The sequence below is a fragment of the Hypanus sabinus genome, chromosome 12 (assembly GCF_030144855.1).
Source record: "Hypanus sabinus isolate sHypSab1 chromosome 12, sHypSab1.hap1, whole genome shotgun sequence".
Classification (NCBI taxonomy): Eukaryota; Metazoa; Chordata; class Chondrichthyes; order Myliobatiformes; family Dasyatidae; genus Hypanus; species Hypanus sabinus.
This window is the reverse complement of record NC_082717.1, coordinates 109,316,954-109,427,243: the sequence shown is the minus strand read 5'-3', so window position 1 is coordinate 109,427,243 and position 110,290 is coordinate 109,316,954. Positions and strand designations below refer to the sequence as shown.

Below are 110,290 nucleotides of genomic sequence, written 5' to 3'. Positions count from 1 at the left end.
TGCTGCCTAACCAGCTGAGTTTCTTCAGTATTTTGTGCTTGGATTTCCAGCATCTATAGATTTCCCTGACAATACTCCCAAGTGTGGTCTAATCAATTTTATAGAGCTGCAACATTACCTCGTGGCTCTAGAACTCAATCCCCTGACTAACGAAGACCAACACACTGTACACTTTCTGAACCACCCTATCAACTTGCACTGCAACTTTGAGGGATCTAATGACATGAACAGCAAGATGCCTCCGTTCCTCCACTGACACTTGACTACTGCTACATTCCCTTCCACAACGCTTACAAAGCTCTCCTTTGCCCATCTTCTGGAAAATCAGATCACTCTTCAATCCTGCTTTTGCCGACGTACAGGCAGAAGCTGAAACAAGACACGGCCATAGTTAAAACCGTCCACTGTTGGTCCGACTGCTTCAATGATGTCAACTGGAATGTCTTCATTGATGAGGATGTCTCCGAGTTCACGGATGGAGCCACGAGCTTCATCCAGAAGTGCACCAACAACGTTGTCCCCCAGAAGTCAGCCAGGGTCTTCCTGAACCAGAAACCCTGTATCAATAGTTCCGTGCGAGCAACACTTACCGTGCGACATACAGCTTACATCGCCGGCAATCAGCAGGAGCTCAAGAAAAGCCGCAATGATCTGTGCAAAGCTATGAAGACTGTGAAGCAATGCAGGGGCAAGATTGAATCAAGGTTCACAAAGAATAGCACACATGACTTTGGTGAGGGTTGCATACCATCGCAGACTTCAAAGCCAAACATGGTGGTGCTGCCAACATCACAGCCCCTCTCCCAGATGAGCTCAATCTCTTTTACACTCGGTTTGATGTCGCTAACTCTGAGCCTCCAAGGAAAGCCACTGCTACAACTTGCAACCTGGCCATCTCTGAGGCTGAGGTACGCAGATGTTTGCAACGAGTGGACAGTCGTAAGGCTGCGGGACCAGACGGCATCCCAGGGCGAGTACTCAAGATGTGCACAGCACAACTGGCAGATGCATTATACATATTTTAAATCTCTCCCTCTCCCAGTGTAGAATGTTCTCCTGCTTCAAATTATCCACCATTGTCCCTGTACCAAAAAAGACCAAGGTAACATGCCTGAACAACTGGCCTCCTGTTGCATTCATCTCAATAATAAGCAAATGCTTTGAGAGGCTGGTCAAGGATTACATCTGCAGCTTGCTACCACCCAAACTGGACCCCCTACAATCCATCTATCGACACAACCAGTCGACAGATGATACAACAGCCACTGCTCTGCATACTGTCCTTACTCAACTGGAGAAGAAGGATGGATATGTGAGAATGCTGTTCTTGGACTACAGTTCAGCATTCAACACCATAATTCCCTCCAGGCTCGACAAGAAGCTCAGAGACCTCGGCCTTCACCCTGCCTTGTGCAGCTGGATCCTGGATTTCCTGTCAGATCACCAGCAGGTTGTAAAAGTGGGTTCCCTCACCTCCACCCCTCTGACTCTCAACACAGGAATCCCTCAGGGCTGTATACTAAGCCCTCTCCTTTACTCCCTGTATACCCATGACTGTGCCGCCACCCACAGCTCTAATCTGCCAATTTAAATTTGCTGACAACACTACATTGACTGGCCCTATCTCATACAATAATGAGGTGGCCTACAGGGAAGAAGTCATCTCTCTGACACAGTGGTGTCAAGAAAACAACCTCTCCCTCACTGTGGCAAGAGCAAAGGAGCTGGTCGTGAATTACAGGAGGAGTGGAGACGGGCTAACCCCTACTGACATCAATGGATCTGGGGTTGAGAGATGAACAGCTTTAAGTTCCTCGGCGTCCACATCACCGTGGACCTCGTGGTCTGTACACACCAGCTGTGTGGTGAAAAAGGCACAACCCTTTCACTCAGACTGTTGAGGAAGTTTGGTATGGGTCCCCAATCCTAAGAACTTTCTCCAGGGGCACAATTGAGAGCATCCTGACTGGCTGCATCACTGCCTGGTACGGGAACTATACATCCCTCAATCGCAGGATTCTGCAGAGAGTGGTGCGGACAGCCCAGCTCATCTATAGATGTGAACTTCCCACTATACAGAACATTTACAAGGTGTGTAAAAAGGGCCTGAAGGATCATTGGAGACCCAAGTCACCCCAACTACAATCTATTCCAGCTGCTACCATCTGGGAAACGGTACCGCAGCATAAAAGCCAGGACCAACAGGCTCCGGGACAGCTTCTTCCAACAGGCTATCAGACTGGTTAACTTACGTTATTTACTTACTTACTTACTTAACTTAATACTTTATTGTCACCAAACAATTGATAATAGAGCGTACAATCCTCACAGTGATATTTGTTTCTGCACTTTGCGCTCCCTGAAGTACAAATTGAAGTAAATATAATAAAAATTTAAATTATAAATCATAATTAGAAAATTTTGAGAGTATTTCTATGTTACATTGACTGTTCTATTTTTATAAATGACTTTGATTGCACATTGAGACAGAGACATAAGTAGATTTTTACTCCTCATTTATGTGAAGGATGTAAGAAATAAAGTCAATTCAATTCAATAAGAATGCTGCTATTAACCCTGTATTCTGTTTGAACTTCCAAAGTGAAACTTTCGTTTTCCAAGTTGAACTTCACCTTCTCAGCCCAGCTCTGCATCCCGTCAATGACCCACTATAACACACTATCCACAACTCCACCGATATTCATGTCATCTCAAAACATACTAACCTACTCTTCCATTTCTTCATCCAACTCATTTGTAAAAATCACAAAGAGCAGGCAACCTGGAACAGATCTCTGCAGAACAACTCTAGTCACCAACTTCCAGGCAGAACACGCTCCACCCTCTTGCCTTCTGTGGGCATGACAATTCTGAAAGTATGTAACCGAGTTTCCAAGGATCCCATGTCTTCTGCCTTTCTGAATGAGTATACCATGGGAATCTTGTCAAATACCTCATTAAAATCCATATTATCACCATCAATATGACTGCAACATTGATTGTATTTCACTCGATGAATGCCACTTGACCTGCTCAGCATTTCCAACATTTCCTCCTTGATTTTGGATGTGCAACTAAAATTGTTACAACCCTGTAATGGAACTAAGCAGCTGTAACCATGCATCATCATCGTTATGTGCGATGTCGTGGGTGATCAATCTTTTCAATGACCATGATTGTTCTTGGCAAATTTTTTCTACAGAAGTGGTTTGCCATTGCCATCTTCTGGGAAGCCACCACTGTGTCTCTTTAGTTTAACCGTCACACTAAAACAGCTTCTCTTTCATCTTCATACTGAATATCTGCTCCAGGTCTTTGGATCTGTATGCAAAACAAAACCTTTCACTGTGAAATAAGCAGTGCCTATAAAGAGTATTCACCCTACTTGGAAGTTTCATGTTTTATTGTTTTACAACGTTGAATCACAGTGGATTTAATTTGGCTTTTTTGACACTGTGCAACACAAAAAGTCTCTTCTGTCTCAAAGTGAAAACTACAGATCTCTACAAAATTATCTAAATTAATTAAAAATATAAAACACAAAATAATCAATTGCTTAAGTATTCACCATTAAAGTGACACACCAAATCATCACTGGTGCAGCCAATTGATTTTAGACATCACATAATTAGTTAAATGGAAATCACCTGTGTGCAGTCGGGGTGTTTCAGTTGATTGTAGTAAAACTACACCTCACTCTGGAAGGTCCAACTGCTGGGGAGTCAGTATCCTGGCAAAAACTACACCATGAAGACACAAGAACACTCCAAGCAACTCCACAAAAAGGTTATTGAAAAGCACAAGAAGATTTCCAAGTCACTGTATGATGCACCATCAATAACTCACACTGAGACTTAAGGCGAGATATTGGCTTTTATTGACTGGAAGAAGGAACCAGGAGTGAGTGTCTATCATACAATGTCTTGGAGACTGAGGCCGAGCGTCAGGCCGCAGATCTGCTTTATACAGGGGCCTGTGGGAGGAGCCACAGGAGCAGTCAGCAGGGGCGTGTCCCGACAGGCACATAGTTCACCACACTGTATGTCCCTTGGAGTACAGTAAAGTCAATCATCAAGGAAGGGGAAGAAAATGGCACAGCTGTAAATCTGCCTAGAGCATAATGTCCTCAAAAACTGAGTGACTATCCAAGAAGGGGAGTAGTGAGTGAGGCTACCAAGAGACCTGTGACAACTCTGGAGGAGTTACACAAGCTTCTGTGGCTGAGATTGGAGAGACTCTGCACACAGCTGTGGCCTGGGCGCTTCACCAGTCACGGCTTTATGGGAGAGTGGCAAAGAGAAAGCCACTATTGAAAGAAATCATATGATATCTTGGCTAGAGTTTGCCAGAAAGCATGTGAGAGACTCTGTAGTCAGCTGGAAGTAGGTTCTACGATCTGATGAAACCAAAATTTAGCTATTTGGCCATCAGACTAAATGCTACATTTGGCGTAAGTCAAACACCACCCACCATTTAAAACACACCATCTCTACCGTGAAGCATGGTGGTGGCTGCATCGTGCTGTGGGGATGCTTCACTGTAGCAGGCCCTGGAAAGCTTGTGAAGGTAGAGGGTGAAACAGATGCAGCAAAATCCTGGAGGAAAACCTGATGCAGTCTGCAAGAGAATTGTGATTTGGGAGATCTGTTTTCCAGCAAGACAATGACCACAAGCATAAAGCCAAAGCTAAAACAAAGTATACTGCAGATGCTGTGGTGAAATCAACACATACAAACAAGCTGGGTGAACTCAGCAGGTCGGGCAGCATTCGTCAAAATGAGCAGTCAATGTTTCGGGCCGAGACCCTTCGTCAGGACTCAGGAAAGGCTTAAAAACAACAAAATTAATGTTCTGGAGAGGCCAAGTCAGAGTCCAGACCTCAATCCAACTGAGAATTTGTGGTTGGGCTTGAAAAGGGCTGTTCACTCACGATCAGAATCAGGTTTATTATCACTGGCATGTGATGTGAAATTTGTTAACTGAGCTGCACTTCAAAGCAATACATAATCTAAAAAAATAATAACAATAAATAAGTAAATCTGATTCTGTATGCTTTATACAGTACATGTATATTGAATAGATTAAAAATCATGCAAAAAAACAGAAATACTGTATATTAAAAAAGTGAAGTAGTGTCCAAGGGTTCAACGTCCATTCACGAATTGGATGGCAGAGGGGAAGCAGCTGTTCCTGAATCGCTGAGTGTGTGCCTTCAGGCTTCTGTACCTCCTACCTGATGGTAAGTGAGAAAAGGGCATGCCCTGGGTGCTGGAGGTCCTTAATAATGGACACTGCCTTACTGAGACACCGCTCCCTGAAGATGTCTTGGGTACTTTGTAGGCCAGTACCCAAGATGGAGCTGACTAGATTTACAACCCTCCGCAGCTTCTGTTGGTCCTATGCAGTAGCTTAGGACCAGAATGAGATGCAGCCTGTCAGAATACTCTCCACAGTACATCTATATAAGTTCTTGAGTGTATTTGTTAACATACTAAATCTCTTCAAACTCCTAATAAGGTATAGCTGCTGTCTTGCTTTCTTTATAACTGCATCAATATCCCCATGCAATTTGAGTTTAAGCACTTTTGTAAAGAATGGGGGAAAAATTGGAGTGCCCAGAGAGACTGATCCAGACAGACTCAAGGTTGTAATTGCTGCCAAAGGTGAATCTGCTAAATACTGACTTGAAAGGGGTGAATAGTTATGCAATCAGTTATTTTTTATTTATATTTGTAATTAATTTAGATCACTTTGTAGAGATCTACTTTCACTTTTATACTAGTCTCTTTCTGTTGATTGGTGCCAAGAAAGCAAAATTAAATCCACTGTGATTCAATGTTGTAAAACAATAAAATATGAAAACTGACAAGAGGGATGAATAGTTTTCATAGGCACTGTACATATACACAGAATGTATATATTATACATGGAAGCACTATGCTATTACATCCTGGGGAGTCAGAGTTTAACTTCTGTACCGTCTCTTATGTCCTTTCCGTGACCGTGTGGATTTCCCCCCACAATGTAAAGATTTCGTCCTGTGCTTAGTCTAGGGCAGGGGTCAGCAACCTTTACCACTGAAAGAGCCACTTGGACCCGTTTCCCACAGAAAAGAAAACACTGGGAGCTGCAAAACCCGTTTGACATTTAAAATGAAATAACACTGCATACAACGTTTTTTTTGCCTTTATGCTATGTATAAACAAACTATAATGTGTTGCATTTATGAAATTGATGAACTCCTGCAGAGAAAACGAAATTACATTTCTGCATGCAACAAAAACATTTTGAACTCCGAAAAAAAGACGTTGGGTTGAAAGTTACTTTTAAGTAAAATACTCAATGTCTATTTGAGTCCTTCTTGTATTTATGAAAAACGCCGAACTTAAATTTTCCGCCAGCAGCAAACCAAAAATAACATCAGCCAGCTGTCAGCCTGCAAAATAAAAGGACTATTTCACTGAACAATGAAAAAATATGAATATACATAAAATAATAGGCAATTAAAATATTTATCATACTTGGTTAATGGGATTTCTGCTCCTGGACCTCAGCGCACAGTGTCTGCACATCAGGACTGTATGACGTCACCTTCATCTTTACACAGGATCGCAAGCTGTCATCTGTGAGGCGTGCGCGATGTTTGTTTTTAATAAAGTTCATGTTGGAGAACACCTGCTCACATACATATGTGGATCCAAAGATCGACAGGACTCCAAGCGCATACTTTTTCATGTTTACATAAATGTCGGGCATAGCATTCCATGTTTCGAACACAAGTTTGTCCGGTTTTGGAAGGTTTTCAATATCACTCCATTTGTGATTCTGAGCAAGAACGGCCTTCTGACGGGCAACATCTTCAAGGTCTGCTGTCAAGCGTCTAAACTTGGACACCCATATGTCTTTGTCGGCTATGTCGGCCAGTTCCATCTCAAGATCAGGTTGACTCACACCTGCCAATGCAGTCGTATTCAGTAGGGAAGGATCGATGCTTAAGGGAGTGACCGGGAAGGATAATGTGTTTTTTTCCTCTCTGAACTCACAGAAGCGTTTCCCAAACGATGTTTGCATTGCGATGATTGCAGAATGTAAATACTCCGAAATTATCATGTCATGACCTTGTTTGAACTCTCTCAAATTGGGGAAGTGAGACAAAGTGCCTTTCTGTAAATCTCTGGCAAGCACTGTCAACTTGCGCTCGAATGCCAAGACATCCTCCAACATGTGTAGGGCTGTGCGTCCTTTCCCCTGAAGAGCTGTGTTCAGCGTGTTCAGGTGCGCTGTCATGTCTACCATGAAGTGTAGCTTTTCCAGCCACTCTGGCTGTTCCAGCTCAGGAAAGGTGAGCCCTTTGCTGCCCAGGAAAGTTTTCACTTCTTCCAGACACGCGACAAAGCGTTTCAGCACCTCCCCTTTGGACAGCCACCGGACTTTGTTGTGCAGCAGGAGATCAGAATATGCGCTTTCCAGCTCGTCCAGTAACAAACGGAATTGACGGTGATTTAAACTTTTTGCCATTATTTTATTGACAATCTGAATGACAACATCCATTACTTCTGTGCATTCCGGAGGAAATGTTTGAGCGCACAGTGCCTCTTGGTGCAAGATGCAGTGAAAAGTCAGCAGCTTTCTGTCCAGCGACTTCTGCAGTAAAGCCACAAATCCCTTGCGCGTTCCCGTCATATTCGGTGCCCCATCAGTAGCTACTGACACCAGATGGGTGGTCTTTATTCCTTTGGCTCTTAAACAATTCAAGACAGCCTCACAGATGACTCAGGAAAGGCTTAAAAACAACAAAATTAATGTTCTGGAGAGGCCAAGTCAGAGTCCAGACCTCAATCCAACTGAGAATTTGTGGTTGGGCTTGAAAAGGGCTGTTCACTCACGATCAGAATCAGGTTTATTATCACTGGCATGTGATGTGAAATTTGTTAACTGAGCTGCACTTCAAAGCAATACATAATCTAAAAAAATAATAACAATAAATAAGTAAATCTGATTCTGTATGCTTTATACAGTACATGTATATTGAATAGATTAAAAATCATGCAAAAAAACAGAAATACTGTATATTAAAAAAGTGAAGTAGTGTCCAAGGGTTCAACGTCCATTCACGAATTGGATGGCAGAGGGGAAGCAGCTGTTCCTGAATCGCTGAGTGTGTGCCTTCAGGCTTCTGTACCTCCTACCTGATGGTAAGTGAGAAAAGGGCATGCCCTGGGTGCTGGAGGTCCTTAATAATGGACACTGCCTTACTGAGACACCGCTCCCTGAAGATGTCTTGGGTACTTTGTAGGCCAGTACCCAAGATGGAGCTGACTAGATTTACAACCCTCCGCAGCTTCTGTTGGTCCTATGCAGTAGCTTAGGACCAGAATGAGATGCAGCCTGTCAGAATACTCTCCACAGTACATCTATATAAGTTCTTGAGTGTATTTGTTAACATACTAAATCTCTTCAAACTCCTAATAAGGTATAGCTGCTGTCTTGCTTTCTTTATAACTGCATCAATATCCCCATGCAATTTGAGTTTAAGCACTTTTGTAAAGAATGGGGGAAAAATTGGAGTGCCCAGAGAGACTGATCCAGACAGACTCAAGGTTGTAATTGCTGCCAAAGGTGAATCTGCTAAATACTGACTTGAAAGGGGTGAATAGTTATGCAATCAGTTATTTTTTATTTATATTTGTAATTAATTTAGATCACTTTGTAGAGATCTACTTTCACTTTTATACTAGTCTCTTTCTGTTGATTGGTGCCAAGAAAGCAAAATTAAATCCACTGTGATTCAATGTTGTAAAACAATAAAATATGAAAACTGACAAGAGGGATGAATAGTTTTCATAGGCACTGTACATATACACAGAATGTATATATTATACATGGAAGCACTATGCTATTACATCCTGGGGAGTCAGAGTTTAACTTCTGTACCGTCTCTTATGTCCTTTCCGTGACCGTGTGGATTTCCCCCCACAATGTAAAGATTTCGTCCTGTGCTTAGTCTAGGGCAGGGGTCAGCAACCTTTACCACTGAAAGAGCCACTTGGACCCGTTTCCCACAGAAAAGAAAACACTGGGAGCTGCAAAACCCGTTTGACATTTAAAATGAAATAACACTGCATACAACGTTTTTTTTGCCTTTATGCTATGTATAAACAAACTATAATGTGTTGCATTTATGAAATTGATGAACTCCTGCAGAGAAAACGAAATTACATTTCTGCATGCAACAAAAACATTTTGAACTCCGAAAAAAAGACGTTGGGTTGAAAGTTACTTTTAAGTAAAATACTCAATGTCTATTTGAGTCCTTCTTGTATTTATGAAAAACGCCGAACTTAAATTTTCCGCCAGCAGCAAACCAAAAATAACATCAGCCAGCTGTCAGCCTGCAAAATAAAAGGACTATTTCACTGAACAATGAAAAAATATGAATATACATAAAATAATAGGCAATTAAAATATTTATCATACTTGGTTAATGGGATTTCTGCTCCTGGACCTCAGCGCACAGTGTCTGCACATCAGGACTGTATGACGTCACCTTCATCTTTACACAGGATCGCAAGCTGTCATCTGTGAGGCGTGCGCGATGTTTGTTTTTAATAAAGTTCATGTTGGAGAACACCTGCTCACATACATATGTGGATCCAAAGATCGACAGGACTCCAAGCGCATACTTTTTCATGTTTACATAAATGTCGGGCATAGCATTCCATGTTTCGAACACAAGTTTGTCCGGTTTTGGAAGGTTTTCAATATCACTCCATTTGTGATTCTGAGCAAGAACGGCCTTCTGACGGGCAACATCTTCAAGGTCTGCTGTCAAGCGTCTAAACTTGGACACCCATATGTCTTTGTCGGCTATGTCGGCCAGTTCCATCTCAAGATCAGGTTGACTCACACCTGCCAATGCAGTCGTATTCAGTAGGGAAGGATCGATGCTTAAGGGAGTGACCGGGAAGGATAATGTGTTTTTTTCCTCTCTGAACTCACAGAAGCGTTTCCCAAACGATGTTTGCATTGCGATGATTGCAGAATGTAAATACTCCGAAATTATCATGTCATGACCTTGTTTGAACTCTCTCAAATTGGGGAAGTGAGACAAAGTGCCTTTCTGTAAATCTCTGGCAAGCACTGTCAACTTGCGCTCGAATGCCAAGACATCCTCCAACATGTGTAGGGCTGTGCGTCCTTTCCCCTGAAGAGCTGTGTTCAGCGTGTTCAGGTGCGCTGTCATGTCTACCATGAAGTGTAGCTTTTCCAGCCACTCTGGCTGTTCCAGCTCAGGAAAGGTGAGCCCTTTGCTGCCCAGGAAAGTTTTCACTTCTTCCAGACACGCGACAAAGCGTTTCAGCACCTCCCCTTTGGACAGCCACCGGACTTTGTTGTGCAGCAGGAGATCAGAATATGCGCTTTCCAGCTCGTCCAGTAACAAACGGAATTGACGGTGATTTAAACTTTTTGCCATTATTTTATTGACAATCTGAATGACAACATCCATTACTTCTGTGCATTCCGGAGGAAATGTTTGAGCGCACAGTGCCTCTTGGTGCAAGATGCAGTGAAAAGTCAGCAGCTTTCTGTCCAGCGACTTCTGCAGTAAAGCCACAAATCCCTTGCGCGTTCCCGTCATATTCGGTGCCCCATCAGTAGCTACTGACACCAGATGGGTGGTCTTTATTCCTTTGGCTCTTAAACAATTCAAGACAGCCTCACAGATGACTCAGGAAAGGCTTAAAAACAACAAAATTAATGTTCTGGAGAGGCCAAGTCAGAGTCCAGACCTCAATCCAACTGAGAATTTGTGGTTGGGCTTGAAAAGGGCTGTTCACTCACGATCAGAATCAGGTTTATTATCACTGGCATGTGATGTGAAATTTGTTAACTGAGCTGCACTTCAAAGCAATACATAATCTAAAAAAATAATAACAATAAATAAGTAAATCTGATTCTGTATGCTTTATACAGTACATGTATATTGAATAGATTAAAAATCATGCAAAAAAACAGAAATACTGTATATTAAAAAAGTGAAGTAGTGTCCAAGGGTTCAACGTCCATTCACGAATTGGATGGCAGAGGGGAAGCAGCTGTTCCTGAATCGCTGAGTGTGTGCCTTCAGGCTTCTGTACCTCCTACCTGATGGTAAGTGAGAAAAGGGCATGCCCTGGGTGCTGGAGGTCCTTAATAATGGACACTGCCTTACTGAGACACCGCTCCCTGAAGATGTCTTGGGTACTTTGTAGGCCAGTACCCAAGATGGAGCTGACTAGATTTACAACCCTCCGCAGCTTCTGTTGGTCCTATGCAGTAGCTTAGGACCAGAATGAGATGCAGCCTGTCAGAATACTCTCCACAGTACATCTATATAAGTTCTTGAGTGTATTTGTTAACATACTAAATCTCTTCAAACTCCTAATAAGGTATAGCTGCTGTCTTGCTTTCTTTATAACTGCATCAATATCCCCATGCAATTTGAGTTTAAGCACTTTTGTAAAGAATGGGGGAAAAATTGGAGTGCCCAGAGAGACTGATCCAGACAGACTCAAGGTTGTAATTGCTGCCAAAGGTGAATCTGCTAAATACTGACTTGAAAGGGGTGAATAGTTATGCAATCAGTTATTTTTTATTTATATTTGTAATTAATTTAGATCACTTTGTAGAGATCTACTTTCACTTTTATACTAGTCTCTTTCTGTTGATTGGTGCCAAGAAAGCAAAATTAAATCCACTGTGATTCAATGTTGTAAAACAATAAAATATGAAAACTGACAAGAGGGATGAATAGTTTTCATAGGCACTGTACATATACACAGAATGTATATATTATACATGGAAGCACTATGCTATTACATCCTGGGGAGTCAGAGTTTAACTTCTGTACCGTCTCTTATGTCCTTTCCGTGACCGTGTGGATTTCCCCCCACAATGTAAAGATTTCGTCCTGTGCTTAGTCTAGGGCAGGGGTCAGCAACCTTTACCACTGAAAGAGCCACTTGGACCCGTTTCCCACAGAAAAGAAAACACTGGGAGCTGCAAAACCCGTTTGACATTTAAAATGAAATAACACTGCATACAACGTTTTTTTTGCCTTTATGCTATGTATAAACAAACTATAATGTGTTGCATTTATGAAATTGATGAACTCCTGCAGAGAAAACGAAATTACATTTCTGCATGCAACAAAAACATTTTGAACTCCGAAAAAAAGACGTTGGGTTGAAAGTTACTTTTAAGTAAAATACTCAATGTCTATTTGAGTCCTTCTTGTATTTATGAAAAACGCCGAACTTAAATTTTCCGCCAGCAGCAAACCAAAAATAACATCAGCCAGCTGTCAGCCTGCAAAATAAAAGGACTATTTCACTGAACAATGAAAAAATATGAATATACATAAAATAATAGGCAATTAAAATATTTATCATACTTGGTTAATGGGATTTCTGCTCCTGGACCTCAGCGCACAGTGTCTGCACATCAGGACTGTATGACGTCACCTTCATCTTTACACAGGATCGCAAGCTGTCATCTGTGAGGCGTGCGCGATGTTTGTTTTTAATAAAGTTCATGTTGGAGAACACCTGCTCACATACATATGTGGATCCAAAGATCGACAGGACTCCAAGCGCATACTTTTTCATGTTTACATAAATGTCGGGCATAGCATTCCATGTTTCGAACACAAGTTTGTCCGGTTTTGGAAGGTTTTCAATATCACTCCATTTGTGATTCTGAGCAAGAACGGCCTTCTGACGGGCAACATCTTCAAGGTCTGCTGTCAAGCGTCTAAACTTGGACACCCATATGTCTTTGTCGGCTATGTCGGCCAGTTCCATCTCAAGATCAGGTTGACTCACACCTGCCAATGCAGTCGTATTCAGTAGGGAAGGATCGATGCTTAAGGGAGTGACCGGGAAGGATAATGTGTTTTTTTCCTCTCTGAACTCACAGAAGCGTTTCCCAAACGATGTTTGCATTGCGATGATTGCAGAATGTAAATACTCCGAAATTATCATGTCATGACCTTGTTTGAACTCTCTCAAATTGGGGAAGTGAGACAAAGTGCCTTTCTGTAAATCTCTGGCAAGCACTGTCAACTTGCGCTCGAATGCCAAGACATCCTCCAACATGTGTAGGGCTGTGCGTCCTTTCCCCTGAAGAGCTGTGTTCAGCGTGTTCAGGTGCGCTGTCATGTCTACCATGAAGTGTAGCTTTTCCAGCCACTCTGGCTGTTCCAGCTCAGGAAAGGTGAGCCCTTTGCTGCCCAGGAAAGTTTTCACTTCTTCCAGACACGCGACAAAGCGTTTCAGCACCTCCCCTTTGGACAGCCACCGGACTTTGTTGTGCAGCAGGAGATCAGAATATGCGCTTTCCAGCTCGTCCAGTAACAAACGGAATTGACGGTGATTTAAACTTTTTGCCATTATTTTATTGACAATCTGAATGACAACATCCATTACTTCTGTGCATTCCGGAGGAAATGTTTGAGCGCACAGTGCCTCTTGGTGCAAGATGCAGTGAAAAGTCAGCAGCTTTCTGTCCAGCGACTTCTGCAGTAAAGCCACAAATCCCTTGTGCGTTCCCGTCATATTCGGTGCCCCATCAGTAGCTACTGACACCAGATGGGTGGTCTTTATTCCTTTGGCTCTTAAACAATTCAAGACAGCCTCACAGATGTCCTCCCCCCGTGTTTGGTCTTTTAGAGGTATCAACTCAATCAGTTCTTCCTGTGGCCCAGCAGAGTTTACATACCGGCAGAACAACGCTATTTGTTCAATATCACCTTTGTCTTTAGACTCGTCACAGGCAATCGAGTAGGCCACAGCTGAATTGATGTCTTTAATTTGCTGTCTTGTGATGTCTTCTGCCATTTTTATGGTTCTGTCTTTGACAGTCTTTGCAGAGAGGGGCATATCCCTGATTTTCTGCACAATTTCACTCTTGTTTTTAAAGTCCGTGAATAGATGTTCTGAAATCTTAATGAAAGATTCTTTTATATATTCACCATCTGTAAACTGCTTCCCGTGCCTGACTATTTCCTGAGCGGCAATATAACTGGCGTATGTCATTGATTTTCCAGACTTCATCCATTTCTGGAAATGATTTTTGCTCAGATCAACCTTCCGCATCAGTTCCGAAACGGCTTTTTTTCTCTCATCTCCATCCGGATATTTTTGAGCAAAGGCTGCGTGTTTATTCTGGAAATGCTTTGCGACATTTGACTTTTTGTTGTTTGCTAGTTTCTCATTGCATATTAAGCATACCGGTAAACCAGTCTCGTCAACAGTGAAAGCAAATGAATCTGTCCACGTATCATTAAACGTTCTGTTTTCTTCAGTCACTTTTCTTTTTTTAGAATTCTCCATAGTTGGCTTACCTTGGATCGAAAAATTAAAGAAATCGCGCACTGGCGGGTGTCAGGTATTGGCAGTGGTGACGTATATTAATAGCGATAAAAACACGTTGTAGCGGTGTGCTCACGCAGTCAGTAAACTGCAGTCGAATAACTTTATTCGAACTAAACAGCCTTGCTTTTAAGCCTTCCTCAACCCAGCCCCCATGGACGCAGATGCTGCAAAAGACGTGTACTCACAAACCCCCGTAGGCTATCTCCCTTAGCCGGAATGCTGGCTAATTGTGAGGAAATGTGTCGCCACACTTAGATTGTACAAGATCACCATAATCTTCAAATTTAGAATTAATTTCAAAAGCTAACAAACTAACATAAAATACATTTTAATTAAATACTGACCAATTATTTCCCAAAGCCACAGGGAGCCGCAGCACAGAGGTGAAAGAGCCACAAATGGCTCGGGAGCCGCAGGTTGCCGACCCTAGACTCTAGGGTTAAGCAAGTGGGTTCTTGGGCAGTGTGGCTCATTGGGTCTGTTCCGGGCTGTATCTTTAGATAAATAAATGACTTTCCATCCATCTATCAGACATCAAACTGCTTCAAATGTTCTCTATTACTTTAGTTTCTCGAGTGAATCTATGAGCAATTTCTCCAGACTTTTCTTCCTGAGTGAAGCAACTCTTCCGGATAAATCAATTGAAGTGTATTTTTAATCTTCGCTGTTCCCATTTACTACCATTTGTAATCGATTGAAGGAAACATACATATTTTTAAACGGCTTGATGCGGATTTACTTTGTAAGGGTGACAGAACTCTGCAGGCTTCGGGATGGGAGGCAATTCTCGGAATCCCGCGCTTTGTGAAAACTCACTTCCGGAAGCGGGGGTGGGGAACGGCAGCGGTCCCCGGACGTGACGCACGAATCTCGTCGCCGTGCCGAAACCGCCCACGTGACCGCTTTTTAAAAAAAATATAAAAACGCCTCTGACCCACTGCGGTTTATTTATTTTCTGAAAACGTCTGTAGAAAATCATTCCCTTTTTAAAAAAAAAATTCTCGCAGCGGGACGAGGGCAATTGGAGGAGTGAAGGGGGTAGGGTGTAACGCGAGCGAGCGCTCCCTTGCCTTCAGGGCGGCCCGGCCCGGCGAGACGACGGCTGGATCGGGCGCGGGCGCGGGCGGCGCGCTCGGGCGGCGGGTTGCCCTGGTAACCGGCTCTCCCCTCCCCCCGCGTGCGTGCTGGTCCCGGCGCGCCTGTCAATCAAGCGGCTGGGCCGAGCGCTTCCTCCTCTCTGTGTGTGTGGAGGGGGAAGCGGTCTCAGCGAGCTCGGCGGCGGCGGCGGCGCGCTCGGGCGGCGGGTTGCCCTGGTAACCGGCTCTCCCCTCCCCCCGCGTGCGTGCTGGTCCCGGCGCGCCTGTCAATCAAGCGGCTGGGCCGAGCGCTTCCTCCTCTCTGTGTGTGTGGAGGGGGAAGCGGTCTCAGCGAGCTCGGCGGCGGCGGCGGCGCGCTCGGGCGGCGGGTTGCCCTGGTAACCGGCTCTCCCCTCCCCCCGCGTGCGTGCTGGTCCCGGCGCGCCTGTCAATCAAGCGGCTGGGCCGAGCGCTTCCTCCTCTCTGTGTGTGTGGAGGGGGAAGCGGTCTCAGCGAGCTCGGCGGCGGCGGCGGCGCGCTCGGGCGGCGGGTTGCCCTGGTAACCGGCTCTCCCCTCCCCCCGCGTGCGTGCTGGTCCCGGCGCGCCTGTCAATCAAGCGGCTGGGCCGAGCGCTTCCTCCTCTCTGTGTGTGTGGAGGGGGAAGCGGTCTCAGCGAGCTCGGCGGCGGCGCGCTCGGGCGGCGGGTTGCCCTGGTAACCGGCTCTCCCCTCCCCCCGCGTGCGTGCTGGTCCCGGCGCGCCTGTCAATCAAGCTGCTGGGCCGAGCGCTTCCTCCTCTCTGTGTGTGTGGAGGGGGAAGCGGTCTCAGCGAGCTCGGCGGCGGCGGCGGCGCGCTCGGGCGGCGGGTTGCCCTGGTAACCGGCTCTCCCCTCCCCCCGCGTGCGTGCTGGTCCCGGCGCGCCTGTCAATCAAGCGGCTGGGCCGAGCGCTTCCTCCTCTCTGTGTGTGTGGAGGGGGAAGCGGTCTCAGCGAGCTCGGCGGCGGCGGCGGCGCGCTCGGGCGGCGGGTTGCCCTGGTAACCGGCTCTCCCCTCCCCCCGCGTGCGTGCTGGTCCCGGCGCGCCTGTCAATCAAGCGGCTGGGCCGAGCGCTTCCTCCTCTCTGTGTGTGTGGAGGGGGAAGCGGTCTCAGCGAGCTCGGCGGCGGCGGCGGCGCGCTCGGGCGGCGGGTTGCCCTGGTAACCGGCTCTCCCCTCCCCCCGCGTGCGTGCTGGTCCCGGCGCGCCTGTCAATCAAGCGGCTGGGCCGAGCGCTTCCTCCTCTCTGTGTGTGTGGAGGGGGAAGCGGTCTCAGCGAGCTCGGCGGCGGCGCGCTCGGGCGGCGGGTTGCCCTGGTAACCGGCTCTCCCCTCCCCCCGCGTGCGTGCTGGTCCCGGCGCGCCTGTCAATCAAGCTGCTGGGCCGAGCGCTTCCTCCTCTCTGTGTGTGTGGAGGGGGAAGCGGTCTCAGCGAGCTCGGCGGCGGCGGCGGCGCGCTCGGGCGGCGGGTTGCCCTGGTAACCGGCTCTCCCCTCCCCCGCGTGCGTGCTGGTCCCGGCGCGCCTGTCAATCAAGCGGCTGGGCCGAGCGCTTCCTCCTCTCTGTGTGTGTGGAGGGGGAAGCGGTCTCAGCGAGCTCGGCGGCGGCGGCGCGCTCGGGCGGCGGGTTGCCCTGGTAACCGGCTCTCCCCTCCCCCCGCGTGCGTGCTGGTCCCGGCGCGCCTGTCAATCAAGCGGCTGGGCCGAGCGCTTCCTCCTCTCTGTGTGTGTGGAGGGGGAAGCGGTCTCAGCGAGCTCGGCGGCGGCAGGAGGTGTGCGAGGACGCCGGCGGGCACAGCAAGCATGGGCGCCTATCTCTCCCAACCCAACACGGTGAAGAGCTCGTGCGAGCGATCCACCGACAAATTCGGCTTCGGCGTCTCGGCCATGCAAGGCTGGAGGGTTTCCATGGAGGTGAGTGGAGGCTGTGTGAATAAATGCACAAATGCACACGTTATCTACGAGGGGCCTTGCATCTGGGCTTTGCCTAGCCCTGACCATCTTGCATCCAATCGCTCCTTGTTTAATGGTGCCGGTTGACAGATGGGAACAATCAAAAATCACTTGTTCGCTCCGCTCCCGTAACAATGAACGATAGCGTGAACAAAGCGGTAAAATACTGCTCCTGAGATCGGTCTAATTTGAAAATGGGAAACTAAAAGAGAAAACTTTCAGTGTTAGTTCACCGAATTAGAGTAATCTCGGGAAGATCGCATTTTCCACCTCGTGGTTTGAAAAGAAAACAGCGCGCCAATATTGGAGGTCTATCCGGTTATCCAGGTGTACTAAGTGCAAATGCATAGCTCTTTGTAATTTCCACTCTGGTAAATGTGTGTTTCTTCATGCTTGTAGTTTTTATGTCGGCTTTTGCAAACGCACACCTCACCCAGATTCGGTACCTATTACTTTACTTCAGGACTATGACTTAACGACATATTATTGGTACATTTAATTGTTTGAGAACTCATTTTGTGTTTGGTATTACCAGCAGATCACCGGTGACAGTTTAATTAAACTTCTGACATCCTTGGCTTCAGAAGCCCCGCAGAAGAGGTTGGGTGGTACGAAATTTAGCTGACTTAAAACACGGACGAAGTGAACATTTTAAATGAATGCAGTGCACTTCGATGGGTGGTGGTGGAGCCAGATGCATTAGGAACATTTAAAAGACTTGGATAGGCCCAAGTAATTGAGATCCTGCTTCTGAAGAGAGTGAGACCATGGAGATTGTCAGTCAGGACCCTCATGCCTGTTCTGTTGGTCATTGAGCTTAATGCTGATGTGTACGTTAATTCTATTTATTCGCCTTAACTTCATTTTTCCTTAAGGCCCTGATAGCTTCTGTCACCTTTCGCATTGGCCCCAAAGTGATGAGTAAAAAGACTGAAGCCCTGGGAAGTTTCTCATCTTTGGATAAATATAAATGTCCTCTTCCAAAATTATTCCCCCCTTTTCAGCATTAAACACTTAAGGAAAACAGGCACCTCCTTATCTGCTTCATTTTGGTTCCTTGGGGAAATTTTCTGCCGTCGAGGCACCTCCACTTGCTGCTTCCCGGAATCAGAGGTGTACAGAGGTTAGATGCATCGCCTAGTTACGTGCAACTGCAACAGAAACAGCAACCTTGCATTCAATGTCACCCAGAGAAAGGAGCTCACTGTGGACTTGCAGAAGGCAAAGTAAGGAGAATGCACACCAGTCCTCATTGAGGGGGGAGTCAGTGGTGGAAAGGACGCGCAGCTACAAGTTCCTGGGTGTTAACAGCACTGAAAGGATCTACCCTGAGCAGAACAGATTTGTTGCAGTAATAAAGAAGACATAAGAGTCTGAGGAGATTTGGAGTATCACCAGATTCTCTTACAGATTTCTATAGGTGCATGGTGGAGACCATTCTGACTGGTTGCACCACAGCATTGTAAGAATGTGAAGAGATTTATGGAGAATGGTACCTGGAGTTACAGGGAAAGGTTTAACATGCTCCTTCATGCAGGGAGAGGTTTGAACAGTGGACAGTCAAAGCCTTTTCAAGTATGTAAATGTAAATAAGCGAGATGAGAGTGGATATAGGACCACTAGAAAATAAGGCCGGAGAAATAATTACAGCGGGCAAGGAGACGGCGGATGAACTACATGAATATTTTGCATCAGTCTTCACTGAGGAAGGCACAAGCAGTATGCCAGGTGTTGCAGGCTGTGAAGGAAGAGAAGTGGGTGCAGTTACTGTTATAAGAGGGAAGCTGCTCAAAAAGCTGAGAGACCTAAAGGTACATAACTCATCCGGAACAGATGAACTGCACCCTAAGGATCTGAAAGAGGTAGCTTTAGAGATTGTGGTGGCATTAGAAATGATCTTTTGAAAATCATTGGACTCTGGCATGACTGACTTATGCAGAACACCCTAAAGGTTAACTTGTAGGTGGAGTCGGTGGTGAGGAAGGTAAATACAATGTTTGGATTCATTTCAAGAGGTCTAGAATAGAAGAGCAAGGTTGTGATGCTGAGGCTTTACTAAGTACAGGTGAGGCTTCACCTTGAGTATTGTGTACAGTTTTGGTCTCCTCATCTAAGATGCTGGCATTGGAGAGGGCTCAGATGGTTTGCAAGGATGATTCCAGGAATGAAAGGGTTATCCTATGAGGAACATTTGGTAGCTCTGGGTCTGTACTCGCTGGAATTTAGAAGGATTTGGGGTGTGGTTAGAAACCTTTTGGATGTTGAAAGGCCTAGACAGAGTAGATGTAGAAAGGGTGTTTCCCGTGGTGGGGGAGTCTAGGACAAGAGGGCACAGTCTCGGGAAAGAGGGGTGTCCATTTAAAACAGAGATGCAGAGAAATTTGTTTAGCCAGAAGGTGGTGAATTTGTGGAATTTATTACGACAGGCAGTGGTGGAAGCCAGGGCAGGGCTTGATAGGTTTTTGATTGGATTCAGCATTAAAGGTTACAGGAAGAAGGCTGGGGAGTGGAGATGAGGAGAGGGAAGAAATGATTGAATAGCGGCACAGACTTGATGGCCAAATGACTTAATTCCGCTCCTCTGTGTTGTCTTGCGTTGGATCTTCCTTAGACCAGAGGAGAAGGAAGGTGGTGTCATCAAAGTTTTTATGATGAGGGATAGAAATAAACTGAAGAGTCAGTCTTTTCTGCAGCATTGGGGAATCCAAAGCTAAAGGGCACAGATATAAGATACGGGGTTGGGGGGGAGAGAATTAAGAGACCTGAGGGGTGACTGCTTTATATGGAAATTAGTGGAATGAGCTTCCGAGAGAGTGGTTGAGACAGGTTCAATTGCAACACTTGAGGATCATTTGGATTGGTACATGGAGGGATGGGGCTTGGATGGTTCCGGGCTAAAATACAGGTAACTTGGGCTAGTGAGTAGGACAATTTGAGATTAATGGTCTGTTTCTGTGCTGTCAGATGGCAGACAAAGCCATCTCTGTCGTAGGCATGGTACAGAACATCCTCAGGACGAGCTGACTCACAAAGGCCATCTGGGACTTGCCCTGCTCTCATTGCTCCCAATAGGGAGAATGTACAAAAGCTTGAAGACCCCTACTCAACAATTTAGGAACAGCTTCTTCCCCTCTGGAATCAGATTTCTACATGGTTTATATGCACTACCTAATTTTTAGAAAATCTAAGAATTTGTTTTTCACTGTTCTGCTGCAGCAAACAACAGTTGCAAACACAGTTGTGATTATAGCAGGTGATGTTACCTGAGCACTGAAAATTCTTTGTGTTATCTGGCCTGTTGTGCTCTTCATATCAGTTGTGAAAATCTGGATATTCTTAGTAGGTGATTCATTCCCTAGCTCAAAGTTTCACTCTCTGGCCCATTGTTTTGAACTGAGCAATACAAACTATTTGTTCTGTTTTCGCTCTGTGTCCCTTTTTTATGACCAATAGACCTGATGTGATGGAGAAGTTAATTAAATTGTTGGAATTGCTCAGCCCACTGAGGCCATGCTTTGTGCTTGTAGAACAATCTTGTTCTTTTTATAGCAATACTGTTTTTTATTGTAAGCCCATCACCTCTACTGGGGCAGAGGCAGCTTGCTGAAGTCCTCTGTCCTGGGCCAGTCTTTCAACATCTAGCCCATGGTAGACCCTTCCTCAGCCAGGCGTGGGTTCTTTGGAGCTTTTATTTGATGTTTCTATAGTGCTGGGATGGGTATGCTAAGCTCCTTGCCCAATCTTCTTCCTCTCGTAACTGAACTCGGGACTGTCCATGGCATAGTTAGCATGTTTTTTTTAACCTTTTTTAAAAAAATTGGATAAATATTTGAAGGTCACAATGTATTCTGCATCCATTGTGTATTCTGGATTATTACTGCCCGTTAGTTTTCTTTCCTCAATACCCTTCTGCCAATGCCTGTTTGTGTCCTCTACCCTTTGATCTTGTTGAAGTGTTTCTCTCTTTGCCCATTTCAACTTAACATATCAAACTTGGGTATCTCCAGAAAATCTATCGTATCTCCTACCATCCTTCTTTCCGAAAGGAAATAACCTTAGATTCTTGATCATTGTGAGTCATTCCAGGACCTCTTTCCTGCATCCTGCCCAGATCTTCCACACTCTTCTTAAAGCATTAGTGGCTTGAATCCGATGTATTAACCTGGGGACTAACCAGCTTCTGTACTGCTCCCATGTTTACGAAATGTGGAATCCCACTGCTTCATTAGCTACATTTTCAAAGTTCTATCTTATTCTAGACATGTATAGATGCATGTATGTTGAAACTCTTTTGCCTTTATTCATTATTCATTGAATATAAACTGTTCTCGCTCTGTATTTCATTCGTGACATGGCTATCTGTGTTTTGAAAGTCCTCATCTACCATCAGTGTTCATCATACTTCCAAGCTTTGTGTATTCTATAAATAGTACTAGTTTTGTCCTTTAATATGCATGTTAAATGTTTCAAGTTTGTGATTACATTTTTACAGAGCATCCTTTTTTATTAATTGATAGTGTAATTATTTCTGGATGGATACACTGCTCGCAAACAGCAATCCCTTCACGTATGTTCCTGTACAGAGTCAAAGTCCAGAGCAAATTGCTCTGCTATTTTTTAATCAGCTGGCAATGTTGTTTAAATAACAACAATGATTGATGCTGGGAACTTTGTTTGTGATGTATATTAACGATGTGCCTATGAAAGTGGGAGGTGCGATGAGTAAACTTGCAAATGGAACAAAATTTGATGGTGTTGTGGATAGTGGGAAAAGTTGTCAAAGGCTACAGCAGAATGTGGATCAGGTGAAAAGTTGGATGGGCTGTTGGCTGATGGAATTAATACTGATAACACGTGCAGTAATTGGGAGGGTGCAAGAGCATAATGACCTTCGAGTTGAAGTCCATAGTTCTCTGAAAGTGCCAACATAGACGGTGGCGAAGAAAGCATATGGTATACTCGATAAGTCAGGCATAGGATTTAAAAGCTAGAAGTTGTTGCAAAACACTGACGAGAGCACATCTCAAATCTTGTGTGCATTTCTAGTCACTGCACTATAGAAACAAGGTGGTTGTGTTGGACAGTGTGTATAGCAGATTTACCAGGGTGTTGCCTGTCTGGCCTTGTTTCACCGATAGCGAAGGAGGCTAAGGGGTGCCTTGATTATTAGAGGTACAAGGTGGGTAGGCAGAATCTTTTTTCCATGGTAGCTATATCTAGCACATGAGGTTATAGGTTTAAGTTGAAAGGGGGAACTGAGAAAGTCTCTCCCCCTCCTTTCCCCCCTCCCCCCAACCCAGCCCCGAGTTTGGAACTGATCGTCAGGGGAAGAGAGGAGTCAGATAAAAGTTGCTGTTTAGCTAGGCATCTAATCAAGGCAGAGAAGGATATGGAGCTTGTTTATTTAGATGCAAAGAGTATTTCTGAAGACCCACACATCAAATATTTGAAGCTGGGGCAACAGTTAATCTGCAGGTCAAGCAGCGTCAGATGGGACAGTGGGAATGAGGAATTGTTGACATTTTGGGCCAACTTCCTGCATCAGAAAGTTGGGAGTCAGTTGATTTCTTGTCTGTCACAGACATGGCATTTCTGATATCTATAATTCTTTGTAAATTGACTTTAAATGTTTATTTTCTCCTTGGCATTTATGCTGTCATTATCGTGATGGCTCTAGTATTGCTTTATGTTGGTGCTGTTGGAGGGATGGATGTAAAATTAACAAAAGGAAAACATGAATTATTACTCATAGTAACCTAGCCCATAGCGTTTTCCTCAAGTGAAATAAGGTGAGTTGTATATTCTAAAAGTCCACGGATAAAGATTTAGTTTCAGAAGCAAATAATGTGATTCCATTATTGCTGTTTTTAATATGGGATTGACATTCTTTTGATAATGAGGCATCAACACTGAAGTGTGAGCCTTTATAATTGTTTTGTTAGACTTTCTATTAAATCTCAATTGTCTGATGTCCAACTTAGTGTAGATCTGTAAAGTCACAATCACTTTCATGGAGTGTGAAAGTCAATAAATAATGATAAGTTAACGGATCAGCATGAGGCCATTCAATCATCCTAGTTTTGTTTTCAGCCTCATTCTCTCCTTGACCAACCAATAAATATCCCCTGGATTTTGTCCATTCTGGGATGCTGATTAAAACTGGGTGGTATGATTTGGTTTTCCATGTCAAAATATTACAGGTGCTGTTGAAGCAACAATGATGGAGAGAGATAAATAGTTGATATTTTCAGATGACTTTTCATCTGTACCGGGTACAGTTAGAGAAGCTGTGGCATGCAGATGACAGAGAACAAATGATTTAGAGGCCTGGAAATAAATGGTACTGAAAGCCAGTGTATAACAAAAGTTGTGTGTTTGGCAGGTTATAGTTGAAGGAGCCAAAGTTTACATGCTGAAGTGAGGAAGAAAGAACTCAATCCTGGAAAGGGGAGAGGAGGTTACAATGGCTGATTGCTTAAAAATGTTGCTTTTGGAAGATAGTACAGAGTCTTGTTGAAAGATGAGAGAATTATTCCTTTTGCCTGTATTGAGGTTTATTGGAGCAGTGTGGGTGAGAGGTGGGCTGGGATGGAGAATTGGAATAATTGAAAGACCTAGCAAATAATTTTTAAAGACAATGTGTTGCTCCTTAAGGATAATTGGCACACTCCAAAGGCTGTCAAATTTGCATTTCAAGTTTGTTGTCTTGTGATGAATGCTGATAAATCGTACATCAATGGGTCTGTCATTGGTTATAATGTTTTTTCCATTGTTTTAATCAAAATGTGGTAATGTGTTACTCAATTTGATTGAAATGTGATGTAATTTTTTCTTTTAGGATGCCCATAACTGTATACCGGAGTTGGATAATGAAACTGCTATGTTTGCAGTCTATGACGGACATGGAGGTAAGAGGCCCTGAGCGAAGAATATTTTTGCTACACTGTTGTCGTGCCTTTTGTTATGTAAGTACATGTGCACGTGATGTAGGGCTTAATGACAGACATAGATAGGCGTTTTAAAGTGGGCTTTACACAACATTCTCTTGTCCTTCTCTCCTTAAACACTGCTCCCCGAGTTGTTCCCATGTGAAATTTGCAGCCTTGGATATTAGTAAATAAAATGAGCTGATGTTTGTTGCACTTTGGCTTAACATTCCCTTCCATGTTCCACCAGGCCTGTAAGAAATAAAAAGGAAATCTCTATTTCCTCTTCGGCTCCCTCAGGCAGTTGAAATATACACTCGGCTATTTTGTTGTGTACACCTCATTAATCCAAATGTCTAATCAGCCAGTCACATGGCAACAACCCAGTGCCTTAAGAGCCTGCAGACATGGTCAAGAGGTTCAGTTGCTGTTCAGATCAAACATTATAATAGGGAAGCAATGAGATCTAAGTGACTTTAACTGTAGAATGATTGTTGGTGCCAGATGGGGTGGTTTGAATATCTCAGAAACTGCTGATCTGTGATTTTCAAACACAGCAGTTTTTAGAGTTCATAGAGAATTCTGTTTTTTTTTAAAAAAGCATCCAGCAAGTGGCAATTTTTTGGGCGAAAATGCCTTGATAATGAGAGAGGCCAGACTGTTTCAAGCTGACAGGAAGGCAACAATAACACGAACAAGTTGAAGTTTAATTATTATTCAACCATACATGAATACCCATGAAGACGGCCAAACGCAACCGCGTTCCTCTGCGGCCAAGGTGCAAACTACGGTACCGACAGAAATACACAGCACAAGGCTCTTAGAGATGGCAGTAAAACATAGTGACATTCAAAAAAATAATATAGCTCAAGTCCCTGAATCACATGTCCTTTAAATTGATGGTGCATGAGTATTATCAGCAAGAACAAGCGGTTGTCAGCAGTCTGGAGACCAATGCAAACATGCAATCCTGTGTGCCATTCCACTGACTGAATAGAGGGCAGCACTGATGGAAGGCCAGCCCTCAACCCAGCATGGATGCAGCTGCCTCCGGTGTCTCCTCTTCGGGACTGCAGCAGCGTGCAATCCCACGGCTTGAGACAGGGTCCTCGCTGCAACCGAGGACACGCAGCTCACTTGCTGTCCGTCTTGCCTATAAACAAAGGACTTCACCGTATCAATGTCCAACAGTGTCTGGTCCCAAGTGAAACAACGTAGTCACTCGCTGTTAGATTGCACACAGCCATTGTGCATCAACTCCAATGCTGCCACGTAGCAGACAGGAATGCGGTCTGCACCAAGTCCAACTCCAGTGCTGCCACGTAGCAGACAGGAACGCGTTCTGCAACGTCCAACTCCTTCAGCTGTGCACAACAGTGGTGTGTGGAATACTTCAAGTTGATGGTCTACAGCCGCAGACGACCACACCGGGTTCCACTCCTGCACCTAACACACTGGCTCCTGAGTGTCTAGTTCCTTCCATTTGCAGTTTTTTGCAGTCCTTCGGTGAGAAATGTTGCAGACTTTTTCCACTAATACAACACACAAGTATACAATGTCTAAGGTAGTTTGGAGCAATGACCAAGATATTTTATAGACTCTGATAATTTCTGTCAACTTAAATTTTATGATTGCAATTTTAACTTTGCAATTCAGTTTTAAAAAGAGAGCCTTACTTCCACAATAATATCTAGTTGTTTAAATAGATATTGTTGATTTGCATGTTTTCTCACTCCAGAATCGGGAATCTATGCCAAAAACCCTAAAAATTCAGTATATTTAATGGGACTCATTAAAATGTTGCAACGTTGAGGCTTCTGGGGCGTCTCGAGTGGCAGCAGAACTCTCAATATTCTCGTTCTAGCCTTCAAAATCACAACTGCTTCTGAGGTCAGTATACTTAACAAAGACGTCTTAATGCGAGTAAATGATATATCGCTGCTTAAAACTGACAGAAGCAAAGCCAATTGTGGATGTACTCCTCGCCAGATTCCACACAGGAAACGTTGCTGCAGGTCAGGGATACAAGTGCATTTAAAGAAGCTCCCAATACTGACTATCTTGCTGGCATACATGCAATGTCTGTTGAATAAAATTGATGATCTCAGAGCTAGGGTGCATTAGGACAGTGTGCACCTTCTGCCCCATGGAATCCTGGTTAATCCCCTTCTGTACTGGATGTAGTGATTCAGATCTATAAAGCCTCTCAAAAGCAGAGGTGGAGGAATATGCCTCATGATCAACTCCTTGATGCACAAGTGTATCAGTGCTCTGCCAAATCTGCTCACCAGACCTGGAGTATCTTGCAATTAAGTGCTGTCCATTTTACCTACTACAGGAGATTTCTGTGATCATTTTGGTAGCAGTTTGCATTCCACCTCAGGCCAATGTCAATAAGGCTTTAGATCTGAGCAATGGGATCAACAAGCTCGAAACAGCGCATCCTAATGCCTTCACCATCGTTTTGGGAGATTTTAACCAGGCTAGTCTGAAAAAAAATCACTAAGTAATTGCCAACAAGAGACCACTTGCAATTCTAGAGGAAATAACACACTGTACCACCATCAAGAATGCCTACAGAGGTAGTATGTCTGATCACTTGGCTGTACTTCTACTCCCTGAGTATAGGCAGGGACTGAAGACTGCAGCACCAGCAGTGAGGACCAAGAAGGTTTGGACAAGGGAAGCACAGGAGTGCCTACAGGACTGCTTTGAATCGGTGGTCTGGACCATTTTCAAGGAATCATCTTTGAATCTGGATGGATATGTTGCAGTTGTTACTGACTTCATTAAAACGTGTGTGTGTGTTGGCGTGCGTCTCTCCCTGTCTACAAACACTGTACATTCCCAAACCTTAAGCTCTGGATGAACCAAGAGGGACATCGTCTGCTGAAGGCTACCTCTGTGGCATTCCACTCTGCTGACACGGATCTGTACTGGAAAACCAGATATGATGTGGAGGGCTATTTCAAAGGCGAAGAGACAATTTCGAACAATGTTGCAGGTGACATTGGCTGTATGAAAACTCTGGCAGGTCTGCAAGACATTACTCCCTACAAAGCAAAACCCAATAGCATGAATGGCATTGATGCTTTGCTACGAGATGAACTCAATGCCTTCTATGCCTGCTTTGAAAGGGAGAATGTAATTCAGCTCTGAAGATCCCGGCACCTGATGACCCTGTGATCTCTGTCTCGGAGGCTGATGTCAGGCTGTCTTTAAAGATGGTGAAGATAAGGCGGAAGGTCCCGATGGAGTACCTGGTAAGGCTCTGAAAACGTGCGCCAACCAACTGGCGGGAGTATTCAAGGACATTTTCAACCTCACTGCTACGGATGGAAGTTCCCACTTGCTTCAAAAAGGTAACAATTATACCAGTGCCTAAGAAGAGTAGTGTGAGCTGCCTTAATGACTGTTGCTCAGTAGCACTCGCATCTACAGTGATGAAATGGTTTGAGAGGTTGGTCAAGACTAGACTCTCAGCAAGGACCTGGACCCACTGCAATTTACCTATCACCACAATAGGACAACGGTAGATGCAATCTCAATGGCTCTTCACATGCCCTTGGACCTCATGGACCAATGTCTGGATGCTGTTCATTGACTATAGCTCAGCATTTAACACCATTGTTCTCACAATCCTGATTAGTATGTTACAGAACCTTGGTCCCTGTACCTCCCTCTGCAGTTGGATCCTCGACTTCCTAACTGGAAGACCACAATTTGCAGATTGGTGGCAATATCTCCTCCTCACTGACGATCAACACTGGTACACCTCAGGGGTGTGTGCTTAGCCCACTGCTCTACTTTCTCTATACCCATGACTTTGTGGCTAGGCATAGCTCAAATATCATCTGTAAATTTTGCTGATGATACACCCAGATGGAGATGAGTGGGTGTACAGGAGTGACATACACCAACTAGGGAGTGTTGTCGCAGCAACAACCTTGCTCTCAACATCAGTGAGACAGAAGAGTTGGTTGTGGACTTCAGGAAGGGTAAGACAAGGAAACACATACCAATCCTCGTAGAGGAACCAAAAGTGAAGAGAGTGAGCAGCTTCAAGTTCCTGGGTATCAAGATCTCTGAGGACCTAGCCTGGTCCCAACATATATAACAGCTATAAAAAAGGCAAGACAGTGACTACACCTCATTAGGAGTTTGAAGAGATTTGGTATGTCAACAAAAACACTCAAATTTCTTTAGATGTGCCTTGGAGTGCACTCTGACAAGCTACATCACTGTCTGGTATGGTGGGAGGGGGGGGGGGAGCTAGTTCACAGGACCGAAAGAAGCTGCAAAGGGTCATGAATTTTATCGGCTCCATCTTGGGTACTAGCCTGCAAAGTACCCAGAAAATCTTCAAGGAGTGATGTCTCAGAAAGGCAGCATCCATTATTAAGGACCCCCAGCACCCAGGGCTCCCTTTTCTCACTGTTACCATCAGGAAGGAGGTACGGAAGCCTGAAGACACACAGCGATTCAGGTACAGCTTCTTCCCCTTTGACATCCAATTCTTAAATGGACATTGAACCCATGAACACTACCTCACCTTTTTAATATATATTTCTATTTTTGTATGATTGTTAATCTATTCAAAATGCATGTACTGTTATTTATTTTTTACTTTTTTTCTCTATATTATATATTGCATTGAACTTTTGCTGCTAAGTTAGCAAATTTCAGGACACATGCCGGTGATAATATTCTGATTCTGAAATTTTGGTGTCAAGAGTATGCCAGTTTTTGACTCCTCATTTCTTTTGATGTTCCCCCTTTGCATTTGTTGTGCCTCCTCATTTGTATTTCTGGTATACAACCTCCACAACAACCCTTGCCTCCTGTAAGTTCTGATTCCTGAAGAAATTCTATATTATCATTGACATATGTTGTGGAATTTGTTGTTTTACAGCACCAGTACAGTGCAATACATAAAAATGCTTTGAGAATACTGGAGTGATGGAGTTGGCATCCATCATTTAGGGCCCCCACCACTCACAGCATGCCCTTTTCTCATTACATTCAGAGAAAAGGTACAGGAGCTTGTAGACATTCATTAAGCGTATTAGGAACAGCTTCTTCCTCAGTCAACAGGATTCTAAATGGATACTACCTCATCGTTTTGCTTTTATTTCTGCACAATTCATATTTCTTAATTTACATTAAAGTTCATGATCTATGTCAAAGATAATATAGAATTAATTTGGGAAAATTGTGCCTCAGATCTTACAAGAGGCCAGGGTTGTTAAGGTTGATTTCTCCACCTTAAGACTTCTGAATGGGCAACGAACCCATTATTACTACTTTTTGCTCTACTTAATTTTTATGTGTATATTTCTTGATATTTGTGGACAGCAGCTTGGCATTCAAAACTATTGTTCCCTCAACTAATCAATAAGCTTCAAAACTTTGGCTTCAATACCTCCTTGTGCAGTTGGGTCCTGTATTACCTCACTTGCAGATCCCAGTCAGTTTGGATTAGCAATAGTATTTCCTCCACAATCTCCATCTGCATAGGTGCTCCACAATGCTGTGTGCTTAGCCCTCTGCTTTACTTGTTTTATATTTATGACTGTGTGGCTAAGCACAGCTCCAATGCCATATTCAAGTTTGCTGACAACACCACTGTCGTAGGCTGAATCAAAGGCGGTGACGCATCAGCATATGTTGGGGAGACTGAAAATTTGGCTGAATGGTTCCACAACAACACCTCTTGCTCAACATCAGCAAGACCAAGGAGCTGATTATTGGCTTGAGAAGGACGGATAGGGGGATAAAAGATGGAAAAGGGCAGCGGCTTTAAATTCTTTGGTGTTATTTCAGTGGACCTGTCCTGAACCCAGCACACAAGTGCAATTGTGAAGAAAGCACGGCAGCGACACTAATCCCTTGGAAGTTTGTGAAGATTTGGCGTGATAGCTAAAACTTGGACAAACTTCTGTAGATGTGTAGTGGAGAGTGTGTTGACTGGTTGTATCATGACCTGGTACGGAAACACTATTGCCCTTGAATGGAAAATCTTGCCAAAAGTAGTGGATACGGCCCAGTCCAACATGGAGTGCAATTGCAGGAAAGCAGCATCCATCATCAAGTACCCCCCAGCACTCAGGCTGTGCTCTCTTCTAGCTACTGCCATCAGAAAGAGGTTACAGGATCTTCAGGACCCACCATAGGGTTCAGGAACAGTTATAACCCCTCAACCATCAGGCTCTTGAAGCAGTAGGGAATAATTCACTCACCCCAGCACTCTGTTCCCACAGTCTTCATCTCACGTTGTCAGTATTTTTTGCTTTTCTCCCCTTTGTTATTTGAACAGTTTGTTGCTTTTGCACATTAGTTGTTCATCCGTCCTGTTGGGTGTCATCTTTCACTGATTCTGTTACGTTTCTTGAGTTACTGAGTTTGTCCACAGGAAAATTAATCTCAGGGTGGTATATGCTGACATATACATACTTTGGTAATTTACTTTAAACTTATTATATTTTATGCATTACAATGTCCTACTGTAAAACAACAGATTTCATCACATGTCAGTAGTAATAAATCTGATTCTGAAGCACTAATTTAGAATGACTGAAGCTGCCACCTATGATTTATATCCTTGTTCTTTTCTTGCCTGTTCTTCACACAATTTGTTCAGCTGGCCTTGACCTCGTGTGATCTAGTTTCCTGCCTGAGAAACCTCAATTGATCTATATTCCCAATCTGGGGTTTTGCTTTGTGTGAAGTCAAGATGTGGTAGTTATTTTCAACACTGTTTCCTCTGTTCTTTCAACTCTGACTTAATTTCTTCTCCACTAACCCATTCCGTCTGCATATGAAATCTTCTTACTTTAAAATACTTTAACTGTTTTCTTTCAGGTGAAGAGGTGGCGCTATACTGTGCAAAGTATCTGCCAGATGTTATTAAGGAGCAGCAGGCTTACAGGAATGGAAAATTGCAGAAGGTATAATCTTCACATGCTGCCTTTGAAATTAAAGCGACAATGGTTCAAATGTAAGCTGAGTCATTTTGAGGAGTTGATTTTTGCAAAGGATTAATTAGAAATACAATCCGATTTAGTTTAGAAAGTAGTCTTTTCACACCATGTCAGAGGGCAAGTTTGGAGAAGGTATTGTGTTATTGGGTTGGGAATGTCTCTCTTTAGCAATTCCTCGGGGTTGAGAATAATTTGCTTCCACCTGTTCTGAAGTGACTAGTGAGGCCAATGTGGGACTTGCAGAGTATGTCACAAGTGGGCAGGAGTTGCTTAGCAGAGAAATGGTTTGTTATTTTGGGAGGTGGTATGTCACTTCCAGTATTAATGCTGGGTTTCTGTGTGCTGCTGAAAAATGAGCTCTGTTGTATATTTAACGAATGTGATCTATCATTTTGTGCAGATGTGGCTGGGTGATTCCCAGAAGACTAGGGATATTGTATCTTTTCAAGAAGAACAAACTTAAATATTTGCCTCTTTCCACCTAGTAATCTATTGATTTATTAGCTTGGAGAAGAGATTTTGCTGAGGAATATGTTGCTAGGAATGTTCTTCGGAGCCAAGTATAGTGAGGAGGTCAATACTGAGGATTTAATTTTTAACCTGCTGTGAAATACAGCTTGTAATAGGCCTTTTCACCCAAAGAAGTCTGCCACCCATTTACACCCATGTGTGACTAATTAATCTACTGATTTGTGCATCTTTGGGATATGGGGAGAAACCGGATTGCCTGGGGAAGCCCAATGCAGTCAAGGGAAGAATGTACAAATTCCATAAACACTGTGGTGGGAATTGACCTCTGGGTCATTTTATGTTTTTATATAATGAGTTCTAACACAAACTGTTGTGTGCAGTTTTGTCCTCTGTACCTAGGGAAGTGGGTACTTGCCTTGGGAATGATGCTGTGTTTACTGGCATAAGCAACGCCTCCTGTAGGGTGGTTGAAAGTCACTGGTGTTTAGTACATTGGAAGGTAAATCTCATTTGATGTATAGGAGTGACGTGTGGACTGGAGACTGAGGAGCAGGGACACATGTTCTTTCCATTTGATTGATGGGGTTCGGGCGGGGCATTCAGCAGTGTCCGTGCGATCTCGTTATAGAGCAATCTAGTCAGCCCCATTCTGCTCCAGTTTCTCATTTTTTTTTCTTGGCGTTTTTACAAGTTGAAACTTATTATCATTCAACTGTGCACGTGACCAGTCTACTGCCAACCTGAGACAGTGCTTTTCAGACCACGGTGCACAGCACGATATGTACAGTAACTCACACAGAACACCAAGTAATATTACCACAACTGAATTAATAAGTCCCACTTGGTGGCGCAATAACATCAGTGCCGGACTCCAGAGCGAAGGTTCCCGAGTTCGAATCCAAGTCAGGTTGAGCGTCAAGCTAGCAACTCGGCCTCGTAAAAATAGCTTGCTATGGAAATACCATTATGACGATGTCCCGATAACCCTACTGCCGAGTTAAGGGTTATTCTTCTTCTTCTTGAATTAACAAATAATAGGTGCATATGAAGTACAGGCTTAAAAAGTAAACAGTATAATGCTACTCGTGCTTCATGCATGATGAGATCTGTTTGGTGGCAGGGAGTACAGCTTGCAGCTTTTTTTTCACCCTAACAATTCTTGTCTCAGTGTTTCGGTACTCCTGCCTGATGGTAGGGGGCCAGAGAGATTATTGGATAAATGTGGGTGGGATATTCAATTTCTGTTCAAATTTGATGAGTTTGCTGGATGTAAGAGTTTTAGAAGCAATTTCCAGATTATAACTGCTTAAATGCTCTTAAAAATGTTCCCCTCATCCCCTGGTATCTTTTTGCTACCACTGTAATAATCAGAATTCTCAGCTCATTGAATTCTTCTAATTTTTTGTTAGCCCTGTGTAAATCTGTAATGATCTTGTACACCTCTGTTAAATCCTTGATGATAGCTTCAAGGTAATAGCCCCAGCTTCTCCACTACTTTTGAGTTGAAGACTCTTATCCCTGGAGCCATGCTGATAAATAGTTTGTGTTGAAATGAACCTCAGTACGATGCAATTGTTCTATAGGATCCAGTTTTCAATGTAATGGGATGAAAGGAGAGGGTCGCTAGGGATTATTCCAAAATTGGAAGTTGGCCTTTAATGTATTTGGCCAAAATTCAGAATTTGAAAATATCAGTGTGTTATTTCTACTGATCCTCATGAGTAAATTAAAAACCTTTCTTCCCCCCCCCGCAAAAAAATAGCTTCCATCCTATCAGCATTAAAAGCTACAGCATCTCCAGGCAGGTATTAGCATGATGCAAGTTCTGGTGCTCAATATTATAGCAGGTGAATGAAAGGCATTGTGTGACTAGGCAATGGAAGTGATTGAACTGATAAGTTCTATACTGGCTCCTTTGGTAGGGTATTAACTACAGACTTGGACAGGAGTGTTCCAGAGAATGTATATGAATGGAATTCAGAAAAGCGTGCATGATTTTTGTTTATATTGTCTTTAAAAAAAAACTTGAGTTATAATGGAAAATGTTTCATGAAAACAACACACAAAATGCTGGAGGAACTCAGCAGGTCAGGCAGCATCATTGGAAGAGTATAGTCAATGTTTTGGACCAAGATCCTTCAGCAAGTCCAGAGGGAAAAAAAGATGAGGTGTCAGGGTTAGAAGGTGGGGGAGGGAAGGGTGAAACTCAAGGTGATAGGTGAAGCTGGGAAAGGGGAGGGGTGGAGTGGAGAAGTTGATTGGTGAGAAAGATACAGGACTGGAGAAGGGACAGAAGGTCATGGGAGAAAGAAAAAGGGGGAGGTGCACCAGAGGAATGCAGTGGGTGGGTCATGAGATAAAGGGGTGGGGAGCATTACTGGAAGTTGGAGAAACTGATGTTCAAGCCATCAAGTTGGAGGCTATGCAGACGAATACAAGGTGTTGCTCCTTTACTCCAAGTGAAGCCTCATCGTGACGTTTGAGGACACCATGGATGAGCATGTTGGAATTCCCATTTTAATTGCACTTCCTATTCCCATTCTGACATGTCAATCCATGGTCGCTTTAATCGGCAGAATGGAGTCAAACAATGGCTCTCCCCTCAACCCACAGATTGCCCGCCATGAGGTTCACACACGTTGCATCTACCTCCTGGAATATTCTCGGAGACCACTGAGCACGCAAACCATCTCCACACTTTCTGCCTTCACCTCTATGTTTCAGTCTCCCTGATGGCTTTAATCAGCGAACAGTTGAAGCACTAATCAGTGAAATGGAGTCCAACATTGGCTCACGCACACTACCTCTGCCTCCTGGAATCCTCTCAGACTGCTGAGCGCTGAAACACCCAAACTATTTCCAAACAGCAAATGACTGGCTCTAACAGTTCTAGCATCACATCCAAGACAAAAAACAAATGTAAAAGACATAGAAGTGAAGTATATGGTTTGTGATCTATCCAGAAGATGTTGACTGAAGGAGTGTTGTACGCAGACGCCATCTTGACTGGAAGTTTCCCAACAATCACCTGTACAGCTTTGAGAGGGCCAAGAGGTATTTTTAATAATCTGCTGCCATGGGTGAGAATGTGAATGAAATAATCTGAAACACAGAGCCTATTCTGCAAGTATAGGGGAAAATATTTTAGAACTTTGAGGCTGGATGTGCAGATCACTTGGTTCTGTACTCTTCTATTCTTGCCAGCAGGTGAAGCTAAAGAGCTACATAAACTCACGATTAGTTCCAGTGCTACCATTGCATTAATATGCAATGCTAAATAGGTCCTTCAAGCCATGCCACCCAGCAACCCCCGATTTAACACCAGCCCAATCTCAGGGCAATTTACAATGACCAATTAACTTACTAACTGGTAAACCTTCGGACTGTGGGAGGGAAGCTGGAGTGCCCGGAGAAAGCCCACACTTTCCATGGGAGGATGTACAGATTCCTTACAGATGACATCAGAATTGAACTCTGAGCTCAGACGCAGAGCTGTAATAGCGTTGCACTAACCATTGCACTACTGTGGTGGTGCTCATAGATCAAGACAGCATAGAATTCAGCTCTTCACCCCATTTAGCCAGTGCTGAACCTTGAATCTGCCTAGTCCCATCAACCTTCACCTAGACCATAGCCCTCTATAACCCTCTGATCTATCCAAATTTCCCTCAAATTTTGCAGTTGTCCCTGCATCCCACTATTTCTGGTGACTTGTTCCGCACTCTGAGTGAAGTTCTCCCTCACGTTCACATGGTATCCCCTTAAATATTTCACCTTTCACTCTTAACCCATGACTCACCCAATCTCAGTGAAAAAAGCTTGCTTGAATTTTCCCTATCTATACCCCTCATAATTTTGTTTGTCGCCATCAAATCTCCCCTCGATTTTCTACATTCTAGGGAATAAAGTCCTAACCTATTTAACATTGCCCTTTAACTCTGGTCCTTGTCCCGACAACATCCTTGTATATTTTCTTACTTTTTCTATCTTATTTACATCTTACCTGTACGTAATTGACCAAAGCATTACACAATACTCCAAATTTGGCTTCACCAATGTCTTAAACCATTTCAACATAACATCACTGGTCCTGTACTCAATATGCTGGTTTATGACGGCCAGTGTGCCAAAACTTTTCTTTATGGCCCTATCTACCTTTGACACCACTCAAGAAATTATAGATCCCTCTCCTCAGTGCCCTACCGCTCACCATGTAAGATCTACCCTGGTTGGTCGATCCAGAGTGCAACATCTCGCAATTGTCTGCATTAAATTCTATCTGCCATTTTTCAGACCATTTCACCAGCAGGTCCAGATCCCACTGTAAGCTTTGATAGTCTTTCTCACTGTCCACTACATCTCCAATCTTGGTGATCTGATTTATCATATTATTCAGATTGTCGATGGAGACGATAAACGACAGCAGACCCAGCATGGTCTGTGGCACTCCATTCGTCATAGGCCTCCAGTCAGAAAGGCAACCATTTACTACCTCATCTTGAATGCCAAGCAACTGAAATTTCTTGATCAAACTCCCATGTGGCATCTTGTGAAGGGCCGCTCAGAACTTTAGTCCCATCGTGCTCAACCTTTCAATTCCTGACTTTGCATGTAGGCTTAACAGCATCTTTGTCCACTAACTGTTCTGCCACTCTGGTACCCCTTCCACTCTAGTTTAAACCCCCCATAGGTGCAGCACTGGAACACTGACCTGTTAGGATATTAGTCACCCTTCCAGTTCAGGTGCAAACTACCTCTTTTGTACAGATCCCACCTTTCCTGGAAGGGAGTTCAATGATCCAAAAATCTGAACCCCTCCATCCTGCCCAAACACCTTAGCCATGTGTTAAGCTGTGTTATCTTCCTATTTCTGTTCTCACTAGCACATGGGTAGCAATCCTAAAATCACATCCCTGGATGTCCTGTCCTTTAATTTAGCACCTAACTTCCTGAACTCTTTGCTGGACCTCATTTCACCTCTTACCCATCTTATTGGTGCCTACGTGGACCACGGCACTGGCTGTTCATTCTCCCACTTTAGATTGCACTCAATCCGAGGTGGCCCTGGCACCATCCGGATGCACTTCCTGAAGGTGTAGTCATCAGGGACACTGGCAGTCTCCTTACCTTGCCATATCCCACCAGAGATGCATTCCAGTGTCCTTTCTTGCATCTCTATAGCACGTGTGCAGAAAGAAAGAATAAATTATGGCCTGAACTCCCCACTCCAACTCTGGACAACTCACACAATGGCTATTCTGTTTAAACTTGCTTTATTAGCCCTGTCAAGTGCCCGATTATGGGTAATCTTGGGACTGTGGTGTGCAAAATATGCTGACTGCCTCTGCTTGCTTCTGTTAAAACTCTCTCCCCCCCAATGCAATCTGGTGTCTACTCGGGACAGGCATGTGTGGTGTTGACTTTTTTATTCCCCGTGTTCTTTCTGATTGAAGCAAGTTTCTTTTGTGGATTATCAAAAAGCAAAACAATGCGGCAGCTGGAAATCTAAAATAAAAATCGCTTTGGAAGTTTTGTCAACCGTATTAATTCACTGAGTGGAAGGGTCATATTTTCTTCAGGAGATTCTGAGCATGCCTTTAAATCTGTTCCCATAATCCATGTCAGAACTCGATATAGCATGTCTGTTATATCGTGGCATATAGAAGCGTGGCAGTTAGAAGCAGAAGTAGGTTGTTTTTTTAAATTTGGAGTTGCAACACAGTAATAGGCCCTTCTGGCCCAATGAGCTCTCACTACCCAAATGCATCCATATGATCAGTTAACCTACTACTCTGTTGGATAAGCTGGGATTTTATTCCTTGGAATGTAAACAATTGGGGGACAGTGATTATTACAGAGGTGTAGGAGGCATAAGAGGCATAGATAGGGTAAATGCATTCAGACTTTTCCCCCAGGAAATCAAGAACTGAGAGCCTATGCTCAAGGTAGGAAGGGATTGATTTAAATTGGCTTTTTTTTTTGCAGCAAGCTTGAATGTCTGAGGAGTGAACAGCCAGAGAAGCGTGCAAATAACAATTTATAAAAGACAATTCAACAGAGTCTGTTATGGGCTAAACATTGGCAAATTGAACTCACTTGGATGGGCCTCGTTGGTTGTATTGAATCATTTGGGCCAAAGAGCCTGATTCTTCGCAGAGTAGGTATAAATGAGCTACACAGCCCTTGTAAATGGCTTTATCATTGCGCTCAAATGAATACAGTAGCCTATTCCTGTTTTCTCACCATGGCCATTTATCCCTTTAGGCCTAGCAGAGTATTACATTCAGCAAACAACTGTTCTAGTCTGGTTTTGGTGACTTCTTCCGAAAAGCTATCAGAAATCTATGCTTATATAGTTTTAGGTGTACCTTCTAAATGTTTTTCCATGTCTCATCAATATTATGCAACTTTAACATTATAACCTCTTCATTTCTTTTCTTGCCTTTTCATCCAAGGCATTGGAGGATGCCTTTCTATGCATAGACAGCAAGCTGACAGAAGAAGTGGTTATCAAAGAGCTTGCTCAACTTGCAGGCCGGTCTCGGGAGGATGATGGCGAGAAAGTTGCTGACGAAGATGATGGTAGGTTGGAACTAAACTGATTTCTGAATGGAGTAGGACCCATTCATGGAGTTGATGTTCACCTAAAAAAAATTATAATTTATAAGCATGCGGTATGTCAGAAGTATAGTGCTAGTCATTTGTATTTTGTCTGCCAAGAACTTGAGTGTGTGGGCAGTGTTTCTATAAAAAAATTATTCCAGGTTTGTTTGTGTGTCAAGTGACTTGATATGATACACCAGCACAAGTGCTTTTTTTCCTCTCATCACAGAGCTATTTATAATGTCTTTTACCAATGCTTTTAATCAAGAATTCATGTTAGTTTTACCACTCTCTACCTTGTCCTTCTTCCCGAAACTAAAAGAGAAATTCTTCATTTTAAAGAACAGTTATAAATAGGTTTAGGAGACAGTAATGTCTCTCTTTTGGAGAGAGACAGAAAAAGCTGATTAAATATTTTTGTAATGAGAAAGGCCATCTTCCAATATTTAATCATTTCAGTTGATTTTTCCCTTCCTGTCCCAGATGAACTTGGTACAAATAGTAAGCGTGTTCTCAAATGGGAAGACTGTACAGGAACAACACTCACAGCTTGATTCTCATTTGGCAACAGTGTTTGAATTGATTACTACCCAGAACAGCGTGTGATTTACGATGTCTTGCGTATTTGAGTTTGGTTTGTTATTGTCTCGTATCAAGATACAGTGAAAGCCTTTTGTTTTGAGTGCCATCCTGGCAGATCATGCCATACAGAATATCGTAGTAATATAAAGAAAATCAAATTTGTTTTGTTTTATTTAGTGATACAGTGTGGAGTAGGCCTTTCCAGCCCTTTGAGCTGCACCATCTCATAGCCCCGATTAACCCTAACCTAATCACGGGACAATCTACAATGACCAATTAAACTACCTGTGTGTTTTGGACTGTAAGAGGAAACTAGCACTTGCAGTAAACCCACACATTCCACTGGGAGGGCATGCAGAGACAACGGAATAGCACCAGAATTGAACTCTGGCCCCAAGCTATAACTAACTACTGTGCTATCATGCCACCCAAATACAAAATATGGTGTTACAGTTATAGTGCATTGCAGGTAGACAATGTACAAGGGCCACAATGAGGAGATGGAGTGCACCCACTGATATCTTGCTTCAGTAATACTTGTTCCTAATGCCAGTGTTATATCCCCTCCCCACCCATGAATCGATTTTGATTTCTTTTGTTTCTTTATGGCATTCTACTTTTCTGATATTCAGACATTTGCCAGTGATATTAAACCTCATTCAGATTCTTAAGATCTGTGTTGATACAAAAAGCCAATAACTAGCTTGAAGATAAAAATGAGAATAGGCAATCCATGCAAGAGGAGGAAATGAGCTTGACAATGGGAATGTAACAATTAGTAATGAGACAAAGATATTAGTGGATGAGCACTCATAAAGAACAGTGTCAGTGGGGACCAACTGGCAAAATATGAAAATTCTGCTGTAAAGGAGTATAAGGTGAGTTTTTCATTGAACATAGGACCTGTACTCTTCTGTAATGTTCTCCAGCTTGTCATGTGCTGACCTTTTAACCTACTCCGATCAATCTAGCCCTTTCCTACATTGTCCTCCATTTTTCTATCAGCCTAGAGCCAATCTTAGAGTTTCTTAAATGATCCTAATATGCCTCTACCACTACCCTTGACAGTATGTTGCATGCACCACACTTTTTTTGTGTAAAATAAAACTACTTCTGATGTCCTCCCTGTACTTTCCTCCAAATACCTTTTAAAAATTATGCCTCTTTTCCATGAAATGGTACTGTTGTTTGCCGAGCCAATAGGTGTATTTATGTGCTCCAGTATAAGTGCATTCACCCTACCTTCAATAATCAGCTAACACCATTGTCTATTTGTTTGTGACTAAGAAGTACTTTTCTCCTTTAGTTGATCATGAGGAGACTGCACTTTTGCATGAAGAGGCAACAATGACAATTGAAGAACTGCTCACCCGATATGGACAAAACCAGAACAGTACCAAACCTGTGAAAAGCAAAACTTCACCTGCTATCAAGAAACTGCCGTCCAAGGTTGGGGATAAAAACAAAACTGAGAAGGAAATGAATGGCGAGCTTGAGAGTGGTGAAACCAATATGGATGAAACGGAGAGCAACAGTGGGAAATCGGAAGCAGCAGCGGGAATCTCCTCCAGTTCTGATTGTGGGGGCGAGGAAGCTGAGTTGGGGAATGGGAGCAGCACTGGGTCTGGTTCAGATAAACAACTTGCCAAGGCTGACAAGGGTTCTGAAGAGGCTGTTGTGTCGTCATCCACAGCTGATGCAGGGCCATCCTGCTCCTCCTCTGATAAATCTCAGCGAGTGGCCAAGTCAATGTTCTTTGAAGACAGTGAGGATGAATCTGAAGAAGCAGAAGAGGAAGAAGATAGTGAAGAGGTATCCTTTACATTATTTTATTTGTGCTAATTTAAGAGAGGGAATTGGAGCTTGGAGGTAGAGATAGAAGTTGTACGTTTAGTGGTGTACTTAGAAGTATTAAAACTTGTGCTCTCGAACAAAAGTTAGCCTCACCCAGTATCTGGCTTTGGGTATTAAGGTTAGTTGTATCTCATCTTTGGATTTGAAATTGGGTACAGGAGCATCTAATAAGGAGATGGGTTCATCTATAGAGCTGATCAGTAGAGAGTGTAAGAAAAGAGGAAAAAGTGAGTTGTTTGTGCACCTTGAGAATGCAGTTAAAACAGCTAGATCCGATGTAGGCCTCAGGCTAAAACACAACCTATCTCAAACTTTCTATGTACTCATCCAAGTCATTTTTATATTCCAACCAGCAGCTTCTGCACTGTCTAGCACAACCATATCTTTCCTATAGAACTGCAGAGAGTGCTGTATACTCAAGAGTTTAATGAAGTTGTGACATAATGTCCTGCCTTTCATATTCTATATCCCAACCTGTGATAGGAACCATACCATATACCTTGACCATCCTGTTGACCTACGTTGCCACTTTGAGAGTCTTGAACACCCTTGGTCCCCTGTTCATATACAGTGAATGGCATTGTCATTTACTGTACATGTCCTCTCATCACCTATTCACCCCCCTCCATTTAAAGTTACTTGTACTGAGATAGTGAAAAACAGTATTTTGCATGCCATTTATAACTATCATACATTGAGATAGTGGAAAGAGAAGGGAAATAATGGAATCCGGATTTAGTGTTATATTACCACTAAGAAATTGCAGTGCAACTAAGGTGCAGGGGCCATAATGGTGAGAGATCAGGACTTCATTGTACAAAAGGTGGTATTCTTTCAATAACATAGGGATTTGGAGCTTTGAGCACCGCTTTGTCAGTGTCCACTTGATCAACACCATCTAGTGTCTGTTTGTATTGGTTATGTGAATAGTTGCGCCTTCTCTATAAAACCGACTGTGTAATTAAGGCCTCTATTGATAAGGAGACTGAGGAGTTGGTTCACTTATCCTTCCAGTGAATTTGGAAGATGTTATTGAGGCAGCATTGATGGTTTCTTGAGATACCTGCTGTTTGAATTTGTCCCAGGTGTGAAGTCTTGACCTGTTTTCTCAAATGACCAGAGTCTGGGCTGGGGCATTAAATGCAATGATGCAATGTCATGTCATCAGCACTCAATAATCTGCTTTCTCTTCTAATTTGAAACAATCCTTAACTTCCTTTGTTAGCCAAGTTTGATCATACTTCTTGAGTCTTTATACTTTAATGGAGAATGTGAAATATTTTCTTCATTTGTCTGCATACTGCAGATTGTCAATTGCAGTTTGGGTATCTTTGTTCTGGAGTTACTGTAGGTTGGAAAAACTTCCCATCAGTTCTGAAGATTTGCTCAAGTCCAGCTTGGAGTGTTGCAACCAAAAGGATTGCCTCAACATTTTTCTCAATGACACAGTTTTGAAGGCTTTATTATAAGTCTTTTGATCAATACCATGGCTTGTTTACACAACACTTACAAGGAAAACCTAAATTAAACATGAATTATACAAGAAGGAACTTAATTAGAACAAAATGAAGTGCAAAGTGGTTATGATATGGTAATATTGAGTTAGCGATCAGGGTTGGTTCAAGAACTGAATGGTTGAAGGAAAGCAGCTGTTCCTGAACCTGGTGGTGTGGAACTTCAGGTGTTTCAGCCTACTCCTGAAATTGTTTTTGGGTTCAGATAGGGCCTTGTTCAGTGGTGGCAGTGGGACGGCCTGAAGCAGGTGTTGTGTGATGGGATATGCTCAGTAGCCAACTTCTGTCCTCTAGCACTTCGCTGAAACGTGCCAGAGGATGTATGTGAGCAAAACAAAGGCTTCTGTCATTCCTGCCTGCAGTATACCGTACTGCCCTCCGACAAAGGTTCCCAGGGACACCCTGGAAAATCTAGACCACTTGCCACATCTTTAAGAAATTGGAAGATGGCTACCAATTTGTGAATGTGCCAACTCAGCATTTTGTCTGATAGAAGGAAAGCAGGTTTGAAGATCAAGACTTCAGATTTGGTCTAAGCTTGTCATTCAGCAGCAGTTGTGATTTTTGCCTTCCTGTGTGCCTCTGAGGCTTAAGGCATCTCAAGCCACTGGAGAAATGTAGCCAGTGCAAAATCCTCCAAATTCCTATGAAGGATAAAAGAACCTTGTCCTTTCCCAGACTAACATCCCCAACTTTGAGGCCTAAATATGTTCAGTTGGTAACATTTGCACATCAGGCGCCCAAAATGGAAATGGACCATTTGACTTAACTCATCAGCACTAACCAAGTCATTCACCTGGGCTCATCCTCCTCCTCTAAACCTTTCCTATCGATGGTACCTAACTAAAGATCTCTTAAACATCATAATTGTACCTTCTGACATTGTAAAGGATTACTGAGCACCAAGAAAAGTTTCAAGATTATGCTTCAGGCCTTCTGGAAGAAATGCAACATCTCTGCTGAATCCTGGGAACCATTAGCCCTGACTGCTGAGTGGAGAAGAATCCTGTCTTAGTGGTTTTGGGCTTGCACAGTGTGCCTGCATGAACAATGGAGGAAGTGGGCTCACTTGGAAGTTCCCACATACACATTTGGTCACCTGGCTTATCTGTGGAAGAGGCTGCGGTTCCCATGTTGATCTAATCAACCACTTCAGAAGCCAAAGTGGAAAACTCGACCTCAGTCGCAAGGGACTAAAGAGAAAGAAAATTTCCTTAAATAACTCTCCCTACTTGTTTGCCACCTTACTACATTTATTTTCCCTGTTTTCTGGTCAGCTGTTACAATTCCTTTACAGTTGCATTCTTTTGAGCTCATCACTTCCCACAAGAAATGCAAGGTTATTAATCCTGTTTTGTTGTATGCTAGCAAACTTAAAAATAGTTTGATTTTTGGTTGACTCCACGATGTATTGGAAAAGCCACCAAATACATCTTGGACGTTGCCTTTGCCAATTAATCTTTCAGATGATTAAAGTTATTCAATTATTGCAGTACTTGGCAGGTCACCATCATTTCTTAATTTACAACTTTCACTGACTGGGGTTTGATTCCCGTTGCTGTCTGTAAGGAATGTGTACATTCTCCCCATGAATTTATTGGTTTCCTCTTGGTGCTCTTGTTTCCTCACACCTCCCAAAAATGTATGGTTAGGGTTAGTAAGTTGTAGGCATTCTACCAGAAGGATGGTGACACTCAGGCCTACCCTTAAATCAAACCTTGCTGATTTGATTTGACACAAACGCCACATGTTGCAATATATATGTGACAAATAAAGCTTCCTTAATTTATTCACAATCCCATAGTATAACTACTGTTAGAGATTATAAGGATTATTGCAGCTAGTTTCTTCCCTTGCTGTTAGCTGTGCTTCAAACATTATGCATCTTAGTATTGTTTAGCCAAGGTTATTCTCACTATTTCACTGATCTTAGCCTTTAACAGGGCCATCACGCTAATTTTTCTCAATGATTTGCCTTAAGGGAAAGTGTGCGATTTATAATGCAAAAGATGACTTGGAGCTTTGTAGCTTTGTTGAGATTGTTATACCTTGTTAAATACACTCAACGATGTTACTACTATTGTAAATAACTGCAAAACTATCAACTCGTAGATCCCTCTCTTACCAAGCCTCTATATTGGAGAAACCACACACATTTAGTTTTAGTAACACACAAAATGCTGGACGACCTCTGAGCTCCTCCAGTATTTTGTGTTTTGCTCAGGTTTCCAGTATCGCTTGAAATGTTATTTTCTTTTGTGTATACAGTGCAGAGTAGACCCTTCTGGCCTTTTGAGCTGTGCTGCCTGAGCAGCCCTGGTTTAACCCTAACAATCACGGAACAATTAACAATGACCAGTTAACCTACCCAGTACATCTTTGGACTGTGAGAGGAAAGTGGAGGACTCAGAGAAAACCCACGCAGTTCCTGGGGAGAATGTACAGAAATTCCTTACGGAACAGCGCTGGTGTTGAATTCTGAACTTCAAAACACCTCGAGCTGTAATAGTGTCGCACAAATCGCTACACTACAGTGGCACCCTTGGGTGATTCCTTTGCCGTGTGCCTGTGTTTAGTCTGCGGGCGTGACCCCGAGCTTCCAGTTGCCTGCCGCTCCACTCTCGCCGTGCCTTGCTTGTCGTCTCTGTTGCCATTTGAGGGACAACCCATTTTCAGTCTAGGCATGTTACAGCCTTCTGAATTTAATATGGTATTTCACTCTGAATTTAGCTAATCTGCTCTTTCCGTGTTGTTCTGCTAAGATTGAGCACTCCAGCTCACCAGCAGGTGTTTCGGTTGTTAACGCAAATATCGCATTTCACTCTTTTTATGTACATGTAATAAATAAATTAGAATCTGAATTTTTTTATCCAGTTCTGTGGAAGTGTCTCTAGCTGGCAATGTTAACTGTTTCTCCTTTCGCAGATGCTCCCTGACCTGGTGTTTGCTACATTTTCTGTTATTTAGGACTATATCTGCAGTGCACTGGTTCAGCTGTAATTAACTGGGGCTTGTTTAATGCTGGCCTGAATGGCAGTGTTGTGTTTAATAACTGCGCATTAACTTTTATTCTAAGCACAACATGGCGAAATTGAAATTGCCCTCCACAAACTGTTTTGGAAACTTGCAGAATTCTCTGGCTGTGGCATCACTAATCCTGTCGGACATATTGAATTGAATTTTCCCTGATTAGGAATCCATTACGGTAACTGAGTTGTTTATGTTCTACTATTAAGGCATCAGAACATCGAGTTGCTGTGTGACTTGTACTATGTTGAAATCTTTCACTGACAGGACTGCAGTGAGGAGGAGGAGGAGGAGGAGGAGGAATACAGCAGTGAAGGAGGTGAAGAGGAAGAGGAGGATGAAGAGGATCAAGAAGATAGTGATGCGGAAGAAGAGGAAGACGTTGTGTTGCCTGGAATGGATGGTAAAGAGGAGGTAGGCAAGGTCTTCTGTAAGATGTTATGCTAGGGATGTCACCTTTACTGAAATGAGTTTCCAAAGTATAATAATGAATACAAATGTATGAATTAGAAGTAGGGTGTTCTATTCAGCCTAGAGTATACTATACATCAAAATTCAAAATAAATATTATCAAAATACATGTGTCATCATTTTCTACCCTGAGATTCATTTTCTTGCAGGCATGCACAGTAAATACAAAGAGAAACAATAGAATCACTGAAAAACTACACACAACAAAGACTGACAGCCATTGTGCACAAGACACTGCAAATACAAACAGAAATAAAGAAAATAATAAACAATAAATATCAGGAATATGAGATGAAGAGTCTTTGAAAGTGAGTCCATAGGTTGTGGTAACAATTCAGTGTTAGGGTGAGTAAAGTTGCCCCCTCTGGTTTTAATGGTCTGATTGATGGTTGAGGGGTAATAGGTGTCATTCAGTAAACTGACGGCTGGTTTGATTGTAATTTCTCATGTGCCCTTTCAACCGCTTAGCAAAAATCTAACTCTGCCGGTTGAAGGAGCATTTGAAAAATAAATAAACTAGCAATGAATATTGAGAACATGAGATGGAGAGTAGTTTAAAGTCAGTCTGTACAAGTGATTGCTGGTATAATAAAACTAGTATGGCTTTTTAGGGACTTTTGGCATCTCAGGAAGATTATTACTACCTTGAAAAGTGGAAAATGTAACTTCGGACAAATCCCTGATTTATTTATCTTTTGTCTTTCTTCCAAAGTTTCAGTGGAACTAAAATTGATCATTTTCTGTTGCAAGCTATTAGAAGTCAATTATGTGATGAATGTTGTCTTATGTCACATTTAACAATACTGAAGTATCTCTCGAGTACATTCTTCAGAAAATCGACGTTTAACCAAAGTATTGCATAAGATCATGGCAGTCATCTTTATTTTAAAAACATCTGTCCAGCACCACAGCTGAAACCTGAAGTCCATTAATCGTGTTTGTTGTCTTCTAGCCTGGCTCAGACAGTGGGACAACGGCTGTTGTGGCCCTGATCCGTGGGAAGCAGTTGATCGTAGCCAATGCTGGTGATTCCCGCTGTGTTGTTTCAGAGTGTGGCAAGGCTATTGACATGTCCTATGACCACAAACCAGAAGATGAAGTGGAGTTGGCCAGGATTAAAAATGCTGGTGGAAAAGTTACTTTGGATGGAAGAGTAAATGGAGGGTTAAATCTCTCTCGGGCCATAGGTAATCATGTTTGTTTCACTTTTATTCACTGCTACTCTCCCCCATTATACATGAAACCATGAAAATTGTTGAGCTTGAATGTCTTCATGATCTTTTTTTAAGATTGTAAGCCAGTTTGCAACTTCCTTCTGTATGTTTCATGTCTCATGATTTGCCTTTGTATCTATAGAATAATCTTGCCACAGCTTGTAGCGTACTGAGAAATTTCTGATTGGTTTGGCTTAAAAAGACCTCACTTGGAGGAACTCCAGGTGAGGTTGGGGGAGGTAAATGCATGTTGTTGTACATGGAAGAGCCACGAGTGCTGAGTGCAGAATTGTTGACAAGAAGGTTTAGTGTTGACATAGAGCATCTCTATCTTCTGGTGTCTTCCCCCTTCCTTTTCAGTCCTGAAGAAGGGTCTTAGCTCAAAACATCAACTGTTTATTAATTTCCGTAGATGGTGCCTGGCCTGCTGAGTTCCTCCAGCATTTTGTGTGTTGCTAGAGATAGGGCGAGTTAGCGCATGGATTATAGTCTAGCAGAAATGAGGTAACTATTGTAGAAGGAAAAGTAAAGCAGGTTATTATTTAAATGGAATGAGATGTAGCACAAAATAGAGAGGGTCATAGTGTGTGATATACAATAGGTTAGGATGCCAATAAGGCACAAATTTTAAGTTCAAAGTAAATTTTATTATCAAAGTGCACATGTGTCACTACATACAACCCTGAGATTCAATTTTTTTGTGGGCATACTCAACAAATCTATAGAATAATTGCTATGTCAGAATCAATGAAAGACCATCCAACTGGGGTGTTCAGAATGCAGAAGGCCACAAACTGCAAATGCTAAAGGAAGAAACAGTATATGGAAAGTGAGTCCATTGGTTGTGGGAGCATTTCGTTGATGAGGGGAACCTGATGGTTGAGGTTCTCCTGAGATTCATCTTCTTACAGTGAGCCACAAAACAAAGGAATGCACCAAATCCCCACACAACAAAGACCATCAAACAACCAGTGTGCAGGGAGGAAAACAGACACATGCAAACAATAAATAACAACGAATATGAGCCACAGAATCTCCAAAAGTCCCCATAGCCACAGAGCTAGTTCAGTATTGAGGCAAGCGCAGCCTTGTGCAGTATGTGTGGGGTTTGCACATTCTCCCCGTGATTGTGATTTCTTTTCTCCCACATCTTCCAGCTGCTTTCCACATGTGCTAGTAGACTAACCAGCCACTAGTATAGCTAGAATTGGGGTGCAGTTGATGTGAACGTGAGGTAAGTAAAAACAGGATTATCGTAACTGTTGTTTGATGATCGACTTGGTATGCCAGTGGCTCAGGCTGTATCCATGGAGAGGAATCAACTGTCGATGTTTCAGGCCGTGCATCAGGGGTCCCAGGAGATCCGCAGCCCATCCGGCACCACCAATCATTCCACAGTCAAAGTCATTTAGGTCACACTTCTTCCCTATTCTGATGTTTGGTCTGAAGAACTAAACCTCTGGGCCATGCTGCCACATGATTGGCTGACTAAATATCAGCATTAATGAGCATGTGTGCCTGATAAAAGTGGCCGCTGAGTGTAATTGAAGGATGTGCAGAGCATTAGTTGAATGTTACAACTAAGGGATATTGTCAAAGAATTATTTACAGATTGAAAGGTGCTTTGAATGTTAATAGTAAAACATAGTTCAATTTAAAATGAACTGTCTAACTTGAAAACTGCGCAAGCAAAAGAGAATCTGCAGACGCTGGAGATCCAAGCAATGCCCACAAAGTGTTGGAGGAGCTCAGCAGGCCAGGCAGCATCTGTGGAAAAGAGTAAACGGCCGATGTTTCGGGCTGATGACCTTCTTCAGGACTGGAGGAAGAAAAAGTTGAAGCTCGAGTTAGAAGGTGGGGGAGGGGAGGAAGAAACACAAAGTGATAGGTGAAGCTGGGGGAGGGGTGAAGTAAAGCTGGGATGCGGGCTGATGAAAGATATACAGGGCTGGAGAAGGGGAAATCTGATGGAAGACAGAAAAGGAGGAGCACCAGAGGGGGTTGATGGACAAACCAGGAAATAAGGAGAGACAGGGAAAGGGGAAAGGGGTATGGTGAGGCTAGGCATTAACAGAAGTTCGAGAAATTGACATTCGTGCCATCAGGTTTGAGGCTACCCAGATGGAATATAAGGTGGTGTTCCACCAACCTGAGTGTGGCCTCATTGCAACAGTAGAGGAGGCCATGGATTGACATGTCAGAATGGGAAGTGGAATTAAAATGGGCGGCCACTGGGAGTTCCTGGTTTTTCTGGTGGATGGAGCATAGATGCTCAGTGAAGCGGTCTCCCAGTCTCTCTGATGACAGTCAAGTGTCGCCTCGCCTGAAAGGACTGTTTAGGGCCCTGATTGGTAGTGAGGGAGGGGGTGTAGAGGGCCGGTGTAGCAATTGTTCTGTTTGCAAGGGTAAGTGCCAGGAAGGAGATCAGTCGGGAGGGACGAACGGACAAGGGAATTGCATAGGGAGCAATTCCCGTGGAAAGCAGAAAGTGGGCAGAGGGGTGAGGGAGGGAAAAATGTGCCTGGTGTTGAGATCCTGTTGGAGATGGCAGAAGTTGTGGAGAAACTGCGTGTAGATTTGTATCAAATTTCCTTTTAATTCTAAAACTTCGAGTTGAAACTTGCTCCTGTTTGAATGCTTGCCCTTTTGTGAAGCTTGATTTTTAAGAAAGTGTAGAGGATGCTTGTCTGAACTTGTTTACCAAAAAATAGTAGCATCTGTGTTCAGGCATGACAGCTTCTGGGATGTGGGCTCAACTCAGTCCACACCCAAGGGCAAACTACATACTTCTCATGAAAAACTAGTTTGGGCAGGTGTAACCCTGATGGATCCCAGGAAAACTTGGTCCCAATTTGTCACAATTTAATCCAGGAGATGGCTACAGATTTTGTTAAACTTATAAGCATTGGTCAGAAGCAGTGTAATCAATTCAAGAAAAACTCAGTTTGAATTCTCTTCTGTGGGGATTGATGTAATTTATTAAATGTATACCTCCAGCTTATAAAGATTTGTTTTATTTGTCATGTGTGCCTGGAAACATGCTGAAATGCATTGTTATGCATGAAAGGCCAGCACAATCTGAGTTATGCTGGGGGCAGCACGCAAGTGTCAAATCTTATCAGCTCCTAGGCAAACACTCTGAGGAGTAATCCTTCATATCGTTTTTCTGACACTTTCTACCAGCGTTTGGGAGGGAGGCGCGAGGTTAAGGATTAATTCCAGAGTTATATAATGAATCAGTCTGATACTGTCGTTTCAAGCTTGTGCATGTATTTTCTGCCTGAAATATAGCTTTCTGATTAGCATACAGATTACTTTCCAGAGCAGTACAGAGGTTACGATAAAGGTCAAGAATTTGTTAAAACAGATTATATTTGGATCAACTACAAAATCAAGGCAGTTTAAAAAAAAATGCTGATATCCAATGTGCAATCATCCATCAAAATGGTGCGTTTGGTTACTTACAACTCTTGTTACAGGTGATCACTTTTACAAGAGGAATAAGAATCTCCCTCCAGAGGAGCAGATGATTTCAGCACTGCCTGATCTCAAGTCATTGACGTTAAATGATGACCATGATTTCATGGTGATTGCATGTGATGGAATATGGCAAGTATTAATTTGTATCTTTTAATACTTCAATCACATCCTAAGTCTTTGTACTTTTATATCCTCCCATTTCTAATGGGGGATTCTTGCAAGTTAACTAATACTGAGTTTCTACCCAAGTCTAGCAGTCCCAGTTTCTTAAAAGGAGCAGACTGTAATGTCATTGTCCTGATTTTGGGATCCACATCTTCCTGATTATGAACAAATTAGGATTTTATTTAAAGAGCTACTAACCATTGGAGACTGGGTCTTGCAATGTTTATCATTTCAACTTTATTCAATTCCTTTTGGCCACCTTTGTCCATCAGAGTTTTCTTGTCGCATCTCCATCCACTGCCAAAAATATACCCATACCATTATCAACACTTTCAATATGAATAAAAATGTCATTTGTGTGGAATACATCCTTCAAGACTGTTCTTCAGTCTCTTTTGTGCTTTGGTTAGCCCACATTTACTGTATCCTATCTTGGTCCACTTACTTAACATATTAAAAACTTTGAGTTTTATTTTGTTAGCCCCAACTTGACTACTCTTCTGGATTTTTATTCCATATGAATTCCCTCAGCCTGCTGTTGCAGCAGACAGACTTTTGGATGTAGATGATGATCAGAAACAATGAATTGAATAAATTGAAATTTCAATTTTATTCAGCACTTCCCTTCGACCAAATTTCTTAGATTTATAATTTTATCCTAGAAAAGTAATAGTCCTTGGACAGCAAGTGATATTCACAATGTTGTAGAATCCATGAGTGACATGGTTATCAGCATGTTTCTAGACTTGTATTCTTTCCACCCACTCTGTTGCTTGGGGTCATGCATTTTCTGTAGGACCTTGGCCTTCAGCTTCTTGCTGAACTGTTTTCTTTCACCTTTGGTGTGGTGGAGCTTTCAGTCCTTGTGTGTAGTGTTACGTACCCCGTAACTGCGTGTCTGACCAGCAGAGAAAGAAGAATCCGTTGGAGTCTGGTGGTACCAAAATAAAGGTGTTTATTAGTAAACTACACAACACATTATCAAAAATGCAAATATACATATAAAACAAGTTAGCAGTAATAAACCTAGAAGTGTAGGAATAATAATAATCAATAATAAACAAGCTCTATTGATGTCTAGGGGTAAATGAATTGTCATAGGAATGTATAGAGTTCAGTTCATAAATGCTGAAGTAGTTATGGTTGTTGTGTTGAAATTGTTGGAGAGAAAGCGAGCAAGATGTAACAGCAACTGTTGCGGCAGGCAAACCTTTTTGTGGCTTTCTTAATCCGTCGTATGGTTGTGGTCATTCAATTATGACCCCTCTAGTCTTCAGCTGGACCGTTCTTCTGTGGTGGACTAGTTACTCTGACATGAGTGGACACACACAGAAGTCCCCACCGGCCCTGCTGTAACACTGTGAGCTTTACTGACCGATCTCCTGGTTCGGTCTCCGAAGCCCCCACCTTTCTGTGGGTTCACAACACTGTCAGTATCCACTGGTGTGTCTGAAGGGTGTCTCTCCAGACCTGTCTTTTATCCCCACTCACAGGGTCTCAGTTATCCATCAACTCTGTATGACCGTGTCCATCAAATCAGGCCACTCCTGCTATCTCCTGAGGAATGTTAACGAGCCAGGTACAGTCCTTGTAGTAGAAGGTAAATAATCCAGGAAGAGTCATAATACAGTAAATCAGCAGTTTCTTTTCCCCTCTTATCTGTAGCAGATGTTCTTGCCTGAGCTTTATCTTTCTCTCTCATTAGCAGCATAACAATAGCAATAGTTCGTGGTTCTCAGGAGGGGGGAGGGAATGGTTAACTCTGCACCCCGTTGTCCATCACTCAACAGTAGGTTGATTGGTTCCTGGTTCTTCTGGGAAATCCAGATCTCAGGCTTCTCTTAAGTGAAAATGTAGGTTCTTGAGAACTCCAGTGATTATTTTCCCTAACAATATTCCTTTTATTACCGTCACTTTGGAGCCAAAATAATGGAAATAATTGCAGATTAACAGGATTTGGTTGTTGTAGAGACACTCTTGTGGTCTTTACTTGGAAGATGTCTGATAGCTGCCAGTAGCTTGAAGGGAGGTATTGCCGTGAGCCATTGTGTTTGCCTGTCTGATACAAGGTCTATACGCAAGGTTTAGTTCAATTCAATCAGTTTGCAGAGCAGTTTAACTGTTTCAGGCCAATACATCATGATACTTCTGTGCTTCAAGCATTTCCTCAGAAGGAGGACTACATTGCTTCCACAGAGTACTCCAAAATCCTTCCAAATAAACGAACAGTTTATTCCAGTGGCCAGTGGAACATGGCCAGTGTTCCCTCTAAGGTGTGTGTGTGCACACAAAAGAAATTAAACTGTGCACACTCTTATCTTATTGGCATGTTAAGTATATTTCGCGATCATACACAGTCGCATTTCCTTTTCCAGTTTCTGATGCGGACTGTGTTGAAAATGTGGAGTTTGCAATGATTTGTCTGCAGATTTTAGAACTGGCTTATTTATACTGTTTTTAATTGAAGAAATTATTCAGTGTGCACATGTTGTTATTGCTGGGCAAAAGTCGCACATCACAAGATTTTTGCGCACACTGGTCATGACAAATTAGAGGGAACAATGTTTGGGGTGCCATCATAGTGTAGTGATTAGTGTGACAACATTACAGTTGAAGGTTGAAGTTAAATTTTGATGTCACGTGTAAGATGTCTGTACATTCCTCTTTATGGAATGCGTAGGTTTTCTCTAGGTGCTGTGGTTTCATCCCATGGTCTAAAGTTGTACTGGTTAGTATTGTAATTGGTTATGTAATTTGTCCCATCTTGAGGCTAAGGTTAAATCAGGTGTTGCTGGGCAGCGTAGCTCAAAATGCCTGAAGGGCCTGTTTCACACTGTATCTTAGTCAATCAATAAATTAATACTGTCAGCATTTTCTCCCAGGCCAACATCTCAGCAGTGAGATCTAAGCTACATTCAGTCATCTTCATTGGGCAGGACATGTGGTTTGCATGCCTGACACCAGATTCCATTCTGAGTTCTTTGTGGCAATAGATTCCAGATGGGCAGAAGAAAATATTCAAGGATGTTTGGCAGGGATTTAAAAAATAAGTAACATCAAGGCTGACTCCTGGGATTTCCATGTCTGCAATCACTGAAAGAGTATTGGGACTGACACAAGTTCAATGCAGAGAAAGCACCCCACCTCCTAAACAACCAACCTGCCGACCCCACTGACTGACACCTTGACATCTGTTGCAAAGTCGTCTCAGAACTTACACAAAGTCTAGAACAAGGGGATAAGTGCCCAGCCATTTAAGATTTCTATCAGATCTATCTCTTTAAGAACTGGATGCACTGTCATCGAGTACATTCATGAGTGAGATCAGTAGGTGTCTCGATTGGGCAGCAAGGTGGATGGAATGCCTGAACTGCAGAGCAGGGAGGTAGGGCTGAGAGGTCCATTTTTGCTTCTGTTTCTAATGTTCTGTTTGGCTTACTTCAATGAAAGGAAGTTGAAGGATTGCCACTATTTCAGTTTCATTACTAAGCATGGCAGGTTGGGATCGGGCACCTGTGGGCTGTGAGAGAGTTGATGTTTTTAGTTTGTGACTTTTCATTGCAGTGATAAAAACACTGCATATCAGCATTTGAAAGATGATATTGCTATGTGAAAGTTGTGCATAGCACAACAGTCTGACGAGAATCTCCACATATTGTTAAATCTGAATAATTAAATTATTATTTTCCCTTTTCCTCTTTAGGCGTCAGACCTTGTTGAATCAGGTGCTTGTTGATCACAATATAATCAATATGAACAGGAAAGGGTTAAAGAGACCCTTTGTTCTTTTCCGCTACTTTAGTTTTAACAAACTTGATGATTGGAATAGTTAAACTTGACTTGAATTTATCCAGTCCCTTGCCTGATCTCAACAATGTTAATCTCCAGTTCCTAATTTTAATCTTTTCAGCACTGACTTGATCTGAGAGATTCTGGAAGTTGATAGATATGCTAAAAGGGCTGAATAGTTTTATTCCTAATCTGGAACTGGATTGTGCAATTCCAGTAATTTGCTTTGCCTTCCAGGAATGTAATGAGCAGTCAAGAGGTTGTGGATTTCATCAGTGAACGCATCAACAAGCGAGATGAGAATGGAGACTTGAGGATGCTGTCTTCCATATCTGAAGAGGTAGGGGCCACATCTCCCACACTTCATTCAGGAAGGATTTATAAAATGTCTGACACAAAATGTCAGAAGAACTCAGCAGGTCAGGTAGCATCTATGGAAATGAATAAACAATCGGTGTTTAAGCGGAGACCCTTCTTTGGGACTGAGAAGGAAGGGGGAAGACGTCAGAATATAGAAAAGGTGGGGGGAGGGGAGAGGATGAGCTGAAAAGTTTTGGGTGAGGCCAGGAAGGGGCGAAAGGTAAAGGGCTGCAGAGGAAGGAATCTAATAGGAGAGAAGAATGGATCGTGGGGAAAGGGGAAGGAGAAGGAGCCCCAGGTGGAGGTGATAGATGAGAAGAGGGAGGAGGTCAGAGTGGGGAATAGAAGGAGGGGGAAGGAGAAGGGAGCCCCAGGTGGAGGTGATAGATGAGAAGAGGGAGGAGGTCAGAGTGGGGAATAGAAGAAGAGGGGGAAGGAGAAGGGAGCCCCAGGTGGAGGTGATAGATGGAGAAGGGAGCCCCAGGTGGAGGTGATAGATGAGAAGAGGGAGGAGGTCAGAGTGGGGAATAGGAGGAGGGGGAAGGAGAAGGGAGCCCCAGGTGGAGGTGATAGATGAGAAGAGGGAGGGGGTCAGAGTGGGGAATAGGAGGAGGGGGAAGGAGAAGGGAGCCCCAGGTGGAGGTGATAGATGGAGAAGGGAGCCCCAGGTGGAGGTGATAGATGAGAAGAGGGAGGAGGTCAGAGAGGGGAATAGAAGAAGAGGGGGAAGAGAGAGGAGTGTTTTTGAAACCAGAAGGCAAAGTGGAAATCCATGCCATTAAGTTGGAAGCTATACAGATGAAACACAAGGTGTTTCTCCTCCACCCTGAGGGTGGCCTCTTTGTGGTAAGAGAGGAAGTCATGGACTGACATGTTGGAACAAGAATGGGAGTTGGAATAAAAATGTTTGGCCACTGGGAAATTCTACTTTTGGAGTGGAGGTACTCAATGAAGTAATGCCTGAACTATACGACGGGTCTCAGCAGTGTCGAGAAAACCACATTCAGAGCACTGGATACAACTGACGACCCCAGCAAACTTGCAGGTGTAGTGCTGCTGCACCTGGAGTAACTTTTTGGGGCCCTGAATGGAGGGGAGTGAGGAGGTGAATGGGCAGGCATAGAACTTTGGCCACTTGCAGGGATAAATGTTCCAGGGAAGATTAATGGGGAGGAATGAATGGACGAGGGAATCCCAGAGGGAGTGATCCCCATGGATCGTCGAGGGGGAGAGGGTAAAGATGTGTTTAGTGGTAGGATCCCTTTGGAGATGACAGAACCTGTGGAGGCTCATAGGGTAATAAGTGAGGAAAAGAGGAACTCTATCCCTGTTAAGGCAGCAAGAAGATGGGGCAAGTGCAGATATCCAAGAAATGGAGGAGATGCGGGTGAGGGTAGCATCAATGGTGGAGGAAAGGAAGTCTTGTTCTTTGAAGGAGGACATCTCTGATGTCCTGGAAATGAAAGTCTCATCCTCGGAACAGATCTGGTGGTGACGAAGGAACGGAGAGAAGAGAATAGCATTTTTTACAGGAGACTGGGTGGGAAGAGGTATAGTCAAGACAACTGTGGGAATCGATAGGTTTATAAACGATGTCAGTCATCAGTTTGTCTCCAGAGATGGAGGCAAAGAGATCAAGAAAGGGGGAGGTCCCAGTGAATTTAAGGGCAGGGTGGAAGTTAGAGGCAAAGTTCATGAAATCTGCAAGCTCGGCATGGGTGCATAAAGCAGCTTCAGTTGTCAACGTAGTGAAGAGTTGGGGAGAATTACCAGACAAGACTTGGAACATGGACTGTTCTACATAGCCAACGAAAAGGCAAGTATAGCTGGTGCCAGTGGCAGTCCCTTGAGTCTGGAGAACGAGTTGAGGATGAGGATAATTTTTGGCAGATGGAGGATGATGGTGGTGGAAGGGAACTGGTTCTTTTATTTAGAAAGAAGCGGAGAGCTTTAAGGCCTTGTTGGGGAATGGAAGTGTATAGGGACTGGACATCCATGGTGAAAATGAGGTGGTCAGGGCCAGTGAGTTGAAAGTTACTGCGCAGTTCAAAGCATGAAAAGTGTAGGTGGGAAGGAACTGAACCAAGGGAGATAAAATAGAGTTGAGGTATGAGGACATGGGTTCAGTGGGACAGGAGCAGGCAGAGCCACTGGGCCTACGCAGACAATCAGGTTTGTGGATCTTGGGTGGGAGATAGAAGCGAGCAGAGTGGGGTAAGAGAAATATGAAATTATTGCCAGTGGTTGGGAATTTATGGTAATATGCCATTTTGTGCTGGAGGATTTAAGTGGAGTAAAAGTGCCATGTTAAAAGATGCTCATCGCCAGCCTAAGGTTGCTCAGCAATGGTTGTCGTTGAGAGTACCTCTCCAAGCCTGGTATTAATTCAGTTTTTTGTGGCAAATGAGGTTACTAATTCAGTAATTGAGTTTGCCACAAACCACCTTCTCCTGCACTGTGGTTAAATGGAAGGACAACTCAGAAAGTAACGTGATTCCCTTCTTTTTGGGCGGGGAACTGAATGCATATTTGGCCATGGGATTACAGATACAGAGATCCAGACGGTTGAAGGTAATCAAGTACTCCGTGACACAAGAGATTTTGCTGGTGTTAGAAATCTTGAGCAATTGGAGAAACTCAGGCAAGCAGGGGGAATGTTTTGGCCCGAAACCCCTCATCATGACTGGAAAGAAAGACAGCAGAAGCCAGAATGAGGTGGTGGGCAGAGGGGAAGGAGTTCAAGCTGGCAGGTGATAAGTGAGTTCAGGTGGGGGGAGAGGATGAGAGGTGAGGAGCTGGGAGGTGGAGTGTGAAGAAAGAAATCGGGTGAAAGCTGCAAGAGCTGAAGGGTTGAAGAGGGAATCCGATAGGAGAGGAGAGTGGACCATAGGGAGAAGGGAAGGAGGAGAGGACCCAGAGGGAAGTGATAGGCAGGTGAGAAGAGAAGGGGTGACAGGGTAACCAAAATGAAAAAAATACTGTGAAATGTGGATCCTTCATTGCTGTGGTCCCAGGACAGCTGCAGGTAGGGGAAAACAATTGTGGTATTTTTTCTGGAAATTTAAGTTTCTTGTTGGTATTAGTAAACTGTGAACTTAGTTCCAATCCCACCACAAATGGGAATTAAAATTCAAGTAATGAAATAAATCTGAATGGAATGATTAGGATTGTGAATCTTCACCAAATAGTAACCATATCCCTATAAAAATCACACTGCTTCATTCAGTATTTTTTTTAACAGAATAAAATATCTTGTTACCCTGTGTATAAATCCAATCCCACATTGTGGGTGACTATCAACTCTCCTTTGCAATGACCCAGCAAGTGATATAGTTTAACGATCAGTAAAGGAGGGACAGCATCCATGTCCATAAATTGATTTTCTGCGGAGGTTAATGTATTCATCTCCATGTACAGATTCCTCCCTGTTCTTGCAGTTAAGAATAGTATTCTGATTTTGAATAGCTCTGAATGTGGAACAAAAAAGATAGTCTTGTTTAGTGCCATACATTTAAAAGGAGTTAAAATTAAACATAGTATTTAGCTCTTTTGTAGACTTATTTACACCTTGAAAAGGACAAGAGTTGTGTATCACCTGATGTTGAAATAAACTGAGAAAATGGCCAAATTGTTCTGCTGTAATACAGTTCTTCTTGCCTAATGTTACCTGTACTGTGACACTTGGGCATGAATAACCAACAGTGGCCTTAATGTTAAAAGTTATCCATTGTGTATTACTTATAATATTGATTAGAGCACAAGACCGTAAGATTTAGGTGCAGAATTAAGCCATTTGATCCATCGAGTCTGCTCCATCATTTCATTATGGCTGATCCATTTTCACCTCAGCCCCCATCCCTTCCTGTCTTGAATAATCAAGAATCTTATCAACCTCTGCTTTAAATGTTTCTAAAGATTTGATCTTCACAACCGCCTGTAACAATGAATTCCACACATTCACCACTCTCTGGCTAAAGAGATTCCTCCTCACCTCTGTTTTAAAAGGACATCCCTGTATTCTGTGGTTGTGTCCTTTAGTCGTAAATTCTTCCATCATATGAAACATCCTCTCCACAGCCACGCTATCAAGGCCTTTCAGCATTCAATAGGCTTCAATTAAGTCACTCATCCTTTTGAATTCCAGTGAATGCAGGCCCAGAGCCATCAAATGCTCTTCATATGACATGCTGTTCAATCTAGGGATCACTTCTGTGAACCTCTTTTGAAGGTGGTTAGTTTAACTCTTAGTTTAAAATACTTTAAGACGTCATGTAACATGGATAACAATTAATATGCAGAGTACAGTATAGCCCAAAATATTCACCAGTACAACTACTTCTGTACAGTTGAGGGTTATTTTATCCTTGTACTTCAAACAAATTTAGAACAAAGCCCTTTGTAAAAGCTCATAAATTAACTTAGTGTGTGCTTTTGTAATTATAGCTCTAGGCTGGGTCTACACTCTAATCATATATTAGGAGAATAGGGTTCCTTTCTGTTAATGGTGTGAGTTGACAAGGCTTTTTATCACAGCATTTATTATCTTTTTTTGTGCATTTGATACCCTCTGCTTGTTAATCTCTCCTTGTTCTCTTCTACTCCAACTATGCTTGCCACCGATAAATACTCAGCTATATTTGCCTGACTTTGCATATTTTCTGTATACTATAGCTTGGGAATTTGTACCATAGAAATCAATTAGATTTACTATCACTGACTTGTATGATGGCAAATTTGTTTTGTGAAAGTAGTGCATGCCAAGACATAAATTACTTTAAATTGCAAAATTTAATAATGCTATTAGAATAACATTTATGCGTTTAGAAATTCAGAAATCTAATGGAAGAGGGGAAGAAGCTGTTCTTGAATTCATCCTGATGAAGGGTTTCAGCCCGAAACGTCATCACTACCTCCTCCCATAGATGCTGTCTGACCTGCTGAGTTCGGCCAGCATTTTGTATTATTTATTTATTAACTGAAATTCTACACTTCATGTCATTTTCTATCATTGACCTTTGTTATTTGATAACTCAAATAAATTTTCACTGTCTTGGGATGCAGTTCATGTGTAGATATGGGCCAGGAACAAGAATCTAAATTAGCCAAGTTCACAGTGTAGAAGGCCATAGGAGCCTTTAAAATTTTTTTTCATTGTCTGCAGCAAATGCTTGCATGAAGCTTTGGTGTTTCTTCAAGTCCTCTAGCACTCTTTCACTTTATGTATTTGTAGCTGCTGGATCACTGTTTGGCACCCGACACGTCTGGAGATGGAACTGGATGTGACAACATGACTTGTATTATCATCACTTTTAAACCGCGGCCTGTGAAAAGCCAGGTTGACTGCAGCAAGCGGAAACGCTGTGACTTGACAGACGATGAGAAAGAAAATGGGAAAAAGGCAAAAAGTGAATAACTTGAAGGGATTGGGAATCAACTGAGACCCAGCATCATTGTGTAATTAAAGAACTTGATAACTTTTTTAAAAAAAATATAGCAAGCAATTGCTGGAAATTGTATAAAATAAATCTGCAGTATTGTACAATGTAGCCTTAGTTTGCCACCCTAGATTACTGTGTGTCTGAAGCACATGCCCTTGAGCAGCAGTCAGTCCAGGGGTCCTACATTGTTACTCACACCCTGTCAGAGACAAAAAACAAGTGAATGTTTTGAGTTTTTCATTGTGGGTTTGGGGAGGTGTGAAAGTTTGAGAATAAATGGGATCCACTCCTTTTTCATGGAATTTTTGATACAGGAAATGCATCAATTCACTCCACAAAAATGCTAATGCTTCAGAAGTCATACTGAATGATTTTTCAATGCAAATGTCTGAAATGAAGACTCGTTTTTTAAAAAAAAGCAAGGAGGGGTGAGATGGTTAAATTTGCATAAACTGAGTTTATTTCTAAAGTCAACAGTTCATTGAAATACTGTCTGTCAATGCTTGGAAGTGGAGAAACGGTGCAGAGGTGATGTTTTGTGCTGCCGATTCGTCTTTTGTGTTGCAGGTGAGAATGGGGAGGATGACGTGGAGAAAAATATCTTTAGAATTTTTCAATATTTCAATTTTTAAAAGATCAGGAGATTATTAGTATTTTGGCAGTATGTGAAATTGTAATCGTAAAGGCAGAGTTAGATCTGAAAATGGTTTCAGCTTACTTTCACTTCCTTTGTTAAACTGCTTCTACTCATTTAATGTCAAAAGCATCATCGACTTCTGAAAGGTATGAAGTCATTAGTATGATCTGAAGCTGCACAAATGCTATACCTAAAAGGAACTTTCAACCAATTTTATATATTAAAAGAAAACAGAATTTTTAATTTTTTTAAAGGCTGTTTTTTTTTCAGTTGCATTATTATACGATCAGAATACTGTTATCTGAGAACCTTGATAATGAGCGTTACTGTTTAGTTTCCAGGTAATTTGGTCCACAGTTAATCAATTTAAATGCTGATTGCATTGTTAATGCAGGATTGATTCTCCCTGTTGCTTTGAGATCCATTTTCAATCAAATATTCACCTTGTTTTTAAAATCACAAAGGTAAGGGCTAATTTTTTTCTCAATTAAGAATCTTGGATTTGCATCCTTGCTTCACCTTGATTTTGTTGATGGTTTGGTTAAGGCGAGAAGGAAAAGGTGTGTTCAGCAAGTCGGGCAGCGCAATGAAGAGGGGAAAACAGCCAGAATTTTGGGTTGGCTTCTAAAGGGTCTTTAACCCAGAACTTAATTTTTTATCATTCTACAAATGATTCCCTGAGATACTGTGTTTTTTACAACTACAGCATTCTCTTTCCAGCTCATACTTCCACCATCTACATTTTTTGTTTGCTTCTGTGATGGCAGAGGGGTAGATTGATGTGGCTATTCATCATGAACATTCCTGACGATTTTTTTTTGTGGACCATTAGGTGTCTTGTACCATTGAATAAGCCATCCATCATATCAAATTGATTTAGTTAACACACCTTTTTTAAATAGAAAAGCTGGTATTAGCATATACTGTGGATTCCCGGTTAATGAGACACATCAGGACCCGGTACGTTTCTGCCCAATTAAGTGGCTGCCCGAATTATCCGAAGTTTCTTGAAAGTAGTTCAAAAGATGTATATATTTTTTTGAAAACGACAAACTACCATTTAACTGGGTAACAAATGTATTTAAAAAAAACACAGAACAAATTGTAACACTATCAATATTACTACAGTATGATAAAACTGTATTAGTTCATATTGGTTACTGACGGAAGTATTCATCGAACGTATGCTGGTGTGTTCCCTTAACTATAAATGAAGAAAATCACGCAGACTCCTAGTGCAGTTAATAGACTGCCTTCAGAGCTTTCCTGCATGAAGTAATGTCATTATCCAACAATATAAATTTCATGACATCCTGTGTATTCATCAGCTCAGGTTCAGTGGTGCTGTCCTTAACATTTTCCTCTTCTTCATATTGCCTGCCCTGGTACCTCGATGCACTGCTTTCAACAATTACATCTCCCAAATGTTAATTTCCATTGTAACATTCAAGATGAACGTTGATGCCTTCATATTCTCCAGAGTTCCCAACTTGAAGTAGTGAAATTGATTTATTTTCATTCCAAGCTGTTTCCAGCATCTCCAAGCCTGAATGCTTGAAACCATAGTGAGCAAAACAGTTCTGAATTGCTGTTTACTTCTTTCCAACTATCACTGACAAGCTCTACTGCCTGTAGAAGGTTGCTCCTTGCACTCATTTCCTTGCCTGTCAGTAAATTGTTTTCAATTGCTTAAACAATGTCTTAACTTTCTGTGATAAAACTTATTTAAATTTTTTGATTTCCATATTCATTGGCTGCACCGAGGATACTGTACTGGCAGGCAGAATTTCCAGTGGAAGCATTGACAATTCTCATTCTACATTAGGGTGTATTGCACAATTATCAACAATTTTGCTTGATTTCCGCTGTACATCTTATCTCAACTCGTCAGCTTTTTTTTAAATTTCAGAGTCACCCACACATTCCTAATAGCATAGTACTCAATTGTAAATTATCCATTCTTAGCCCCTAAAGTATCGAGGTTTAACACAATAGCCATCAATTTCTTTTTATCGGTTCCTGACATATTTGAACAACACAACAGTTATGTGATCCATTGCTTCCTTTGAACCTGGTGATGTGTGTTTGTAGCAAAGGGATCAGTCTAGTATGGCAGAATAAAAATAAGCCTTTTTAAATTGGCATTGTAGATATCATCTGTACAAAATTTTTAAATCAAGTTGGAGAATTTGGTAGATTTTCATGTTTCTGCACTTGTAGCATCAGCATTACCGTTTTTGCTGTCTGCTTTCTTGAATCTAATGTGGTGCCTACATTTCTATTAAACAACCAACCATCTTTTGATTTTAAAATCTTCATGACCCAACTTCTTAGCTAGTTCCTGACTTTTTTCCCCCCAACACACAACCATTGGTTGAGGGCCTCTTCAACATCTGGACCCTTAACTTCATGCTTTTATTTTTGGATATTCTGTGTTGTCCTTTGTGTGCTTCTCAGTTTATCTTGCTGATGTATCAAGCTTGCAATTAGAGATTTTGGCAGTCAGTTAACTTTTTTTCAGCTGACGATGAGTGGTGTTAGGCAGATGGCTTTTAATTTGGTCCAGTAAGGTAATTTTTTTTTCAGCTAGAGTCAGACCTTCTTGTGGCGTCTTGGCAAGGGTTTCAATTTTTTAAAATCAAAATTTAAAAAAAAGTTATCATTAATCAATGCTTTTTGGATCAGCCTCTGTCGACCCAAATGGATAGCATAACACAAATATACGCAGTTGTTTGCACTAAGCCAATGTAGTGTCTAAAATGGCCACCCAAGTGTATGTGACTAACCATCTCCTGCCCTGAATAAGCAACAGTGTCACAAATAAATTAAGGGAATCTCAGCTATTTTCTTGACTTGTTTTGTTCTTTGAGTTGTCCCATATAAACACAGGCTTGATTATCTGATGGCCGAAATTCACCAGAATCCACTATTAATGGTAATATCGCATCAGTCTCTTTCAAGTGCCAGTTTTCATGTAAGTATATTCTGTTTCATCCAAGGAAAGCACTGACTGATGATCGATTTTTAAAAAAATATTTTTTTTGAGTGCTCTCCAGGAAATGTCTCTGCATAGCTTGTTTATCGAGCTGAATAGGTTTGAAGTGTGACACCCTTATATCATTAAACCCTTGGAAACCCTCCTGTCTCCAAATCGGTAGGTTGAGGGTTGAGGCCCTGCTCCAGCCACGTTGGTTGACACTTGAGTCAGGGCCTATTTCAGGGTTGCATCTATCTGCCTTCCTAATGTGTTACTTGAAACATTGAAGGGTTTTCTGGGGGGAAACTAATCTCAGCAGTGTCTCGCCCCAATAAGCTCCTTTTGGTTCTGTTGGACCTTTATTGTGAATGAATTGGCTGTTACAGTTCTCTATATTTCGATAACCAAAGCCTGCCTGACTGGCAATATAAGGTGCTATATAAATGACAATTCTTTCCTATTAACAAATATCTGATGTGAAGCCTTAGCCTAATTATTTCTGTCTAACTGTTGTCAGAGTTGTGAACTTTTATTATCATTATAAATGGTTGGATATTTTGAGGTCTGGGATTTTCTTCTCTCTTTAGAAAACTGTGATATTTACATTGATTAATCCTGCTCAGCATGAACTCTTGATTTTATAGTTTTAACCACGGCACCTTGTGGATTTGGGCAGTGTGAGAAACATGTCCTCTTTTTTTTGCTGTCTTTACACCTTTCATCTTCAAATTTGCTTCAAAATGTCAACCTTGGAACTGAAATCTGGTAACGTCAAAGACAAACCGTGGGAGGTTTTTTGTAAATAAGTACATACTTGTAGCCAGCTTGGCAAGACAGTAACACCAAGAGATTTCTAGCCTGCATTGGCGTAAAGGGCACACATGCATGCAGCTACCTCTAGATTAATTGGATGATTTCTCTCTGCACTAACTGATAGTTTTATTCATTTTGCAGTGTTTATTGCTGCTTTAGATTAATCCAACAGGGAATTTGCTAAACTTTTCTTTCTCAGTTATGGCTGGGAGGGCAGTGGCCAGATGGGACTGGACTAGCTCACTGGATAACACAGCTGGCAAGGATAAGCTGGCTCATGGCACCTCTTGATGCTGTATAAATTGTTGATTCCTTCCCTTTTCCAACTAAATGATGAAATTGTCGCTACCAGATGGACTGATATAATCTATGCAAGAGAATAAAGTAGAATCAGGGAGATAATAAAATATGACAGCAGAGGGACAGGCCCATCAACCTGCATCTGGACACTAGGCCTCCATGCCCCTCCTCTCCATGTACTTATTATAAATATTGAAACCAAACCCTCATCTACCACTTCTGCCTGCAGCTCGTTTCCACACTCTCACCACCCTCTGGAGCAGTTCAGCTTGAACATTCCACTTTTCACCCTTAACCCATGACCTGTAATTCTAGTATTGCCTAACCTCTAGAAAAAGCCTGCTTGCATTTGCCCTATCTATACCACCTGTATATTTCTATACTTGCAGCTTGGGTAACTTGGTCTTCCATTTAAAAAAAACCTTGCCCAGGCTTGCGCCCTGGAAACTTTTCAAGGTACAAATCTATGGTCTATTGAGACTAACGGAGGCCTACATATCTCCATCAAATCACCCCTCATTCTTCCCTGCTCCTAACCTAGTCATTATTTCCTTTTCACACAACCCCTCCAATCCCTGCAAGATCCTTGTAAATTTTCTCTTCTGCTCTTTCAATCTTATTTGCATCTGAGAGGTAGGTGACCAAAACTGCACACAATACTCCAACTTGGGTGTTACCAATGCCTTATACAACTCTAACATAATATCCTGTACTTAATTATTTGAATTATGGAGGCTAATGTGCCAAAAGCTTTCTTTTGACCCTGTTTACCTGTGATTCCACTTTCAAGGAATTGTGGACCTGTATTCCAAGATCCCTTTGTTCTACCACACTTCTCGGAGCCCTACTGCTCACTGTAAGCCCTAACCTGGTTTGTCCTCCCAATGTGTAATGCCTCACACTTGTCTGCATTAGATTCCATCCATTTTTCAACTCATTTTTCCCACTGCAAGCCATGATGGTCTTCGTCACTGTCCACTACACCCCAAACCTTGGTGTCATCAAATCTGTTGATCTAGTTGACCACATTAACATTGAGATAGTTGATATCAATGACAATGATCATCACCGATCCCTGCAGCACACCACCAGTCACAGGCTTCCAGTCAGAGAGGCAACCATATACTACCTCTGGTGTATCACACAAAGCCAATGTCTAATCCAATTTGTACCTAATCTTGGATGCCAAGTACCTGAACTTTCTTGACCAGTCTCCCATGTGGGACCTTGTCAGATGCCTTGCTGAAGTCCATGTAGACAATATCCACTGCCTTCATCAACTTTCCTACTAACTACCTCGAAAACCTGAGATGGCTTCAATACAACCTACCACATACAAAACTATGCTGACTATCCCTAAACAGTCCCTGTCTATCCAAATACTTATCATTCAAACCCTTAGAATACCATCCAATAAGTTTCCCATTACTGATGTCGGGCTCACTGGCTTGTTCTTGGAGCCTTTCTTAAACATAGTAACGACATTAGCTATCCTCCAGCATCTCACCTAGGGCTAAGGACATTTGCATTAGTTCTGCACTGGCCTCCAGGGTCGGAGGGAGCAGCTTCTCAGACTCTGGGGAACTCTCCACATTAATTTGCCTCGAAGGCAAATACCTGTTTTGTATACAGACCATGACCTCCCTGCTGCTTTGTCTCAGTTTTGTACACTATCCCAGATTCGATGAAATGTAAAAAATTCACTTTAAGATCTCTCTCCTCTTTCTTCTCTTTCCCCACTCCCCCATCTTTGTCAGATACATCAGAGATGACCAGTGATTTTTCCAAAGGACCAATTCTGCCCCTTGCATTTCTTCCGATTTTAATTTTACTTTATCTGTAGAAGCCTTGGGATTTTCGTCTGCTAGAGCAACCCATGCCTTTTTTTTTTAAAAGCTCTCCTGATTTCCTTGTGTTAATTTGAGTATCTTGTACTGCTCAACTGCCTCATTTTCTCATTCTTGCCTCTACCCGCTATATACCTCCTTCCCCCCCCCCCCCTTGAGCAGGGTTTCAATATCTCTCAGATCAAAGTTCTCTAATCATACCTTTTATTCTGACAGCAACTTACAAACTCTGTACAGTACTCTCACTTTTGTAGGCCTCCTTTGACAGAAAATAACTTGTCCCAATCCACACTTGCCAGATCCTTTCTCTAATTTAGAATATCAACCCAAGGACAAGACCTATCATTTTCCATTATTACCTGGAAATTTAATGGCATTTTGATCACTAGATGCAAAGTGTTCCCCTACGCAAACTTGTCACCTGCTCTGTCTCATTCCTAACAGGAGATCCAGTATCACACTCTGGAAGGTCTGTGCATTGATTAAGGAAACTTCCCTGAACGCACTTGACCACTTTTCCCATCCAGCCCTTTTACAGCATGGAAGTCCCAGTCGATATGTGGAAATTTTAAAATCATCTAGTATCACAGCTGTATGTTTCTTGCAACAGTCTGCAATCTCTGCAAGTTTGCTCCTCTAAATCCTGTGGACTATTGGGTGGTCTGTAAATATATTCCTACTAATGTGGCCATCCCGTTCTTTTTCCTGTGTTCCACCTATATAGCCTCAGTACAGAAGCTCTCCAGTCTGAGCACTGCCCTAATTAGTAATGCCATCTCTCCCCTAAGTCCTTGAACCTACTTTCTGAACAATCTTAAACAATTAAATTGTAGGGTTATGACCTGGGTAGGAGAGAAGGGTTAGTTTGATTGTGGAGTATGCTTATACAGATTGGCATAATAGAACGGGCCAAAGGGCTGTACTATGCTATACTCTGTTCTAATAATAGCACCTCCCAAGCCAACAATCTCCATCAGTGACTGACAATGACTTCAATACAACAAAAGTTGACTAAGAATTGATTCTCATTCAGGATATGGAAAGGGGAGAAAATAGTAGCCTTTCGAAGTACAAAATCAAATGTTGACTTTATTATCTGCACACATGCAAAGAATGACATGGCCACATCACATAGCATTAGAAACATGACATTCACAGCAGGGACATAGAACACAAAACAGTAGAACACATGAAAAGGCCCAATTTATTGGTCAAGGCTCCAGCATTCTAATCTCTGACCTATTAACCTGGGGCATGTCCCATTAGGCCCTATATTTGTTAAGAAGCCCAACACTACTCCTTTCATCATCTCACTGCCTTAGCATATTGACATGCACCACACTGATCCCCCTAGCCTCCGTGTCCTCCTTGGTAAATAATGATTTACTCATGTAGGACCTCACACATGTTTTTTCCATTATCCTTGAGTGATTCTACCTGCTCTCCAGTTATCCTCTTGATGTGGTATACGTATAGAAGCCCTTGGAATTCTCTGTAATCCAAGGACTTTTCATAGCCTAGCTGGCTTTCCAAGTTACCTTCATGAGTTGTTTCTTTATAAATCCTCAAGGGTTCCATTTGATTTTAGCTTCAAAATGTTACATATGCTTTGTATTTCTTGATGAAAGTTACAACTTTCAATATCCAAGGCTTCCTTGGCATACTAGTCCTCCCGTTCTCACTGGAGCATGCCTGGGCACCCTCCATGTGTCAGATGTGGACTTGCCCCAAAACAGCTATTCCTTATTCCTCCCTAGTTCCTACCTAATATTCTTCTAAATTTGACCTGCTCCAATTTAATATTCTCCTGCAGATTCTGGACTTACCCTTGCCTACAACACACACAAAATGCTGGAGGAACTCAGCAAGCCCGGCAGCATCTGTGGGGAAGAGTAAACAGTCGACATTTTGGGCCAAGACCTCAGGACTGATGAAGAGTCTGAGAAAAAACGTTGACTATTAACTCTTTTTCACAGATGCTGCCTGGCCTGCTGAGCTCCTCTAGCATTGTATCTGTGTCTGTGTGTGTGGTTTGCTTGGATTTCCAGCATCTGCAGATTTTCTTGTCTTCATCCCTGCCTACAACCATATTGTGGTTACTGTTCCCTAAATGCTCTTCCACTGGAAGTTTAGATATTTGGCCGTGCTCCCAGCATGGCCCCTCATTAGATTATCTACATATTGATTTAAGAAGCCCTCCTGGATGCACCCAAAATTCTGCCCCAGGTAAACCTCTCCCAGTCCATATTGGGGAAGAGAAAGTCAGCCATGGCAACAACCTAATCTACCTGCATATCTTCCGGAATGTCCCAGTGGCAATTGGGGGGAAGGTGGTCTGTTGTATAACCCCATCATTGTCTGCAATTTTAAAACAATATTTGACTTTTACCCATGTAGAATCAGTGGATGAGCCCTCCATTATGTCCTTTCTGAATTCAGCTGTGATACTGTTCCTGATTAATAGTGCAGCACCATGCCCTCATCTTCTCTTCCCCCTCCCCCCAATCTTTTCTAGAACACCAAAACCCTGGTACATTAAGCATTTAGTCCCATCCTTTTTCCAACCAAATCTCTAATGGCCTCAACATCATACGGGCATGGATTTGTGTATGCAACTTCAGAATAGGGTACCCTTATCCATTATACTAGCATTAAAATAAACACACGTCAATCTGTCCATCCCATTCTACACCTTGCTCTTGCCCGTTGTTCCTTACAAATTCACTGGTCATGACAATTTTTTAATTTAGTGATAGAGCACAGTAAGCCTCCCAATGAGTCTGTTCTCCAATTGCACCAATGTGACCAATTAACCTACTAACCTATATATCTTTAGAATGTGGGAAGAAACATGATGTGGTCACAGAGAGATGAGAATTGAACTTGGGTTGCTGACGCTGTAAAGATTACACTAAAGACTATTGCTGCCCAACTACTTCCCTCTTGGTCCCTCCACTCTCTGACCTTGATGTTTTGGTTTCCATCCTAGTTTCAACTCTCCCAGCCAGGATGTTGGTTCCTCTGCAATTTGGATGCACTCTGTTCCGCCTCTACAGGTTGCTCCAGCCTCGGCTGGCATTGCAATTACCCAAGAACCTGAAACTCTCCCCCCTGCATCAGTTCCTGCCTCATATTCATCTGTTTGATCCTTCTATTCTTGTTGTGACATTGGGAGTGATCCAGAGATGATATCCGAGGCTCTGCTTTTCAGCTGTGTTCCATACTCACTGTGCATTAGGACCTCTTCCCTCTGCTCTACCTGTGCTGTAGGTGCATTGTGACCTCTGGCTGCTCTATGTCCTTGAGAATGTTCTGCAGCTGCTCTGAGACGTCCTCAACCCTGGCATCTTTTGCAGCGGCGTAATCTACCATCTCCGATCTGATTACCACAGATATCAATACTAATATCCTACCAGTATTATCCTGCTTTCTTTTACCCTTCCCCACTGAACTTTGCAGCTGGCTGTAGTGCCAATGAGCAGGTCACTGCTGCTATGAACTCCCACCCCAGCAGAACCCAAAGTGGAATCCTGAACAGTTTGCTTGTTCACTATCTTTCCTGTTCAAAATAGACTAATTATCAAAGTACATGTACACGTGTTGCCATACTCAGCTCCCTTTTCTTGCAGCCATTCACAGTAGAATAAGAAATACAATAGAATCAGTGAAGAATTACACAAAGTCTGACAACCAACATGCAAAAGAAGGCAAACTGCAAATACAAAATATAATAATACTGAGAGCATAATCTATACAGTCTTCAAAAGTGAGGCTATAGGTTGTGGAGTCAGTATAGGGCTGAGGTGAGTGAAGTTATCCACATGAGGTGGGTATGACTTAGGCTAAAACTCTTGTCTGGGATGCTCTCGGTATCCTGGGAATCCTAGGTAGATCCAGCTCCAGCTCCTTCACACATTCAGGCAGCCTGCAGCTGGGCACAGTTCCTACAGGTGAAGTCATCAGGATCTCTAATGTAAATATACAGGAAAGAGCATAAGTAGGTAAAATGCAATGCCCATTGTACTCCAAAGTGGTCATAGTGTTACTACCTGTAACAAGGCTGTTTGAAGGGAAGTAGATATAAAACAGAAGTGATTCTGCGGAGGAACACACAGAGAATGCTGGAGGAACTCAGCAGGTCAGGTACATCTGGAGAGGGACGTTTTGGGCTGAGATCCTTCATCAGCACAGAAAAGGAAGGGGGAAGTGGTCAAAATGATGAGGGTTGGGGTGGGGAAGGCAGACAAGCTGGGTGGGAGGGGAAGAGAGATGAAGTGAGAAGCTGGGAGGTAATAGATAGATGTCTTCCCCTGTGTTCTTTCATTTGAAAAAAAAACTCAGTGTCTCACACCTGATGATTGGTTTCAGTTTAAAAGGACTGGATCGAGCTGCCAGAGTACTGGTAAGTGCCAAGGCTGGTACAATAGTATCATTTAAGAACCACCTACACGGGTACGTGGAGGCACTAGGCTTAGAGGCATTTGGGTAGGTTATAAGACCTTAAGACATAGGAGCAGAATTAGGACACTCTGCTTCACCATTCCATCATGGGTGATTTATTATCCCTCTCCAACCAATTCTCCTAATTCTCCCCATAACTTTTGATGCATAAAGATAACCTTTGATAATCAAGAACTGATCAACCTTGGCTTTAAATATACGCAATGACCTGAGCTCCAGAGGTGTCTATAGCAATGAATTGCTCTGATTCACCACCTTCTGGCTGAAGAAATTCCTCCTCAGCTCTGCTCTAAACAGAGATGCCTGTATTCTGGGGGCAGCCCACAATTGTCACCACCCATTCCTGCACCAAAATTACTTGACAGAATTGCACAGAACACAGCAAAATAAAACATAACAAGCAACAAACCAACACCACCAAAACAAGCCCCGTTCCTCCTTTGGCCTCCAGCAGACTCGTGAATTCACACACTCTCGGCCTAGACTTCACCAGTGGATTTGCAGAGACTTGTAGACCCAGGGTCTGACTATCAGGCCTTGACCAACCTTTCAGAGATCTTCAATCTGGACCTCTGATCGATCTTTGGTATCCACCCAGGAGTCACAGATGAGTACCTGGATGACGACCTGAACTCCAGGCCTGGAATACCAGACTCACCAATAATGGCACCCTGAAAACTAGGCCTCGAACACTGGACTGGCTAATGATGGGATCCCGAATGTTAGACCTCAAACTCTGGTCTCACTGATGACAGAATCCCAAACATCCTTGCTGGGCCTGATATTTGACTACTCCTTCACCATTAGCCTTCAAACGTGGAGTGAAGGCTTAGATTCTGGCCTGTGCTCTAATTCCCTCGCATCACTGTTCTTAATTCCTAATCTGACCCCTAACTCCCCTTTCTGTCCCCAGGACCACCCCTATGAAGCACAAACCTAAAAACAAAACTTACAAAACAAACTAAGCTGAGGTGCAACCTCAAATGGAACCACAGCTCCACGCCATGTTGGAAAGAATAGCTGGGCCAAAGGGCCCATACCCATCCTTTGACTTTTATAATCCTAATGCTTCAGCTAAAGTTAAATTGTGAACAAATTTTATGCCCTGAAGACTAGTTCTCATTTTAATTAATATTTGCTACTCATAATCTCTTGTGTTGTCATTTTAATTAATATCTGTGATGGATAATTTCAGAAATTCAGAATAATCTCTGTGGAACTAAAAGCTGAATTACTGAACCATTTCATTCCCTTTGTAAATCAATTGACTCCTTTTATCTCAAAAACAAGAAAAATCAGCAATTCTGTCAAAAATGTCTTTAAGATTCTGTGATAATGTCTTCAAGTGGATCAATAGTTTGAATAATTAAAAGTTCTAACTTCAAATTAATCTTATCAAAGTATAAAAATGTCACCATATATAAACCGAGATTCATTTTCTCGTAGACGTTCTCAATAAAACCATAACAGTATCAATGGAGGACCGCAGCAACTTTGACTTTCAACCATTGTGCAAAAACCAACAAACTGCACGTACACAAAGAAAGAAATAATAATAAATAAATAAGCAATAAATATCAAGAACATGAGATGAGTGCTTGAAAATGAGGCCATAGTTTGTGGGAACATTTCAATGATGGGGTCGGTGAAGTTGAGTGAGGTTATCCCCTTCGGTACAAGAGCCTGGTGATTGAGGGGTAATAACTGTTCCTGAACCTAGTGGTGTGACATCTGAGGCTCCTACTCTACCTTCTTCCTGATGGCAGCAGTGAGATGAGAATACGTCCTAGGTGGTGGTGGTCCCCGATGATGGTTGCTGCTCTCTTGTGACCATGCTCCATGTAGATGTGCTGAATGGTGAGGAGGGCTTTTGGAACGCTGGACTTTATAAATCAAAGCATTGAGTACAGAAGTTGGAATGTAATGTTAAAATTGTACAAGGCATTGGTAAGGCCAAATTTAGAATATTGTGTGCAGTTCTGGTCACTGAATTATAGGAAAGATATCAATAAATTAGAGAGAGTGCAGAGACGATTTACTAGGATGTTACCTGAGTTTCAGCACTTAAGTTACAGAGAAAGGTTGAACAAGTTAGGTCTCTATTCATTGGAGCATAGAAGGCTGAGGGGGGATTTGATCGAGGTATTTAAAATTTTGAGAGGGATAGATAGAGTTGATAGGGATAGAATAGGCTGTTTCCATTGAGAGTAGGGGAGATTCAAACGAGAGGACATGATTTGAGAGTTAGGGGGCAGAAGTTTAAGGGAAACATGAGGGGGTATTTCTTTACTCAGAGAGTGATAGCTGTGTGGAATGAGCTTCCTGTAGAAGTAGTAGAGGCCAGTTCAGTTGTGTCATTCAAGGTAAAATTGGATAGGTATATGGACAGGAAAGGAGTGGAGGGTTATGGGCTGAGTGTGGGTAGGTGGGACTAGGTGAGATTAAGAGTTCGGCACGGACTAGGAGGGCCGAGATGGCCTGTTTCCGTGCTGTGATTGTTATATGGTTATATGATGGACTGGGCCATATTCACTAATCTTGCAGGATTTTCCATTTAAGGACATTGGTGTTTTCATACCAGGCCGTCGAGTCAATAAACTCTCCACTACATACCTATCAAAGTTCATCAAAATTTTAGGTGTCATTCCGAATATCTGCAAACTCCAAAGGAAATAGAGGCACAGTTGTGTTTTCTTCATCCTGTAATTGCACTTGCGTATTGGGCCCAGGCCAGATCCTCTAAAATAATAACACTGACGAATTTTAGATTGCTTCCCTTCTCCACCTCTGAACCTCTGATGACGATTGGCTCATGGACTTCTGGTTTCCTCCTGTAAAGTCAACAATCCTTGCTGACATTGAGTAAGAGGTTGTTGTGGCACCACTCAGCCAGGTTTCCAATCTGCCTTCTATATACTGATTTGTCACCACATTTGACTCAGCCTATGTCATCAGGAAACTTGAATATGGCATTGGAGCTGTGCTTAGCTGGACAGCCATAAGTGTAAAACCAGTAGAGCAGGAGGCTACGCACATGGCCTTGGGGTGCACTTGTGCTGATGGAGATTGTGGAGGAGATGTTATTGACTTAGGGTTATGGAGGAAAACTCCCTTCATAAATAGAACAGATGGCAGTTAACAACTGGGTGTTCAAGGTCGTGCGAACATGAGTTTGAGAAAACTGCCACATCAGAGCAGCACCGAGAGTTTATCACGAGACACACACGCCACCTTTTGCCTTTATCAAATCAGCAGTTCAGTCCATTTTGTGAACTGAGAAACCTTTGGGTCTGATTGCCGTACCTGGCACGCTGGAAGTAAGCCATGTCTCACTCAATCATAGAACAACACAATCCCTCCCTCTGATAAAGCAATCGTGCCTTCAGGTCCTCAACTTTGACTGCACGTTTGTCGACAAGGTGCTGGGTGTGGGGTGGGGGGTGCGCCTCATGCTTTTGCGTTTCAGATTGGCTTGGAGTCACCTCCCTCCCCCACAACGTTTCCAGCCATGACGATGAAACTTCATCCATTTAAAGGTGCTTACTTGAGAGTGAGGTCTGCTGAGTCCTTTATAAGACTGTATAATCTGTAGATCATTAAGTTGGTTTAAAAGTATATTGCTTAAAGGGAAATTGCATGCTACAGATTTCAGTGAGAGTAATTCAAAAGAGGTATATTTAGAAGTATTGTACATAGCCTGCAGAACGTCACTATGGTTCACATGGTAGTGATGACCATTAGAGAAACAGGAGTTCTGACGAAGGGTCTCGGCCCGAAACGTCGACAGCACTTCTCCCTATAAATGCTGCCTGGCCTGCTGTGTCCCACCACCATTTTGTGTGTGTTGCTTGAAATTCCAGCATCTGCAGATATTCTCGTGTTTACTGGGTTATTGTGTATACTTGCTTCCTTGACCATTGTACCACTTTGTCAAAGGACTATCCTGCTGAATGTTGGGTTGTTTTTTATTCTTTCAAGGAAACACTACTCTTTTTCTGAGAAGGCCTTCAACTTACCTCTACTGGCCATGATGAAGATAATTCTTCCCATGGTTACCATAACAATTATTAGGCCAATGTTTATAAAAATTGGATAATTGATAGTGCTTACTTCTCCAATCAATAAGAGGAATACAGTGAAGATACCAGAAACACCTACAATGAGAGGGGTAAGGCAGTTCAAAGTTCAAAGTAAATTTATTATCCAAGTAGCTATATGTCACCAAATACTACCTGTGATTCATTTTTCTTGTGGGCATTCACAGTTAACACAAAGAGACATAATAGAATCAATGAGAAAATGAACACAAGACCGACAAACAACTAATGTGTAGATGACAACAAACTGGAAATACAAAAAGAAAACAAAACCCAACAAAATAATAATAATAAATAAACAATAAATATCAAGAACATACGATGATGCATCCTTAGAAGTGAGTCCATAGGATGTGGGAATAGTTCAGTGATAGGGTGAGTGAAGTTAGCCCCCGTGGTCAAGAGCCCGATGGTTAAGGGGTAACAGCTGTTCCTAAAAGCTTGTTACTTAAAGGGAAATTAGAGGCTGCAGGTTCCATCGATAGTAGTTTAGAAGATGTACATCTAGTAGTTTTGTGGGCTGCCTGCAAAGTGTCGCTGTGTATTGATAGTGCCATCTTGGATCAATGCAGTACCATGCATTGCTCCCTTTGGTATCTTGTGACAAGAAGATTTCAGCGAGAATGTTAGAATAGGTAGTACAGGTCCACAATCCCTTATCCTTGTGGCAAGTTTCATTTTGGAATTCAGAATTTTTCAGATTTCAGAATCCCTCCTTATTGGTTCCGGGACCCCCTTGCAGATACCAAAAATACGTATCCTCAAGTCCCTTATTTAACCTGCCTCAGTGCGGGTGGACTTTAGGACCTGGTGGAGCTCCCGACCTATGCACATCCTCAGTATGCTTTAAATCATCTCTAGATTACTTACAATACGTAATACAATGTAAATGTTATGTAAATAGTTGTTATACTTGTATTGATTAGGGAATAATGAGAAGAAAAATAATATTTCCAGCAAAAATATTCAATAAAACATGAAAATATACAGCTTCAAACAAACAGGATCAAACACATGGTGAATGACTTATTGGAAGAAATGTAGAGCGTCACTGTCATGATAAAACTTCAGTAACTTGTCTTTCTGTTTCTTTAAATCATATACAGTGGTAGTTCTGACACCATATTCTTCAGTGATGCCGCACAGACACACCACGATCAAGCTTCTGCAATAACTCCACTTCCTGCATTATTGATAATAATAGATGCTTCCTTCCCTTTTTCTCATTGTTACCCTTAGGGGTATCTGCAGCTCTTTTTGACATTTTCACAGTGAAAATAAACACAGTGTCAACAGTGAACAGCAAATGCCCGTGAACAGCAAATGCACGTGAACAGCAAATGCACGTGTAACCAGTACAAACGCTGAACCACAACTGACGTCTGGTGGCCTCTGCTAGTGATGCCACATCACACCTGAGTGACGTCAGCTGTTGGCGAATAAAACTTCGGTTTTTGGAGCTTTTTGGATTTCAGAATTTCGGATAAGGGATTGTGGACCTGTATCTCAGGGAATGAATTCCTTCTCCCTTCTCACAAGAGCCCACAGAATACCTCTGTTGCTGCTGAAGGCAACCAGATCAATTGCAACCAAGCCTTTCTCAGGTCCCACCGCCAGCTCGGAGACTCCCCTTCCTCCCAACCACTCTGCAATTCCCCGTCTCTCAGGTCCCACCGCCAGCTCGGAGACTCCCCTTCCTCCCACACCACTCTGCAATTCCCCGTCTCTCAGGTCCCACCGCCAGCTCGGAGACTCCATCTTCCTCCCACACCACTCTGCAATCCCCCGTCTCTCAGGTCCCACCGCCAGCTCGGAGACTCCATCTTCCTCCCACACCACTCTACAATTCCCCGTCTCTCAGGTCCCACCGCCAGCTCGGAGACTCCCCTTCCTCCCACACCACTCTGCAATTCCCCGTCTCTCAGGTCCCACCGCCAGCTCGGAGACTCCCCTTCCTCCCACACCACTCTGCAATTCCCCGTCTCTCAGGTCCCACCGCCAGCTCGGAGACTCCCCTTCCTCCCACACCACTCTGCAATTCCCTGTCTCTCAGGTCCCACCGCCAACTCGGAGACTCCCCTTCCTCCCACACCACTCTGCAATTCCGTGTCTCTCAGGTCCCACCGCCAGCTCGGAGACTCCCCTTCCTCCCACACCACTCTGCAATTCCCCGTCTCTCAGGTCCCACCGCCAGCTCGGAGACTCCCCTTCCTCCCACACCACTCTGCAATTCCCTGTCTCTCAGGTCCCACCGCCAGCTCGGAGGCTCCATCTTCCTCCCACATCACTCTGCAATCTCCCATCTCTCAGGTCCCACCGCCAGCTCGGAGACTCCATCTTCCTCCCACACCACTCTGCAATTCCGTGTCTCTCAGGTCCCACCACTAGCTCGGAGACTCCCCTTCCTCCCACACCACTTTGCAATTCCCCGTCTCTCAGGTCCCATCGTCAGCTCGGAGACTCCCCTTCCTCCCACACCACTCTGCAATTCCCCGTCTCTCAGGTCCCACTACCAGCTCGGAGACTCCATCTTCCTCCCACATCACTCTGCAATCCCCCGTCTCTCAGGTCCCACCGCCAGCTCGGAGACTCCATCTTCCTCCCACACCACTCTGCAATTCCCCGTCTCTCAGGTCCCACCGCCAGCTCGGAGACTCCCCTTCCTCCCACATCACTCTGCAATTCCATGTTTCTCAGGTCCCACCGCCAGCTCGGAGACTCCCCTTCCTCCCACATCACTCTGCAATCCTCCGTCTCTCAGGTCCCACCGCCAGCTCGGAGACTCCCCTTCCTCCCACACCACTCTGCAATCCCCCGTCTCTCAGGTCCCACCGCCAGCTCGGAGACTCCCCTTCCTCCCACACCACTCTGCAATCCCCCGTCTCTCAGGTCCCACCGCCAGCTCGGAGACTCCCCTTCCTCCCACACCACTCTGCAATTCCCCGTGTCTCAGGTCCCACCGTCAGCTCGGAGACTCCCCTTCCTCCCACACCACTCTGCAATTCCCCATCTCTCAGGTCCCACCGCCAGCTCGGAGACTCCCCTTCCTCCCACACCACTCTGCAATTCCCCGTCTCTCAGGTCCCACCGCCAGCTCGGAGACTCCCCTTCCTCCCACACCACTCTGCAATTCCCCGTCTCTCAGGTCCCACCGCCAGCTCGGAGACTCCCCTTCCTCCCACACCACTCTGCAATTCCCCGTCTCTCAGGTCCCACCGCCAGCTCGGAGACTCCCCTTCCTCCCACACCACTCTGCAATTCCCCGTCTCTCAGGTCCCACCACCAGCTCGGAGACTCCCCTTCCTCCCACACCACTCTGCAATTCCATGTTTCTCAGGTCCCACCGCCAGCTCGGAGACTCCCCTTCCTCCCACACCACTCTGCAATTCCCCGTCTCTCAGGTCCCACCGCCAGCTCGGAGACTCCCCTTTCTCCCACACCACTCTGCAATTCCCTGTCTCTCAGGTCCCACCGCCAGCTCGGAGACTCCATCTTCCTCCCACACCACTCTGCAATTCCCCGTCTCTCAGGTCCCATCGTCAGCTCGGAGACTCCCCTTCCTCCCACACCACTCTGCAATTCCCCGTCTCTCAGGTCCCACCGCCAGCTCAGAGACTCCCCTTCCTCCCACACCACTCTGCAATTCCCCGTCTCTCAGGTCCCACCACCAGCTCGGAGACTCCCCTTTCTCCCACACCACTCTGCAATCCCCCGTCTCTCAGGTCCCACCGCCAGCTCAGAGACTCCCCTTCCTCCCACACCACTTAGCAATTCCATGTTTCTCAGGTCCCTCCGCCAGCTCGGAGACTCCATCTTCCTCCCACACCACTCTGCAATTCCTCGTCTCTCAGGTCCCACCGCCAGCTCAGAGACTCCCCTTCCTCCCACACCACTTAGCAATTCCATGTTTCTCAGGTCCCTCCGCCAGCTCGGAGACTCCATCTTCCTCCCACACCACTCTGCAATTCCTCGTCTCTCAGGTCCCACCGCCAGCTCGGAGACTCCATCTTCCTCCCACACCACTTTGCAATTCCATGTTTCTCATGTCCCTCCGCCAGCTCGGAGACTCCATCTTCCTCTCACCCCTCCTTCCCCGAACACCCCAAACCCTTCCTTCTCCTCAGACACCCCCAAACCCCTTCCCCCTCCCATCCCAGCTCTTCACCATTCCCTCTGACCTTCCCCTCTCTGAGGCTGAACGTTCTGACCTCAGTAAGGGTCTAACCTTTGTCCCCCTGCGCCCACACCTCACTGAGTTCAATGCCCACCATGACGCTGAGCACTGCTTCCACCGCCTCCATCTCCGAGCCTACTTCTTCGGCAAGGATTCTCCAACTGACACTGATGACCCCTTCTCCTCTTCTTGGACACCGCACTTCGGTCCTCTGCATTCTCTGGACCTTTTCAATGCTAACTGCCAACATACGTCAACCGTCTCGACGTCACTAGTCCTCTCTCCAATTCCAATCTAACTTGCTCTCCACTCCCTCCGCACCAATCCTAAGCTCACCATCAATGCCGCAGATAAGAGAGGTGCTGTAGTAGTCTGGCAGACTGGCCTCTACCTTGCTGAGGTTCAGAAGCCTCCTCTTACCTAACCCTCGAACAAGACCCCACCAAGGAGCAGCAGGCCATTGTCTCCCACACCATCACTGACCTTATTAGGTCTGGGGATTTTCCATAGTTCCTGCACCCCGCACCTCCCACTTCCCCCTCCCATCCAAGATCCACAATCCCGTTTCTCCAGGTAGACTCAGCTTGTTCCTGCCCACTGAACTCGTACCTGAATACCTCGACTCTGTTTTATCCCCCCAGTTTCGTCCTTCCTACCTACATCCAGGACACTTCACATCCGCTGGATCTTTTCAATGATTTCAGGTTCCCTGGCCCCCATCATCCTTATTCTCACTATGGAGATCCAGTCCCTGTACACTTCCATCCCCCAACAGGAAGGCCTCAAAGCTCTCCATTTCTCTCCGGACACCAAACCCAACCAGTTTCCCTCCACCACCACTCTCCTCCGTCTGGCAAAACTTGTCCTCACTCTCAATAGTTTCTCCTTTGGGTCCTCCCACTTTCTTCAGATAAAAGGGGTAGCTATGGGTACTCGCCTGGGTCCCTGCTATGCCTGCCTGTTTGTCAGCTACATGGAATTGTCAGTGTTCCGAGCCTGCAGTGGCGTCATCCCTCAACGTTTCCTACGCTACATCGACAACTGCATTGCTGCTGCTTCCTGCATCCATGGGGAGCTTGTCGACTCCATCAACTTTGCCTTCAACTTCCACCCTGCTCTCAAATTCACCTGGTCCATCTCCGACACCCCCCTTCATGTTCTTGGTCTCTCTGTCTTTGGAGATAGCTTACCTGCTGGTGTCTATTATAAACCCAGTGACTCTCACAGCCACCTCTTCCCACACTGTTACTTCTAAAAATGCCATCCCCTTCCCTCAATTCCTTCCTCTCCACCACATCTGCTCCAGGATGAGGCTTTTCCTTCCAGAACGAGGGAGATGTCCTCTTTCTTCAAAGAAAGGGACTTCCCTTCCTCCACTATCAATGCTGCACTCAACCGCATCTCTTCCATATCACACACATCTGCCCTCACCCCATCCTCCTGCCACCCTATCAGTGACAGGGTTCCTTTTGTCCTCGCCTACCACCACATCAGCCTCCGCATCCAGCACATAATTCTCTGTAACTTCCTCCATCTCTAACAGGATCCCACCAGTAAGCACATTTTTCCCTTCCCCCCCACACCTTCTGTAGGGGTCACTCCCTATGCGACTCCCTTGTCCATTCGTCCCTCCCCACTGATCTCTCTCCTGGCATTTCTCCTTGCAAGCGGAGTAAGTGCTACACCTGCCCCTACACCTCCTCCCTCAGTCATTCTAGATGAGGCATCTGTTCACCCATGAGTCTGTTGGGTCACCTACTGTATCCGGTGCTCCCAGGTTCCCTCCTGTATATCAGTGAGACCCAATGTAGATTGGGAGACTGCTTTGCCAGGCATCTACGCTCTGTCCGCCAGAGAAAGCAGGATCTCCCAGTGGCCACAAATTTTAATTCCACTTCTCATTCCTATTCCAATATGTCAATCCATGGCCTCCTCTACTGTTGCAACGAGGCCACACTCAGGTTAGAGGAGCAATACCTTATAATCTGTCCGGGTAGCCTCCAACCTGATGGCATAAACATAAATCCCTCTAACTCCACCCTCTCCTTCATCATCCCCATTCCCATTTGTCTCTCACCTTATCTCCTTACCTGCCCATCACTCCCCCTTTTCTTTCTTCCATGGGTTTTGTCTTCTCCTATCAGATTCCTCCTTCTCCAGCCCTGTATCTCTTTCACCAGCTCTTTACCTCACTCCACCCCCCCATCCCGGTTTCACCGATCACCTTGTGACTCTTCCTCCCCTCCCCCCATCTTTACCTCACTCCACCCCCCATCCCAGTTTCACCCATCACCTTGTGTCTCTTCCTCCCCTCCCCCCGTCTTTACCTCACTCCACCCCCCCATCCCGGTTTCACCGATCACCTTGTCTCTTCCTCCCCTCCCCCCGTCTTTACCTCACTCCACCCCCCATCCCAGTTTCACCCATCACCTTGTGTCTCTTCCTCCCCTCCCCCCGTCTTTACCTCACTCCACCCCCCCATCCCGGTTTCACCGATCACCTTGTCTCTTCCTCCCCTCCCCCCGTCTTTACCTCACTCCACCCCCCATCCCAGTTTCACCCATCACCTTGTGTCTCTTCCTCCCCTCCCCCCATCTTTACCTCACTCCACCCCCCATCCCAGTTTCACCGATCACCTTGTGTCTCTTCCTCCCCTCCCCCCATCTTTACCTCACTCCACCCCCCATCCCAGTTTCACCGATCACCTTGTGTCTCTTCCTCCCCTCCCCCCGTCTTTACCTCACTCCACCCCCCATCCCAGTTTCACCCATCACCTTGTGTCTCTTCCTCCCCTCCCCCCGTCTTTACCTCACTCCACCCCCCATCCCAGTTTCACCCATCACCTTGTCTCTTCCTCCCCTCCCCCCGTCTTTACCTCACTCCACCCCCCATCCCAGTTTCACCGATCACCTTGTGTCTCTTCCTCCCCTCCCCCCGTCTTTACCTCACTCCACCCCCCATCCCAGTTTCACCCATCACCTTGTGTCTCTTCCTCCCCTCCCCCCATCTTTACCTCACTCCACCCCCCCATCCCAGTTTCACCCATCACCTTGTGTCTCTTCCTCCCCTCCCCCCATCTTTACCTCACTCCACCCCCCCATCCCAGTTTCACCCATCACCTTGTGTCTCTTCCTCCCCTCCCCCCATCTTTACCTCACTCCACCCCCCCATCCCAGTTTCACCCATCACCTTGTGTCTCTTCCTCCCCTCCCCCCATCTTTACCTCACTCCACCCCCCCATCCCAGTTTCACCCATCACCTTGTGTCTCTTCCTCCCCTCCCCCCATCTTTACCTCACTCCACCCCCCCATCCCAGTTTCACCCACCACCTTGTGTCTCTTCCTCCCCTCCCCCCATCTTTACCTCACTCCACCCCCCCATCCCAGTTTCACCCATCACCTTGTGTCTCTTCCTCCCCTCCCCCGTCTTTACCTCACTCCACCCCCCCATCCCAGTTTCACCCATCACCTTGTGTCTCTTCCTCCCCTCCCCCATCTTTACCTCACTCCACCCCCCCATCCCAGTTTCACCCATCACCTTGTGTCTCTTCCTCCCCTCCCCCCATCTTTACCTCACTCCACCCCCCCATCCCAGTTTCACCCATCACCTTGTGTCTCTTCCTCCCCTCCCCCCATCTTTACCTCACTCCACCCCCCCATCCCAGTTTCACCCATCACCTTGTGTCTCTTCCTCCCCTCCCCCCATCTTTACCTCACTCCACCCCCCCATCCCAGTTTCACCCATCACCTTGTGTCTCTTCCTCCCCTCCCCCCATCTTTACCTCACTCCACCCCCCCATCCCGGTTTCACCGATCACCTTGTCTCTTCCTCCCCTCCCCCCGTCTTTACCTCACTCCACCCCCCCATCCCAGTTTCACCCATCACCTTGTGTCTCTTCCTCCCCTCCCCCCATCTTTACCTCACTCCACCCCCCCATCCCAGTTTCACCCATCACCTTGTGTCTCTTCCTCCCCTCCCCCCATCTTTACCTCACTCCACCCCCCCATCCCAGTTTCACCCATCACCTTGTGTCTCTTCCTCCCCTCCCCCCATCTTTAGCTCACTCCACCCCCCATCCCAGTTTCACCCATCACCTTGTGTCTCTTCCTCCCTTCCCCCCATCTTTACCTCACTCCACCCCCCATCCCAGTTTCACCCATCACCTTGTGTCTCTTCCTCCCCTCCCCCCGTCTTTACCTCACTCCACCCCCATCCCAGTTTCACCCATCACCTTGTGTCTCTTCCTCCCCTCCCCCCATCTTTACCTCACTCCACCCCCCATCCCAGTTTCACCGATCACCTTGTGTCTCTTCCTCCCCTCCCCCCGTCTTTACCTCACTCCACCCCCCATCCCAGTTTCACCCATCACCTTGTGTCTCTTCCTCCCTTCCCCCCATCTTTACCTCACTCCACCCCCCATCCCAGTTTCACCGATCACCTTGTGTCTCTTCCTCCCCTCCCCCCGTCTTTACCTCACTCCACCCCCATCCCAGTTTCACCGATCACCTTGTGTCTCTTCCTCCCCTCCCCCCATCTTCTAACTCTGACTTCTCATCTCCAGTCCTGCCGAAGGGTCTTGTTCCGAAATGTTAACTCTACTCTTCTTCCACAAATGGCGCCTGGCTTGCTGAGTTCCTCCAGCACGATGCCAATGTGCTGCCCACTCACCACACAAGCAGCGGTAACAATCCAGATGCAGGATAGATTGCTTCCAGGCCTCTACTCCTTGTTCTTGGATTCTCAGACTCAAAGACTTCAGGCCTCCAACTTGGGCATTCACCCCAGGACATTTGAGCCTCAGGTTCTGGAGCTGCATGGATCTCTGACCCTGAAGGCCCAGGCCCTCATGGCTCTTTCAGACCTTTGTGGCTCATTTGGGTCTCTACTTTCAGCTTTCTGCTTGTGTCATTACCATACCAGTCTCAACCTTCTCTGTGCTCCTCCCATGATTTTGAACCTCTCTCCTAACGATCAGCCCATACCGGTCTCGACCTTCTCTCCATCCCTTTCTCCACTCTCTGACCCCTCCCCTCATCTCAGTCCACCCTCCGTTTCCTGTCTCGTAGTCCCTCTCCAACTCCTCTCTCCATGTTCAAGTTTAACAAACAAACCCAGAGAGCAAATGTCATGAAAATAAGGGGTGGCAATTAACAGAAGTTCAAGAATTCAAACTTCCAGGAAAAGCTATTCACTATTTCCCATTCCCAGTTCCCTCTCTCACCTCTCCCTCTCTCTTTATATGCCCAAAACCTCCCACTACCCTTTCTTCTATGACCTGTCCTTTCCTATCAGATTCCTTCTTCTCCAGGCCTTTATCTCTTTCAACAATTGACTTCCTGACTCTTTACTGTGTATTCCCTCCCCCGTCTCCCGATTTCACCCAGCTTGTACTTCTTGCTCCCCTCCCTCCACCTTCTTACTCTGACTTCTCACCTCCTTTTCCAGTCCTGATGAAGGGTCTCGGCCAAAGAAGTCGACTGTTTTCTCTTTCCATTGAAGTTCCCTGACCTGCTGAGCGTTTTGTGTGTATTAATAGGTCCTCCATGACCTGGATCAACACGTTGACACCCTGTAAAGGCTTGCGTGCTTCAAGGACTCCATCGGGTGATGCCACTCATGTTGGAACGCCTGTGGAAGAGAGGCCAGACGGAGGTTGATCCAATCCCGGCTCCCAAATGGAGATCAACACGTTGACACCCTGTAAAGGCTTGCGTGCTTCAAGGACTCCATCGGGTGATGCCACTCATGTTGGAACGCCTGTGGAAGAGAGGCCAGACGGAGGTTGATCCAATCCCGGCTCCCAAATGGACAGACTCATGTCTGCTCCTCTTGGACCACACTTCTTGCCACACCAAAGAATGATAAGAAAGGTGTGGCCACGTAAATGGGGGTTATACCAACCGTCCGTGGGATTAAGAGGAACAAACCTGGTGAGATCACAGACAGATGCAAGCATTGATTGTAATAGTAGGTGATATGAATTTTCCACATATTGACCAGGACTCCCATACTGTAAAAAAAAGAGGTGGGATAGCGTTTGTCAAATATTTTCAGGGAAGTTTCCTTAATCAGTACGTAGAAGTCCCAATGAGAGAGTGTGCAATATTTGATCTCCTATTAGGGAGTGAGACAGGTTAGGTGATAGAAGTTTGTGTAGGGGAACACTTTGCACCTAGCGATCGTAATGCCGTTAGTTTCAAGGTAAGTATGGAAAAGGATAGGTCTGGTCCACAGGTTGCGAATCTAAATAGGAGAAATACCAATTTTGATGATATCAGAAAGGAGCTGGCGAGTGTGGATTGGGACTGTCTTCTTGCAAAGGTGTGCCTGCTTAAGTGGGAAGCCTTCAAAAGTGAAAATTTGAGAGTACAGAGTTTGTATGTACCAGTAAGAATAAAAGGCAAGGATAACAGGTTTAGGGATCCTTGATCTTTGAGAGAATTGAGGACCTTGATAAGAAAAAAAAGGAGGTGCACAGCAGGTAGGAACAAATGAGGTACTTATGGGGTATCAGAAGTGTGAGAACATTTAAGAAAGACATCAGGAGGGCTAAAAGGAGACATGAAGTTGCTCTAATGGACAAGGTGAAGGAGAACACCAAGGGCTTCTACAAGGGACAAAATTGGTTTTCTGTAAGATTAGAATGGTAATCTATGTGTGGAGTCAAAAGATATGGGGGGTGGAATCTTAAGTGGATTATTTGCATCTGTATTTATGTGGGAGATGGATAGAGACTCTATGGAAATACAGCAACAGTGAAGTCGTGGACCCTATACACGACCGTGCCTGTGCCACACAACAGTGAGTATAGAAGTAGGGAGAGGTGGAGGATAAATGCGTGGCTGAGGGATTGGAGCAGGGGGCAGGGATTCCGATTTCTGGATCATTGGGACCTCTTTTGGGGTGGGTGTGGCCTGTACAAAAAGGATGGGTTGCACTTGAATCCCAGGGGGACCAATATCATGGCGGGCAGGTTTGATAGAGCTGTAGGGGAAGGCTTAAACTAGTATGGCAGGGGGGTGGGAATCAGAATGTGAGTGTAGGGGTTAAGGTAGAAGGACAAGGGCATGATGCTAAGAGTTCTGAGTTGATGAGGAAGGACAGGCAGGGACAGAACATAATTGTAGCCAGTTAAAGGGGTTGAAATGTGTCTATTTCAATGCTAGGAGTATTAAGAACAAGGAGGATGAACTTAGAGCATGGATTAGTACGTGGAACTACGATGTTGTGGCCGTTACTGAAACTTGGTTGGAGGAAGGGCAGGATTGGATGAAGCAGGTCCCGGTATTCAGCTGTTTTAAAAGGAATAGGATGGGAGGTAGAAGGGGGGGAGTGGCATTGCTGGTCAGGGATAGTATCATGGCTATAGAAAGGGAGGACGCTGCAGAGGGAGTGTCCACTGAGTCAGTCTGGGTGGAAGTCAGAAATAGGAAGGGATCAATCACTGTGCTGGGAGTAGTCTATAGGCCCCCAAATAGCCCTCGGGACACTGAGGAGCAGATAAGCAGGCAGATTTTAGAATGGTGCAGGAAATACAGGGTAGTAGTTATGGATGATTTCAACTTCCCTCATAGTGACTGGCACCTCCTGAGTGCAAGGGGGATAGATGGGGCTGAATTTGTCAGGTGTGTTCAAGAAGGATTCCTGACACAGTATGTGGACCGGCCGACGAGAGGAGAGGCCATACTGGATCTAGTTCTGGGTAATGAACCTGGCCAGGTGACAGACCTCTTGGTGGGGGAGCATTTTGCTGAGAGTGACCACAACTCCCTTAGCTTCAGCATAGCTATGGAAAGGGATAAAAACAGATGAAATGGCAAAGTGCTTAACTGGGGAAGGGCTAACTTTGAAGGGTTGAGGCAGGAACTAGCGAGAGTAAATTGGAAACAGATGTTCAAAGGGGAAAGCACAGAAGTAATGTGGGAGAAGTTTAGGGACCACTTGAGCAGGGTTCAGGATAGGTTTGTCCCACTGTGGCAAGGAAAAAATAGTAGGAAAAGGGAACCGTGGCTGACAAAACATGTGAGGCAACTCATCAAGAGGAAAAAGGAAGCATATGTTAGATACAAGAAGAAGGAAGTAGGAGGGGCTTATGAGAAATATAGGGTAGCCAGGAAGGAGCTAAAGAAAGGACTTAGGAGAGGCTGAAGGGGGCATGAGAAGGCCTTGGCATGTAGGATTAAGGCGAACCCCAAGGCGTTCTATGTGTATGTGAAGAATAGGAGGATGACGAGAACGAAGGTGGGACCGCTAAAGGATAAAGAGGGCAACATGTGCCTGGAAGCGGAGGAGGTTGGAAGAGATCACAGGAGCATTAGCTATGATCTTTGAATCCTCTTTGGCTGCAGGGGAAGTGCCGGAGGACTGGAGAATGGCAAATGTAGTTCCCTTGTTTAAAAAAGGTAATAGGGAGAAACCTGGGAACAGGAGATTGGTGAGTCTTACGTCAGTGGTATGCAAACTACTGGAACAGTTTCTTGAGGATAGGACATGCCAAGGCCTTCTCATGCCCCCTTCAAGCTCTCCTAAGTCCTTTCTTTAGCTCCTTCCTGGCTACCCTATATTTCTCATAAGCCCCTCCTACTTCCTGCTTCTTATATCTAACATATGCTTCCTTTTTCCTCTTGAGGATCTATGAGCATTTGGAGAAGTACAGTCTACTCATGGATAGTCAACATGGGTTTGTGAAGGGAAGATCATTCCTCATGAGCCTGATTGAGTTTTTTGAAGAGGAAACAAAAGAAATTGATGAGGGTAGGGCAGTGGATGTGGTCTACATGGACTTTAACAAAGCATTTGACAAGGTCCCTCATGAGTGACTCATCCAGAAAGTCATGAGGCATGGGATAAGTGGAACCTTGGCTGTTTGGATTAAAAAATTGACTTAAAGGAAGAAAGCCAGAGGGTAGCTGTGGAAGGAAAGTATTCTGCCTGGAGGTCGGTGACTAGTGGAGTGCCGCAGGGATCTGTCCTGGGACCCCTGCTATTTGTGACTTTTATAAATGACCTGGATGTAGAGGCGGAAGGATGGGTGAGTAAGTTTGCGGATGACACGAAGATTGGAGGAGTTGTGGATGGAGCTGTAGGTTGTCGAAGGTTACAAGAGGATATAGGCAGGCTGCAGAATTGGGCAGAAAAATGGCAGATGGGATTCAATCTGGGCAAGTGTGAGGTGATGCATTTTAGAAGGACAAACCAGAAGGCTGAGTACAGGATTAATGGTCAGTTACTTAAGAGTGTGAATGAACAAAGTGACCTTGAGGTTCAAATCCGTACATCCCTCAAGGTCGCTGTGTAGGTTGATAGGGTAGTTAAGAAGGCCTATGGGATGCTAGGCTTCATTAACAGGGGGATTGAGTTCAAGAGTAGAGAGGTCATGTTGCAACTCTAAAAATCTCTGGTGAGACCGCACTTAGAGTATTGTGTTCAATTCTGGTCAACTCATTATAGGAAGGATGTGGAAGCTATGGAGAGGGTGCAGAGGAGATTTACCAGGATGTTGCCTGGTTTGGAGAAAAAGTCATATGAAGCAAGGTTAGCAGAGCTGGGACTTTTCTCTTTGGAGCGTAGAAGAATGAGAGGGGACTTGATAGAGGTCTACAAGATTATGAGAAGCATAGATCGGGTGGATAGTCAGTACCTGTTTCCCAGGGCACCGATAGCAAACACAGAGGGCATAGGTACAAAATTAAGGGAGGGAAGTTTAGGGGAGACATCAAGGGTAAGTTTTTTTACACAGAGGGTTGTGAGTGCCTGGAATGACTTGCCAGGGATAGTGGTGGAGGCTAAAACATTAGGGGTATTTAAGAACCTCTTGGACAGGCACATGGATGAAAGAGAAATGGAGGGTTATGGGGTAGTGTGGGGTTAGTACTTTTTTTAAGGATTATATGGGTCGGCACAACATGGAGGGCTGAAGGGCCTGTACTGTGCTGTAGTGTTCTATGGTTCTATACAGATTGCAGAGGAGGAGGTGGATACATGCACAGGTCCTGACAAGGTGTCCCCTTAGACCCTGTGGAAGGTAAGTGCAGAAGTTGAAGGGATGGTTATCATTAGTGACTGAGGAGGTAGTGGAGGGTTGGAGGAGAGCTAATCTTGTTCTGCTCTTGAAGAAAGGCTCAGAAATTAAACCAGGAAATCATAAGCTGGTCAGTAGTGAGAAAGTTATTGGTAGGCATTCTAAGGGACTGTAGATATGAGTGTTTGGATAGTCATGGATTGATTAAGGATAGTCAGCATGGCTTTGTACGTGGTAGGTTGTGTCTAACCAATCTTAGAGAGTTTTTTGAGAAGATTACCAGGAAAGCTGGTGAAGGCAAGGTAGTGGGTGTTGTCTGCATGGACTTCAGCAAGTCCTGCATGGGAGGCTGGTCAGAAAGGTTCAGTCACTCGGCATTCAGGATGAGGTGGTAAATTGGATTAGACACTGGCTTTGTGGGAGAAACCGGAGAGTGATAGAAGATGGTTGCCTCTCTGACTAGTGGAGTGCTGGGCCCATTGTTGCTTGTCATCTTTATCTGGATGATAATGTGGTTAACCGGATCAGCAAGTTTGCTGATGACCAAGATTGAGGAAGTAGTTGACAGGGAGGAAACCTATCAAATCTTTGCAGTGTGATCTGGACCAGCTGGAAAAATGGCAGATGGAATTTAATGCAGACAAGTCTGAGACGTTGTACCAGTGTAGAATGGAATGTAGAGACCTTATAAAACACTGGTGAGGCTTCACTTCGAGTATTGTGAGCAGGTTTGGGCCCCTTATCTTAGAAAGGATGTGCTGAAACTGGAAAGGGTTCAAAGAAGGTTCACGGTTATTAATCCAGGATTGAACGGTTTGTCATTTGAAAGGCGTTTGGTGGCTCTGTGATTGTATTCAGCTATGATGGGGTAGACTCGCTGGGCCTGATAGCTTAATTCCGCTCCTATACCTTATGGTCCTATGCAGTAAAAGCTAGGGCACTAGGAGTGGTAGCACCAAAGGATCTGGGAATACAGCTCCACAATTCATTGGAAGTGGCAGCACAGATACGTACATAGGGTCATAAAGTGAACTTCTGGCACATTGGCCTTCATAAACCGAAGTATTGAGCACAGGAGATGGGATGTTATGTTGAAGTTGTATAAGACATTGGTGAGGCCTAATTTGGAGTATTGTGTATAGTTTTGGTCACCTACCTACAGGAAAGATGTGAACAAGACTGAAAAAGCAGAGAGAACATTTATAAGAATACTGGAAGACCTGAGTTATAAGGAAAGATTGAATAAATTAGGACTTTATTCCCTAGAACATACAAGATTGAGGAGAGATTTGATAGAGGTGTACAAAATTATGATAGGATAAATGCAAGAAGGCTTTTTCCACTGAGGTTGGGAGGGACTGCAACCAGTCATGGGTTAAGGGTGAAAGGAGAACATGAAGGGAACTTCATCACTCAGAGGACGGTGAGAGTGTGGAACGAGCTTCCGCTCTGATGAAAGGGCTTGCTGTGTCCATTCTGGGGCAGCTCACTCAACTCGGTTCCCGCTGGACACTCAGCTCTCACCCTAATGCGGCTCTGAGTAGCTATCTGCACGTGACAGCAGCCGTTCTCCCGTTCACTGCTTCGACAGGCGGGCAAAACCATGTCCCTGGTAAGATGGGGACACGCCCTGTGAAGTGAGCTCCAGCAGGGTGGGTGGATGAATTCAACAGTGACATGCAATGGCCAGGTGGGCGGTTCTGCGGAGAGCGAAGGGCATAACGAGGCACGGGAGTCATGGCCGTCCACTGCAACCAAGGAAAACCCCGTGTGAGACAGCAACTCGTATCACTGGACCTGGACTTCCACTGTTGCCCCAGGGCTACAGCTTTTGCACTTTAAAAACCACATGTTTCTGCAGACCTATCGAGTTCACGGTTCGTAACGGGGAAATCCCTGGTGCAGATAGAGACCACAAAGCATTTTGACAACTGTATCCTTTTAAGATGTAGTAATTTATTGAAGGTCAAACCCATCACAAAATCCATACAAATAACATCGACTACAAACACCTTATATCAATGCCATTTATATTCTTGTGTGACTTCAGCCAGCATTATCCCACTACAATGAAACAGAATATGCATTCCCAAATGATTTCTTGACATTAATTACTCTGTGTCTGGAGAAGGTGCAGAACTATAAATTTATAATTTTCCAGTGCAGTGATGAGCACATTCAATTTCATTGGTATTCTCTGTTTCATAAGGTAATGACAGATGGGAACCATCGTGGTGTGTCTGCCTCAGTCCGTGCTCACACAAACCCCCCAGTCACCAGCACCAGCCCACCTGCCATCAAGGACGTACTGTCAGAGAGTTACTGGAAGAAAGCCAGTAATATCACGAAGGATTCCCCCCCCCCCACCCTGTTCATGGACAGTTTACCCCACTCCCACCAGGGCAGAGGCTACGTAGCCCCCACACCGGGACCACAAGATCCAAAAACGAGCGGTTGGACTGATCAACACCATTAACTCACCCCACCACCATTACCACACACACAGCCCCTGGTGTACATACAATCAGTCCATAATGTGTTTTATAGGGTTGCTGTTGCATTTATTGTGATCTTTGTTGTTATTTTATTGATTGAGATACAGCCCAGAACAGACCCTCCTTGCCCTAATGCACCACACTCCCGGCGACTCCTGAATTAACCCCAGCCTAATCACAGGACAATCTAAAATGACCAATTAACCTAGTAACTGGTATGTTTTTGGACTGTGGGAGGAAACCAGAGTACCTGGGGAAAATCCAGGCATTCCAGGGGGAAGGGTTACAACTCCCCACAGATGATGTTGGGATTAAACTCCGGACTCCAGTGCCATGGGCTATAATAGCGTCAGGCTAACTGCTATGCTAACCATGGTGCCCAGATATTCTGCGTGTCGTGTGTACTTTATGCTGTATCAGATCTGGAACAACCATGGTCCTTTTCACCCTTGTGTCCTGAAGACTGCCGATTAACAATCTCGAATGGGCACTCAATTCCCTAACATCCTGCTCCTACTCATTTATTTCCTGCATTTGTCATTCTATAAATTCTTGGCCATTTCAGGAGCACTTCTGTTGCTTCGGACAGCCCAGCCTGTGCTCGTAGCTGGCAGTGTGCTTCAGTACCTCTAACCCGACAGCTTTGTGAGTGACATTTCTCCACAGTCGGTGAACTTCATTAAAACCATCCTTGAACACCTAGGTTTCCTAGCTGTGATTCTCGAAAGGCGAGTGTCACTGGCAAGTCCAGTGGTGGCTGGCTGATGGTGGTGACTCATTGAAATGCTGTGGGGTTTTTTTTGGTGAAGGTGCCCCTACATTATGGTTGGAATTTTGACCCAGTGACATTGAGAAAACGAGAATACACACCCACTTTACCTCCTATACCTAATAAAGAGGACACGGAGGGTATGCTCGGGGTCTTCCGCTGCTGCAGCCCACCCACTTAAGTGTTGACGTGTTGAGCTTTCAGAGAAGCTCTTCTGCACACCTCTGTCGTTATCTGAGTCACTGTCGCCTTCCCAGCTTGAGCCGGTCTGGCCACTCTCCTCTGCCCTTGCTCAGTAACGAGGTGCTCCCACCCACAGAACTGCTGCTCGCTGGCTGTCTTCCGTCGTTCACACCTTTCTCTGTAAGCTCCGGGGACGGTTGCGTGTGAAAATCCCACACCGACAATCATTCCAGGGTGAAAGTCACTCAGTTTCCATTCCTTCCCCATTCTGAACCACAACCGAGCCCCCCGCATGTTTTATGTCGACACCATCAATCGTTGCGGCCGCACGATTAGATATTTGCATTTGCACTCAGTCGTTCAGGTATACCTAATGAATTAGCCAGTGTTTCCCAGTTAGGATGATGTTTACAATGACCAATTAACCTACCCAGCCTATCGCTGGACTTTGGGAGGACACCGGGGTAAACCCCGTCCGTCCCGCGGGAGGACCTACTGAGAGTCCTTACAGATTGGCGCCGGAAGTGAACTCCAAACTCGGGGAATGCCCCGCTACCGTGGCACCCGTTGTTCTGCCAAAGCACTATGGGCATACTACGTTGGCGTCAGATTGTGCGGTGTCACCTGTGGGACTCTCTCCCCTCCCCCGCACATCTTTGAAACTGTTACGTTTCTATGTAAATGTGATAAATAAATTTGAATCTCACTCTGAATCTGATGATTTGATCAGTATAAACAGTATGCAAGACAAGATTTTTTTATTGTATCTTGGTACATATGACAATATTAAGCCAATTCCTATTCTAATTACCTAATCTAACCTTTTTCTAAAACCTCCTTTCTGACCACCCTAATATTTCCATTCTAAGGGTGAAATCTTCTCTAAATTATGTTCATAGTTAATTATTTAGGACTTTATTTCCCTAGAGCATAGGAGAATGAGGGGAGATTGGATTTGATAGAGGAATACAAAATGATGAGGGGTATAGACAGGGTAAATACAAGCAGGCTTTTCCCACTGAGGTTGGGTGAGGCTAGAGCCAGAGGTCATGGGTTAAGGGTGAAAGGTGAAATGTTTAAGGGGAACTTCTTTACTCAGAGGGGAGTGAGATTGTAGAACGAGCTGCCACCAGAAGTGGTGGATGCAGGTTTGATTTCAACATTTAAGAGAGATTTGGATAGGGACACAGATGGCAGGGATTTGGAGGACTATGATCTAGGTGCAGGTCGATGATATTAGGCAGAATAGTAGTTTGGTACAGACTAGATAGGCTGAAAGGCCTGTTTTGTGTTGTAGTGTTCTATGACTCTATTCATTACTCCTGCAAGATGAGTGTGTTGATCGTAAGGCTTTGACACAGCCTTAACTTTCATTAACACATCTGTCGTCAACGTTTTCTCCAATCCTCCACTACCATCTTCACAGTGCTTCCATAACGAAGCGAACTGGCTATGTCAACAACCGAGACTGAGCTTCACAAACAGTGTGAATAATAATCCCTTTAGGAACTCTGCCCTGCAGTAGGTTATCAATGATACTTCATGCGAGAAAAATTGGAAGCCTAGATGCTGGAAGATTGATTTAGCAAGCATATTCCAATTTCCTTAACGGACAATCTTAAATACCTGTAAAGAGCACTAAAGCAAAATACCATCAGATGCCCAAAATCTGGCCTAAAGACCAGATTAGGCCAGATTAGAAATGACTGGAAATACCCAGCAGGCCAGGCAACATCTGCGGAGAGAGAAAAACATAGTTTAATGTTTCATGACAGAAATGCAAACTGTCATCCCCTTTGAGATATAGGTAACGAGGCAGGCAATTTGCAGACAGCAAGCTCCCAATAACAGCACTCCAATAATGATTAGATAAACCATATTAGTGAGGGATATATATCAACCACTATAGAGCTGTCTAGGTTTGGTCAAAGCAGGGCTTCCTGAAGAATATGAAGACTAAGGATAGCATCTCTTTTAGTGGGGCAAGGGAAGAATCCTCAGAGCGTGTTAGTGGCGGTCATCGGCGATCCCTGGAAGCTGTGACTGGTGGATAAATAGTCTCTCCATACGAAAGGCAAGCCCTTCACAAAGCACCAGAGAGAGCCTTTGTGTGAAGACTTATAAAATTCGGATGAGATACCTGATCAATCTGCCAAACCAGGAGATGATTTTGGTGGTGTCTGATACAATGCTGACCACGATACACAAGAGATCTTGGGGAACTGATAACACCGTGACAATCAAATACTTAGCCATGGTGGTAAGACAGCTGACAGTACTGTACATAATCCCAAAAGGGATCCTTAAAACTGTGAAAGCCAAGACTCGGATAACTCGGAGGACAGCCGCGAAGAGTTGAGCAAAGGTCATGACTGCATGGGCAATGTTTTCAAAGGGAATAAAGACTGTGGTGATGATAGATGGACAGATGGCCTCATTCACCTCTTCACTGGCTAGTTCCATTGGAGTTGCAATTGGCTCTATCACCAAGTCGTTGCCATTGTCATCTTTGGAAAGTGGCTGTGGTAAACTGTCTTCTTCCAACTTTGAATTAGCCACACTGGTTTCTATTTGTTTGATAAGATTTTTGACCTCTTCAAAAGTCTCTCCTTCATCCTGGCTGCCTGAGCCACAGCCGTTAAAGATATTGCCCACGCCCAGCCGGCGTTGTAGCTCATTCACCATTAGATGTTCCACCTCTGCCTCCGACTCCAAATCTTTCATGAACGCATACGAGTAGTCTCTGTTGTACGTCACTTCATCCTCTCCTTCTAGTTCTGCACTTGTGGGGGTATTCTGACAGGGATCATCGCTCTGATCCTGTGGCGGGGCACAGCAGAGAGCCGTCCATGCAAACCTAGGCACCGAGACCCTTTCCTTCAGTTTCTGTTCCGTGATGTTGGCAGGACCCGTTACCAGGTACATTACCCGACCCGATTTATGACATGCTCCCGCCAGCTTTGTCACCACAGCCTCCACCTTGTGGTACCAAATCTTGTTAGCCTTTGGGGTCATGGGGACGGCGTTGGTAAGTGTGCACGTGCTTGTACCGCTTGTCTTGTTATTAAGATTAAATGGGTAAACATGTCCTCGTTCGTAATCTTCGCCCTTATAATCTGAGTTCAGTGCCTGTAGCTTGCCAAGAGATTTAATATTGTTCGCCATTTCGTCTGGGAGGTTTGGATTATCGATCTGAAACCAACATCATACACAGATGAGAAACAGTGAGGTGGGTCCATCTTGAAGACCAGAACTGGGGTGATGGCTTTACGAGTATGGACCAGCCCACTATCTGCACTTTCCAATACCCTGAAGCAGGGGGTCCCAACCTTCCTTATGCCATGGACCAACACCAGTAGGCGAGGGGTCCGGATCCACGGACCCCAGCTTGGGAAACCCTGCTCTAAAGGTTAACCTGCAAGTTGAGTTGGTGGTGAGGAAGGAAATTGCAACGTTACGATTCATTTAGAGAGGACTGGAACACAAAAGCAAGGATATAATGCTGAGGCTTCATAAGGTATTGTTCAGACTGCAGCTGGAGTACTGTGGGATAGTTTTGGGTCAGTATCTAAGAAAGGATGTGCTAGCATTGGAGAGGGTCCAGAGGAGGTTCACGAGAACGATCCGGGAATGAACGGGTCAGAGTCAGAGTCAGGTTTAATATCATTGGCATATCCCATGAAATTCATTGTATAATATTAAAGTATGAGGAGTGTTTGATGGCACTGGGCCTGTACTCACTGGAGTTTAGAAGAACGAGGGAGATCTCATCGAAACCTATCGAATATATGAAAGGTCTGGATACAGTGGACATGGAGCGGATAGTCCAGGACTAGAGGGCACAGACTCAGAACAGAGGGAAGTCACTTACAACAGAGATGAGGAGGAATTTCTTCAGCCAGAGGGTGTTGAATCTGTGGAATTCATTGCCACAGACGACAGTGGAGGTCAAGTCATTGGGTATAGTTAAAGAAGAGGTTGATAGGTTCTTGATTAGGTGAAGTGTCAAAGGCTACGGGGAGAAGGCAGGAGAATGGGGTTGGGGGGATAGTAAATCAGCCATGATTGAATGGTGAAGCAGAGCTGATGGGCCGAATGGCCTAATTCTGCTCCTATGCCTTATACTGTTGTATCACTTCACACTTCAATCATTACTTACATTAACTTACTGCAAAAAAGTTTCCGAATTAATTATTATAGTAACTAATACACTGGGTTATTTGGATTAATTTATTATTTGATTCTGGCCCACAGAGACACAAATTATTCCTCTATTCCCCAGCAGTACAGCATTTCTTTTGCCTTTTCAATTATTGACCTACTTTTCTTTGGGAAGATCTGCCTCACCTTCACCTTGGGGCGCGTTCTGCACATCACAGGTTAACAGGGTGGTAAAGAAGGCATATGACATGCTTGCAGATTAGTAATTGAGTTCAAGTGTCGGGAATTTACGTTGTAGTTTTATAAAACTCTCGTTAGGCCGCATCTGAAGTTTTGAGTTCAGGTCTGGTTGCTTCATCATCAGAAAGATGCGGGGGCTTTGCAGAAGAGGTTTAGCAGACTGTCGCCTGGTGTAGGGGCATCAGAATGATGCGGGGGCTTTGCAGAAGAGGTTTAGCAGGCTGTCGCCTGGTGTAGGGGCATCAGAATAATGCGGGGGCTTTGCAGAAGAGGTTTAGCAGACTGTCGCCTGGTGTAGGGGCATCAGAATGATGCGGGGGCTTTGCAGAAGAGGTTTAGCAGACTGTCGCCTGGTGTAGGGGCATCAGAATGATGCGGGGGCTTTGCAGAAGAGGTTTAGCAGACTGTCGCCTGGTGTAGGGGCATCAGAATAATGCGGGGGCTTTGCAGAAGAGGTTTAGCAGGCTGTCGCCTGGTGTAGGGGCATCAGAATGATGCGGGGGGCTTTGCAGAAGAGGTTTAGCAGACTGTCGCCTGGTGTAGGGGCATCAGAATGATGCGGGGGCTTTGCAGAAGAGGGTTAGCAGGCTGTCGCCTGGTGTAGGGGCATCAGAATGATGCGGGGGCTTTGCAGAAGAGGGTTAGCAGGCTGTCGCCTGGTGTAGGGGCACCAGAATGATGCGGGGGCATCAGCTACAATGAGAGGCTAGGCCAACCTGGATTGTTTTCTCTGGAGTGATGGAGGCTGAGGGGAGAGTGCTGTGAGACGTTTATGAATTGATTTTTAAAGCCACATTGAAAAAGCAACTTTTACTGTATTTATGCTCATTACTTGTAGTGTGTAAATGATTTGCATCAAGTGGAATATAAAATATTATATAATTCTATATAAATCCTACTGGTGTTGAGTTGAAACCAAAAGGAGTTTGCACCGGTGGAGATGACCACTGCATTGAGGCCATCAAGTAAGGAGAACTTCTTCGGAAACATTCTCACTTAAATTCTTGTGCATTCTTTTACTACAACAAAAAAACCTATTCAAAACCCACGGGTCAAAGAGCCCGTACCAGATTCTACTTCAGTTATAGAACAGAGAAATTTACAGCACATTACAGGCCCTTCGGTCCACAATGTTGTGCTGACCATGTAACCTACTTTAGAGACTGTCTAGAATTTCCCTGGCATGTACCCCTCTAGTTTTCTAAGTACCATGTACCCATCTAAGAGGGTCTTAAAAAACCATATTGTATCTGCTTCCACCACCACCGCAGGCAGTGTATTCCATGCACCCACCACTCTGTGTGAAAAACTTAACCCTGACATCCCCTCGGTACCCATTTCCAAGCACCTTAAAACTCTGTCCCCTTGTGTTAGCCATTCCAGCCCTGAGACAAAGCCTCTGGTTGTCCACATGCATCAATGGCCCTCATCATCTTATAAACCTCTATCAGGACATCTCTCATCTTCCATCACTCCAAGGAGAAAAGGTCAAGTTCACCCAGCCTATTCTCATAAGGCATGCTCCCCAATCCAGGCAACATCCTTGTAAATCTCCTCTGTGCTCTCTCTATAGTATCCATATAGTATCCTTCCTGTAGTGAGGCGACCAGAACTGAACACGGTACTCCCAGTAGGGTCTAATATAGCTTTAACATTATCTCACAGCTCTTGAACTCAATCCCACAGATGATGAATGCCAACACACAATACACCTTCTTAACAACACAGTCAACGTGCGTAGCAGCTTTGAGTGTGCTGTTGACACGGACCTCGAGTTATATCCAGTTGAATTTCTGCCTGAATGATTGTGACCTCCAGTGAGAGGCCTCCTCATCTCTTGCCACCCCCCAATCGTTCTTCTTTTAGTCTCATTCCAAACCAGTCCTCCTCCAAGATCACACCGCATGCTCCCTCAGACACACCCACAGTCCCTCCAGCACTAATCTGCTCCACAGCCACTCACCTCGGAGAATCTGACAGCCCCTCCTAAATCCCAGGCTTGCATCAGCAAGGAAAACGAGAGATTTCGGTGCATGGATTTCGGTGTGGCTATAACTGAAATGCTTCGTCCTTCATCTGGATGGTCTCCATCTTAATCGGGGAATCTGTCTCCCAGCGCAGAAATGTCTAATACTAGAAGGCATCCATTGAAGGTGAGAGGGGATAAACCCAAAGGAGATATGAGGGGCAATTTTTTACCTGACAGGGTGATGGGTGCCTGGAATGTCCTCTCTGTGCTGGTGGTGGAAGCAAATATGATAGGGGTGGTCCTAGACAGCCCCTTGAATGTGCAGGAAATGAACATTGTGTAGGCAAAGGTCATTAGTTTAATTAGTTTGACCTGCAATGTGGGCTGAAGGGCCAGTTCCTGTGCTGTACTGGTCTGTTCTGTGTATCTTGGCACAGTAGCATAGTGGGGCAGTGCAGTAGTTAGCGGAACATTCTACTGCACCAGGGACGAGGGTTCAATTCCCGCCGCCGCCCGTAAGGAATTTGTACATTCTCCCTGTGACCGTGTGGGTTTCCTCCCACAGTCCAAAGACGTTGGTAGGTTAATTGTTCGGTGCAGCTTGTCCCACTAGATTAAATCGGGAGATTGCTGGCTGGTGTAACTCGAAGGATTGGAAGGGCCAGTTCCACATTGTATCTCAATAAATAACTGGAAACCTCCCATAATAAAGACATTGAGTCACAGAGTAATTCAGGGTGGAAACAGGCCTAACTTGGAACATTACATCACAGTACAGGCCTGTTGTCACACTATGTTGTACCAAACTTTTAATCGACTTTAACCCCCCCCTCCCACTCAGACCTCTATTTTTCTGTCATTCCTGTATGCCTATCTAAGAGTTTTAAAAATGCCCCTAATGTGTCTGCCTCTACCATCACCTCTGGCAGGGCACTTCATGCACCCACCACTCTGTGTAAAAAATTACCTCTGATATCCCCCCTTAATATTTTCCTCCAATCATCTTAAAATTGTCTCTCCCTCCCCAGCCCGTTTTAGCCATTTTTGCCCTGGTAAAGTCTCTGGGTGTCCACTGTATCTTTTCATCGTGTCTATGTCATCTCTCAACCTTCTTCGTTCCCAAGAGAAAATCCTTAACCTATCCTCATAAAACATGCTCTCTAATCCAGGCCGCATCCTAGTAAATCTTCTCTGCACCCTCTTTAAAGCTTCCACATATTTCCTACAATGAGGTGACCAGAACTGAACACAATATTTCAAATGTGGAATAAAACCAGGATTTTATGCATCGGCAACATTACCTTGTGATTCTTGAACTCAATCCCCATTACCCCAAAGCCCTTGAACTCAATCCCCATTACCCCAAAGCCCTTGAACTTAATCCCCATTACCCCAAAGCCCTTGAACTCAATCTCCATTACCCCAAAGCCCTTGAACTTAATCCCCATTACCCCAAAGCCCTTGAACAATCCCCATTACCCCAAAGCCCTTGAACTCAATCCCCATTACCCCAAAGCCCTTGAACTCAATCCCCATTACCCTAAAGCCCTTGAACTCAATCCCCATTACCCCAAAGCCCTTGAACTCAATCCCCATTACCCCAAAGCTCTTGAACTTAATCCCCATTACCCCAAAGCCCTTGAACTCAATCTCCATTTCCCCAAAGCCCTTGAACTTAATCCCCATTACCCCAAAGCCCTTGAACTCAATCCCCATTACCCTAAAGCCCTTGAACTCAATCCCCATTACCCCAAAGCACTTGAACTCAATCCCCATTACCCTAAAGCCCTTGAACTCAATCCCCATTACCCCAAAGCCCTTGAACTCAATCCCCATTACCCCAAAGCTCTTGAACTCAATCTCCATTACCCCAAAGCCCTTGAACTCAATGTCCATTACCCCAAAGCCCTTGAACTCAATGTCCATTACCCCAAAGCCCTTGAACTCAATCCCCATTACCCCAAAAATCTTGAACTCAATCTCCATTACCCCAAAGCCCTTGAACTCAATCCCCATTACCCCAAAGCCCTTGAACTCAATCCCCATTACCCCAAAGCCCTTGAACTCAATCTCCATTACCCCAAAGCCCTTGAACTCAATCCCCATTACCCCTAAGCCCTTGAACTCAATCCCCATTACCCCAAAGCCCTTGAACTCAATGTCCATTACCCCAAAGCCCTTGAACTCAATCCCCATTATCCCAAAGCCCTTGAACTCAATGTCCATTACCCTAAAGCCCTTGAACTCAATCCCCATTACCCCAAAGCCCTTGAACTCAATCCCCATTACCCCAAAGCCCTTGAACTCAATGTCCATTACCCCAAAGCCCTTGAACTCAATCCCCATTACCCCAAAACTCTTGAACTCAATCCCCATTACCCCAAAGACCTTGAACTCAATGTCCATTACCCTAAAGCCCTTGAACTCAATGTCCATTACCCCAAAGTCCTTGAACTCAATCCCCATTACCCCAAAGCCCTTGAACTCAATGTCCATTACCCCAAAGCCCTTGAACTCAATCTCCATTACCCCAAAACTCTTGAACTCAATCCCCATTACCCCAAAGCCCTTGAACTCAATCCCCATTACCCCAAAGCCCTTGAACTCAATCCCCATTACCCCAAAGCTCTTGAACTCAATCTCCATTACCCCAAAGCCCTTGAACTCAATGTCCATTACCCCAAAGCCCTTGAACTCAATGTCCATTACCCCAAAGCCCTTGAACTCAATCCCCATTACCCCAAAAATCTTGAACTCAATCTCCATTACCCCAAAGCCCTTGAACTCAATCCCCATTACCCCAAAGCCCTTGAACTCAATCCCCATTACCCCAAAGCCCTTGAACTCAATCTCCATTACCCCAAAGCCCTTGAACTCAATCCCCATTACCCCTAAGCCCTTGAACTCAATCCCCATTACCCCAAAGCCCTTGAACTCAATGTCCATTACCCCAAAGCCCTTGAACTCAATCCCCATTATCCCAAAGCCCTTGAACTCAATGTCCATTACCCTAAAGCCCTTGAACTCAATCCCCATTACCCCAAAGCCCTTGAACTCAATCCCCATTACCCCAAAGCCCTTGAACTCAATGTCCATTACCCCAAAGCCCTTGAACTCAATCCCCATTACCCCAAAACTCTTGAACTCAATCCCCATTACCCCAAAGACCTTGAACTCAATGTCCATTACCCTAAAGCCCTTGAACTCAATCCCCATTACCCCAAAGTCCTTGAACTCAATCCCCATTACCCCAAAGCCCTTGAACTCAATGTCCATTACCCCAAAGCCCTTGAACTCAATCTCCATTACCCCAAAACTCTTGAACTCAATCCCCATTACCCCAAAGCCCTTGAACTCAATCTCCATTACCCCAAAACCCTTGAACTCAATCCCCATTACCCCAAAGCCCTTGAACTCAATGTCCATTACCCCAAAGCCCTTGAACTCAATCTCCATTACCCCAAAACTCTTGAACTCAATCCCCATTACCCCAAAGCCCTTGAACTCAATCTCCATTACCCCAAAACCCTTGAACTCAATCCCCATTACCCCAAAGCCCTTGAACTCAATCTCCATTACCCCAAAACCCTTGAACTCAATCCCCATTACCCCAAAGCCCTTGAACTCAATCTCCATTACCCCAAAACCCTTGAACTCAATCCCCATTACCCCAAAGCCCTTGAATTCAATCTCCATTACCCCAAAACCCTTGAACTCAATCCCCATTATCCCAAAGCCCTTGAACTCAATCAACTTGTCCATGCTGATTGGGTTGACCAGTTTTGTCCCATTCTCCTCTAAATCCTTCCTGTCTACCTGCTTGTCCCAGTGAGTTTAAATGTTGTTATTGCACTTGTCTCCAGCACTTCCTGTGACAACTCGTTCCAAATAGTGACCGGACTCTACATGAGGTTGCCCTTGTTTACAACACTGCTGAGGACTCTGCTGTAATTTTTGATAACCTACTCTACTGTCTCTGATGCCATCTATTTTAAAGTCATCGAACACAGAACCTACTCCAGGATCAATCCAATCCTTCCCCCCTCTAACTTACTATCATCACCATGCCCATCTAAGAGTTTCTTAACTGCCCCTAATGTATCTGCCTCTACTTGCAGGTTGCTCCACACAGTGTAAAGAACTTACCTCTGACAGCCCCCTATATATTTGTCTGATCAGTTAAAAATTATGCCCCCTATACAAGCCACAGTGTGGCAGTAACGTCTCTCGTCGCATTGTGCTGAGCACTGGCACCCCCCGGGGCTGTGGGCTCAGCTGATGCTTGGCAGTGTTGCAGGACTCAGCTCAGACCGTGTCATCAAGTTTACAGAAGACACAAAGGTGGTCGGCCTCATCAACGATGAGGAGTCGGAGTAGAGACAGGAAATGGAGTGGCTGGTGGACTGGTGTGAGAAGATCTGAATGTGGAGACGACTGAGGACACGATTGTGGACTTCAGGAAGGTGCAGATGAACCATCCGCCTCTGTGCATGCATGGCCCCTCTGTGGAGAGAGTCAAGTGCGCCAGGCTCCTGGGAACTCACATCATGGTCGAGCTCAGCCGCTCCCGGAATAAGAAGGCACAGAAGTGCTTCCTGAGGAGACTGAGGCAAGTGAGGCTCCACACAGCCCAGCCCTCCAACTTAACTGTGTTTTCCAGGAGTTGCATCTCCATCTGGCATGGGAGCAGTTGAGTGTCAGACTGGAAATCCCTACAAAGGACTGTGAGAACAGCTGAGAGGATCATAGGGGTCTCCCTACCACCCATCGGGGCCATTAATCAGGAGCGTTGTGTGTCCAGGGCCCTTAGTATTATTAAGGATCCCACCCAACCGTCCAGCATCCTCTTTGACTTTCTACCGTTGGGCCGGAGACTCCAATGCATAAAGACAAATAACAGTCAAGATGGGAGACAGTTTCTTCCCTCGGGCCATTAGGCTTCTGAACTCCCTGCTGCATTGCATTTGAAGTGTCACTGGATAATTTGTTCTGTACCCGACAATACTTTAATTTATGCACTTTACTTTGTTTATAGATGTATAATTCATTTGTACATTTAATTCTTACTTTCCTAAATTATTGTGTGTGATATGTACCACTGATCTTTACACCCTGGCCTGGGGGAACATTGTCTCATTTGATGGTGTACATGTATACAGTTAAACGACAATTGACTTGGCTTAACATTTCTGTCCTGAGGAAAAAAGTCTGTGGCTGTCCACTTCATATCATCTGTCAAGTCACCTCTCATCCTCCTTCACTCCAAAGAGAAACGGCTCGGGTTGCTCAACCTCTGCACAAAAGACATGCTTTCCTGCTGAATCTCCTCTGCACCCTCTCTAAAGCCTCCACATCCTTCCTGTAGCCAGGCGACCAGGTACTGCAAACGTAAAATCCCTGACAGTTCACTCCCATCCAAACCATTCCTCCCTTGCACAAGTTACCTTCGATTTAATAACTAACCCTCTACTCAGCACCATGAGTTTACCTGCTGCCGGGTTTTGGTTACTAATCTAATGATATGGATGCCTTATTTGACTGACTGACCGGTTCTACCACTCTCTGGTGGGGAGGGGCCATTCTGCATTCTGATCGGAAAAGGCTGCAGACAATTACAAACTCGGCCAGCTCCATCGTGGGCACTCGCCTCCCCAGTATTGAGGACACCTTCAAAAGGCGATGCCTCAAAAAGGCAGCATCCATCATTAAGGACCCCCAGCACCCAGGTCATGCCTTAATCTCACTGCTGCCATCAGGGAGGAGGTACAGAAGCCTGAAGACACACACTCAGCGATTCAGGAACAGCTTCTTCCCCTCTGCCATCAGGGAGAAGGTACAGGAGCCTGAAGACACACACTCAGCGATTCAGGAACAGCTTCTTCCCCTCTGCCATCAGGGAGGAGGTACAGGAGCCTGAAGACACACACTCAGCGATTCAGGAACAGCTTCTTCCCCTCTGCCATCAGGGAGGAGGTACAGCAGCCTGAAGACACACACTTAGCGATTCAGGAACAGCTGCTTCCCCTCCGCCATCCGCTTTCTGAATGGACACATCCTCACTACTTTTTGCACTAATTTATTTATTGACAGGAATGTATAGTTTTTAAATTGTGTATTGCTGCCGCTAGTTTCTCGCCGCCTGCCGGTGATGTGAAACCCGATTCTGGTACCCGCACTGAGGGAGATCCAAACCACACGAACCAGAATCGGGTTTCACATCACCGCACACGTCGCGACATTTCGACAGCCGCTCCCCATAATAAAACTATAGATTACAGTCAGAAGCATATATAAAACACGTAGTGCAAACCGAGGGGGCAAGAGTGAGGGAAGGGTCCATTGCGGAGGAGGGGAAGCGTCTCTTCCGGCTCCCGTACCTCCTCGATGGGAATAGATTTTCGTTGGGGAATGCGGTCAGGCAAGCTCGGCCGGTCTTTACCTGCGGTTCCACGAACCAGGCAGCGGGTCTGTAAGCCTCGTCCTGGCCCATGGAGCAGGGGTAGCGGTAGGCGGAGTACACCGGGATCCGGTGGTCTGTCTGGTAGAGGGTGGCAAAGTGATAATTGTCCTTGTATTTCTGGCAGATCCGCAGCAGGTTGCTCGCGCTGTCATTTCCAAACCCCTGCGGCGGCACCTTATCCCGGAAGAACCAGTTGCACTCCTGGAAATCTCTCACCACCTTGGCCCGCACGGTCCCGGGACGGGGACGAGGGGCAGCCAGGAGCAGGAGCCAGAGAAGAGCCCCGGGGTTCATGGTCAGGCTGCGGGACTAAAGCAGCGTCGGGGAAGCCTCCGGTCTCGTTTGCAGCGCCTCGGGCCGCGGGGGCAGTTTGACCGCCCGGCGCACCAAGCCGCCGCGGAGCCGCACACAGTAGCCCTCTGTCTGTCTGGTGCAAACGATTAGCTGCATTGCGCCGGATGACATCATTGGCGTTAAGCAGGATGTCCCTTTGAACCCGAAATGGAGGGTTGTTGACATGCAAAAGGGTTGCCGGGAACTGTAGTTTGTGCCAACCTATTGCCTTTCAGAATTCAGAATCTTTAGAATTTATTTTATTCCTTACATCCGTCTCACAACAGGAGGGATTTGTATGTTGCGCCTCTGTCCGATGCACAAGCAATAAGAAGGAGGGGTGTGGGATTGCATTGCCCAAACACTAAAACTGTATACATAATTGTTTTGTATACATGTATTCAGTCAGATCGATGGGTATTGATAAATCTGATGAAGCTGTCCCGGAGCCTGTTGGTCCTGGCCTTAATGCTGTGGCACCGTTTGCCAGATGGTAGCGACTGGAACAGTTGGTGTTTGGGGTGACTGGAGCCCCTGATCATACCCCGGACCCTTTTTGCGCACCTGCTGCCGTAAATGTCCTGAATCACATCCACGGACGCCGTGGGCTGTCCGCACCACCCTCTGCAGTAACCTGCGAGCGAGGGAAGTGCAGCTCCCGCACCGGGCGGCGACACAGCCAGCCAGGATGCACTCAGTGGTGCCCCTGTAGAAAGTCATGAGGATTCGGGGTCTCATGCCAGACTTCTGCAGCCGTCTGAGGTGAAAGAGGCGCCGTTGTCACTACACGGCCGGTGTGCACAGAGCAGGTGAGATTCCCCTTGCAACAATAACTGCTGCTGTGTGACACCTCTGGAGGAGACGACAGATCACCTCCGACCCCCGTTAATGGTGGCATACAATGGGGGTGCGAATCCCTGCCCGAGAAGATCGTCCCTTTGGAACAGAGATGAGGAGGGACTTCTTTGGCCAGAGAGTGGCGAGTCCGTGGGATTCATTGCCCAGACGGAGGTGGAGGCCAAGTCCTTGGGTATTTCTAAAGCAGAGGTTAATAGGTTATTCATTAATCAGGGCGGCAAAGGATACGGGGAGAAGGTTGGAGAATGGCTTTGAGAAGTACAATGAATCAGCCATGATGGAATGGCGGAGCAGACTCAATGAACCAAATGGCCCAATTCTGCTCCAGTGTCCTTTGAGGAGATTAACAGGCCCATAAGACCAGAAGACAAAGGAGCAGAAGTAGACCATTCGGCCCATCGAGTCTGCTCCACCATTTTATCATGAGCTGATCCATTCTCTCATTTACTCCCACTCCCCCGCCTTCTCACCATAACCTTTGATGCCCTGGCTACTCAGATACCTATCAATCTCTACCTTAAATACACTCAATGACTTGACCTCCACTGCAACAAATTCCACAGATTCACCACCCTCTGGCTAAAACAATTACTTTGTAATTCTGTTCTGAATGGGCGCCCTGCAATCCTCAAGTCATGTCCTCTCGTACTAGACTCCCCCACCATGGGAAACAACTTTGCCACATCCACTCTGTCCATGCCTTTCACCATTTCAACGTGTCCGACTACACAACAATGTGGACCAAAGGGCCTGTAATGTGCTGGAACGTTCTGTGTTCTTTTGGAAAGCAGATACAAAAGCCTGAAAGCACATACCACCAGGCTCCAGGACAGCTTCGAGCTGCTATTACAGGACTACAGAACAAAGTCAACTTATTATCAAAATATCACCATGTGTCACCAACCCCTACCCTGAGGTTAATTTTCTTGCAGGAATTTACAGGAAAATAAAGAAATGAAATAGTGTTTATGAAAAGCTATGCATAACAAAGGCTGACAACGTGCAAATAAATAAATAAATAATGCTGAGAACAGGATTCAGACGCTCTCAATGGCCGGTCTGTCTGCCTGTCCTATTGTCTTCGTTTCGGCCCTGCACTATATTATCTGCCTGGTCTGCACTTCTCTGCGACTGTTTATTACTGCTTTCCCACACACCCCCTCAGTGCACTGCTGTGATCAAATGATCTGTGCGTTTCCACTCTACCCCGTCATACTGCAGCCCTCACACCTTGGTGTTCACCCGGTCCCTCAACACCAGCTCCATAGCCAAGAAAGCCCAGCAGCGTCTCTACTTTCTGCGAAGGCCGAGGAAAGTCCATCTCCCACCCCCCATCCTCATCACATTCTACAGGGGTTGTACTGAGAGCATCCTGAGCAGCTGATCACTGCCTGGTTCGGAAATTGCACCATCTCGGATCGCAGGACCCTGCAGCGGATAGTGAGGTCAGCTGAGAAGATCATCGGGGTCTCTCTTCCTACCATCACGGACATTTACACTACACACCGCATCTGCAAAGCAAACAGCATTGTGAAGGACCCCACACACCCCTCATACAAACTCTTCTCCCTCCTGCCATCTGGCAAAAGGTACCGAAGCATTCGGGCTCTCACGACCAGACTGTGAAACAGTTTCTTCCCCCAAACTATCAGACTCCTCAATACTCAAGACTGACATCTACATCATTTATTATTATATTGTAATTTGTCCTCTACTGTGCCCATTGTCTTGTTTATTAATTATTGTACTGCCCTGCACGGTTTTGTGTACTTTATGTAGTCCTGTGCAGGTCTGTAGTCTAGTGCAGTTTTCATCTTGTTTTACATAGTCTAGTGTAGCCTTGAGTTGTCTCACATAGTCTAGTGTAGTTTTGTGTTGTTTCATGTAGCACCAGGGTCCTGGAGGAACGTTGTCTCGTTTTTACTGTGTACCGTACCAGCAGTTTATGGTCGAAATGACAATAAACTTGACTTGAACAGTTTGTGTCAGGGAGCTGGAGCTGGAACTAGATGGACTCGGTCATTCGGGAGGCTGGGGGGTAGATAGACCGGACATAGAGGGAGGTCGTTACTCCCAAGGTGCAGGACACAGGAAAGGTGTTAAGCAGCCAGTGCAGAATACCCCTGTGGCCATCCCCCTCAACAACAGGTATATATCACTTTGGATACTGTAGGGGAGGAGTGGGGATTGACCCAGCAGAGGAAAGTCACAGTAGTCAGGTCTCTGTGGTTCAGAGGGGAAAGGGGAGAAGAGGCGAGCTGTGGTGATAGAGGATTCATCGGGGACAGAATGCAGGTTTCGTGTGTATGAGAACCGGGATCCCAGGTGGTACATTGCCTCCTGGATGCCAGGATCCAGGGCATCTCAGATTGAGTCCTCAGCATTCTCGACTGGGAGAGTGAGCAGCCAGCGGTTGTGGTCCACGATGGAAGCAATGACATGGGTGGGAAGAGTGATGAGGGAAGGTGGGACCTGTACAGAAGAGATGGTTTGCACCTGAACTAGAAGGAGGTCTAATATCCTGGAGGGAAGGGTTGCTAGTGCTGCATGGGGTGGGGTTTAAACTGGAGGCACAGGGGGATAGGAACCATTATGCCAGAACAGTTAGTGGAGAGGTCGTAGAGACAGATGTTGCTAAGACCTCAGACAAAATCAGGAGTCAACAGGTCGAGGATGGTGTGACTAATGTTCTGAACTGCAGGAAATATCGTAGGAAAGTCAGATGAGAAGTATGGCAGGAAAAGCATGGACCAACACAGGGAATTGTGATACTGTAGCCATAAGGGAGACTTGGTTGCAGGAGGGCAGGACCTGGCTTTATGGGGAGAACTAAGGAATAAGAAAGGTATGACCATGTTAATGGGGCTATGTTATAGACCACCCAACAGTCCGCAGGATTTAAAGAGGCAGATTTGTAGAGAGATTGCAGATTGCTGCGAAGGACGAAGTTACTATAAGGTTGTGATAGTAGGTGATTTTAACTTTCCAGCTGCTGGGAGAGTCCAGTACCAGAGGGCATGGTTTGAGAATAAGGGGTAGGTCATTTAGGACAGAGTTAAGGAAAAACTTCTTCTCCCAGAGAGTTGTGGGGGTCTGGAATGCACTGCCTCAGAAGGCAGGGGAGGCCAATACTCTGGAAGCTTT

At 44.7% G+C, this 110,290-nt stretch overlaps 3 protein-coding genes across 4 annotated transcripts; 1 reads left to right on the top strand and 2 right to left on the bottom strand.

Annotated features, from left to right (window-relative positions):
* Positions 1-3,247: 3,247 nt before the first annotated feature.
* Positions 3,248-16,944, bottom strand: LOC132403281 (general transcription factor II-I repeat domain-containing protein 2-like). Of its 2 annotated transcripts, none has more exons than XM_059986718.1 (4): positions 12,434-16,944; positions 9,478-12,348; positions 6,522-9,392; positions 3,248-3,321 (listed from the first exon to the last, which is right to left on the bottom strand). In XM_059986718.1, exon 1 carries the CDS (start codon positions 14,370-14,372, stop codon positions 12,438-12,440), a length of 1,935 nt encoding a protein of 644 aa, XP_059842701.1. In that variant the 5' UTR covers positions 14,373-16,944; the 3' UTR covers positions 3,248-3,321; positions 6,522-9,392; positions 9,478-12,348; positions 12,434-12,437. The 2 variants fall into 2 exon arrangements, with proteins under 2 accessions (XP_059842701.1, XP_059842700.1); XM_059986717.1 differs by lacking the exon at positions 3,248-3,321 and adding an exon at positions 6,308-6,436.
* Positions 16,945-17,183: 239 nt separating this feature from the next.
* ppm1g (protein phosphatase, Mg2+/Mn2+ dependent, 1G) lies at positions 17,184-61,229 on the top strand. Its single transcript, XM_059986719.1, has 10 exons — positions 17,184-17,438; positions 24,316-24,385; positions 31,265-31,350; positions 38,310-38,436; positions 40,346-40,851; positions 45,702-45,848; positions 46,858-47,092; positions 50,599-50,728; positions 54,791-54,893; positions 60,144-61,229. The coding sequence occupies exons 1-10, from the start codon at positions 17,328-17,330 to the stop codon at positions 60,324-60,326; spliced, it is 1,698 nt and encodes a 565-aa protein (XP_059842702.1). The 5' UTR covers positions 17,184-17,327; the 3' UTR covers positions 60,327-61,229.
* Positions 61,230-91,614: 30,385 nt separating this feature from the next.
* LOC132403280 (endonuclease domain-containing 1 protein-like) lies at positions 91,615-106,413 on the bottom strand. Its single transcript, XM_059986716.1, has 2 exons — positions 105,935-106,413; positions 91,615-96,317 (listed from the first exon to the last, which is right to left on the bottom strand). The coding sequence occupies exons 1-2, from the start codon at positions 106,247-106,249 to the stop codon at positions 95,244-95,246; spliced, it is 1,389 nt and encodes a 462-aa protein (XP_059842699.1). The 5' UTR covers positions 106,250-106,413; the 3' UTR covers positions 91,615-95,243.
* Between the last annotated feature and the right edge of the window lie 3,877 nt (positions 106,414-110,290).

Excerpts from the sequence above, each read along its gene's own strand:
- LOC132403281 (XM_059986718.1), bottom strand. The coding sequence starts at position 14,372 with ATGGAGAATTCTAAAAAAAGAAAAGTGACTGAAGAAAACAGAACGTTT.
- ppm1g (XM_059986719.1), top strand. The coding sequence starts at position 17,328 with ATGGGCGCCTATCTCTCCCAACCCAACACGGTGAAGAGCTCGTGCGAG. Across the intron at positions 24,386-31,264 it reads AGTCTATGACGGACATGGAG|GTGAAGAGGTGGCGCTATAC; the intron begins GTAAGAGGCCCT and ends GTTTTCTTTCAG. Across the intron at positions 38,437-40,345 it reads AGTTGCTGACGAAGATGATG|TTGATCATGAGGAGACTGCA; the intron begins GTAGGTTGGAAC and ends TTTCTCCTTTAG.
- LOC132403280 (XM_059986716.1), bottom strand. The coding sequence starts at position 106,249 with ATGAACCCCGGGGCTCTTCTCTGGCTCCTGCTCCTGGCTGCCCCTCGT. Across the intron at positions 96,318-105,934 it reads CCTGGTTCGTGGAACCGCAG|ATCGATAATCCAAACCTCCC; the intron begins GTAAAGACCGGC and ends TGTTGGTTTCAG.